This window comes from Prunus mume, linkage group LG2 (assembly GCF_029339155.1).
Source record: "Prunus mume cultivar Tortuosa linkage group LG2, ASM2933915v1, whole genome shotgun sequence".
In the NCBI taxonomy this organism is placed as follows: domain Eukaryota; kingdom Viridiplantae; phylum Streptophyta; class Magnoliopsida; order Rosales; family Rosaceae; genus Prunus; species Prunus mume.
The window spans coordinates 41433012-41562884 of NC_142699.1; the positions used below are offsets into that span (position 1 = coordinate 41433012).

At 37.6% G+C, this 129873-nt stretch overlaps 5 protein-coding genes, 3 long non-coding RNA genes and 2 pseudogenes across 15 annotated transcripts in view; 6 read left to right on the top strand and 4 right to left on the bottom strand.

The window, feature by feature from the left end:
* LOC103322531 (isoflavone 3'-O-methyltransferase 4-like) overlaps window positions 1-1590 on the bottom strand; it is a 3043-nt gene extending 1453 nt beyond the window's left edge. Inside the window, exon 1 of the mRNA XM_008224459.3 lies at window positions 1054-1590. Within this exon, the coding sequence (XP_008222681.2) occupies window positions 1054-1520 (467 nt within the window). The 5' untranslated portion in view covers window positions 1521-1590. The remainder of the gene's footprint in view (window positions 1-1053) is intronic.
* A 6909-nt stretch (window positions 1591-8499) lies between these two features.
* Window positions 8500-12114, top strand: LOC103322530 (uncharacterized). Of its 4 annotated transcripts, none has more exons than XR_016124229.1 (6): window positions 8500-8940; window positions 9032-9427; window positions 9516-9812; window positions 9876-10097; window positions 11833-11973; window positions 12071-12104. It is a non-coding gene; the product is annotated as an uncharacterized LOC103322530 (long non-coding RNA). The 4 variants fall into 4 exon arrangements; XR_016124226.1 differs by having other exon boundaries at window positions 8501-8940; window positions 12060-12114; XR_016124228.1 differs by having other exon boundaries at window positions 8501-8940; window positions 9516-9770; window positions 12060-12114.
* A 10613-nt stretch (window positions 12115-22727) lies between these two features.
* LOC148920399 (uncharacterized) lies at window positions 22728-25167 on the top strand. Its single transcript, XR_016124306.1, has 2 exons — window positions 22728-24781; window positions 24874-25167. It is a non-coding gene; the product is annotated as an uncharacterized LOC148920399 (long non-coding RNA).
* Window positions 25168-39451: 14284 nt separating this feature from the next.
* LOC148920400 (uncharacterized) lies at window positions 39452-39962 on the top strand. The gene is made up of 2 exons (XR_016124755.1): window positions 39452-39585; window positions 39735-39962. It is a non-coding gene; the product is annotated as an uncharacterized LOC148920400 (long non-coding RNA).
* A 3521-nt stretch (window positions 39963-43483) lies between these two features.
* On the top strand, window positions 43484-45695 carry LOC103322529 (UDP-glycosyltransferase 92A1 pseudogene; annotated as a pseudogene).
* Window positions 45696-48953: 3258 nt separating this feature from the next.
* On the bottom strand, window positions 48954-51619 carry LOC103322528 (chitinase-like protein 1). The gene is made up of 3 exons (XM_008224457.2): window positions 51104-51619; window positions 50137-50296; window positions 48954-49759 (listed from the first exon to the last, which is right to left on the bottom strand). Exons 1-3 carry the CDS (start codon window positions 51489-51491, stop codon window positions 49342-49344), a joined length of 966 nt encoding a protein of 321 aa, XP_008222679.1. The 5' UTR covers window positions 51492-51619; the 3' UTR covers window positions 48954-49341.
* A 4976-nt stretch (window positions 51620-56595) lies between these two features.
* LOC148920401 (putative lipid-transfer protein DIR1 pseudogene) lies at window positions 56596-57233 on the top strand (annotated as a pseudogene). Its single transcript, XR_016124311.1, has one exon. The product of XR_016124311.1 is annotated as a putative lipid-transfer protein DIR1 pseudogene (transcript).
* A 10940-nt stretch (window positions 57234-68173) lies between these two features.
* SPPL3 (SIGNAL PEPTIDE PEPTIDASE-LIKE 3) lies at window positions 68174-79496 on the bottom strand. Its single transcript, XM_008224455.2, has 14 exons — window positions 79005-79496; window positions 78615-78773; window positions 78326-78437; window positions 76848-76967; window positions 74320-74477; window positions 73798-73974; window positions 72711-72745; window positions 72444-72600; window positions 71809-71862; window positions 71622-71714; window positions 69972-70111; window positions 68876-68946; window positions 68633-68716; window positions 68174-68545 (listed from the first exon to the last, which is right to left on the bottom strand). The coding sequence occupies exons 1-14, from the start codon at window positions 79137-79139 to the stop codon at window positions 68424-68426; spliced, it is 1617 nt and encodes a 538-aa protein (XP_008222677.2). The 5' UTR covers window positions 79140-79496; the 3' UTR covers window positions 68174-68423.
* Window positions 79497-81902: 2406 nt separating this feature from the next.
* LOC103322525 (prolyl 4-hydroxylase 1) lies at window positions 81903-93361 on the bottom strand. Of its 3 annotated transcripts, none has more exons than XM_008224452.3 (12): window positions 93133-93361; window positions 92239-92286; window positions 91007-91075; window positions 89565-89614; window positions 88651-88716; window positions 86633-86707; window positions 85889-85963; window positions 85635-85705; window positions 85490-85541; window positions 85286-85375; window positions 83130-83222; window positions 81903-82372 (listed from the first exon to the last, which is right to left on the bottom strand). In XM_008224452.3, the coding sequence occupies exons 1-12, from the start codon at window positions 93194-93196 to the stop codon at window positions 82265-82267; spliced, it is 861 nt and encodes a 286-aa protein (XP_008222674.2). In that variant the 5' UTR covers window positions 93197-93361; the 3' UTR covers window positions 81903-82264. The 3 variants fall into 3 exon arrangements, with proteins under 3 accessions (XP_008222674.2, XP_088901018.1, XP_088901017.1); XM_089044892.1 differs by having other exon boundaries at window positions 91003-91075; XM_089044891.1 differs by lacking the exon at window positions 85286-85375.
* A 17214-nt stretch (window positions 93362-110575) lies between these two features.
* Window positions 110576-118110, top strand: LOC103322524 (mitochondrial import receptor subunit TOM40-1-like). 2 transcript variants are annotated; one of them, XM_089045215.1, is made up of 12 exons: window positions 110576-110922; window positions 111366-111447; window positions 111543-111642; window positions 111716-111811; window positions 111929-111979; window positions 113887-113952; window positions 114878-114979; window positions 116029-116097; window positions 116229-116312; window positions 117089-117184; window positions 117277-117372; window positions 117642-117944. In XM_089045215.1, the coding sequence occupies exons 1-12, from the start codon at window positions 110787-110789 to the stop codon at window positions 117696-117698; spliced, it is 1035 nt and encodes a 344-aa protein (XP_088901341.1). In that variant the 5' UTR covers window positions 110576-110786; the 3' UTR covers window positions 117699-117944. The 2 variants fall into 2 exon arrangements, with proteins under 2 accessions (XP_088901341.1, XP_008222673.1); XM_008224451.2 differs by lacking the exon at window positions 117277-117372 and having other exon boundaries at window positions 117642-118110.
* Window positions 118111-129873: the final 11763 nt, after the last annotated feature.

Here is a 129873-nt window from a genome sequence, read left to right on the forward strand (position 1 = left end):
AATTTTTTTATATAATCATGTGTAATGCATGTGCCAGTACATTAATCAAACTTAAATAGATAAAAATGGTCAAGATCAGGGACATACAAAAAGCTACACTTTTTGACGCACCTTTTCAGCCTTTAGATGTTTCTTCATCCAACGGTTGAAAACCCATATGATAGCTCATTTATTATTTTATTGGTGTCATTAACCCATTGCACACAGTGCGAGACTATCTCTACATTAAGAGAGAATTTTTTTCCTACAAAGAGAAACTCTCATATAATGGGGATAACACTTTTTTTTATCTCTAGCCAATAACATAATGACACATGAGATAACTTATCAACAACATCATTGTATTATTGGCCGGGAGTAGCAAAATAGTGTTATTCCCGTTACAATAAAGTATTTTTCCTACATTAGCTGTATATTCTCTTCCCACTCATTTATGCCAACCATTCTCTCTCTAACTATTCAGAACAACCCTTTCCTCTGTCACCATTTTTTCTTTCTTTAAAGCACACGTTCCACTCTGTAAAAGCAAGAAGAAGATGAAGATAATGTAATTTTGTGATTCCTTCTGCCAATGAAACCTTTGTATTATGAAGTCCAAGCCTCACCTCACCTCACACACCTATTGCCTTCAACTTGTTTAAAATAACAGAATATAAAGAGATCAAAGAGAAAGAGGACCCATTGAAATCACGTAAACATATGCGATGTAGCAACTTATGGCTCGTTTGGTACGTCAGATTGTACTGACTAAATATCTTCACAAATATATGAATTGTTTTTTAAATGTCATATTTTTTGAACTGTAAAGGCTGAAAAGGTATGTCGAAAAGTGTGGCTTTTTGTGTATTCCTCCATCCCGACTCTATAAAAAATTAGTAATAAATTAGTAATAAATGAATAAAGGAGGAAAGGAAAGAGGATAACTTATTCAAGGATTAAACTTATTCAAGTCACCAAATTTAAGGATTAAACCCAACTCCTCAATAGGAATTTGGATCTATATCAACTTTTCTATCACTTATTTAGTAGGAAGCCTAAGAGGACTAAACTAACCAGCTTTCCGTGAAGACCTTGTCTTGAGTCAATGCCATCAAGGGGCCCAGAGAACCACCTTCTTCATCATTCACAAAGTACTTGGATACGGGGCCAAGGCTATAGACCCTCTGAAAATTAGACGCACCATTTTCATCCTCATTAGCAGCAACAAGAGAGCAATGGAGAATAGAGTGGCTGGTGAGGAGCCTGAGAATCCTATCCATCATCATGGGTGCCTCAGAATTCTTGGTGCCAATCTTGGCTGCGATCTCAGTCGAAGAGAGCTTGGCGCTTGGACCCTCTCTGGCTATGATGTCAAAAACGCCAAGCTCAATTGCTGATTGCAGAGATATGGACAGCGCAGAAGAACCCACCAACTGCAGGGCATAGCATAAGCTTTCTTCTTCCTCTTCCTTTGTAATTTCATCCTCAGTCTCAACATGATTGATTTTGGGATGGCTTTTCCTTTCCAATGAAGAAGCCATTGGACTGTCTATATTTACGTTCTGAAACTCATTGCTAGTGGAATGGGTTTACTTATAGCTAGGAAATGGGTTAATCGTTTTATTAGTCCCTGAATTTAGACCCGATTACCTCAATTTCTAAAATGGTTCTCGTGGTCATTTAACTTTAGTTTTGTTAAGATAAATGGTCATGCCGTCAATTTTGTTAACTTTTCTGTTAAGTGTAGGGGCAAAATGGTATTTTTTTATTAAAAATGATTAGAATATGAAAAACTAAAAATTTAAAATTAAAATCTCTCTCTCCCCCTCTATTCCGATTTATATGGCCCCCCAAACTTTTTTTTAATTATTTGTTTTTCTTTTATTGTTATTTTAAAGATATGATTTTTTTTTTCTTTTTTTTTAAATATAAGAATACCATTTTTGTGCCTGCATTTAACAGAAAAAGTTAACAAAATTGACGGCATGACCATTTGTTTAAATGAAACTAAAGTTAAAGGACCACGGGAACCATTTTTGAAATTGAGGTACTTAAATGGAAATCGGGTCAAAGTTCAAGGACTAATAAAACGATTAACCCGCTAGGAAATATAACATACAATTCACATGGCTCTAGTATATAATATTAGGACAATTGGAACCAATTTTGTACTACATTGTTAATATTTAGCTGAGTTGAGACTCTATATTTTATTTGAATTATTTAGACCGTCTATATTTTAGGTGTTTCCTCAAAGATTATCTCTGCAAAAAACTCACTTGATTTCGTAGTTATTAATTCAAACACTTGATTAAATAGTTGTCATTTTAATGTTATTTTTATTGATCACAAGTTCACAACTACATGTCTTAATGTTTTTAATTTGTTCTAATCTTTAAAGTAAAAATCGTAGCAAACCACACAGATGTACATTACATCAAGTTATTTTGAGAATCGGTCAAGACTTCTACCTAATATGTTATCTTAATGTATCATCAAGGATGGTAGGCGGAGCTAGAGTCTAAATATTAGAGGGGCCAATAATTGAAAAGATATGAAATTACATACCATTTCCAAGTTTTATATAAAAACTTCAATGGAATTCATGATAATTAGAGAGGCCACAGCTACCCAAGCCTATGTACAGTTCCGCCCTGATGGTACCAATTACCAAACAACTTTTCCCAAAGTGGTAGGTGTTGAGTGATTGAAGTGATTGGTGGCATATCTATTAAGGCATAAGAAGGTGCTTTAAATTGTCCATTTGCTCGGCTGGTGGTGTTGCACTCTAGGTGTACAGATTACCTTATTTCTATTTTCAGCATTTAAGTAAATGTCTTTGTCTTTTTACTTTCATTTATTTTTTTTATTACTCAATTTACTTAAGTTTACATTGTAAATAAAGTAACCCTTATTTGAATTCAAATAAAAATACTAGATCGATTTTAGTGCAAAGTACGATTTAGGCTAAAAATGATGGCTCATTAAGTCAATATATACTTCATGCTAAAATCCCATAAAATCAAATTTTCTTATTTGATGTGTAAAGAATAAAAGCCGCCAAAAATTATCTTGAGAAACTGCTTATTTCGAAAAACTATTTTTCATACTTAGTCAATATTTTTACATAAAACATTTTTTCATGTATGATATGAAATTATGAAGGGACCTAAGTTTCTTTTAATTTGTGAAATTTTGATTTTTTCTTTCTATTGGGTTTAATGGAGGAAAAAGCTTTAAAGATATTTGCTAAATCGCTACTCTTTGTCTATCTCTTGCAATTTTTCTTGCTTATAATGTATTTGTCTATCCCTTTGTCGAGGACAATTATGATTATAACTAATAAGCAATATAATTCTTGACATATGTGATATATATATATATATATATTATTTTTCGTATGTTTTGTGAGCTCGAATTTTTGATTCTTTATAATTTGTAAGAGACCCCCCGCACATGAAATCCTGGCTTTGCTACTACGACTCTCCATTTCCGCGTGACAAGTGGCATGAGCAAATAAAGGAGGCATTGGGGCTCCATTTTGAAAGCTCATGATAGTTTTTTTTAATAAAAAAATTCCAACAGCTATTCCAAAAAAGTTGCCGTTTCATTTATTTTTAATTCCAACATATACATAGTCAATGGCCACGATTATTTTTAGGCAATGTCAACGGGAAGAATTCATATCTATACTAAATCTAACTCTGGATCAGCCTAGCTAGCCTGTTTGAACTTTTGACATAGAAGCATTTCTGGCAGAGCTTTCCTTTTTTGGCCTGTTGATTTCAGCTTAAACATAAAACCCAAATATTTAAGTACAATTCACGTTCCTATTTTACAATAGTATAATATCTTTTGCAGAAAACGATTTCCTGCTTTCATTAAAACACGCACAGGACATTTCACCAGTATTATGTTGTTGAGAGTATTTTTTTAAATCTAATGGTAATCAACGTGATGTTACCATCAATTAAGTGTGGTGAGCAAAAATATTCTCAGATAACCTTGTCAACAAATTTATTAGCCAATCTCGTGTAGTCTTCGCATTTGGAATTAATGGTGAGTAAGAACCAATAATGCCATGGACCACTCAAGCATCTAATAAACAATTGCATTATTGAACCTACATCTGGTAATACAACAAATATAATCATATTAAACTTTTAAGCGGGCCGGCACATTTTAAACTCAAACTCTCAATCATACTCCAATATCCATTTGGCTGAGCTTTCATTCTGCAGTACGTACAGACTATGTGATGGGGATCGGGGATCGGGACACAGGTCACCAATCACATACACGAGCACTGAAATCTAAAGCTAGTGCAAACTCACATATATCGTAGCAAATTCATGCCACAAATAAACTATTTCATTAATCATCAACATAAACTCCCCTACAACTATTACATTAGCCTTATTTATAGGCTTTACAAGACTTGGACACCAAGGCTACTTGGTCCAAAAGTAAACTAATTAATTATAAACTCACACATAAATAATAAAAGATATCATAAAACTACATAAATGGTAAATATCTATCTTTATCCATCCTTATGCTCCTGCATCAGACTCCCCTGGTTTGAAGATTCTTTTAGCATCCAATTGAAACCTTCCTTTCCAAATAAAAAGATATTTGGAATATTTAGTTATTCTTGGCATCTTCTTACTCCTAACAATGCAAATGTTTCTCTCTAGAATCTTCAACCGATTGACAAAATCAACTAGATTTTTGGCAACCTTCCAAATGAAAATATTAATGCCCATAAAATCAATAATATCTTCAAAAGTTTTCTCAATTCTCATCTCTTCACTGTCCTGATCAACAAATTGCTTATCAAAATTGCTTCGAAAAGAAGTTTTGAAGGAAGGACATCATTCATTCTATACAATTCATCCTGGAGGAACAAAGATATATTTTGACCTGAAACGTAACTTTTGGAGGAACAAGCGATTGAAAGAAGGGAGTTTACACAAATATTTATTGGGTGTCTGGAGATTTCGAATATATGTTCATGAGTGGAGATGCCAACTAAACTATACCTCACTAACGCTAGCAAATACAAGTTTTCCTTTTTACTTCAACGAAGATGCAATTATCTGCAAATTGTCTATCAAGGCCCGCAAGCAGGTTTTGAAGGTTAATTATTAGTAGGTTCTTCTTCTTTTTTGTTGATTAATTTAGTAAGAGTTGGTTTATAAGCAGTTGACATTTGACCTGCTAAACATATATATGTGTGTGTGTGACATAATTAGCCATGGGCGAGCAGCTACACACAGATCCTACAGATTGTGATTGATGCACAGCTGACAATTGAAATGTTGAATATATCTCTATATGCATGACGTGATGTATTTCTTAAATATAGAATGCATCTAGACACCACTTTTACTTAATTTTTTTCAATTTTGATGTCATTTATTGACATGGTTAATTGTTTTACGGTGAAAAAATATTGAGTAAAAACTGAAATATGAAGAAAGACTTTGAAGTACAATTTGAATCGTAGGGAGCAAATAACATTTTAAGGAAACGATTCAAATTGTACCTCAAAGCTTTCTATTTTAATTTTTAATCAACAAGAAATCCTCATTTAGAATTATGGTTGCTAGCCCTGGATTGGTTAATCACTTCACTTTTTTTTTTTTAGAATCAATTAATCGCTTCACTTTTAGGTTTTAAGTATTAGATTTTGAGAATAACCAACCCATCATTAAATGAAATCAGAGTTAAAGAAAATTGAATAAAAATGAGGTTATTATCTTGATAATGAGAGTTTTTTCTATAAATATGTACGTAGGTAAGTGTGACATAACTATGAGCTTGCTGAACATGTTTTGTTTTCTCCAAGTTGCATTAAGTCGTTGCATGATTTTCGTCTGAATCATGTTTTGATGAAGCATCTCCACCCATCAATTCCTGGAATCCTTCGGCCTTCGCTGGTGGAGCCCTAAAAACACCCAATAGTGTGAAGTTATATATTTGCAGAGTTCAAATAGGAAACGTCTCATTTTGGTATTTAGCTTTTGCATAATGAATGGATGAAGAAGACTAAAGCGACCAGTTGCGTATTCACTTGGTTGCTAGTTGAGTTTGAGAGAGGCCTTGAATTGATTGTGTGAATTTGGTTAACTAAGAATTGACCACTACGTAAAGGAATCATTCAGCTCATCATCCAATTCCGTTTGCTTTTTTAGAAATTAGATTGATTATTAGGACGGTTGACAATGGGTCGTGTCGTGTCGGGTTCTTGGCATGTCAAGATTATATACGTGTCAGGAATGCTCAACCCAAACGTAACCGTTTAATAAACGTGTCATGCATGGATTGACCCGTTAAGTTCCCGTGCGGGGTTTCGAATCGTGTCGGGTTGACCCGTTAAGTGGTAGCAACTAAAATACATTTAAAAAAATTTAGAAAAATGAAGAATAAACAAATAAACCATTTAGTTAAATGGGTTATATATGTATTTTAGCGGGTTGGTGGGTTGATCCAAAACTCACCCGTTATTAAACGGGTTATAGCGGGTTGATCCGAAAATGACCCGAATTTTAATCGTGCTGATTGAACTCGCTAAATTCTCAAACGGGTTTCGAATCGTGTAATGGGTCGTGCTCGAAATTGCCACCCCTTAGGAGGGACTAGTTGATCTTACATCCATTCATGTTCTCTCACATTTCTAAATATCTCGAATTATGATTTAAAGTACACATGCCTAAAGTATATCTACTAAATATTAGATAGACAACTGGTACATATTTCCATACAATCAAATTTATCCATTCAATAATTCTGTTTGTTTCATCTCAACAAAAAATTATCATGCATGCCTTGTGGCAAGCTGATATAGGCACATAGCATTTGGTAGGCTAGACCTTCTAGGAAGCACTTTGTGCATGAGCTTTAAAAATTATGCACGTACGTGTCTTGCTTCTTTCTATCTCCAAACAACGGCTTCAACTCCTTAGCCTTGTCACTGTAAATCTTCCCCTCCTCCATCTCTATCACCAGCTTTAGCGACTCAGCCTCCGAGTCGTTGGTAAACGACCCATCTTTCTCGTCCCTCTGAATCAAATACCCAATCTTCCTCTCCTCCAAAAGCCTTGCATTCAACCCTTGGTCATTGGACATGGTCAAAAACACAAGAGGCTCCCAAAAGTCAACGCCTCCACCACCGAGCTCCAGCCTGAGTAACTCAGGAACACCCAAACCGAGTTGTTGATGCTCTTTTTCGGAGAGGGTCAACTTAGGGAAAAAGGGGTTTGTCTTCAGCAGTGGAGAAGGTGAGGAGCTTCGGCAAGGGACTAGCATGCATAAGACAAAGTAGGAGAAGCAATCGTTAAGCTTCGAACACCGGTATGGTGCCGGCCGAAGGCTCTCCGATGCTTAAGTCAGCTAAGAATAGTAACTTTGGCAGAGTAACAGTAAAAAGTAATAAAGTAGTTACCCTTTTTACTAGGGTACTATTCCCTATTTATAGGGAAGTGAAAGTGGGAGGTTTGTGTAGATTTTCGATGTGGGACTTTGTTCAAGTCGCTGTGGTAGTGACACATGTCATGGAGATTAGGTTTGGCAGTTTGTGAGTTTCTGCAGTCGGGAGCTTCGGCAGGTGCTTGGCACCTCAGAAGAATGTCTTCCTTCGGCATGGGAGAAGGCGTGTGTGCCTTTGGAGCTAGTCACTTTGAGGCTGGATATGCTCGGTTGATTATGGTGTAAACAGTAGTCCTCCAAGCTCGCGGTCAAGAAGTAACTTCTGGGTTGGGAACTTGTTAGATTTTTGTGTAATTATAACTGAGCATTCCATGTTCAGTGGGAGCTGTAGGGCATTCCCTAGTCCCCCAAGTTGGCAAGCTAGAAGTTGCAGCAACACTTGATAGTTGTGTGAGCTTCTAAGGCTATTTGGTAGCTGGGTGCCCGAGTGTTTGACAAGGAAGCCGGGTCTGGGCTTTATGGGGCCTTGAATGATGAGCCCTTATTCTTCTTGCACAATGCCTGCAGTTCAGCAGGCTCCTTTTTTTTTTTTTTTTTTTTTTTGTACAAAACCGTGGTGAGATAGACCTTCGGCAGGTTCCAAAATTTTTGGGTGTGAGCTCGTGAGGGCCTGGGTCATGGGTTTTGGCTGAGCCATAGATGACATTCGGAAATGGCCTGGTGGCTGGTGAGCTTCGAGTTGTCAAGGCATGACCCCTGTCTTTCGGCAAGGGGTTTGAGAGCATTGGGCCTGGGCGTCATGAGGCAAAAACAGACCTAGGGTCTTGATGAGCCTTCGGTAAGAAGGCTGGCCTCTTTTTTGTTTTTGTTGTTGTTTTTAGGTATGAAGTAAGAGAATTTGGGCCTGGGCAATGCAGATTCTTTGAGCTGGGTATGCGATTTTGGTAAGGAAAATATCCTTGGGGGCCCATTTCTTTGTTGCATGCTCCTTGTCGTTCGGCAATGAGGCCAACATGAGCCTGGTCCCTGTTTAGGCTTCATGGGTTTTGGCAGATTGCTAAAAGAAGGATACAGAGCTATGGTTTCTAGAAATAAAATTGTGCCAGTCCCTATTAAGCTTCAGACCTGCCGCAGCCTTTGTTCACTTCATCCACCTTCTGCGTCTTTGAGATCGTGGGGCTGGGTCGATTTTGGGGCTGAGGTTTTGGAGCTAGGCCTTCGGCAAGGTCCAAGGAGGATAATTCAAAGGCTTACCTTCCTTCTTAACATAGTTTTCGATTGGCAGGGTCAGTAAAATATTTCGTGAGTCATCGTGTAGGCAAGGCTGACCTGGGATTGTGATTCGTGAGCCTCCATTCAATTTCGCCAACTCGAGTACCTTGGGAGTTGAGCTCTGGAAGTTTCGGCAAAGGGTCGGGGGCGAATTGAACAGTTTGTAGTTTTGGTGGGGGCTGAGCTGTGGAATTGGAGCTGTGCATGCGGCAAGTCTGGGCTAAACAAGCTGGGCCGAGAATTGGAGCCGTGGTTCGGGTGAGCCTCCATGTTGCTTCTTCATGGGTCTTGCCGTTCGGCAAGACCTGCTTTATCACTTGGTTATTATATTGATTTTGTGTTTGTTTAGGCCTTCCGAAGGTGACAAGGATCGGAGCTGGACCACGGGTTTGGGCATTTCGGCAAGAGGAGGTTGAAGTGAGCCTTATTTCTCTTCCGCACAGCCCTTGCCGTTCGGCAAGGGGGTGGCCTGGGCATATATCATGAACAAAGCTTCCACCTTCAGCAGGTTGAGTATTGGCTAAAGATCTTGAGGAGCCGGGCCATTTTCCAGCAGAGCTGTCGATCGGCAAGAAGGGTTTCTTGGTGGCTTGGTGTCAGGCCTGGGCCTGGGCTAGGCAGAGCTGGGCTGCACAACCTTGGCATTTGCATTGGCAAGGGGTTTGGGATTGGCTGAGCTCGGGAGCTTAGGGGCCTTGGCTGCCGAAAGGACTGTGAGGTCTCACGAGCGTGGCAGATTAGATTGGTAAGTGCTGAAATGAGTATGTGGCGGATCTTTTCCTTTGTGCTCAACCTTGAGCAATTTTTTATGCCCTTATTGTTTTGCTGTTCAGCAGGTGGGGTTCTCTTCGGCAAGGATTGATTTGGTGGAGTTGTTGTGAAAATTGGTCTTTGGGGCTGGGCTTGTTGTCATACCTTGGAGAGGCTGAAAGAGGGATTTGGGGGCCAGGCCCGAGTTTGTAAGTGTCCTTGGTGCAGGACCTGGGGGTTGGGCCCTTTGAAACTTGGAGCCAGGCCTTTGATTTCTACAAGGGCTGGAGTTGGCCTAGGCCTAGGTCTTCTTGGATCCGGAGGTTGCTGGACCCTTGGTGAGAACGGATTTTGTGAGCCCCCATTTGCCGTTTGGCAAGGTCCATTCAATTTCCTCTCGTTTTTTTTTGAAAATATGAAATTTGAATTTCAAATTCTTGCAGGTACAAGGGATTTGGGAGGGAAGGTGAAAGGGTGCTAGGGTTTCTTGTGTACCCTTGGGACTTTATAAATAGGAGCTTAGGGTTATGAAGGTGATCATACCTGAGTTTTGAGAAAAAATTGCCAGAAAGTGAGAAGGAGAAAAGAGATTTCTGGCTAGATTTTGGTGATGGTGCTCGTGGTCAAGGTGATATCCGACGACTTTTCGTGGTGGTGTAAACAAGGTTAGACCTCATTTCCCTTGAACTTATGAATTGAAATTCTGTTTTTGGTATGAACATGTTGAAGATTAGGATGAACACCTTGAATATGAGTATGAACATGATGAACACCTTGAACATTGGGATGAACTTGTTGAATGTATGCCTTTAGATCAAAGAGTACGTAGATGCCATCCATTTTTGTGTTCTTGTGTTTGAATCCTCCTTGCATGTGTATTAGTTCCTTTTTCTTGTTTCTGCATGTTGTAGATATCTGAGAGTTCTGATAAAGAAAGTCATGACCCCCCTCCTTTGGTGAGGATGATATTGCGAGTGAAGAGGCTAGTGAATATGTTTGTTCTGAAGATGAGAGTTCCCAGATAGAGGGTTTGGTAGAAGGTCTTGTAGAAGCTAGGATGGTAGTTCATGAGAGTGAGAGGAGTGAGCCTACCGGTAAACTCTGGGTCAGAGGCATATAAGGAGATGCAGAGGAATTATAAAGTGTTAGAGGGTATCATCTCCCAAAGAATGCAACTCTCGGCAGAGGTGTTGAGGTAACTTGTAAGATTTGCGGATGCCTCTTTAGAGGCTCCTGTTATGCCAGTTGTGGCCTAAGTGAAGGACAAGCAATTCTCAAGGATTGTTCAATCTGTGGGAAGCAAGGTGAACACTGGCCTTCTACTTGCCCGAGCCGCGAGGGGAGACAATATTCCTTCTGCTTTTACTTGCGACGATTATACTGGTTATTTTTCTGTCAACATTTGTCCTTAGAAATAGTAGAGAATGAAGAGTTAATGGTACCTTGGAGTTTAAGTAAAAGGTTGAATTTTATTAAATGTTAATTACAATTTAAAAAATAATTAGAATTTTTATTTTTAATTTTAAATATTATTAAATAACTGTGATATTCGTGGACAAATGCAGAGTAACACAGTTCAGAAAAAAAAATCTCATGCAATATCTAATTCGACTTCTTCTACATGTGGCCCAATATCTCTATGGTTAGGGAGATGGGATTGCATACAATAAAAGAAAAAGAGAAAGGAGTGTTCAACAAATGAATTGCAATTTGCAGCACATTGCCTATTATATTCTTATGGTTGAAGATGCGAGAATCCATCCATTTAGAAAATGTCTAGAGTAAAAGATGGTTTTTTATCTCAACTCCCAATTATGTGGGCTTGAGATTACCCACTGCAGCTGATGTGGTCAGATACCATCCGGAGGGTTCAGTGATGACTGGGTGCGATAATCAAGATGGCTTCATACTACCGCTGCATCCTTGGGTGCAGATGATCTTGGCCTGCTTAGGGTATGCGCCAGCCAGATAATCTCAACTTTTGGCTTCCTTTTGGCTTCTTCTTCATGGGGTGTATATAGCTTGGTGGTTGGTTGGATTGGGAGAACCGACATTTGAGCAGTTTATGTATCTCTATTCGATCTCCGAGCAGCAGGGAAGTTTTGGCTGGGTACAAGCCAATTGTCGAAAGGCAAAGGAGATGGGTTACTTCATTGGTCACAAGCCTTCTACTCAGAAGTCTTAGAGAAACAGGTGGTGCCTGGCCTATGGTAATTGGGAGTGTCGCCAGGGAAGACCGTCTCCAGACACGTTCCAACCTACTTCCAGTCTATAGATCCTTAGCCCTATCCTTTAAGATTGATTATTGTTTTGTAGTGTTTGTACTGGTTTGAACTCTTGGGTCTCTATTTTTACTTGTGTAAGTGTAAATGGCTAAGTTGTATCCAACCTTTGGTGTAGGTTTAGTGAAGTGGGGGCCGATCTCCAAGGAGCAAGAAGAGGAAGTGGAGAAGGTGAGGTCACTATTGTCGGAGACCGAGCGCGAGTGCAAAAACCTAGTCACCCAAAAGAATTTGTTTGAGTCTGCCTTTTTGCAAGGGAGTAAGTACTTGGGTTACCTTTGTTGTTTGCCGTCCGGTTTCCTTTTTGTAGTTGTGACTAACTTAGCGTTTGATGTGCAATGGCAGGTATCATAAAGGGAAGCACGAAAGTGGTGTGGACCTGGATGACGCGTCGAGATTCGACTTAAAGAGTATCGGCGCAGATGGTGGGAAGGGTGGCCAAACAAGCGGATCGAAGCGCCCAAGAGATGATCATAAAGGCACAGTCGCTGCGATGTCTTTGGGAAAGAAGAAAGCGGAGGAGGCTCACCGAGTATGATGGGAATAAGTGAGGCTTCTCCTTTAACTCGCAGCGCCGCCAACGCCCCTTTGGTATAGAGGACGTTTATGCCGAGGGGTGGAGAAGATGGACTTCACCAGGTGGTCGGCGAAAAGGAGGTAAACTTGGCCATGCATCGGCAGGAGGTTCCCGTGAACGTCTTCTTGGAAGGTGTGAAGTGTGACCTAGAGGTTCGGGCGAGGACGTCGGCCACTTCCTATGCAAATCGAGCCCAGAAGACGTTTCTTACCCATGCATATATAAGTTATCTTGCTTTATAAATTTGTTCTTATCATTCTAGTTTGTCTTTTACTGATGATGCCTTGTGTTGTAGGCCTATGACGAAATGTACGTGAACATGGCCAAGGCAGATAAGGAGATCCAGAGGTTGAAGAGGCGCAACGAGATTGCTAAGGACAAGATAGCAGAGGTGTAGGATGCCATTTGAGAGAAGAACGCCCTTGTAATGCGGCGCTAGCGAGAGGTGGAGGAGTTGAAGTAGTCGAAGGCCGAGGAGGTGGCTACTGCCGAGCTAAAGTGGAGCAGAAGAAGGCGAAGAGATAGCATTACCCGAGCCAAGTGATCAAGTCATTTGGGGGTTCAGAGGAGCGAGGAGCTACATCATGGATCAGATGGTGGCTATGCAGCTGCGTTGGGAGCAGAGGTTGGCCAGGTTCAACCCTTCGATGGAGATTTACTTTGATACAAGTGGCGAGCCTCCTTCATCTAGTCCTAGCAACAATGCCGCTCTAGAGCCAGAGCTAGAGCCAGAGCCAGCGACCACAGATGCCCCCTCTACCGAATCTTGAAGGCTTAGCCTTCCTTTATGTATTCTAGCTATTTATTTGAAACACCTGGGTGTTTATTTCTGCATTGTAAGAACATTTTGCCTTGCCTGGGCAAGGTTACTTTGATTTGCTATGATATTAGACTTGTTGTTATTTGATATTAATTGTGCTAGCAAAATAATAATCATTGTGAATGATGAGAAATAGCCAGGGTCAGGCGTTTCATTAGATAAGTGCCGAAAGGCAAAAGATACAAGAGATGGTTGAGGCGAGGCTCAAGACCAAAGTCTAAGAAAACATAATGCCCTAGGGTCTAGGTATGTTTACTTATAGTAGTACTTGAGGTGATCAGCGTTCCAAGGATGAGGTAAGGTCTTGCCCTTGGGATCACGAAGTTGATAAGCGCCGAGGCGGTAAACTTTGGTAATCTCATATGGGCCTTCCCGTGTTAGGCCCAAGGTACCTTCAATTGGGTTCTGGTGGCCAAGGAAACCTTGTGAATGACCCAGTCCCCAATCTTGAAAGCATGGGGTTTAACCCAGGAGTCATAGTACTTGGCCATGAGTTGTTTGTACGCGACATTGCGCAAGTTGGATTGGTCACGAAGCTCGTCAATGAAGTCGATGTTTAGTGCTAATCGCTCGTCTTTGGCTTCGCCTCATAAGCAGAGGTTCGGTATGTGGGCTAGCCAATCTTCACTGGTGCCATGGCTTCAGTAAAAGAAAGAGAGAACGGTGTTTCTCCTGTTGAGGTATGGAAGGTGGTGTGATATGACTAGAGAACTGGGAGTAGCTCTGGCCAGCAACCTTTAGCTTTGTCAGGCTTGGTCTTTAGAGTTTTCTTGATGATCTTGTTCACGATTTCAACCTGGCCATTGGACTGAGGATGGGTTGGGGAGGCGAAGCAAAGACGTATCTTGAGGTTAGAACAAAATTGTTTGAACTTGGCATTGTGAAATTGCCATTATCTGTGACGATATTTTGCCAAACAAAAGTTTCGATGCGGGCTACAGTGATGGTGGTTAAGGCTTCAGCTTCAGCCCACTTGGTGAAATAGTCTACCTCCACAACGACATACTTGACTTGGCCATTTCCCTCAGGCATAGGTCCAATGAGGTCAAGTCCCCATTGGGTAAATGGTCAAGGGCTGACCATGGCTGTCAATGGTTTAGCTGGAAGTTGTGGGATGTTGGCAAATCGCTGACACTTATCTCACTTTTGGGTGAAGGCCTGGGCATTAGTGTAAAGTGATGGCTAAAAGTATCCTTGCCGAATGGCCTTGTGTGCTGAGGAGTGAGCGCCTGAGTGGTTGCCGCAGATGCCCTTATGAATCTCCTTTAGGACATAGGTACCTTCCTCCGAGTCGGGCACCGAAAGTAGGGGAGGTGAAGCCACGCTTGTATAGGGCGTCATTGATGATTAGGTATCGAGAGAAGCAATAGCGAACACGCCGTGCTTCAGCGGGATCGATAGGTAGTGTTTGGTTTTGCAAGAACTGAATGATGACCATGTAGGGCTATGATCAATGGTACAGATGAGCAAAGTGCTGTGTGCCGGGCTGATCCAAGAACTCAATGTGGATGTTGCGACCTATGCTCTGCTCCAAGGCCGAGGCTAGCCGCCAAAGCATCGCATGGCTGTTCTTAGAGTGTGGTACCCGGCTTATAAGATGAGCGTCGAATGTTGCAAGCAAGTGGCGGGTATGTCTTGGAGGTAGGCTGTCATAGAGATGTCCTTGGTGTGAAGTCCTAGTTGACTTGATGGACAACGAGCCGTGAGTCGAATATCGAATTTGCTTGGCGCCCATCTCCTTGGCTAGTCGAAGGCCAGCTAGGAATGCTTTGTATTCAGCCTCATTGTTGGAGGCGTGGAATTTGAAGCGGAGGGCATACTCAAGGACAACCTTTTTGAGGAGATGAGAACGAGGCCGGCTACACATCCTTGGGCATTGGAGAAGCCATCCACGTATAAGGTCCACAAGGGCTGGGTCAGGTCTAGGTTGCCATTGTTGGCGATGTGGAGTTGGCTCGAAGGAACACTGGCTTCTATTATGACTTGGGTAGAGGTCGAAGCTTGGGGATTTGTGAATTCTGATATGAAGTCAACAACGGCCTAGCCCTTTGTAGCTGGGCGGGGTTTGTAGTGGATATCAAACTCACCCAGCTCGATGGCCCACTTAATCAACCTCCCGAAGTCTCGACTGCAACACTTGCCCGAGCATTGGTTGGTTAAGACATGGATGGTGTGAGCTTGGAAGTATGGTCCGAGGCGTGTAGCCGAGACTACTGCGAAAGCAAGTTTCTCAATGTCCGGTACCGAACCTCGACATCTCACATAATGCACCAATGCTCAGCACCTTCGTGTGGTCGAATGAGTACCGAGATAACCGCTATGGCCGAGAAGGAGAGATAGATGGTGAAGACGTCCCTGTGCACAGGTGGACAATAAAAGGGCTCACTCATGTATTCCTTGAGCTCTGAAGGCTTGGTCACACTCGGCGTCCTGTAATGCGCGCTTGCTACCCTTGAGTGCCTTGAAGAATGGGGCGCAGGATCGAGCTTTGGAGATGAATCGTCGTGCGACACACCGGTAAGGCTCTAAATGTCCTTGACCGCCTTGGGTATCGTCATGTCTAAGATGGCCCAGTCCGGGTAAGCCTCAATACCTCTTTGGCTGATCATGAAACCAAGGAATTTGTCGGAAGCCACCCCAAATGCACACTTGGCGGGGTTGAGCCTCATCCTATACTGCTTCAAAATGATGAACATGGCAGAGAAGTTGGGGATGTGCCGGTCAGCAGTGTGACTTTTGACCAAAGATGTCATCAACATAAACCTCCATGGTGTTGCCAATTAGTGGAGCGAAGATGCCGCTCACCGAGACGATACGTAGCCCCATTCTTAAGGCCGAAGGCATGTCAAAGCGAAGCTCGTGGGAGGGAGGTGCCAATCCGAACTCGCAGATCCGAGAGGTCATCATGGAGAGTGACCACCAAGGTCTTCGATAGGTTACTGTTGGGTGGTAGAGTCCTCCTTGGGGTCTTGGTCGTTCGGTGCCACCGAGGAGGGTCAGCCTGGGTCGCAAGGGCCTCACCGATATCGGGATTGGTGGATTTGACTCATGAAGTATAGCAACTTCGCGCCAAGTTGGTTGCCGCGCACCGCGCAAGTTGGTCGTGATAACATATGCGTGGAAATGAAAACCTTCATTTGGGCCATGGCAGGCGCCAAGAATGACATTGTAGGTGTGGGGCAATCAATAATGAGGAAGGGAGTGGTGACCGTCGCTCGGGTGCTATTCCAATAGAGATAGGGAGATGAATGCGCCAATGGGTTGGACAACATCACCCGAAAAGCTCACCAGGTATGACGCCTTGGTCGAGCAAATGAGACGGACTGGACCTCGTTGAAAGCATCAACAAACATCACACCGACCGAGTCTGCCAAGATGTCGGGTTAGAAATGCCGCGTGGATAATGATTGGGTCATCATTAGGAGGATAACGCCACACTCCTCATCGCAGAATGTAATGGGGCCCACCTAATTTTTGTGTATTCGCAGCGTCCCGCCGCTGTCAAGACCGTGCGCATAGGTGGAGCGGACATAATGTTTAATTGAGTTGCTGGAGGTTCCAGCCATGGTAGGCCACCATCGATGGTTGAGATCATGTTGATCTGCCGCTGTTGGTGAGGGTTAGGTGGGGGTGGGAGGTTGTGCACGTATTTTTTCAGCTTCCCCTCACGAATAAGTCCTTCAATGATGTTGCGCAAGGCAACACAAGATTCGTATCGTGGCCACCGAACCGATGAAAGCGGTAAGACACCTGTGTTAGGCATATGCTTGTTGCCTAGTCTCCGAGGGGAGGCTGGGGTATGATAGGTGCCTCATGCATCAGAACATTCTCGTAAGTAGTGTTCAGGGTGGTGAAGACCTCAAACCAGGTTTGGGTGAGAAAGGGAGTGGGGCCCGGTCATTTGTCTTGGGGGTTGCTTCCACCGGATCGGTGGTGGTTGCCATGTTTGCCCGCTTGTTATTGCCAAGGTATGCTAGTAGCTATCCTTCCTCTTAGGGTGCCTTTGGGCATCCTGGGTGCTTGTGTGGGGCGTAAGGTTGAGGTGGGGCTAGGATGGGTACCGGCTGTGGAGGATCAGCAAAGGATTACGCACGGGTGGCTGGGCTATGCTTAGAGTTGAAGTACTGGCCTTGGCATGAATTGCTGCGCTTTATTAGCTCAAAGATATGTGTTCCAAGTGTTGTTGTGCACTGTGCAGAAGTTGGACTCTCTGAGGCCACTCTTGAAAGCACCAAGGCAGCGGCCATCATCTCGGGCAACGGAGTATTCGTGGTGAACCGCCCGCATACTCTCGAGGAGCTCTTCTTCACCCCGCCGAAGCATGTATAGGTCGTCTGCGGAGTATAGGCGATCGGTCCGATCATGAAATAGTCCAGAAGGCCTCGCCTGCATCACAAATGAGTTGATGGTACGGGGTTCGCTTGTAGAACCAATTCAGGCCGCGCCATCGAGATCGAAGGGAAGAGGAGGCACATGCCCTCATCGGTGAGGCCCTTGCACCCAGGCAAAGTAGAAAGAATGTATGTGGGTGAGAGGATCCTCTGTGCTGCTGTAGAAGGCGGCGGAGTGGCTGGATGTCTTTCTCCGGTGGTAATTAAAGATGCGTTCGATAAATGGTCCAGTCGTGGCTTTGCCTAGAGGGGTTGGTGGTTGTGCCTTGTTGTTCGCTCATCCAGAGCCAAACCTTCTCGAAGAGAAGCCTCATGACCGGCCATGAGGGAGGGGCTCGGTGTCAAGGCCCTGAGATGTGGGTGAGCAGGGATAGGAAGGTTCCCACTCTTCAACGCCTCGATGTGATAAAACTCGTAGTCTTCAATAGTACTACCCCAGTTCTCCGAGTGACCTGCACCTTCTCTAGCTGGTAGGTGGGTGGGTTTTGGTAGGGGGCCTAGGTGTGTCACATTTAGGTCTTGGGGATTAACGGGACAGAAATAGGGTCTGCTAACGGTCCAAGATACGGTCCCTGTCATCCCAGTATTTTTACTTTTAAAATTTAATTTAATTGTATGATTTTTTTTACTTACTTTAATTTAAGTTGACATATTCAAAATAAAATTACATATGAAAAATAGTGATCAAATTATCCAATAAATATATATATATAATATTCAAAATGTACACATAAATTAACAAAGTACAATAATAAAATCCTAATACAAGCCCATTGTGGTGGTCGTGGCAGAGGATATGTTTTTGATAGCTTCCTAATCCTCAACTTTAGCCGTCAAACTCTTGATGATTCCCTACAAAAAAACAAATATGGCCAAATAACCCCAAAAAAGAAAAAAAATTGGCATCATCTCCCCTAAAATTGTTATACAACAAATCCAACCCAAACTCCAATCCTTACCCTATACTCAACCCCAAACCCCACACATACTCAAAACTAACTCCAAAAACACATATTAATGAAAAAAAAATTAAAATTTGAAGAGAATATACCTTTTGGCAAGATTGAGAGTGAGTGAGAATGAGAGGGAGAAGTGAGCGTGAAAGAATTAGAGAAGATAGTGAGAGAGAGATGAGAGAGTGAGTGAGAGTGAGAGGAGTGAGTGTGAGAGAAAGGGTGGGATTTGGGGAGAGGGAAAGAGAGAGGAGAGGTAAGAGTAGAGAAAGACATTGAGAAAATGGTGGAGGAGTTATTTTGGTTTTAAAAACCGTATCACTTTGCGTGACGAAAAATATTGTTGGTCGCACAAAGTTTTGTGTGACAAAAAATATTAGAATATTGGTCGCGCAAAGTTTTGCGCGACGATTTAATACTGGAATATTGATAGTGCAAAGTCTTAAAAAAATTATAAAAAATAATTGAAAAATTCCCGCATCCCATTTTTGGCACTACCAAATTTTTAAATTTTTTAGCAACGATAAATACATATTGGTCAAGAAAGTCTAAAAAATTATATAAAAAATTCCGCGTCCCATTTTTGGTACTACTAAATTTTTATGTGACAAAAATATTGGTCGCAAGCAAAGTCTAAATATATTTTTTTAAAATCTCTCGTCCCATTTTGGTACCCACCCAAATTTTCAGAGTTTTATGCGATTTAACTGTTGGTCGCGCAAACTTTTAAGAGATGAAAAATTGGTTCGTAGCACAATATTTATAAAAATAATTGTTATGAATAATAAAAAATAAAATAATTTTATTTTACAATGTAAAATATAAATAAGGTTAAAGCTACTTAATAAATATATATACTATTCAATTTCTTAAGTGTTATACATACAAAATAAATAAATTTAAAGCTACTTAATAAATAAATATATATATATACACACACACACCATTCAACGATCCAACCGTCAGACTTGTTTGTATATACTTCAAGATTGTATACCCCCAAAATCGCAAAACCAAACATTCAGAGATCTACTAACGGGACAAAACTTTTAATTGTTATAAATGAAAAATCACGATTTAACGGTTATTTTAACTCCGATTTTGATGATTTTTTACAGCTATACTCCTTGACCCTATATGAATACAATGACTGAATTTGATCTTCAATTTAAAATATTTACACTAGTGGATACCACAAAATCTTATGTTATATTTAACGAAATTATAAATAAACTCTTAATTATTAGTGAATATATTGTTTTGATGGCATACGCATTCTATGAAACTAGTTTCAACTATCCAACCATCAAACTTGTTTGTTTATACTTCGAGATCGTATATGCCAAAAATAAAAAAATTAAAAACATTCAGAGATTAGGTAACGAGATAAAACTTTTTGACGGTTATAAATGAAAAATCACGATTTAACGGTTATTCTAACTCCGATTTTGATGATTTTTTATAACTACACTCATTGACCCTATATGAATACAATGACTTAATTTGATCTTCAATTTAAAATATTTACACTAGTGGATACCACAATATCTTATGTTATATGTAATAAAAGTATAAATAAACTCTTAATTGTTAGTGAATATATTGTTTTGATGGCATACGCATTCTATGAAACTAGTTTCAACGATTGAACCATCAAACTTGTTTGTTTATATTTTGAGATCATATACGCCAAAAATCGGAAAGAATAAACATTCAGAGATCAAGTAACAGGACAAAACTTTTCGATGGTTATAAATGAAAAATCATGATTTAACAGTTACTTTAACTCCGATTTTGATGATTTTTCACAGCTACACTCCTTGACCCTATATAAATACAATTACTGAATTTGATCTTCAATTTAAAATATTTACACTAGTGCATAACTACAAAATCTTATGTTATATTTAACGAAAGTATAAATAAACTCTTAATTGTTAGTGAATATATTGTTTTGATGGCCTACGCATTCTACAAAACTAGTTTCAACGATCCAACCTTCAAACTTGTTTGTTTATACTTCGAGATCATATACACCAAAAATTGGAAAAAATAAACATTCAGAGATCAAGTAATGGGACAAAACTTTTCGACGGTTATAAATGAGAAATCATGATTTAACGGTTATTTTAACTCTGATTTTGATGATTTTTTACAGCTACACTCCTTGACCCTATATGAATGCAATGAACTAATTCGATCGTCAATTTAAAATATATATTTTCTAACAAAAACCCAATCCGAACTACAATAATATATTTTTCTAACAAAAATCTGATCCGATCTAAAATAATAAATTTAAAGCTACTTAATAAATATATATACCATTTAATTTCTTAAGTGTTATGCATAAAAATAAAAAAAAAAAAATTGGTTTAGGTGACGAAATGTTTGGATTACATCATGCAAAGGTTTTATTTTATTTTATTTATTTTTGTAAGGGCTTTGCGCGACGAAGTTTATTTGTTCGTCACCCAAAGTCACTTTGTGCTACGATTTATTGTCGTCGCACAAAAGTTTGTCTCGCAAAGTGACTTTGCATGACGAATTGTTTTTCGTCGCCCAAAATTTGGTCGCGTAAGACTTTGATCGACAAAGTTTTGAGTTTCATCTCGCAAAGTGACTTCTTTGCGCGACGAATTATTTTTCGTCGCAAGAAGACTTTAGGCGACGGGCGTTGAGTTTCGTCGCGCAAAGTGACTTTGAGCGACGAATAGTTTTTCGTCGCGCAAGGGTTTTTTTTACTAGTGATTCTCTGAAAACATTATCGAACGGGCTCTTAATGTCTTGAAATTTGTGAGGTGGTATGAGTAAGTAGATGTTTATTTAGCTAATTTCTTCCTTACTCCAGCTATTTACATGTTTATTTCTCTTTCAATTTTTGAGGTAGTATGAGTAAGTAGATATATATGGCGTTCCACTACTAGTTAATCAGATCTATACTAAATCTAACTCTGGATCAACCTAGCTAGCCTGTTTGAACTTTTGACATAGAACCATTTCTGGCAGGGCCTTCCTATTTTTGGCCTGTTGATTTCAGCTTAAACATAAAACACAAATATTTAAGCACAATTCACATTTGCAATAGTATAATATCTTTAGCAGAAAACAATTTCCTGCGTTCATTAGCCAATTCTTTTAACTCTTATTTCCCAAAATATTAGTGATGCAATAATTTCAGCAAGAAAGCGCAGATTTCATTTTGAAATGATGTGGATGAAAGAAAAGGTTGTAAAGGGAGCCTGGGAGTATAATGTAGATGAACACCCTTCCGTGAAAGAAAAACTCAAAAGGTGTGCTATTTCTTTTAAAAATTGGAAAAAAGTTGTCTTTGGTAGTGTCAAGACTCAATTAAAGGAGTGAAAAAAAGAGCTGGCACTTTTGCAATGCATTAACCCTTCGAAACAACAAAGTCAGAAGAAGGCTTTTCTTGAAAAAAAAAAATTTGACAACATGCTGGAAAAACAAGAAATTATGTAGCAACAACGTTCAAGGGTGGAGTGGTTGAAAGAAGGAGATAAAAATACTAGTTATTTCCATGAAAAGGCAAGGGAGAGAACAAAGAATAATTTCATAGCAGGAGTGTATAATTCAAAAGGGAAATGGTGCACGGATAGGAGATTGGCAACAAAAAATTTCAGTTGCCATTTTCAGTCTCTCTTTGCTAAAACAGGAGGTTATAACATTGAGGTGATCACTGACGTGGTTAGTCCAAAAGTACCTGATCAAATGAAGCATTTCCTTGTTAAGCCTTACAACAGAGATGAGGTGGAGATTCCTTTGAAGCAAATGCTGTTGTAGAACAATCATAATAAAACCACAATAACAAAATAATAAAAACAAACGAAATATATTTTATATAAATAGAATTGAATCAATACAACGGTAATACAAATTGTAGAGTACTGACTTGAATTGTAGATAGAGTCTTGCAGAGTTGCAGTGTCCTTTAGACCGCATTTCTCCTCTACCCTTGTGCTTGTAGTTCGATAGGAGTCTGTCCAAAAGTGTTAAAAATGTGAGAATGATAATGTTGTTCAAAGGTGTTTTTCTGGTTTGAACGTATTGTCAATATATAGAGGTTTGACACCTCTTCATCTTTTGACAATTAATTATATATATTTATTACACAAATATATATATATATATATATATATAATCTAAGCCCAAACCATGATGAGGCCCAACTTTGCCTCCACTAGGCCCATACTCTATTTAGTATTTCTAAAGTGTTGGTGCTTATAAACCATGGAGGGAACCAACTCCCTTCTAATGTGGGACTAAATGCAAGTGTATTTTCCTATACAAACTCTAACAAATGCCTCATTCAAAGGCTTTTGGAATTGATGGAATGCCCACTATTTTTTTCTAGAAGTATTGGCACATTCTCGGGGGACGAAGTTGCTGATGTATACTTAAAAATTCTCAATGGTCAGGAAAGTGTGAGAAGCCTAAACAAGACATTAATAGCTCTCATCCCCAAAGTTGAAAAGTCTGAATTTGTGACTCAGTACAGGCCAATATCCCTTTGCAATGTGATCTATAAAATGATTTCTAAGACCATAGCCAACAGATTAAAGTGTGTGCTCCCAAAGGTCATATCTGAAAGCCAGAGCGCATTTGTTCCAAAGAGGCAAATTTTAGATAATGTCATTCTGGCCTTTGAAAAAATCCACGCCATGAGGAGTAGAAGGGGAAAAAAAGTTCCAAAGATTGCTTTGAAGTTAGACATGGCAAAAGCGTATGATAAGGTTGATTGGAATTTCATTTGTAAAATGGTGGAGAAATTGGGTTTCCCTGAGGACTTTGTTAAGCTGGTCTTTGAGTGTATATCTACTATATCATATTCATTGATAAGGCATGGAGATGTTGAAGGTAATATTATCCCACAAAGGGGGATTAGACAAGGAGATCCCTTATCTCCCTATCTTTTCCTCATTTGTGCAGAGGGTTTTTCTTCGCTTCTTAAACAAGTAGAGTTTTATGGTGAAATAAAAGGGATTGAAGTTGCAAGGGGGCCCCCTCCAATTTCACATTTGTTTTTTTGTAGATGACAACCTACTTTTTCTGGAAGCAACACCTCAGGCCTGTAAAACCCTTAAAAGGGTGTTTGAGATTTATGAGGCAATAGCAGGGCAAAAAATAAATTTGGAGAAGTCAGCAATTGCATTCAGTCCAAACACTCCTGTGCATTTAAGGAATGAGGTTAGCAACATTATAAAGATCCCAATTGTTGAGTTTCATGAGAAATATTTGGGATTGCCAATAGTGATTGGTAGGAAAAAGACAGATTGCTTTAACGGAATAAAAGAAAGATTGAGAAAGAAGCTTAATGGCTAGAAAGAGAAATTGCTTTCAAAAGCAGGAAAGGCTCTCCTTGTCAAAGCGGCGGCTCAAAGTATTCCAAATTATGCTATGGGAGTCTTCAAACTTCCTGTGACATTTTGTGTTGAGTTGAATTCAATGATCTCTAAATTTTGGTGGAAGAATTCAGAGTATTGCAAAGGTATTAGCTGGGGAAAGTGGGAGCATTTGTGTTTTGCAAGGGATGAAGGTGGACTGGGTTTTATAGATCTAGAGTTTTTTAACAAAGCGCTTGTGGCTAAGCAATGTTGGAGACTTCTTACCAATGAACAGTCCATGATTCACAAGGTGTTAAAAGCTCAATATTTTTCAAATTGTAATTTCTTGGCAGCTTCTTCCTATGTTTGGTGATCCTTGATTTGGGGTCGTGAATTACTCTTGAATGGGAAAAGGAAGAGGATTGGAGATGGACAAGATACTCTAGTCTATGGAGATGCATGAATTCCTAGACCTACTTCTTTCTGCCCTTTTTCCCTTCAAGTACTGGATTAAGAAACTAAAGTAAGTGCTTTTAAGAAACTATGTTTTCATGTGGAAGATGTTAAGGCCCTTACTCTATCCCTTTAAGTGTTAATGATCACAAAGATAGATGGATTTGACATTATACGACTAATGGAATTTATTCTGTGAAAAGGGGTTATAGGTTGGAGATGTTAAAAAAAAAAACAAAACAAAACAAAGGAGCGTAGTGGGCTGTTGGCTCCTCTTCGAAACCAAGAATACAAAATGCTTTCTGGAGAAAAGTTTCGTCCCAAGAGGCACCACAAACACTCTTATATTTTAATTGAAGAGCTATTAAAAATTATCTTCCTTGTAAATCTAATCTGCTAAAAATGAAAATAATCTCTGATGACTCCTGCCCCATTTGTAATGTGAATTCTGAGAGTGTAATACATGCAATGTGAAGTTGTCCTAGTGCCCAAAAAGTTTGAAAAAGGTGCAGTTCAGGGAGGTTTATACAGGTATGCACTTTTCCAACTATGCGGATTTATTTGAAGTTGCCGCTATTTATCTTTCGAAGTTTGAAATGTGCCTATTTTTATATATCTGCTAGAGCTTGGGGCAAAACAGAAATAAGGTAGTTGTTGAAGGCCATTCTTGTGCACAGGATGTGATTTTCAATAGAGCTCTTTACTTGGTTGATGATTATGGAAATCTTGTGAAAGGTGTGTTGGCGTGTGCGTGAGTTCAGGAAGTGATTTCCTAATTAGCGTAGTTGACTAACCCTTGTATAATTAGGACTTTTTTTCCTAGTTTTTTGTTTCCTTGTTAAACCTGTAAAAATGCTATGCAAACATATAAATTGCTCCTTATGGAGATGAATTGAATTGAATCAGTTTTATCTAAACATATATTTCTGCTTGGTATCAGAGCCACCGATCTGGTGGTTTCTTGTTTATCCTCAAGGATTAAAATATCGGCCGTGCAGATAATATTGGGCCTCCAATTTAAGGATATTTCGGGGGATATATCGTTATCATTTTAGGTATCGGAAAAAAATCAACAAAAATGATAGATATAAGCATTGAAACACATAATTTTGGTGTAAAACTTTCATAGATGTTATGTACATTATTAATGAATGTATTAAACAAATAAAACTCAAAATTCACTAATAATAAGATATACATATGATTAAATACAAGTGGTATATAATGCGCGTTAATGAAAAGTTTGAAAATAAAATGTTAATTAGAATGAATAAACCATGCATAAATCCACAATTTAGATAAGTGTCCATCTACATAAATGAAGAGCTCCTATGAGGTTCAAATAATGATGAACAACCATCTAGATTCATACAATAGTCATACCAAGTCATGTAACTAAAGCAGTTTGTAAGCCATGTTTGAACATGATGCACATAGGTCTCTCTTGAGCTCCCTATTGCCCTCCCATATATAGGATAGTTAGGCTTAACCAACTAGTAGGTCCATAATCTGTTTTATCATCTTGAGCTCCATAACTAGTTCCACTATAATCAGACATGACATAACCATAGCCATCATAAAATTCATTTGAATTAGTACTAGGTCTAGTTCCTATACTCATAGATCCAAAACTGATTGCCATGTCCTCTTCAGATGGATTGGAGGTATGTGGGCAGTGGACTATGCATAGATTCTTCATATTAATAAATTATAGGGTTCTGGGCAAGGATTAGCTTTTTTTGGGTTTCAATTTGCTTCAATTGTCTTCAAAACTTCTGAATTTTTTTTTGGGTTCTGTTATGGGTATCGGGAAATATCGGGGATATCGCATTTATCACAATCCATCTAATTGAATTCGAACCTATATTGAGTTCATATGTTTTTCATCCATCCCCCACATATAATGAGTTCATACGACCACATCATCAATTTCAGCTGTGATGACAACACCCGAGGCTTCCCTTGTTCTCCCGCATGGTTCTTCAACCTCCGCTGCACAACCTCCAACTCTGCCGGTTCCATAGATTGTCACCATCCAGAATGATAATTCTACATTCCCTATAGGAGTTATTCTCAATGAGACCAGTTATGCTCTTTGGTCTCAACTCATGGAAATTCGAATTGCTACCCATGGAAAGTTGGGCTATCTTACTGGCTCTATTGCTATGCCAGCCGAATCTGCTCCTAATTTTGATGCGTGGACCACTGAAAATCTATGGGTCAAAGGTTGGTTAAATGATTCTATGTCCCCTGAGTTGATGATCTGCTTTATTTGTCTTCGCACTGCCGAGGAGATTTGGGCTCATGTCAAGAAAGTGTTCTATGATGGATCTGACGAATCTCAAGTTTAAAATTTGAATAGGAAGGCATTCACCCTCAAACAGAATGGCCAACCTATTTCCAAATATTATAGCATGCTTTAGAGTCTTTTCAGGAACTGGATCATCGCGACCCCCATCTATGGTGTGCACTGCTGACACGATGCATACCAGAAAAAACTTGACCTTCTTTGAGTTCATATTTTTCTTTCTGGATTGGATCCCGAATTTCCGTAGTGAAATCCTCCGCAAGGAACTTGAACTAGATCTCGACCGAAGTTTTGCTTATGTTCGCCGTGATGCACAACAATGCGCTAATTTTACTGGTGTTGTCGCCTCTCCTGATGCTACTGTCATGGTGGCTCAATGTTCCAAGGGACCACCTTCATCTCACAGGAGTTCCTCGACCTAGAGGATGAAGGACAAACCAGTTTTCAAGTACACTCATTGTGGTGGTTCTAAGCACACTCGTGAACATTGTTATAAATTAGTTGGCTTTCCATCTTGGTGGGATCATTCTAAGAATAAATGAAGTGGTCATAAGGCACTCCAAGCCTCTACTACTCCAGAGACTCCCTCTATAAGTGGCAACAAATCGAATGAACATGCTTCTGCATTTGCGTCCATGGCTACATCAAGTACAACCGGTTATGCATTGAATGTTTCTTCCACCTCACCCACCAATAATGTCTGGATTATTGATTTAGGCGCCTCTGATCATATGACATGCGATTCGAATAAAATCACATCTTTGTCTCCATCTTCACAGTCGATAATATCCAATGTAAACGGTAGTTCCTCTCCTGTTGTTGGAGAGTGTTCTTTATCCTTTACAATTCGTTGCACCTGGATTCGGTACTTCTTGTGTTGTCATTGGATTTTAATTTGCTATATGTTGCACAAATTACTCACGCTCTTTTTTGTACAGTAACGTTTTGGCCAAATTATTGTATTTTCAGGACATCCTCACAAGGAAGATAATTGGTTATGGTACTTGGAGGAGCAAGTTGTATTATCTGGATTTGGCACCAAGTGGTGAAACTCAGATTTCTCAAGCCTACTCATCACCGAGCCCAAAGGAATACTCATAATTGCCTCACAGTCCTCTTGAGTAAAACACTGACTTAGCAGAGGCATGTTCCAAGCACCAGAAGATGTTCACAAGTCAGCCACTCTTGCCAATGGCGACAATCCCAAATTAAGAAGGGGTTTAAAGGTGAAGGGCCTTGGGATCCAATGATCCTGGAAAACCTGCACGAAAGTCCCATTACCAATTCGCCAAATCAACCCTGCATCAATCACTTGTCTTCCCCAGAGAATGGAGCGCCAAATAAGATAAGGGTATGTACCAACCTTCGCACTCATAAAATCCCATCTGGATAATGTCTTGCATGTGGAATCCTTGCACCAAAGAAGAAGGGTTTTCAATAAGCCTTCATGCTTGCTTGGGCACCATTAAAGGCTTCAAAATGTTTAAAGCCAACGCCACCGAAGCATTTTGGCTGACATAGCTTGTTCCAATTCATCCAATGTATACTTTTTTTACCACTTTTCTGCACCAATGCAGAGCAACCATTGACAATAATTCACTACACAGAGTAGCTGGCAACTGAAATACCCCCATGATATAAGTAGGAAGTGCCTGTGCAACTACTTTGGTAAGCACTTCTTTCCCTGCCGCAGAGAGTAGTTTTGAATTCTAGCCATGGAGCTTTTTCCACAAACAGTCTCGCACAAATTGTAACATGTTAATCTTGCTACACATTGCTAAAGTAGGCAAACCTAAATACTTTTCATGGCACTCCACCAATTTTACATCCATCAATGACGAAATTAGTCTCTTCATAATAGGATCAGTTTTTAGGCTAAAACAAGTCGCCGACTTCTCAAAATTTATTTTCTGACCTAATGCATGTTCATAACTTCTCAGAATATTTAGCAATTGGGAACAATCTGATAAATGGGCATTGCAAAACAATAAACTACCATTATCAAAAAAGAGGTGGGACAAAGTAGGAGCTTCATGGGCCATTGAGACCCCATGAAGACGTTTATCTCGCTGAGCCTTTGTTAAAAGTGTTGATAACCCTTATGCACAAAATAGGAAGAGGTACGATGATAGTGGATCCCCTTGCCTTAAACCTCTTGTAGGAACAATCATACCAGTAGGTTGCCCTATAATTTGAACCGAATACAAAACAGTTGTCACACAATCCATAATCAAGCTCACCCAACGACTATTGAAGCCCAGTCTTTGAAGCATACCTTCGTTTAATGGCATGTATACACTCAATTGAAGCAATGATATTGTCAATAATCAGTCTTGCCGAAACAAAAGCATTCCGAAATTCAGAAATCAAGTGAGGCATAATTTTCTTCAAGCAAACTACTAAAACCTTATAGATAATTTTGTAGAGAACTGAGCACAAACTAATGGGATGAAACTCGGTAACTCGTGTCGGATTATCCACCTTCGGAATGAGAGTGATAAGAGTATGGTTGATTTCTTTCACACTTCCCCCACCATTAAGCACTTGTAGACAAAATCCCACCACGTCATTACCGACAACATCCCAATATTTCTGATAAAAAGAGCTGGTAAACCATCCATACTAGGGGATTTCGTTGGAAACATTTGGAACAAAGCTCCTTCAATCTCGCCCCAAGTAAAAGGCAAACACAACCAACCATTTTGCTCCGGAGTAATCATCGATCTCATGGTATCTAGTATTCCACCAACATTCCGGGTACCATTTGAAGAGAAAAGCTGTTGAAAATAGTCACAAAAAACTGAGCCCACTGCATTTTTAGAAGAAACCCAAACATTGTCTGAATCAAACACTCATTTTAAAAATTCTTGCACCCTCTGAGCTTCGCATGAGCATGGAAAAACTTGGTATTCTTGTCACCAGATTTTAACCATGCTATACTAGACTATTACCGCCATAAATTTTCCTCTTGCTCTAGCAAACCATGCAACTCATTAGTCAACTGACGTTGATATTGGGTGGCATGTGGAGTCAAGTCATGACTCTGTCCATCATTTAACTTATCTTGCACATCTCGAATTTTCCTGGGAATAAGTCCAACCTTTTCCATGTTCTACAAGAGCAAAGAAGTCTGACATGACATAATCTTGGGAACCACTATGCCACCCTCACCTCCCCAGACCTAGATTATTGTTTCTTGACAACCATCAATAGGAGTCCACATTTCTTCAAACATAAAACGCCAATGTCTCCTTCATGTATTACTCACTCCAAAGTTAAGTAAAATAGGTAAATTGTCAGACACAAAGGAATTAATACGATGAGTAAGCATATCCGGAAAGTTCAACAACATCTCATCATTAGCCACCACCCTATCTAACCTTACATTCCCTTCTCCTTGCCATCTATTTGTCCATGTAAACTTGTACCCTGTATAATTGATCACCTTTAAGCCACAAGCGTCAAGAGCCTCGCCAAAGTCACACATCTGTGACATAGGTCTAAACCTTCTTCCCCAATACTCGCTTGCCCGAAGGATCTCATTAAAATCTCCACCAACTACCCACGGTCCACTGCCATTTCCACCCAACCTGCGCAGTAGCTCCCAAGAATGCTTTCGAAGATACGTTTCAGGGTGACCATAAAACCCCGTAAACCTGAATCCTATATGCTCCACCCCTTCAATAAAGACATCAATTGACCTTTTGAGTAGGATCAAAGGGAAATAGTAACCCCGTCCTGCCAAAGTATAGCCAAACCTCCAGACATTCCAATACGACCCACATTGAAACACCCATTCATTCCTAGCTGTCTTTGTACTACCTCCATTTGACACATCGTCTTCTTAGTCTCCATCAGAAAAATAACGCGGGGCTGTTTAGCTTTAAGAAGAACTTTAGAGCGCAGAATGTACATGGATTGCCCAAACCACGCACATTCCAACAGAGGATCATCATTTCTTGTGATGGGCCCATTCTCTGTGACCCATCATGGATTTTCTAGCCATACCAGCTATTGTAGCCTCCCTAACAAAATTACCTTGTTGCCCCACACCATTCATTTTTGAACAACCTTGAGGACGTACCCCCTCATCCTCTTGAAACCCCTTTTCCAAATGAAGAAGAACCTTCATGACAACTGAGGGGAAGGGAGTTCACATTGTGCGTAGTACCGGTACATTTATCTAGCATGTTATCTGGCACCACCTCTTTAGTTTGGGCTCCTAGAATCTCTTTCTCGCGGCTCAATCCAAACTTATTGTCACAGGAACATCACAAAGTACATAAGTATCATCAGATTCTCCATAATGAGGTACTTCTATCACAGAATCAGATGCCAACCTTATCTTCTTAGAGAGAGACCCCTCAGAGACTCGGTGCAGGGTATCATATAAACCCAATGAGAGATCTTTTGAGCAATGAAGGCCACATGGTGCGAACGAACAGTCCCTACATGTGAAACATGACTCCCTAAAGCCACCTTCTGACTATGCAACTCCTCACCCAAACCCAAGCTTCTTTTGGTCAAACCATTTGGAACTTGAATACGAAAAACATCCTTTATTGACATCTTCCACCTCTAATATTACGTAGGGTTTTGCAAGTTCTTTCGGTACAAGTCTCAAAGTAACACAATGTTTCAAAGGTTCTGTCACCTTTAAACCCACTCGGATGCATAGGAAACTCCCCAAACAATCACCATTAAGTCCTTTATCTACCATAACAAAGGTCCCTAGAAAATTCCCAAGTTTTTCTTCCATTGCTGGAGTAAGGAAAAGAGGTGGGATACCCCTAACCCTAACCTAAAAATTTTGTAAGTCCAGTGGAACAATATGGGGATCAACACTACCATCAGTTGTCGACAATAACAATAAAGCCTTATTAAAAGTCCATGGTGATAACCTCATCACCCTTTTACGATCGAGATCACTCTTGAAAGAAAATAGAATACGTTAAGAATCCTTTAAGGTAACAGAAGAGAACTCCTCTCGTGTATGCCAAATAAGCTTCAGCGTGCCTACCAAGGAATCCTTGTGATAGTCTTTAGTCGTCAGCAACCACCCTACCAAGAGAAAGCGAGTCGCTTTTAGGCTATCAAGATCATCAAGACCAACAACTTCGACAGCCTCCGTATCCAAAATCGCAAGAGATCTGTAAGCACCTGTGTAATCTCATCGATGGGATCCATTAGCCTCAGAAAAAGTAGCCCGCAGCCAAGACTTTGAGAAGAAAACCAAATCTAGGCAACCAAATCAACCCGAGATGAAAAACTCAAACGTCAACCAAAACAACACCGACACCACCACCAAACAATGGGAAACCCAGCAGACGATGAGAAACCTAACTCCAGCACACCACTCAGACAATGAGAAACCCCGTCGGCCAAACTAGCATGAACTCGACACAAAAGGTTGCGATGGCAGACCAAAATCCTAACCAGACATAGGACTCTGTAACTTCCACACATTATTAATTTTATAACACTTATTGCCTAATTTTTTAACACTGTGTAACTTTGTTGATAAGGCTGTATGTGAAAAATTTTGCCCACCACACTTAACACCACAAGTTAATTACCATTAAATTAATGCGATGATAATGCACACCGCCAATTAAGGGTGGTGAGCAGAAATGCTCTCAAGAATATAATACTAGTGAAATGTCTTATGCATGGTTTGATTTTAATTTTTTAATTTTTTTTATTTGGAAGAGAGGAAATCATTGATAACAATTAAAAGGATACAACAATATCATCTTGTACAACTGGCTCTAGCCATAGGGGAACCTCTTCAATCCAATTTACTATATTATTACAATTAAGTGATGTTCGAAATATGCCCTTAAAACCAACTAATTATGTAATAGTTAGAGTTAAGGACATCTTTGACAAAAGATATATTATGTTATCAATGAGCAAGAAATGTTGTTTTATACATTAAATCATCCTACATTATCTTTCAATATGTAGAACAACCATAGTCCAAGGAATACACAAGTGGATATGAGAGCTATGTAATGAGATTGCATATATAGAGAGTTCTCACCTCTAAATCCTGAATATGTTCCTGGTCATAGGAATATTGATTAGGCGTCCATATTTCCCAAAGACTAGTACACAGTATCGTCTCTATATGTAGGGAATGGTAAGGTCTCAAGTCATTAAGTGTGGAGATATATCGATATGTGTGTAGGTGCTTGTAGAAGAACAAGTACATTGAACGCGATTCAACACATGAGTTACAGCATGGAAGTCTTTACTCACGTGTCAAGCTGAAACTCATAAATTGCAATGGTGCAAACTCATCCTTAGACCTGAGGCATCATAGATGTTTTGTGGCTATATTGTTAATCTTTGAGGGCATTATACGGTCATGTTGAATTAGGCATAGCTTAAAGGTGGTCATTAGGATTCTCAATAGAGTCATGGAAGCAAATGAATGTACAACAAGGAATCTCTACTCTCATTAAAGGAGAGAGAATACTCCAAGATATGATTGGTCAAATCTCTGCGCAGAGTAGTAGATAAGACTTGAAAGAAGAAGTCTTCAAATCTCACCAGGATAATCATATAAAGGAATGATTAACATTAGGATATTGACAATCGGATTCCATGATCTAATAATGTGAATAAGGAGTATTGATATAAGAGAATGATTCAATTGCATGATCATTCTAATTTGAATAGGTTCTTTCACAACATCTCATTTAGCTCGGATAATCGTGACTTGCTGTTAGGTGACAACCATGGTTTGTGGATTCCTAAAAGGTTTCAATTAACCTTTACTAATATGAAAAATTAAATTGTGGAATTTACTTCGTATATCATCTTTGAGAAGTTGAGTTAACCCACTACCATGCTAAAGGGAACCTATGGATCCGCACACCCAAAGAATGTGATTAGAGGTACAAATGAGGAGAAATGAAATGAGGAGACACAAGTCAATGGTTGATAATCAAATGTCAAAGTCAACGGTCAAAAGTCAACATGTTGACCGGAGCAATTGACCAAAGTTAAATAGTTTGACCAGTTCAATTAAGTAAGACTATAATTATAATTTAATAGTTAAATTATAATTAAAAGATTCATTATGGAATTAATATTGAAATATAGAAATATTGGATTGGGCTTTTAATATGATTTAAAAGGAAATAGATAAAATAGCCCAAAAGGTTATTGGGCCCAAGGGATAAGTGGCATAAGATAACATGATCCATGGACTAAATGGAGCCCCAAATACCCACCCAAATTTTGACAACTAAGGGGAAGGTCTCCCCTTGCCTTTTGTGTTGTCTAATATAAGCTAAGTATTAGAGAAAACCTAGCAAGGGTTTTTTTGGTTTCCTGCTTTGGTTGATGAGTGATCATCTTTGTATCTCATATTCCATAAACCAAAAATTGGTCCAATCTAGAAGTAGACTAGCATCGATGCTTCTTGATTGCCTTCTCTTCATCTCTAGGAGCATTTGGTGTGATGAGGTAGAGGACTCCAATTTTGGAGCCTTAAGGTGAAGGAGTCAAAATGAAGAGAAACAAAAGGCCTTTCCAACAAAGATGTTCATTCTTGAGAAATCAAGAAAAGCTCATCAAGGTAAGATCTATTCCCCTTTCCCCTTTTCTATTTGTGTTCAAAGAGACTAGGCTAAGATACTTGGTTTAAAATGAAAAAGGTTTAGCTCAATAGTATAAACAAAATGAATCCGTCATTTAGAATGTTTTTATTGTATAGGTTGTGGCTAAATTTCATTTTCTAAGCATTAGATGCATGTTTCCTTCAAGTGCATGCCTTGCTAGAAGATGAGCTACTTGATTACACCCCTTTGGACTGAAAGAAATAGTAACATCATCAAATTGTTGCAGACCCCTCTTAATATCATCAATGAGATGCCCATGACTCTTCCTCATCCTTCTTTAAGTTATTTACAGCTCTTTGAGAATCATACTCAATTAGTATTGAAGAAAAGCCAACATCCCGAGCAAACTTCATCCCACATTGAAGTGCCATGATCTCTACATATTTAGGTGAGGTGGCGGTGACAAGAGGAAGGGCCATAGCTGCCATCACTTCCCCTTTTTCATTTCTAACAACAACACCAATACCACCCACACCTGTTTGGGGAATGTAAGTAGCATCTACATTCAATTTATATTTACCAGCATGAGGGGGAGACCATTTAGTTGGTTTCTCAACATCTATTTTAGGTTCATCTAGTAGAAATATATGTTTAAGTAAAACTGATTCAATTCTATTCATCTCCATAAGGAGCTATTTATATGTTTACATGGGGTATTTACAGGTTTAACAATGAAACAAAATAAACTAGGAAACAAAGTGTTAATTGTACAAGAATTAGTCAACTACACTAATTAGGAAATCACTTTCCTGAATTCATGCACACGCAAACACTCCCCCTCAAGTTGGAGCGTAGATGTCACCAAGGTCCAACTTACTCAGCGTGTCCTGAAATACTTAGCTTGGAACTGCTTTCGTCAAGATATCTACCAACTGATCTTATGACTTTACAAACGGAAACTGACGCATCTTGTCTTCTAATTTTTCTTTGATGAAATGTCTATCCACTTCAACATGTTTAGTTTGATCATGTTGAACTGGATTATGAACAATATTAATGGCCGCAATATTATCGCAATATAATTTCATGGGTTTTTTAGTCTTAAAACCTAACTCTGTTAGAACATGCTTAATCCATAACAACTCACAAACACCAAGTGCCATACCTCTATATTTTGCCTCCGCACTTGATCTTGCAACAACATTTTATTTCTTACTAAGCCAAGTAACGAGGTTACCTCCTACAAAAGTAAAGTAACCTAAAATGGATCGCCTATCTGTTTGGGACCCAGCCCAATCCGCATCTATATACCCAATTACATCTAGATTTCCTTGCTTTGAATACATTAATCCTTTACTAGGAGTTGATTTCAAATATCTCAAAATGCAATTCACTGCATCTCTATGAACTTCACTTGGAAAACTGACTTACAACACTCACAGTATATGCAATATTCGGTCTTGTATGTGACAAATAAATTAACCTCCCAACTAGGCGTTGGTATTTCTCCTTGTTAGTTGGTTTATAATCAGTACACTCACCAAGCTTGTGTTTTTCCTCCATAGGCATATTAACAAGTTTACACCCAAGCATCCCTGTTTCAATTAATAAATCCATAAAATATTTTCGATGAGACAACAAGATACCTTGTTGTGGTTTAGATACTTCTTTCATCTCAAACTCCTTAGATAAGTACTCTTGCAATGTTTTTCTTTCGTCAAGATCATCACTTGTTACGATCATATCATCAATATATACTATCAAAGCTGTAATTTTATTTTCTCTATGCTTCAAGAACAAAGTATGATCAAAATTACTTTGTTTATATCCAAATGTCCTCATAGACTTTGTCAATTTCCCAAACCATGCTCTAGGTGACTGCTTCAAACCATACAAAGACTTCTTTAATTTGCACACATAGTGTTTCAATTCGGAACTCATGTTACATCTAGAAGGAGGATCCATATAAACTTCTTCTTCTAAGTCACCATGTAAAAAGGAATTTTTGACATCGAATTGGTGTAATGGTCAATCCAAGTTTGCAGCAAGTGATATCAAGATTCGTACAATATTGATCTTTGCTACTGGAGCAAACGTCTCCTAATAATCCACTCCATATCTCTAAGTATACCTTTTTGCCACCAATCAAGCTTTGTACCGTTCGATTGATCCATCTACCTTCAACTTAATTGTATAAATTCATCTACAACCCACAGTTCATTTGCCACTTGGGAGAGGAACAAGTTCCCATGTGGAATTCTTTTGAAGAGTTTGCATCTCATCATTCATCTTATTTCCAGTTTGGATCCATCAGAGCCTTTTCTACACTACTTGGTGTAGATAAAGAATCTAGTTGTTGATCAACATGGCATGTGGTGCAGACAATCTGTGAGTTGAAACATGGTTGCTAAGCGGTTACTTCACTTTAGCTTTAGGATCCACTTCATATTGAATCTTCGGGATACCATGATTCTTACGAATAGGTAATTGGTATGGTTGTAGATATACCTCATTAGATGGATTGTCTGAAAACAAATAAGTTAAATATAAATCTTCAACATCAATGTTCTGGAATGTTACTTGGATTGTAGTTTCAAAAGACACCTCGGAAGATAATTGGTTAAATGCTACAGAAGCTTCATAAACGAGCATCAATACATCATTCTTCACCCCCTAACTGGGTGATTGGATTGTTGGTGAGGAGACCAACCGCTACCGGTCATCAAGACTGTCGTGTGCAGTTTCAGGAGTGGTATCCAGTGAGTCGGTTAGTGCATCCTGAACTGTCGAATGACATAACGACTCCAAAGTAACGAATCCTTTAGGGTCTAATTGATCATCAATAGTATCCGGACTCACCTGTGCCTGAACTCCCTCAGAAAAATACATTTCTTCTTCCACAAAAACCATATCCATAGTGAGGTAAAACTTCTAAGTAGGTGGATGATAACAGCGGTACCCTTTTTGATGTTGGGCATAGCCAATAAACACACACTTTAGTACTCGAGGCTCCAACTTGTTGCGCTGATGTGTATAAAGGTGAACAAAAGTTACACATCCAAAGACTCATGGCTTCAAATTAGGAGTGGAATGAAGAGCACAAAACTGACGAAGGGCTTGTAATGGCGTTTGGAAGTTCAAGACACTAAGGGGACCCTGATTAATAAGATACGCAACATAACACACTGCTTCTCCCCAAAAGGAATGAGGCATTTGAACATCAAACAATAAAGCTCGAACCACTTCTAACAAAAGACGATTCTTGCACTCTACTACCCCATTTTGCTGAGGGGTATAGGGAAATGTTCACTGATGTTTAATTCCATAAGCTTCCAAAAACTGACAAAGATCATGATTCACAAATTCAACCCCATTATCATAACAAAGGATCTTAATTTTTGCATGAAACTGAGTGTCTACCATCTTGTAAAACTGTTGAAATGTGGTATACACCTCCCCCTTGGTTTTTAAGAGAGAAATCCAAGTCATACGTGTGCAATCATCAATAAATATTACAAACCAACGAGCAATAGAAGGAGTAGAAATTGGAGAAATACCCCAAACATCAGAATGAACAATTGCAAATGGCATTGTACTTTTATTCATACTCAAACGGAAGGAAACTCGATGGCTTTTTGCTAATTCACAAACATCACACTTAAAATTAAAATATGAAATTTTACTAAACAACGAAGGAAACAACTTTTTAAGATATCCAAAGGAGGCATGACCCAACCGTCTATGCCATAACCAAATAAAATTCTGATTTTTCTCGGTCTGATCTCCACTAGTCTGTTTGCATGCCCATAAATATTGGTTCTTTGCTAAGGATGGAAAATATTCTATAAAATCTGGTTATCAAGTTGCCTTACGTCAATGCATGAAGGTTGTTGTGGAGGGAGGGAGCTTAGACACGAGCCCTTAGAAACTTTTTTGGAGGAAGGTGTGGGCTCTGAAGGTCCCTAAAAAAATCAAGCTTTTAGTGTGGAGGGCATGTTCGAATGTGCTACCCACTTCTCTCAATCTATATTTTAAGAGGGTACTTCAAACTCCTTTGTGCTCTCATTGTGGGAAATCAGAAGAAACTGCTCTTCATGCATTATGAAGCTGCAAGAGGAGTCAAAAATTTTGGACTCTAACCCTTTTTTTGTCGGCTAAAGGCCTACCATGGGTCTTTTGCAGATTTTTTTGAGATAGCCACTCATGTCTTATCGGAGCAAGAATTAAAATTTTTTGCAGGTTGTGTCTGGCGCTCATGACTCATTCAGAATGATACTCTGCATGGGAAGGAGTCGGGCATTTTGGGAGAGGCTATTGAGAGGACCTTCGAATTCATACAAAGCTTCCAGCAGGGTAATGCGAGATGTAGGCCAACCTCGCTGCCTCACCATGTTCGCTGGATTAAACCGCCATACCAGTCACTAATTCTTAATTGTGATGGAGCGATGGTGACCCGGAGCATTGTGCGTGGATTAGGGGGTTCGTTTCGCAATCAAGATAGTGAGTTTCTTTGCTGTTTTGCTTGTGATGGACCGGCTGGACTTGATGTTCTAGGAACTGAACTCGCGGCAATGCAGGAAGGGTTGTTGATGGCTTTATAGAGAGGTTACCAAAATTTTCATATGGCTACTGATTCTCAAAAGGCTGTGATGCTTGTTAAGGGTTTTGGCGAATGTTGGAATAATCTAGGCAATCTAGTTGAGGATGTGAGGAATCTATTAGTGTATTTACTGTTAGCGAGATCCTAGCTTAATTAGGATATTTATTTCCTAGTTTATTAGGATTATATTTCTTTCTTTTTTGTACAGATATTGTGTAATTAGGTTTTTATCTTGTTTCCCAGTTTGACCCTACTAGGGTTACATCCTTGTACTATAAATACCTTCTTTTAGAGAATGAAATACAACCTAAAAATATTCTACCCATATTGTTTGACTTAGCATCAAAGCCAACTTTTCTGGTGACCTGTGTGTTGTGCCTACTTGTGTTCTATCCCCCTCTTTTTTTCTCTACCTATGTCGTGTGTGCCCTCATGGGTTTGTGTGCCGTGTTGTAGTGTTCTCGGGCATCTACTGTGTTCATGTCATTCTTGTCTTCGTGCATCTGCCGTATTTGTGCTTTTGCTGTGTTCCACTGTGTACTCTATTGTGTTCGTGTCTGTCTTCGTGCATTTGCCATATTTGTGCTTTTGTTGTGTTTCGCTGTATACTCTGACATGATCTGTTGAATTTCTGCTGCAATCATGGATGCTAACTCCATTGTTGGTGCTGTTGCTGCTGCCACTACAAATTTATGTTTTTCTGATTATATTCCAGGTACTGGCTCCAATACTTGGATAATTGACACTGGTGCATCTGATCATATGACGTATGATGCTAAATTTTTTGATGAGGGGTCTAGCAACACCCGTGACCCATACATAACTAGTGTTAATGGCTTGCCCTCTCCAATTACTGGTGAGGGCAAAATCTCTCTCACTCCTACTCTGTCCTTGTTTAGTGCGTTACTAGTTCCTAATATCCATTGTAACTTGTTATCTGTTGGTCGATTACTTGATATACTTAATGCTTCTGCTACTTTCTATCCTACGTATTGCTCTTTTCAGGATCTCAAGACTCACGAGACGATTGGGCATGGTAAATGGATAGGGGGTATATTATTTGACATTGCCTTCTGCACCAGTTCGTGATCATGTCAAAGACAAACAACAAATTTGGTTATGGCATCGTCGCTTGGGACACCCTTCATTTGGCTACCTTAAGCGTCTGTTTCCATCTTTATTCCGCTTTGTGATAAGTCCAATTTTAAGTATGAGACATGTATTTTAGCTAAAGAGTCATCGCACTGTGTTTCCTTTGAGTGACAGTAAAGCTGCAAAGCCTTTTGATTTAATGCATTCTGATGTGTGGGGTCCAGCTCGCGTTACTTCTAACGGATTTCATTGGTTCGTCACATTTATTGATGATTGTACCCGACTCACTTGGATTTTCTTGCTGAAAAATAAACATGATGTTGCTTCCATCCTTCCAGAGTTTTGTACTATGGTGTCTACTCAGTTTCATGCTCGGGTCAAAGAATTCTGAACTGATAACGGAGGCGAATATGTGAATAACACTCTGGCTTCTTTCTTATGTGCTCAAGGTATTATTCACCAAACGACAACCTCATTTACTCCTCAGCAGAATGGTGTGTCTGAACGCAAGAATCGTCAGTTACTTGAAGTTGCCCGCTCCCTTATGTTGGACATGTCTGTTCCCCATCATCTTTGGGGGCATACTATTTTATCTGCTACATATTTGATTAATCGTACTCCTAGCCGGGTTCTTAATTTCAAGACTCCATATGATGTGTTTGGTGACCATGTTTCCCCTGTCTCAGTCTCCAAGTTGCCTCCTAAAGTTTTTGGGTGTGTTGCCTATGTTCATGTCTACTCTCATCAACGGAGTAAACTTGATCCTTGTGCTCTGCGATGTGTCTTTATTGGTTACTCTTCTACTCAGAAGGGCTATAAGTGCTATCATCCACCTACCCAGAAAGTGCATTTTACTTTGGACGTGACTTTCCATGAAGAAGTGTCATATTATGTCTCTCCCTCCTCTCCAATTCAGGGGGAGAGGGGGAGTGAATTGGAGAGTCTTGGATTGGAGAATGATGTGTTCGAAGATACTACTCTCTAGAAGGAAACGACATGTAGCACTGAAGCAAGTGACTGGTCACCCATATCTGAAGATGAAACTTGTGGTCCCTATGAAGAAATGACTGATCGCCCTTTGGAACTCGATCAATCGCTCATATCTGGAGATGAAGTAAGTGCTAGCGGTGTCGAAACGACCGGTCACACTGAAGCAAGTGACCAGTTGCGTATATCTGAAAATAATGATAGTGATTCTTGTATAGATGAGTTCGATGCAATACCCTCATCTGCCCTGCCAGTGCCCCAATCTACTCATGATAGTGAATCAAGTGAGGTAATTTCTAATGATCTATCTGTGTCAACTTATCAATTACCCCCACGAACCACTCGTGGGAAACTTAAAATACAATATTCTCCTGATATACATGCCAAGTCTAAATATCCCATTAGCCATTTTGTTTCAACTCATCGTTTGTCTAAGTCATATGCATTATATTTGTGTCAATTATCTAGTGTATGTGTGCCAACTAAGCTGCAGGATGCTTTATCTAACCCAAAATGGATGGATGTCATGAATGTTGAAATGGATGCCTTGAACAAGAATAAAACATGGGATTTAGTTCCTTTGCCACGAGGGAAGAAAGTTGTTGGATGCAGATGGGTGTTTACTTTGAAGCATAAAGCTGATGGTTCCATTGATCGTTACAAGGCTAGATTGATAGCAAAAGGTTAGACTCAAACCTATGGAATGGATTATTTGGAGACTTTTGCTCCAGTGGCAAAGCTCAATATTGTGCTTGTACTATTGTCCCTGGCTGCTAACCGCGACTAGCCCTTATTACAATTCGATGTCAAAAATGCATTTCTACATGGTGACCTTAAGGAAGAGATTTACACGGATCTCCCTCTTGGTATTCCTATAACCTCTAAGGAGGGTGTTGTGTGTAAGTTGCGGAAGTCTTTATATGGATTGAAGCAGTCTCCAAGAGCGTGTTTTAGGAGATTTGCAGTATCTATGAAGAAATTTGGATATGTGCAGAGTAATTCAGACCATACTTTGTTTCTAAAGCGTCATAAAGGTAAATTGACAGCTTTAATTATTTATGTTGATGATATGATTGTGACTGGAGATGATCAGGCATAAATGCAAAATCTTCATAAGTATCTGGCTTCCGAGTTTGAGATGAAGTGATTGGGTGATTTGAAGTACCTTCTTGGGATTGAAGTTGCCAGATCTAAACATGGTATCTTTCTGTCTGAAAGAAAATATATTTTGAATTTACTTGCAGAGACTGGAATGTTAGATTGTAAACCAATTAATACCCCTAGTGAACAGAATCATAAGTTGGGGTTGTATCATGATCAAGTCCCTACAGATAAATAGCGTTATCAACGACTTGTGGGGAAATTGATTTATTTATCTCATACACGTCCTGATATTGCATATGCAGTGAGTGTAGTGAGTCAGTTTATGCATTCTCCTAGTGAAGATCATATGGCTGTTGTGATGCGCATCTTGAGGTATTTGAAAGTAACTCCTGGAAAGGGGTTAATGTTTTGCAAGTATGGTCATACATATGTGGAAGGGTATACGGATGCTGATTGAGCTGGTTCAGTCACTGATAGACGTTCTACGTCTGGGTATTTCACATTTGTTGTGGTAGTCTTGTTACTTACAGGAGTAAAAGGCAAAAAGTGGTGTCTAGGTCTAGTGCCGAGGCCGAGTACCGTGGGATGGCTCAAGGTGTGTGTGAGTTACTATGGTTGAGAAGATTGTTGAGAGATCTTGGGTTTGGACCCTAGAAACCCATGGATTTGTATTGTGATAATAAAGTTGCAATTGCAATTGCACATAACCCTATGCAACATGATCGTACAAAGCACGTGGAGGCTGATCGACATTTTGTTAAAAAGAAGTTAGATGCTGAAATTATTTATTTTCCATTTATATCATCCTGAATATCAACTGGCAGATGTTCTTACGAAAGCTGTGTCTACTACGGTCTTTCTCAACTCGCTTGACAAGTTGAGCATGCGTGACATCTTTACTCCAACTTGAGGGGGAGTGTTAGCGAGATCCTAGCTTAATTAGGATATCTATTTCCTAGTTTATTAGGATTATATTTCTTTCCTTTTTGTACAGATATTGTGTAATTAGATTTTTATCTTATTTCCTAGTAGTTGATCATACTAGGGTTACATCCTTATACTATAAATACTTTTTTTGGAGAATGAAATACAACCTGAAAATATTCTACCCATATTATTTGACTTTTACAAATACGAGAAGTGTTTTATCAGCCTCGCAAAGGGAATACAGCGGCGCACCTTTTGACTCAATTTGGCTTATGGCAACGGCGATTGTTTTGGGCTGGGTTGACTCCACATTGGTTATGGCCTACGCTTGCGACGAATAGAGAAGAAATTTAGTCTTTTGCAGGAGTTGCGTGGTACTCTTTTTCCTTGACCGGATTGTCCTCCATTGGAGGTTTTCATGGCAAGGTTTTAATGAGGCCACCCTAGGTGCACCTCCTTTCTCCAGTTTTTCTGGTTGTCCTTTTGCATGTCATATTGACTGTTACTGAAATTAATGAAGATTTTTCCTTTGATTAAAAAAGATTATAAAAATAAAAAAGGGAATTTATTAGTCAATCTCGTGTAGTCTTCGCATTGGGAATTAGTGGTGAGTAGGAACCAATAATGCCATGGACCACGCAAGCATCTAATAAACAATTGCATTATTGAACCTACATCCAGTAATACAACAAATATAATCGTATTAAAATTTTAAGCCGGCCGCCATATATTCTTATATATTCGTCACCATCGTTCCAAGCTCCAGAAATACCAACCTCATATAATTTTCAGTCAAATTCGAAGGTACCATAAAAAAAATTATCCCAAAAACGAAAAGGAAAATCAGGGATGGAAGGCCAAGAGCACATTGTGATGCTGCCATTTATGGCTCAAGGCCATCTCATACCATTCCTTGCACTGGCAAGGAAAATCCAACAAAGAACAGGATTCACAATCACCATTGCCAGCACCACCCTCAACATCCAATACCTCAGTGCAACCATTGCCTCAACCTCAAACTCTCAATCAGACTCCAACATCCATTTGGCTGAGCTTTCATTCTGCAGTACAGACTATGGCTTGCCCCCGAACGCCGAGAACACGGAGGACTTGTCTCTAAGCAAAATAGGAGATCTTGTTGCTGCATCAACAAGTCTTGAAGCTCCTGCTCACCGCCTAATCTTGGATATCATCGCAAAAGAAGGCCGGCCGCCCCTTTGTATTGTCTCTGATATGTATTTTGGATGGGCAGCTAATCTTGCAAACAACTTAAGCACTGTGCATGTGACTTTCACTACAGGTGGTGCCTACGGCTCTGCAGCCTTGGTGTCTATTTGGCTTAGCCTTCCACACCGTTGTACAGCTTCAGATGAGTTCCCAGTGCCAGGGTTTCCAGAGAGTTATCGTTTTCATATCTCTCAGTTGAATCCATATTTAAAAGCTGCAGATGGTAAAGATTCTGGCTCTAGAATTTTTCAGCCCCAGATTTCACTTTCTACGAAATCCTTTGGTTGGCTGTGTAGTACTGTTGAGGCAATTGAGCCCTGTGGATTGGAGATCTTGAGGAACTACTTGAGGCTTCCTGTTTGGTCTGTTGGACCTCTTCTTCCTACAGATGCACTAAAGAACTCATCGACTTTGGATTCAAGTGTTTCAAAGGCAACGTGCAGGAAAAGAGTTGGGCATACCTGCGGAAACATGCCTTAAATGGCTCGATTCGCATGGTTCGGATTCTGTTATCTACATCTCATTTGGTTCCCAGAACACTATCAGCGCCACCCAAATGATGGAGCTGGCTATTGCTTTAGAAGAAAGTGGAAGGCCTTTTATTTGGGTCATAAGACCTCCTTTGGGATATGACATGAAGGGAGAGTTCAGGTAGAGTGGTTGCCCCAAGGATTCGAAGATCGAATGAGCAAAAGAAAACAAGGTTTGTTGGTGCACAACTGGGCACCGCAGTTGGAGATTTTGTCGCACAAGTCCACAAGTGTGTTTGTTAGCCATTGTGGATGGAATTCAGTGATGGAGAGCTTAAGCCAGGGCGTGCCAATTATAGGGTGGCCATTGGGAGCAGAGCAGGCATTTAATTCAAAGATGTTGGTGGAGGAGATGGGTGTGAGTGTGGAGCTGACAAGGGGAGGGCAGAGTGATATTGCTCGGAAGGAGGTGAAGAGACTGATAGATTTGGTAATGGACAAAAGTGGCAAAGGAGGAGAAATGAGGGAAAAGGCTTGTGAAATTAAGGAGCAGATAAGAGCAGCAATAAGAGAGGAGGCTGAAGACAAGGGATCTTTTGTTAAGGCAATGGATGATTTTGTTGCTACCATTCTATCAACCAGACAAGGATTATAAAAGTTCAAAAAGTGTACATTTGTTAGGTCTTCTCAGGAGGAAATGGAAGGAAACTTGCGATTTTAAAGTCATTTGAGAAACCACAAGTGGCTCGCAAATTGCGCCACCTAACCTAAGTGTGTTTCTGGATCCTATTGAATTGGTATGAAGAATTGCATTGATTTTTGGTCCTCTGGTGGATCGTATCAATTGATCGCATTTGAAGAAACCTCATTAGAAGAACTTACATGAGGGTCATATTCAATGATACCAAGATAGAGATCATGGCACCAATACTGGCAAAAGTAAGGAATACACAAAAGGCCTCAACTTAGGTGTGGAGGTTTTATCTCAAAAAGAGTCGATAAAATTTTAGTAGTGGAACCACTCAGCATATATTGTATTTTATATTATCAAAGTTCCGATGTGAGACTTTTTTACATTCTTCAACAAATATGAGTGTAGGATACTTGGTCCAATCCTCTTAAAGTACTTTCAGGTACTATATATTCCTGTTCTTTGTGATATATGAGATTCCTTGGACCCTAAGGTCAAAGATGAAGCTATCTAGTTCCTCAGGATTATGACGAAGGGTGGGATTATATTTCATCCCCGAAAGGCTGATTTTATAATAGGATGGAATAGAGAAATCAGGGGATTCTGTATATCTGCTAAAAGTGGTTCCATGCTTTACCCTGAATGAATCATGATTTGAAGGCTCACATTCAACATAATTCACAAATCAAAGGTGCAATAGATAAATTTTTCAAGAGTAGAGGAGCTTAAAAAGCATCCTCCCTTAGGATATGGACAAACATTCTAGCTCTGACCAAAAAAAAAAACAAAAACAAAAAGGGAGATGAAAAATTCCCAAAAAAAAAAAAGAAAAAAAAAGAAAAAGAGAGTATTCCTTACTAGAAATGTTATCTTTTCACTGTATAATATGGTTGTTTTTATCCCCCAGTGCCCTGAGTTTCTAATAAATACTAATTCTTTTGGCCTTCTAAAGTAAAGCTGATATTGTACGCCTTATAACTATATGTTTTGGCCTTAATTTGATCTTAAAATTTCCGTGGTCTATCAAGTTCAAATCTTCAACCTATAAGAGAGAACTTAAAATTTCCGTGGTCTATCAAGTTCAAATCTTCAACGATTAGGATGCAAAATATGAGAGAGAACCATATATGAATAATGAATGTAGCAGTTTTAATGTAATAATAGCAGCTAAGGGTTGAGAATGTATTTAGCATTTTACACCCTAGTCATTTCTTAATTTCATATTTCTTGTTATAGTTTTCGTTTGAAACCTTTGTTGCTTGTGCTGCGTCATTAATGCTGCCAAATTGTCTCATCAGGTGGATTCTCTTGTTTTAAAATGGGGTCAAGCTTAACAATCTGGTAAGATAAAATGGTATCTGGGAAGGAAAATATTAGTACCTATTACCTATACACACACACACACACACACAAAGCTTCAAAAGCAGGATATGCTAGGCCGTTCCAACCACAGCTCAATTTTGTGTTTTTATTTCTTTATATATATATATATATTAATTTTTAAATGGTTATCCTCATTCCAAAAAGGTTTATTACTTTTAGTGGTTGTTTGATAATCATTTCATTTTTAGTTTTCAGTTTTTATTTTGACTTTTTCGAAAACTGAAAGCTAAACACATATTTGGTAACATATTTCGTTTTTTAGTTTTCAAAATCATCCTTATTTTTTAAAACAACTTGAAAGTGTTTTCAATATTCTTTTTTTTTTTCTGGCTCCATTTTTCATTCATTAATTTTACATCACCACGCATGAAATGCACTCGTGTTACCAAAACTCGGAATTTGGGATCTTCCAACTTAGACTTGGCCACTCAATTCTTGCGTTCAGCCACATACCCAATCCAAGCCTCGTGATCTCAAGATCCAACATTCACCAAAAATCCTCCTAATTCGGAAAAATTCACCATAGTATGAACTTTTGTGACATACACTTTCATTCTATAATCCCAAATTCACAATTTGACTCCGAAAAATTCCATTTTCAAGTTCCACATAAAACTGAAAAAAGTTACCAAACAACTTTTGTTCAGTTTCACTTTTCACTTTTTTCACAACTAAAACTAGTTACCAAACAAGTATTCTATTTTCTTCTATTTTAGAAAAATTAAAACTCAAAATTGAAAATTAAAATGGGCCTCTTTTTTACGGTTTGTATTTTGAATGACACATTCGATGAAAGTTTAAAACTTTTCTAACATTTGTTCAAATATGCTTTCTAAGTTCTTATGACCTAATGCTAAAGAAAGATTACATACTTTGTATCATCAGCAAAATTATTTAAAGCACATCGAACAGTTCAAACTAAAATGGATATTATAATCTAAATCATAATTTAAGTTTATTGCCTCACCTAAATCGCAAACATATTGCCATACCACCATCCAAACCGTTTCACATACCGAAACTTGAACCCACATAACCCCCTTAGTTTTAGAAAATAATGTCAAAACACCATGAAATAGATTTCTTTGGTAAACGTACATATATATCATTCAAAACTTGAAATACCTCAATTCAATAGACTCATATCACAACATACTATAATTAAAACCATATATTAAATGCAATCTAAATTTCTTGGAGAACATTGTAAAACAATAAACTGAAAACCTTCAAAGTAAAACCCCTTTATTCAAGCCATTTCAAAATCATTTCTCAACCTTAATCCTTTTCATACATAATTAAGCAGAATCCCTTTTTTCCCACAACCATACCTTACTGAAGGAGTATGTTGCAAAGCACCATAAGTCAATTGTCAAATTCGAACTTCATGTCAAATATTCATATATGTGCAAAGTACCCTCAATGCACATGCTCAAGAAACATCAACCTATAAATAAATCCACATATACTCCCACATGAATACCCATATATATACACACACCAAAATCAACACATCATCATCATGTCGGCCTCTCCCTCGCCCGCCTTGGCTTCTCCATCGTCGACCTTTGAAACCTCGGCCTCATAAGAACCACGTCAACTACGCCGTCGACGTCCTCAATGGAAATTGTAGGCTCGACCAGGCTCTCGTCGTAGACAAGCGCTGGTCCAACTTTGAGCTGCTCTACATCTTCAAGCCCATATCCAAATAGGGCAAAGCCTTGGTTAGGGATAACTGCTCTGTGGGTTTTTTTTTTCCCCTAAAAATTTTAATTAAAATATATTTTATTTTATTTAAAACCACGTGACTCTATACCATTGAATGTGTGAGCTCCACACATGTGCCAAGTCAGCAATTTAACAGAAAAGTTGATAGAAACTAACAGTAGGGACCATTTTGATGTGTGGATGGTAACCTTAGAGCATCTAAAATCATGCTCCCTATTTTTTATTTAAAATTTAGCTAAAAACACACAAAAGTTATTTTAGGAGTTCTCTATAAAATTTGAACTTCAATCATATTCCTTAGTTTTAGGGAGTCATAAATACTATAATTATTTTTTAATTCAATACGATTGGTCCATTCCTATAAAACAAAGCACCATTAAATTATAAAGAGCCACTAGGAGTCTTTTCTCTCTCCTCAAATTTAGAAATTCTTAGAGATCTCCCTATTTTAGAAGGTGAATAGGAAGCATAATTGGGGTTGTATTTTTCCAATATCTCCCTAAAATTTGTTTAAGAATGTCGTTTAAAGAGCCCATTATGGATACACTTAAGGGCCATTGGTGTCACAAAAAATAATTATGAACAAAAAGTGATAATTTCGCAAACCTCAAAACATTTGTGATAAAAAGGCTATTAAATAAATACAAATTCACAAAGTCCATGCACATTCGAGTCGACAAAATGGTTCATATATTACATATTACAAATTACAAACTACACAACCACACACTTCGACCTTGGAAATGAATGGATATCAAAATTCACGTAGCAATTTAACAAAGTACGGCAACAAATCAATCAGCAAACCATATACTTCCACAGATATGCATCTTCACACGTAAAAATTAAAATAATCATATAAACATCTACCTTCGACATCTTTTTATTGATAGTCCTGCCCTCGGATGGGTTTTAATTTGTAATTTTTTTTCTTTTAAATTGCTTAGCTGATGAGAGAAGAAGACGGATGTGATAGAGCAGGCAACCCAAGGCCCTATAGAGCTCAAGACGATGCAGTAACAGCAGCCTTGGTTGGGTTAAATGCAACCTGCTCGGCACAAGTTAGCACTTCATGGGACCCTGCCTCCTCTCGTCCGACACCCATAAGGTCAAGGTAGTACTGGTAATGGGAAACGATGGTGTTCATGGGATCAATGTCGCCCTGCCCACAAAGTTGATCGCCATAAAGAATATTCATTGTAGCGCCAAATCCAGGAAACCTCTTGCTCAAAGTATCATTCTTGGTGGGCTTCCAATTGCCAACAAATGCATCGTGTGCTGAGGGTTGTGACTTCTTGATAGCAGTCATCCACCTCCATATTGCAGCCTGGAAAGCAAGAGTAGCATTCTGCTCAATGTATTCAGGATGGTTCAACAGATCAACCTTCAAAGCTTCTCCAGCTGCACCATAATTGTAGTTCCTGGATGGCAGCACCAATAGAAACTTATAAACATTGTCTACTCAACGAGCTCATTATAAACTAACATATCATCTACAACTCTCGTATGACACTAAATTTGAGGAAAAGAGGAAAGTGGCAATAGCTAGACTATGCAAAAAACTGACATGTAAATTGAAGACAATATGCCGGACCTCCAAAACAACTCTATCATTTACTTCTGAGTATATCAATGAATAATCTCATTTTATGACAGCTCTATTCCTCCACAAGACAACTGATATCCTCTGGTTAAGTTATTAGGTAAAAGAGAGTTTGGAAAAATAATAAAAGGAAATTCACATAAACAAATGATGGGGGCGGATTAATTATGAAATAAAAACAAAGGGAATACAAACCAGTAGATCGGCAAAGCACCACGACCATAGTATTCAGCTCCAGGAGTGCAGGGGTATGTGTATTTGTAATAGTCATCGCAGTATGACTGCATGGGACTCATTTCCCTGTTGTAGCAAAGTCCCCAGGCCAATGGTCCTCCTGTGGCCACACCATAACCACCTGGAAAAATCATTGCTCTCGCCGTCATCAACCATAAGAACAACTGGTGTGCATATGTGAATTTCAGCAAAAGCTTATTCTAGCTTATCCAATCTAGAGTTGTATTAAGCCTGTTCTACTTTGTATCCACAACAATATCAAGTTTTAACAATATGTATTTGTGATCAATCATTTATTTCCCATAGTTTTAATATTTACTATCACTGTAATTCTCATTCTTTATTTGATTGACCAATTATTCAGCTGATCTACCTAATACATATGAAAAAAGTAAAAGATAAAAATTTATAACCCTTTTAGTTCTTCACATCCCTGTTTATATGTTCTAAGTGAAATTCAATCTGATGTTTTCTCAAGACCCACATTGTTCATAAACCCAATTAACTCAAACTTAACAAATCACAATCAAATCTAATCAAACCTCACCCGCAAAAACAGAACCCATAATTCAATTCAACATTTGATTCAACCATTTTAAGCATCCAACAAAAGCATTACAAAAAACAACAGCTGCCCACTATAACAGTTCTATCCTAAACCATCTACATATATATATACGCATCTATATACCATATGTCCATGAAGATAGGACTTGACAGTTGCTGAAAACACAAACGTTTCATAAACCCAATTCACTCAAACTTAACAAATCACAATCAAATCACCACAGCCCATTCTATTCAAAATTTGATTAAACCATTTTAAGCATCCAACAAAAACATAACAAATTAAAGACAATTACCCACCATAACAATTCGATACAAAAATCTTGACAGACCACAGAACTTAACAGAAGTGGTGACTTACAAGAGGTTTTGCTGCCGACATGTCCAAGAAAGGCGGCGATCTCCTTCATCTGCATAAGCTTCCCACCAGTGGTCCCGAACCCAAGAGGCTGGAAGAGCGCAGAAGCAGTAATAAACGACTGATAATCCCAAAAGCCAACGGCATGCGCCACCGGCGTGTTTCTTTTGGAGAAGAGATTCTCAAACTGGTAAGTTTGGAAGAAATCGGAGATGGTGAGATTGCAACAGTACTGGGACCACCCTTTACACTCCCACCCTCTGTCACACACCTTCTTCCCCCTCACCGTCTTCACCCGCGGAGTCGTTGACGGCATATCGCCGTCGCTGCTGGCACCCAAGAAAACACTCAGCACCACCGCCACAGCCAATGCAGCAGTGGAAATCTTCATGATGGCTAGGGAGAGAGAGCTGAAATGGGTTGATGGGAGAGCTTGGGATCTGACCTGTTTTGCTGAGCAATTTGCAGGTTAAGAGCCTTTTGTTTGTTGGTGTTTTGGGATGTCGTAAGGCAATAGTTTGACGGGGTGTCGTTTTCGGGCCTGTGGGTAGATGCGTGCTGTGGGGTTAAATGTCGAGCAGGTTGTATGGAAATGGACGGCGGATGATGGATTGGGGTTATGGAAAAGTGTTCGAGGTTTAAAGAGAGAACAGACTGGAATAATGTTGGAGGGGGCTGACCCACGAAGCTCCACCGACAGCGCCTGGAGTGTTGTGAAGTGTCCTTAGTGCCCTTGTTGACACTTGGCAGATCCAGTGGAATAGAAAATGGAGGATGGGTCGACTCAAACGGATACCCAGCCCTTTTACCGGGCTTTTTTTTGTTCAATCGGATGGGTCGACTTATTCGGCATTCGAACCTTTGAGACTATCAATCTACAAGCAAATGCTACCCGTTGCCCTTTTTGTTGACTTTGTTTACTTAAATATTTGATTTGGATAAGATTTTTAGGTTCCTACGTGTTAATACTATTCATATCGGATAAGCATTTTTTGTTTCACAATTTCATATAAATTTCAAAATTCAAAATTCAGATAAATCAATACAACTAATAAAATAAAATACATGAATGACCACTAATTAGTAAAACAAAACAAAAAAACACAATGAAATGAAAGGCATAAACTAAGAAATGAAAGGCAAGATTTTCCGCATTTTATCGGATAGTATTTTTGGATAAGATTTTATTTTATTAGTTGTATTGGTTGGTATTTATTATGAGGATTTGGTGTTAAAAGTGAAGAGTATTGGTTGGTATTTATAGACACTAGCGAACTCGGAATTTTTTTAGCGGAAATGCAATATTGACTAAGTATGAAAAATGGTTTTTGAATAATCATTTTCTCAAGATAATTTTTGGCGGCTTTTATTCCTTACACATCAAATAAGAAAACTTGATTTTATGGGATTTTAATATGAAGTGACTTAATGAGCCATCATTTTTAGCCTAAATCGTATTTTTCACTAAAACCGATTTTTCATATTTTGATTTGGTGGGAATTTGATTTTCTAGTATTTTTATTTGAATCCAAATGGGGGGTACTTCTTATTTACATTGTAAACTTAAGTAAATGGAGTAATATAAAAATAAATAAAAGTAAAAGGACAAAGACATTTACTTAAATGTTGAAAATGGAAATAAGGTATAAGTAAGCATTTTTTCACTTTTTCGGATTTTTTCAATTTATTACATCAGACATGGTACATAATTGCTAGTGGACCACACGCGACAGCAAGCCAACCCACACCATCTTGCCGAGCCTCCATGCTGAAATAGGTTTTTACCCCAAACCCCCCCAGCCCTCCCCCAAACCCCACTGCTGGAAATGCTCTAAGAGACTATCAATCAATCTATAAGCAAATGCTACCCGTTGCCCTTTTTGTTGACTTCATTGAATTTAGGGAAGTGAATAAGAGCATTCACAATGGTTGACTTCATCGAATTTAGGAAAGTATAAAAATGAATAAAAGCATCCGCAATGGTTGTTTAATAATTTAATGCAATTTGAATTAATCTATTGAATTGAACTGCATACCTGCAATCGCAATTCAATAACGTTTATTAAGTCTCATGATGGCTCGTTTGGAACTTTTGGATCAAAGCTTCATGAGTAGTGGTTTAGGAAGAAACACTCCTCCTTTCCAATAAAAGTCAAGTGAACAAGAAAATTGAAGTATTGATAAGCTTTAAAATCAAAATACCCATAGTAATTTTTGGTCGTAAAAATGCCAAAGTGATTTCCTATGATTCATTATAATATTTTAAGATTTTTTACATAAAGTGCTTTTAAAAGTTTCAAACACTCAACAAAATATCATGCTTTTATATAGTGCACTTTTAAATGTGATATCCAAACGATAAACTACTTATTTGTACTTGTCATAAGCACTATTGACATGCTATTAGCATAATTTCTCTCAAACGATGTCTATTACTTGGCCATCTTGAAGAGATAGCCTATATATATAAAAGGTTTTTCAAAATGTTGAATGAAGGGGTGGAGTTCTTGGAATTTTGCAATTGGATTTTGAAGAGGTATAGTTAATTTGGCTCAGCAATTTTACTCACTATCTTTTCATTGTTAGTTTTCTTAACTTTATATATATGAGTAATGCTACACTTACTACATTTATATCCCACATTTTCATACCACCTTATGTGGCAGATGAAGTTCACATCAATTAAAAAGTGTCAATAAATCATAAAAGATAAGAAAACTTTAAATTAATTTTAATTGATGTGTTGTCCACCTCATATGCCACATTGGTATGAGAAGTATACAAATGTGGTAAGAGTAGCATTATTCTATATATATATATATATATTCTTTATTGATCCTCAAATAATTTTATTTTTTGGATCCAAACCATCTATTTTTTAGGTCTTCATTCATAGATCATCCTTACAAAAAATTAGACAAATCGGAAACCATTTCGACATCCAATTGTGTCCTACAAAATCAATTGCTTCAAGAAAATACTAAAATTTCAATAAATCAATTGAATAGTCAAATGATATCGGATTCAAGTGATTTTTTGTAGAAATGATCTTTGAATGTGTATCTATAAAATAGACGGTTTGGATTAGTGAAATACAATCCAGAGTTTGTTCAAATTTATTTGAGAGACAATGAAAGCTCTATATATATATATATATATATTCAAGTTGCTTTGAATGTTTTTACTTTTAGTTTTATTTTATACGAGCTTTGAATGTTTTGTTTAGTTTTATGTGATTATATTTTAAGGGAAAAAATACTCAAAATCCAGGTTTTATTAGTTAAATTAAAGTAGAATCTTTCATGCTTGAGTGTGATCGATCATATTTTTAGTTTCTTTATTGCTATTGCCTCTATCTTCCTTACCCTTCTCCTTATTGTGGTGATTGTTGAGATTTTTATTGTAATTAGTTGCTTATTATAAAATTTAAAACTTGGAAACCTTAAAAAATATAAAAAGAACACATTGCTCATAGTCTTAAAAATTCTTTGGATAAATATTTTCTTAAAAACCAATGATTAGTTTATAAAATAAAAACTACAATTTTAGTGTGCGTGTATATGGGCACATTTTAGACTTTTGTCCTGGACCATTGAGAGCTCGGGACTGACCCTATTCATCACATAGCACCCTCTATTGCAATTGCATCTATTTCAATGAACTAAATCACACCATTACAAGTGAGATTTTCCTGTTTTAGTTCAATTTCATGCAATAAAATTGCATTGATCTTAACCATTGTAGATGCTCTAAGATGATTCACTTATGCACTCAAACCAAATTTTGGGATAGTTTTTTTTCAAATATCCATTGAAAAAAGGAAACTGGAGAAAAGCCATTAGGAATTGAAGAAGCCCAATAAATTAAGACCGAAAAGAATTGAGTATTTTATATAAGTGATATTAGGAGAAAAATGAATCAAAGCTAGGAATTCGGGTGTATGGGTGCTCTTAACTACTCTCTACAAGTGCCTTGCAATGAAATATTGCATCTTTGAGAAGACCTTGAAACTTTAACCTCAAATCAAAGGAGGAACCACCTCAACCACAACCACTACACTAATCTTGTTTGTGCATGTTCAAAAATGCATATAGATATAATCAACATTTATTGAGCTTCACCAAAATTAAAAAGGTACATTTAAGAGAGATAGTCTAAATTAAAAGAGAATGAAGTTTCTCACACACACTACCAATGTGTCATGGAAATTGAACCTGCATCAAGACTCTTTTCTAATGGGCTAGACTCTGTTGGCTAAAGTGACTATATTTAAGAGAACAAAACCAGCACAAACAAAAGGTTTAAAGGCCAAAATCCAACAAAACCTAGAATGAGAGCAAAGGATCACTGCCACCTACCACAAAGCAAAGATGAGCATCGACTAAAAGCAGCTGCAAGCTTACAACAACTGGCCAAGCCGAAAGAACATTTTTTAACCACATGTTCGATCACTTGACTCAGGAAAGGCCTTTGTTTTCTTTATTCATTTCTCATTAATATATGAGCATCTCTTAACCAACTAAATAACAACGAACGTATCGGATTCACACAAAATTAAATGCATCCATTCAAAGTAGATTGAAAGCACGGTCCAGGAATTTTTATATGGGCTGGTTATAAATGATCTCTCAGAACATGCATGTAGATAAATCCTACCATAAATACTAGGTGGCGGGTACAGATGTGATATTTTCACACCGAAAAGATAGTATTGGAACTCATCAGATAATGTCGTACAAATTATATATTTGTAATTAATTTGACAAACAAACAAGATTGACAGCCGTTAGGCCAACTGTCAAGAAAAAAAGGTCATAACCCTTTCTTGTCGACAAAGTAAATATATATTGCGGAATTCTTTAAATAATTTTGTTTGATGGACATTTTTTAGGGTCTTCTATAAAAAAATAAAAAATAAAAAAAATTCAACAATTCAAATCATTTATTTTTTAAGTCTACATTCATAGATCATAATTGCAAAAAATTATACAAATCGAAAACCGTTTCGACATCCAATTGTGTTCTTCAATGAACATACAGTACTTCAAAAAAGTAATAAAATTTCAATAACTCAATTGAGTTGTCAAATGATATCGGATTCTAGTGATTTTTTTGTAGAGATGATCTTTGAATAATTATCTATAAAATAAACGGTTTGAATTAGTGAAATATAATACGGAGTAGGCCCTATAAAAGTGTTCCTCAAATAAACTTATCTGGATACATTGACGAAGCGAAGACGAAAAGAATAAAATAAGAGCAAGAGGTTAAAAACCTAAAAACCAATTAATATCCAGACAAAATAATGCGTTGGGCTACTTGAAGACTTATCTCCACCACAAATGTTGATCCCGTGACACTACAGCATGGCCAGTTTCATGGTTCACGGGCCGCATGCATGGCCCCCTTCCTTCCCTATCCCTCGCACCAATACTCTTTTTATTGTCAATAAATAAATACATAAAAACCCACCAATATAATCCTTTGGTTTCCCTATAAAACCCAACAACTAGGAGCTCCTAAAATCCACACACACACACCAAAGAAGTAAAAGAGAATCAGTATCTGATCATGAAGGGTTTTCATCAAAAGCTCCTAGTTGTTGTGGCTGTGGTTTTGGTTGCACTTGCAAGCAATGGTGGTTTTGTTCAGGTTTGTGATGCTCAGAACATATGCAATGTCTCTATGAATGGTTTGATGACTTGCAGGCCAGCCGTGACCGCCCCAAACCCGGCCCCGCCTACAACCGCCTGCTGCTCGGCGCTGTCCCATGCCGACATGGGCTGCCTTTGCTCCTACAAGAACTCCAACCTCTTGCCTTCTCTAGGGATTGACCCTAACCTTGCCCTCCAGCTTCCTGCCAAGTGCAGGCTTCCTCATCCTGCCAATTGCTAGACTGTGTGGTTTAATAAACAACGTGGCCGGTAACGTGATTAAGATGTGATTAATCATGTAATCACATGTTGAACTTGGATAATGATGTCTACTATATAATTAAGTGTTTTGAGTTGAATAACTGTGTTTCATTGTCGTTGTACGAAGCTTATGGTTTCGTGCAATTTGCTACGATGTTGTTGGATATGGAATATGTAATACAATACCTACAATATAAACCTTGGTTTTCACTATATAAGTAGTTGCCTGGAATTTCTCTCTCATAAAGGAGTGCAAGTTCTTTTTTTTCCGATGTCATTGACAGCGATAATTAGATTGCAGTCCATTTTTTGTACTAGTTTTCAATTTGGAGCCGTCGTATAATATTTTGGTTGACTACTAAGGTTCATTAACTAGGTGTGCAACTCACATTTTACAGTTGGTTGACCTCTTTCACTTCCACTCATGTAGACAGAAATTAGAAACTCCGAAGCACCCAATGAATATTTGTATAAATCCCTCTCCCCCAATCACTTGTATTAAAAATAAAATAAATAAAAATTTACGGTTGAATTCGTGTGTTTTACTTGTATTAAAAATAAAGTAAACCCTTCTCCCCCAATCATTTTTTGCCTTGTTTTTTTATCTGCGTGAATTATAAGTCACACATCTTTGTGTTGTCTTTCTTACGTAATAAGCACGCTCCTGTCTTGTCTTTTAGGTATACATAACCTGTCTTTATATCATGACTTGTAGTAATCAATTAACTTACCTAAAAATTTTCCCTTGGGAATTCATATATTGCTTATATACATATACATATTTAAGGGAAGGAAAATTCTAGAGTCTTTTGGTGTATAGATACACCAAAGGATATAGACCATTGGATTGAGAGAAAAAAAGAAGAAGTAAATCTACACCATTCAATTTGGGGTAACCTGAAAACCTGTTATTGTAGGTTAAAATTAAAATATATTTGGTATTAAAATTAAAAACAAACCACGCTATACCCAAAAAAGTATAAACCAGAATGTAAAAACACTCTTGGCAGTTATTATTCTCCATTCAAACTCTATGTTGGCTCCTCTTCTTCTCCATTAGAACTCGTTTTGTTGGCGATGTCATTGCACTGGCCTTGGTTATAGATGATCCTCTCCCTTTCTTTACTCGTTTTTATGGCCGATGCCTTTTAGCCCATGTCTCTGTATTGCTTCCTCTTTGAATATATTAATGAAAGCATTTTCAACCAAAAAGTCTGTCTTTCCATAATTGCCAAATCTCTATCCCAAAATTGCCAAATCGATACCCATCAATTGCGAAAGCGATACCCATCAGTTGCTAACTGGATATATACAATAAAGAGACGATTTTATGTTGATTTGTTACCAATTACCAGATCATAAAAGGGCATTTGCCTTTCCATTGTGCAATTAGCAAATACATTGCATGTTTTTGCATTTTCACAATGGAATTACTATAGTTAATAATTTGCTATGTTTGTTTATGCAATTGATAGATACATTTCACACTTTTATATTTGGACAATGAAATTACTATAGTTAGATTGGTGTGTTTGTTTTGTACAATTGCCAAACAGTGAGTGGGGTTTTGCAATTCAAGTTGGTAATTGCCAACTTGTTAGGAGCCTTTTCTATGTTAAGTATTTAAATGCCAAAATATAACATGTGTGTTATAAAATTAGAGGGAGAAAATGTAGAGAGAAGTGATATACTAAAAATGAAGTTTCACAATGTTTATTCTTTTGTTAATCTTTGGTAGAACCACCTATTTATAGGCTTACAAGATAGGAGATTGAATACCATCATTTACAATATACCTATAGGTTACAAGCACTAATTACAAATACTTAGTGCATAGGTTACATAATATCCAATGGTGGAATACTAAGAGGTATGGTGGTCATCTACCAACTCATGCATTTACAACACTTCCCCTTGGATGTCCACCATACAATGACATAGTTTCCTCATTGATATGGAAAACCCAGTGGAACAAAACCAAAGCGAAGGGAAAAAGAATGAAACTTTCTTCTAAATCATTGATATGGTGTTGGATGCGCTTATGTTGCCTCGTTAAAACCTTGCTAGGAAAAATCTAGTGGGACAAAAAGCTAGTTGAAAGGAAAAAGAGTACAATGCGCATATGTCCTGTATGTAGTAGAATTGGGATGCTCTCCCTGATTGATATCTCCCCCTGATTAATATCTCCCCTTATCTGATTTGAGCAATACAAGCAACATTGTCTTCATACATGATCGTCTATCACACTATTCGACCTATTTTTCACTTTTCATTAAATAGTTAGAATATGTTACAACAATATCAAATTTGAATTCAAAATACTCAAACTCTTAGTGTTAACTCTTAATTAAGAATATTGTGCTACTTTATATCCTTCAAGGGGTCGCTTCATCCGATGTATCTCAAATATTTCATGAGCTTTGAGGATCTCCATGTACCATACAGTCTTAATAAATATGCATTTAACACATGCTATAAGTTTCGCATTAAAATAACAACTGCACTTATAGAAATGTGGATGCATCTACGATGAGATGGGAGACTAAAACCATGTCTCTCCTAAGAAACCTTATGTCATATTAGTGATTTTATTTTACTTCACAAACACCAATTCGTAACCTTCATACTTAACATTTGTAATTTGGTGTTTGGGCTATAGGTTCAATATCTCACACTTCATATTTAGTGATAAATGGAATTGCCTATTTCCATTTTGGCCAATCACTTAACTTGTCGACATTCATAAGGCGATTTAATTTAATCATAGCCCTTGATGATTGTAGTAGCTACTAATAAACCAAATGTATCATCAATTCATGATCCCACAATTCTTATGTGCATGCGCATTTATAATTTATAAGCATCTCATTGCTTTGGGGTACCAATACCTCTTCAAGAGCTGATGTTGTCACTTATGGGACAAACATCTCTTTTACGATGAATTAATTAGAATATGTAGATCATAACCTCATATAGAGCGTTATTTTTTTTATAGTGCTTGATTTTTCAAATAATCTCCACTTCTAGGGAGTTTAGTTTTTAGAACCTATATTTTTGTCATGCTCATAGTCACTTATTGTCATGTTAATGAATTGTGATACATGAATATCAATCCATGCTTGCATATTCATAACTTTATATATGCATTATCTTGATGAGACAAAAGCGGACTGATTCAACACTATTTCACGACGTTCTTCAGGAACTGTCATTTTTCCCCCTATAACGGCGGGAAAATTGTCTCAAAATTTAAGAAAATAAACTCACAATCATTATCAAATATGTGACCATTTTAGTAGGCACATTTAGTAAAACTGATGAAGTGATTCATAATTAAATGTTGTATAGGTTCACAAATATCCCCTTGAATTAGCGCTCAAAGTCAATTTTTGACTGAGATGATCTTATGATAGCTTTTATTTGTGAGCATTCTTTGTAATGATATTTGTTGGACAAGACAATATTTTGAGTCTTTAAACGATGTCCTTACAAATTATAAAAGTCTTATGTATCATTGTAGAACATGGATTGCCAAGATAGTCATGCCACAACTTAAAAGTTATTCGGTCAATGAACTTCTGGTTCATGATATCATAATCTTCAACTACTTTAATAGTTGTGTAATATTAGGGCCTCATGAACTTTTGGTTCATGACATCATAAACTTCCTACCCACAAAAGAAAGTATGAAGTTTCTCCAATAGACGCCTCTAGATGTCAATATTGGGGCGGTAATACAAAACATTACCATTGTAAAACGAAATTAACTAATAACCCAACATAAATAAAAATGAAAATAAAATGAGTAAAGTGGTATAAACGAGGAATAAAATAAATAAATTCAAGACTATGAAATTCCAAGATAATCCAATATTAATGTGGATTCAATATGTAGATAAAACTACAAGTTTAAGAATTGGATTTCTAACCAATACAGGTTCATACAGGCACAAATAAGTGATGAACTTCAGGTTCATATATAGTATTAAGATCCATGAAAAACTATGAACTTCAGGTTCATATCAATGTATATTCGGAACTTCAGGTTCGAATACGTAGATCTAAATAAATTGAATTAATAGTTGTGCTTTGAACTTCATACTCAAATCGATGTATATGCACTCGAAACTTCTAGTTCTTGTTATTGACATATGTATGCCTCATGGAATTCTGATTTTGATTAATACAAAATCGAGGAGTTTAATGTCCTTGCTCTTTAAATTCGTGGAACTTCACGCCCTCAATTATTTGGAATCAAAGAACTTTAGGTTCTGATTCAATCAAAAGAACTCTAGGTCCTAATCTAGTTATATGATAAGGATCGAGGAACTTTGGGCCCTGATCTTTTGTATAATACAAACTCATCATAATAATTAAGAACATACTTAAAATTAAATAAACAAACAAATAAAAAAAAACATGGCATTATATTCATGTGTAATAAGAATAAGAATTTTTTTTTCTTAAATAAGCATGATGAAGTCTGATGGTAAGTACAAAGAAACTCTATACCATGTAATTACTCTAGCTCATATAAGAAGAATGAAAATTTAGAGAAAGAAAACATACCAAGAGCAATGTCGTGCTGATAACGTGTTATAAAACTGGAGGGAGAAAATGTAGAGAGAAGTGATATGCTAAAGATGAAGTTTCACCATGTTTATTCTTTCATTAATCTTTGATAGAACCACCTATTTATAGGCTTACAAGATAGGAGATTGAATACCATCATTTACAATATACCTATAGGTTACAAACACTAATTAGAAATACTTAGTGCATAGATTACATAATATCCAATAGTGGAATACTAAGAGGTATGGTGGTCATCCACCAACTCATGCATTTACAACAATGTGTCCTTTATTTTCTTATTAATTATAAATTAATAGCATGTTACTGTACATGCCAGATCATGAATTAGTAACTGCATCCAATCTCCAAAAAATCCTCATTTCCAGGCAATGGATGTTGAAACAAACAACTAGAACAAAAGGCAAAAGAGCCCTGCAATGCGGAGAGTGCAAGGGTACTGATCACAACAAGATAAATTGTCCAAACCGAAATCTTAATGATATGAGTGTGCGCAAAAAGGACTATACAAGCGACGGGAGCAACCGTCTCACTAGTTTTGGATCACAAGAGGATAGAACCCGTTGGAACTAAACATTACCTGCATCCTTGATATTGGGGAAGTGGAATACCATAACGTTGTACATTAGAACCTAAATCTTATAAATTGCAAGATTTATGTGCCTATTTACAAGTTTATGCACATGGTTTACCATGTCATGGTAAACTCTAATCCATAATATGGTAATCTTCTATTTATATTGGTAAGGATCCCAATTATAATGAATTGGAAATTGTGGACGTTAATGATGTAAATGGGGTCTTATTTCAAGTAAAAACATATGTTGACTACAATAAGAACTAATATTACAACATTGGGGAAGTGGAATATCATAACGTTGTACACTAGAACCTAAATCTTATAAATTACAAAAACATCCACGAATATTATTCCAAGTGCATTTTCCATGTAGCGCGATTAATGATTCGAAAGGATCAAGCTTGATATCATAAATCGACACATTAAACGATATAACTTGTCGCACTGCACTGCCAATAACGACCCAAAACCCATTTCCACAATGACATTTTTTGTTCTCATCACATAAAACACTTATTATTGTCCTTCAAATCCTTTGGACTACACCGCGTGCCTATCTTCAAAGAAATCTTCTTCGACATGCTAGCATAACCATTTTTAGGTATTCATACTCCGCTTGTTTATTAACATTCAGCTTTTTCCCTATAGCCGCAATTTCTTTCTTGGTCTGAGGAACAAAGATTTACACCCCAAAAAAAAAAAAGTTTCAATTCGTTCTCAATTAAAGTGTGAATGGATATATAAATCTTTCTAGGTGTTGGATTGGACCCATTTTTATCCACCTTCTCGACCAATTTTTGTTGCTTCATTCATCCCCTTGATTTTCCTACATAAAAAATTAACAAGGAATCTCATTTATTTAGTTATATATAATATATTTAATGGACTAGATAAGTCATTTAACACTTACCAATTTTTGTTTGTTGTTTTTTCCTCTTTGCAATTCCCATTATTTTTCTTTCCCACCATATTATAATTTCAATTAATGAAGAGTCTCTACTATGAACCTGCATTCATGAAACAATATTTAGTGAATAATGGATAATGGGTGATTATAAGTTTTTATCAAGTGGCAAATTGCTTATCGCTTTGGTAATTACTCAATATCAGTTTGGCAATGCTTGTCTCTCGATTGGAGATTACTGTCTATCGATTTGGTAATAATTTATAGGGAGTTTCACTAAAACACCCAAAATGGAGGTTGAAATTATAAAAAAACCCAACACCCAAAACACTTTATAAACACACCCAAAACTCATCATTACACACACTCAAAACTCATTTATAAACACACCCAAAAAGTTGACTTTTGAGTTGATTTTGGGTGTGTTTCTATGTTTAAATAGTGCGTTTTTTTATAAATACATGTCTAAGATTGGGTTTATTTATAAATTTGTATAATTTATAACTATTGCAAAGCGATAGACAATAATTCCCCAACCAAAATGGCGTAATTGTGAAATCGATATCGGTGAATTGCCATATCGATAATCCAGAACTGCCAAATCGATACCCATATTGCCCGATCGATACCCATCAATTGCCAAATCGATATACAGTAACTCACAGATTGATATACAATAAAGTCTCCTCCTACAAACCTTGCTAAAAAACGTCGCCTACAAGTTTGAACGTAGAGACACTTGCTATTGCTACAAAAACATTTTGGAAGACAGATGACAACCAATAGAGGAGATGGAAAACTTCACCACAAGCAGCGGCACCAAGTTCAGTGGCAGAGATTTTTTGGGGTTTGAAGTTCAGCCGCAGAGATAGTTTGAAGAGCAAGGAAAGAGAGTCATGATGAACCCTTAACCTACTATAGCAGGTTTCTAAATATATATAAAATAAAAAAAAAAAAAAAAAAGCACATGCTAATTAAATTTAAAATAGATGGTGTAAGGGTACACAAGGTGTAGCGTAGACGTTGCCATCAAGGGAACCCATATTGATAATAAACTTTAACATTCCCCTCTAAACCCTAAACCAATAAACATACTTTATTTAAGGGAAATTCTATATGAACCCCATTAATTTCTCTTTACACCTTAATAATTTTTTATACCCCACTAAATTTTAATAAAATTTCAAATTACTCATTATACCCCTTTTTTTTCCCCTAAATTGCCCTCATGAACTCCATTCCCTAACTCACTATGTAAACCCCATCCCATATCATACATCACCACCGAAAACCCCCTTCCCTTTCAGACACACCCCATCTGAAATCAAATTCCACCACATTTGATACCAAGCCCAATGCCATCGAAAATTCCCTCCTCTTGCAAACACACCTCATCGCACACCCCATCAGATTTATAACAACCTCCACCGCACACCCCATTCCTTTGCCATTGCAAAACCCATCTCTACTCACCACCGAACCCCCATCTCTGCAAACCACCGAACCCCATCGCACAACCCATCTCTGCAAACCCGAACCCATCTCTAAAACAGAGTCATCACACCCATCTCTGCTCACCACTGAACCCATCTCTGCAAACCACCGAACTCCATCACACAACCCATCTCTACAAACCCGAACTCATCTCTGTCAAGTTTTCACAAATCCTTTGAGCCAAGGTTTGATTTCAATTTTGATTTCTATATTTACGTTTCTAAGTGTTGATTAAGCCTATGTTTGATATCACTTTTGAAAAGCCAAAGTCTGATTTTGATTTTTTATTTCAACATTGTGGGTTGTATGGTTCAAACCTGGTTTTACGAAACTGAATTTTAGTTTCGATGGATTACCACCAAAATGGTTACATTGATTCAGTGGTAGTCCACCGAATTTGAACATGAGTTGTACAAAAGTTGATTTTACTTTCGGTGGGTTACCACCAAAAAGTGTTATTTTGTTTCGGTGGTAGTCCACCGAATTTGTTTCTATTTTTCAGGAGATTCCCACCCAATGTATTTCGATTTTTCGGTGGTACTCCACCGAATATATGTTCTTTTTTCAGTGATCATCTACCGAATACGTTACTGAGTGTGTACTTAATATTGTTTGTTTTTAGATATGAAGAGGACTTCGCAGAGGTACTACTGAGGCTTCATCATCCCAACCTAATAGACAGCATCCCACGGGGTCTCCTCTTGCCCTCACCTCCATAATCAGACCTTTTAATTACAATGACAATATTATTCATTTTTCCTTGTGCACAAGCCCATCTAAGTAATGCATCTCTACCATTGAATATCTACACATAAAACTCATATTATTTAAACATAAAATTTGAAACATTAATGATTGTTGAGGCCCAAAAAATTCACAGTTTGGCCCAAATAAATTATTGGCCTAATGCGATACCTTCATCGAGAAGAAACCCGATTTGGGCACGCGAAAGTTCATCATATGCGCTTGCACACATGCCACGCCAAGCGACACGCTACACCAAACAAGGAATTATTATTTTGCACCTAATCACGCCACAAGTTTAAGTGGGCCAAGCCATGCAAGATGCCTGGGGCTTGCTTGAGTGGGTTGTGGTATGGATGGTAATAAGTTGTCATGAGGACCCATTGATGAGCCGAGAAATGGAGGTTCCGGGTTGCTTGGGAGCCTCGGAACCCAAGCTCATTTCTTAGGCCCAAACATGTGGGTGAGCACAAAGAGAAAATATCTCAACCAAAATAGCATATTGACTCAACCAAAAAGCCCAACACCTCAAGCCAAACCTTGGTGAAGTTGGCTCATTTATTTGATAAGCCAATCCATTGTTCTAGAAGGCCCACATAAATAAAATAAAGACCTGCAAAACCATCAGCACTTTGCTGGAAAACAGAAGCCACGAAGGAAAGTCCTGAAAAGCTATTGAGAAGCTCCAGCACATGGGAGGAGCAAGTTTCAAGCAAAAACTTCCAAATGACCAAGGGATATTGGAGCGCAGATCACCCTTTGAACCAGCATACATACCCATTTCTTTCCCTCATCAGACCTAGCCTTGGAAGAGGGGAGAAAAGAAGGAAGAAAGATGGTTAAAAATAGGAGTCTGAAACAGCCGCGGGAAAAGGGGCCTTGAGCTCCCAAAAATCCCTTATTTTGTGCAAATTGGCAGAGTGGATTTCACCAAAAAAGGATGATTGAAGAGATGAGGGGAGAAAGGAAGAGAAAGACTTGGCCAAATTGGATAGAAACCATTAGGATTTCTTGGAAAATGTCAGCTTCTAGCGGCTATAAAAGGGGGCCTCTTCTACCCAACAAGCATCAACCACATCAGAGAGCAAGCTTCCTCTCTTACTCCCAAAACCCAGCAATTTCATGCTCAGCCTATCATTTTCCCTTAGTTTTCCCTATTGGAAAATTGTTCTGACACTTGACAGAGTCTCTGTCAAGCTACCGGAAAAACACTCAAGCCACATTTTTCTCTCTTTTTCCTCATGCTCAACCAAACCTCTTTGCAAAATCCTTTCTCTCCAACCTTAACACCCCATCTTTCTCCTAGGAACACTTAATTTTCTCTTTAATGCTAAACTCATGACAATTTTGCTCCCATGCCACAAGCTTCTCATACCAAGCCAAGAATTTATCTATAAGTTGCTGTTGTTTTGGTTGGTGAAGATAACCAAGATGCTTCCTAAGGCTCTATTGCCCTTTTGAAGCATTTTGGGGCTTGATTTTTGAACTCAAGCTCAAGAGGCAATTTCTTCCATTTTGCTCTTTACGGCAGCCTAGGCCTGTAGTAGCTGCCGGAAGAAAAAACCCCCCACAATGATACTAAAAAGGATTTCAGACAAATAATTATCGAATAAGTTGTGAATTGATCACTATAGTCCATTACACATTATGTTCCCACATTGTTGCCTTCAGTAGGGGCGTCACCTTGTTTTTGTTCCTTCAATAGGAGTAAGATTAAAATAGCTTGCCTTAAATTTGTGATCGGCAATAAGTTACTGAAAAAATAAATAAATTTCAGGTGGATGCCACTGAAACGCAGTAAAAGTTCGATAGTGAACCACAACTACGTTCCATGTTACGGTGGATCTCCATCGAATATTAAGTTCATGACCGGTCAAACCCAACCGAAAACGGTGCAACGTTTCAATGGCATCCCACCGAATTTACTGTCGTGTTCGATCGATGTGTTGAATGCAACCAACAACCATTATGAAATACTAAACTTGAAAAACGCCAAAAAATAAACTCGTACCTCATTCGAAGCCTCTCTAACTTCAATCTCACTCTTCATGAATAAATACAAGATATTTTTTCACCAATATAAACGTATAAATATAGGGTTTATGGTTAAAGAACATGATAATTTGAGAAAAAAGTCAAACTAGGGTTGCAAGAACATATGTGGAGTAGTGAGCAATTTTAATTTTAATTTTAAATTTTTTTGTCCTTAACGGTAATTGTGTACAAGGGTAAAATAAGTTATTCATATTTAAAATTAGTATGGGGTGTAAAGAGCAAATAATGGGGTGACAATAAAATCATCCTTTATTTAAATAAGAAACTCGTACATAAGGTACCAAAAATGGATTACAATTAATACTAATGAACATGGATTATTTAAGCATGAATGTTCCTTGCTTTAGTTTGGTACAAAAATAATCACATTCTGATACAAAAATTTGATCCTCTTAAGATAGAGTGATGAATCTTAAGCATTTAATAATTAGTCGCTCGAATGTAATGATGCATCCAACACCTACTCGAGAACAAAATAATTGGTATAAAATGCATAGACCAAATAAAAGATTACAAATTTATAGATAAACCCAATCCTAGACATATATTTATAGAAAAACCCAAGCATTAAGATTAAATCAATATAAAAAATCAAGAGTATATTCCATTGTGGATCCAAATCATCCTTTAGGAAATGCTTGGTTTCTAATTCCAGTCACTTATTAAAAATCTATAAATAATAATGTTTTTTTGGGTTTTACTAGGAAGAACACTTAGATTTCATAAAGAACTTAGATTGAAAAACAAAGATTGCAAAGACAAGGATAAGATCTAAATTCAGAAAGAAATTACTAGGAATAACTGAGTCTTGGCCATTAAATTAAAAAAATAAACGATAATATACATACATGAATCATGATTACAGCAAATGGCAAAGTGATATACTTGAAATGTTATAAGCCGGCACTGCCCTTTACCACTGTATTCTCTGCACAGGTTGAGCACATATTCTTGTGCAAAAGAAACAAATGAATCTCTTTACACCATAAGCTTTATGAAGATCAGCATCAACTCCAATCATATGAAGAGATGGGGCAGTCAGACTGATCTAGTGCCTTCTACAGGAGGCTCAACGGTACTTCGCGATACCTCTGGCTCCGTTCCATAATCCCAAAGTTGTTTTAGCTCACGCCTTATCAGTCCCAAAAACACCGTAACACCTGATTACCAGAGCAGGATAAGCAGGAAGGAATAGAAGACAAAGTAAAACATCTGAAAATTCTATTGGCCAAACTCCTTGACATTACCTAGTGTACATGGAACAAGATATAGGAGAGCAGGCTGACCATTCCCGTTCATGAGATATAAACCCAGGTACGTAAAACCAAGTCCTGGAACAAGAATTGCCATCCATTAGTACAAAGACAAGATGAACACGCATAGTTTGGTCATGTTGAAGACAGCTATTAAAAGTATATGAAATTAATAAACTACCAATATATGAAGAAAAAGTGTATAACATGAAACAGAGATGTTGCAAGAGCACTCACCAATTCCATAGCCAATTACCAACCAAAGGAAATATCCGCTAATTCCACGCTTCTTATTTTCTTTGTCAAACCTGAGACAGCCAAGCCCAGACAAGATTTAAAATTAGGAAAGATAGATTGAAAGCAAACGCACACAAAATTTTCAAATTAAAAAGAAAAAGGAAATTGAAAGAAACAGCTTGTTAGGTGACCTCGTTAATTTTATATATTTAATTATAATTAATGAGGCCATCTAACAAAGTTTAACACATAAGTTCATGCATTCACAAAACAACGATGTTAGTCATTTTGTGGTTTTATGCCCCAACGGAGAACTAAAAATAAAAGGCGGGAAGTAAAAAAGACAACAATTGGAGAGCATGTTCTGCATCAAAAAGGGACTCGATTCTTGGAGACTTGGTTGAGGACGAGGAGTCGGTTTCGGTGAAGCAGATCTGGACTTGGAGGCTGGGGAGGAAGGTCTTAAAAGTATGGTGATAATTTCAGGTAATTCAGGGGCAAATTTGGTGGGTGTACACAGGTGGTGGAATTGGGTAAAGTTGGTGTCTCTTTTGAAGTGGAAGGGGCTAGGGAGGAAGAGGAGCTGTTGTCAAATCAACTGGATCTCAAGGTTTGGCGGGGGATTTTTAAAGAAACTGAAGAGATATTCAAAAAGGCCCATTCACTTTTTATATGACTTTAAAATATCATAACTTTCATTTTACATCTCTTTTTTTATAAAACTTAAGCATTTTTTGAGATATTTTAAGAAGACCAAGGTTTATGTATCTCTTTCACAAATACATCACTCTACATATCATTATAATGTTTCACTCACAGATATAACCGTTAATACTTGGTACGGGGATTTTGGGAATGTATGCTATATAATGATAAAAATCTCATTTTAACCAGAGAGAATCACATTTAACTAAGGACTTTTTCCAATTAGTCAACTAGCTCAAGGACTTAATCATAAAAGGATATATTGTACTCTTTCCAAGAAGAAAATGTGTTAATAGGGACCTATATCTAATTTAACTAAAAAGTAAACCTGGCAAATGTTATTTGATTTGCTGTTTACAAATAGAAAGTTGATTGGGACAGAAATCAGTACCTGTAAGAAAATACAATAAGCAAACCCGGAAACAGAACGTCCCCAAAGCCAAGCATGTTCTGACCACCCCAGGGGTCAAAAAAGCGAGGGATTCTCAAGAGCATTGGTAGGCCTTCACCACTACTGTCACCTTTAGCAACCTATAAGAAAAATATGAGGATTTAATAAAAGCAGTCATGTGTCAAAGCTAATACTACAGTCAAGCCCATCAGGCACCCTTGAATCAATTGCCCAGCAATGTATATCATGTAAGCACAAGCATTAGATATGCATGAACATGAGTTTACTTGAAATGGGCATCAGACGCATAAGATGTCAGACATTTACTCATAGAGACTTTGTTCGTGAACCAATGACCTTAAAGCGGGGATCACAAGCATAAGATGCCAGACATTTATTATTGGAGACTTTGCTGGTGAACCAAGTGACCTTAAAGCATTAGTAGAAATGAACCCAGATTTCTGAAATAACAAAAAAAAAAAAAAATTGCACCAACCATCCAAAAGAGAAAATAAATTGTAATAGGAATCATAGGATGCCCAATAGATTTTCTTGTTTAGTATTTATGACGTAATATGGATGTGAACCAGAACAAGTATTTTCCTGAGGGAGGGAGGGGGGTGGGGTGGAATTACCATGATATGATTTAAGCAATGTTTATGCTTTATATATGTAAAGACAAAACCAACCAGTCCAAACTTGTCAAAGCTGTTCTCTGCCACATCGCCCAATAACCAGGCTACTGGCCTGGTGGACTGACGGACACAACCAAAGTCAGGTTAGATAATTAAAAATCTTTACGCCTTAACATTGGGCCACCACCTAGACTGCTGCTAACATTTTTACAATTACAACACTAGTATGATTGCTATTCCAAATTTCATTATAATATGTTAGGTAGAAGAATAAAATCAAATGGATGTCAAAACCCTACACAAAAGTGAATATCAAGATGAATTACGCTAAAGTGAATATCCTTGATAATGATGACCATAAAGAAGCTAAGTATATAATTTTTCCACTTATAAAACTCACTTCTGATGCAAAACAAATGTAGAATCATTTTATAATACAATAAGCCTCAACAGAATGATAAATAAAAGAAATACACCCCAAAACTTCAATTGATGAATTTCAGACAAAAACCTATGCACTTTCCAGTTCAAGGTATATAAATGCTATATAGGCATCTTCTAGATTCATCAAAGTTGGTACAACAATAAAGAACGTCAGTTAATAGCTAAAAAAGATTTTGCTTAGTGAATCCTTTGGGAAAATTTCTGGTCTATTTTGGTTAAATCATCCTAGAATTTGGAACTAGAAAGACCTAGGGAATAAACAAACCTAAGGTAATCTTGGGAACATCTTTCAGAAATCATGGGAACTCCTAAGTTAATCTATCTGAAGCTTAGAATGCTTTAAACATAGAGCATGATAAGGGGGAAAAAAAAAAGAAAAAAAAAAAGCTTCTCCAGCCATTGCAACTTTGACTTCCAATAAGCAAAATGGCTCCAAAAAAAAACTGGTCTACCTTCTCAATGTTCTCACAAACCAAATTTGTGACAACAGCTTTCATGGTTAACATGAAACAAATGCAACTTGTAATCTAATAAACCAAGAAAAAGAAGAAAAACTGAGATCAGAACTTACCACAACCATGACGCTATCTTTGAACATTAAGGGTGACAGGAATACCCAAAAGATGTCGTAGACAAATGCACAACAAAGTAGTACGGTAGCAACCTGAGACATGTTAGAATTATGAGACAAAGGACTGATTTATTAATTACATGACAAAAGGACTGATACATTAATTATATGACAAAAGGACTGGTACCTTGATATTAGGTAATCGAGCAATTTGCAAGACTGTTATCATCAAGCAGATACCCTGTCAAAAAATGATATTTAACTAGCAGAAGTGAATTAAAGGATCGAAGGAGGTCTACTACCATCTTCAACACACCTTGACGCACCATGTAAACAACCAGGACTAACATGTTGCTAAAAACCGGCAGATTAAAAATGGTTGGCAAGTTGTGAAAGATGCATATCCATATGGCATAACATTATAAAATTTCAGGTTTCTTCCCAAGATACCAGCAGTCCATAGGGAACCCACAAACAACTCAACTTAGACTCATAGAAGAACTTTGGGTGACTAACACAAAGTAAGAGCAAAAAAAATGTTTAAAAAATGCATATATCCAAATTTGCAATAGTATGCATCAGACTGCCATCAACAGCTTAACTAAAGGGGTGGTACATAAAAGCTATCTTGCAGGTATGGCCATTAGAAATGTTCTGAGATGGTAGAATAGAAGACTGACCCACAGTAGTCTGGACATTCAACCACTCTATTTTACAAAGTATTCAGCATTCAAAATATTCAAATTGCTGCAACTGCAGGTAATTTCGCTGAATGCATAATAGGATTAGCCTAGAACACATATATCAAAACTTGAAACTTACAAGAACATCTTGGCCAACCCACGAATATGATGCCCGTCGTGTTACAACCCAGAAAACTGCAAACCCCACACACAAAGCCAGCACAACAAGTGAGAGAATCGACACCTCATCCAGGAGAGGCAAAGTTATTGTCTTCTGTCCACCACTTCTCCATTTTCTGCTCAACAAGTAGTAGAGACATTAAGGAACACCGACTGAAAGAAATTATTGCATGCACTGCAGCTAGTGATGGGTTTAGCAGAAACTGGAAATATATGTGGAGTGTACCTCAAAATCAGGCTTAATAGACAATTATGCATTCCCTGAAAACAAAAGCTACATCAACTAACATGACACACAAGTAATAATACGGGAGAATGACAGAAAGTAGCACATAAAACACATTTGAGAGAACAACCCAAAAAGATTGTGCTTGTACCAGAGTATATCACAATATTTTTTTCTCAAGTTATTCTCTAATTCTTCCTTTTTTTCACCTTTTTCCTGCTTTTCAATAAAAATATGTTCCCAAAAAAAAAAAATTGTCTTTTCCATTCTCATAAATAGCTTTTAAGGATGCAACAAAATGCCAACATAACTGCTCAACTAAGAACTCAAATAGAAAGGGTGAATGCTACCATTCAACATTTCAAAGAAAAATAAGGAATCAATAGGGATATAATACAGGTAAAGCCAATATACTCTACATTTCCTCCATCCCTTCCATAAAATGCAAAAGCATTCAGGATGTGGCAGGGAGTAGTCTGAAGATGTTTGGGGATAGGATTTGACTCTGGTAATCTTTTTGAGCCTCAATAGCCAATATACTCTACATTTCCTCCATCCCTTCCATAAAATGCAAAAGCATTCAGGATGTGACGGGGAGTAGTCTGAAGATGTTTGGGGATAGGATTTGACTCTGGTAATCTTTTTGAGCCTCAATATCCCCAGCCTCGATGGCTAGATCTTTCTTTTCCACTTTTTCAGAATGGAAAGCTGCTGTTATGTAGATATTTTTTTGGTAATGGTTCTGACTAGTATAATATGCTGCTTATGTTGTTATTTGATGTTGTTAGTAGGATTTTAGGACAGTGGACATCTTGTCCTCTGATTTGTACAATTTAATATTTCTTAATGAAAGTTGTATTTTGTCCAAAAAAAAGTGCATTATTCTGTATTCTACAGATTGTTATGCACAGTTCTACTTAGTTTAATTCCCAACACCCAAAATATTTCATTACCAGAAACATTCTCAAATTAAAGAACAAAAATGCCAAGAACTCTGTTTATCGTCAATTTTGTTCATTCCCACTATTTGGCAAGCAGACTTTTATTTAATCAAGAAGAAAATAAACAACAGAATTTATCACAGTACCTCAATACCGCCAATGCAGAAAAGTACGATCAGCACCCAGACAAACCACGTAGACATAAAGAAATATAGTAGCAACAGAAAAATGGATGCTGTTATGACAAAACACACAGCACCCTTCACGCTAAGATTCATGACTTCGTCCTCAGAATCATCTTTCGCTGTTCCAGCATTAGATTCCTATTCAATAAAAGATTATATAAATACTATTACCCATAATTACAGCAATAGAAGTAACAAGAGGGCCGAGATGAAAATATCCGGCGTAACGGGAATGCCGTTACTCAAATTTATGGACTACATTATGGTTTCAATATCGATATTAGTGACTGTCAACAGAATGATAGATATTTGCTTTAAAACATGGAAGTTTTAAATTAAACTTTAGTAAATGTTAAATCAATCATTTCCGTTGATGGTCACCAACATCGAAAAATCTATCACTACTGATATCTTCATCCTGATCACCACACAATTTTTCTTGTAAAAGCCAAAGACAATAAACTGAGACTTGTCTGTCCAAACCTTTTCTGCCAGTTCATTATAGCGCTCATCACACTTCTCAGGAGCAGTAATCTTTGACCAAAATGAGGCAACTATTATTGTTCCCACAGCCATTAGCCACAAGAACACAACTGAGAAGTCCACCACTGGACGCTTGGGGGAATATAATAGAAGCTCCACTGCAATAAGTTACAGGAGTTATCCATATATTTTTTCTCATAAAACAAACTTGAGAATTGAAAAGCACAATCACATTGGCTAACCTAGTCGTTAAACCTCACTAACATATCACACTATGACAAACTAACCTAGTCTTTAAACCTCAGCCCTCAAACATATTACCTATGAGTCTACTACCAACCACTTCTTTTTTTTGTTTCTTGAAGCACTATTATGCCTTCCCCTCCCCATTCAACACCTCTTCGATAACTCTCCTTTTTATCCACCCTAGACCTCCAATGTTCCAGCTGACAAATTCCATTTGAGCATAAAGACCCACCCTTGCTCTAAACTAACCCCTTTCAACTTCAAACGCATGTCAAGTCCAACTTTAACCTCGTAGCTTGTCTTTGGGCTCTTTGTCTTGAACACTTTGATACATACATAGTGCACTAGTTGTTTTGTGTCTCATGCTTTTCCCTGAGGTTGGTATGCTCTTTTTTTTTTTTTTTTAAAGATTGTATGTGGTGAGCATCTTGGTAGATTGAACAAGTCAGCTTGGTATATGCATTAATGCTGAATGCATACATACAATTCTCTAAGTTGGTCAACCTTACCCATAGAGTTTATAAATCTGTAAATAGATATGTTATCTTGATTTTAGAATGGAAGAAAATGTTCTCTGTGGTCCTAGAATGGTTTTGTATAACCTAGTTTAAATTTCACAGTATTTTAGTTCGCCGCCTTGGAAGTATTGTTGCTGTATATTGTGTTTCTATATTGGCTGCAAGCAAAAGTATTTCTTGTATTTTGGTTTGAACTATGTTGTAAAGAATATGTTTCCCTATTGCTTACAGTGTGATAGATTGTCTTAGACCATAGGTACCTATTCTCTCAACTTTTAAGATCTCATGCCTAAGGAAACCTTAGATGCAATCTCTCTTTAGGTTATGTTCGTCTATCATTCTTTGTTTTTTTTCCTTCTTTTTCTTCATCTTTTTCTTCTTTTCTTTGAAAAGATAGAAAATTGTATCAAATACACTCAAACTACACAACCGATGGGCAAAAAGTCCATTCCGTCTCTAAAGCATGTCAGCCACCAGCCAAGTGAAAATCTGAACGTTAGGTGGAATACCAGCCTTCCAAATAATATTAGGATCAATTTGATTGTCAATCGATTGAAGGAAAAATATCCAAATAAACATTACCATAAGACTGGGTTGACCATAATGTTTCTACAACATGATTTGGATGCATGGAGACCTTGTTTATACAAGACAATGAACCTGAATATTCTTGGAACTCTCTTTCACTCCAATTCCAACGAAACTGTAAACCCCAGAACATGAACCAGAGGAAACAGAAGCTAGTGAAGTGATAACTCAGTAATAGGTACCTATAGTCTCAATTTTTCAGATTGAAGCCTAAGGAATCCTAAATGTAATGGTTAGGTTATGTTCCTCTTTCATTCCTTTTATTTTTCATAAAATAGAAATTTTTATTAAACACAAACTCAAACTAGAATGCGAGGGACAAGAAGATCATTTGTACTGCACAAAACAAAATAAAACAAAACCAACACAGGTCAGCCTCGAAACTAAGAGCGAAAATAGCTAACTGCGAACTGCATACCAATCTAACAAAACAGCAGACAAATTTAAGGCCCAAAGAGATGACCAAAAAATCACTCTTTCCCACAACTCTTCCACATCCACCCTTCTATCATCATCAAAATTCTTTTGTTTCTCTCCATCCAGATAACCCATATGATGGCCAATGCTCTGAAATTCCAAAGAGCCTAAGCCCTTTTTACCCCACCAAAGCACTAGCCCTTTCACTTAGCAAAGAATAACTTCCCTTTGGCCATATTTACGACAAACCTGCTTCCCTGAACAGATTGGACCACACCTTTACAGCCACAGAACAATGAATAAAAACATGATTGACACTCTTCCCTTTTCCCTACACGAAACATAACTCACCATCTTGGAGACAAGCACACATTTGATACTCTCTTCTGAAGTAAATCACAGCAATTTAATGTTCTTATTTCCTAGTATTGTCTTCTACTTTCCATTTTACGTTTCTGCAAATTCTATGGAATTCCCTGCCACAATCAAGCCTCATAGAGAACCTATATGTCCAACATTAAAAACCTAATCCAACCAACGCTTGAAAAAGCTATCAATCTTCCCCCTTTAAAGCTGCAATTAAGGAAGCCCTTTTGCTATGAAATACCCTTTATAAAAGCCTTAAATCTTAAATCAGACCTCCCTAACTGTCCCACATCAGTAAGCCATCTTCCTATTATGTTATGTATATCACCACTAACCGCATTCAAGGTAGTAAGCATTTGACAAAAATGTATAAATAACAAAAGCTAACTAAACCTTTCTTTCCATCTTGAATAGATTTCTTGAGAGCTTCTCCGTTTGACTTTGGAATCATCACAACAAAAATTGAAATGTTCAAAGAAGTGCTATCCTCAGGACAAGCCATCTTGGCAAGACCTGAAACAATGGGAGAAAACATCATAATTTACTAGTATTAAGGGAAAACGAGAATTAGACTCAAGTACTGCCCATCATATTACTTCTTTTTCTTTTTTTCTAAAATTCAGTCTGATGTTACATTTAAACTTAAGGTTCTATTTCAAGTAAGACAATTTCCACAAACCATTTTCAGTTTCAAGTTTTTTATGCTACTTCAAAGAGAATTTAAATAACATTTTCTGGAGAAAGTAAATCAAACACATAGATCTAAGGAACAATAAATATACATAAAACTCCTACGCATATTTCTAAGATTCCATTTGGCATCTAAACTTCGTATTATGGTACCTAAGTTCCTTAATTATTCGCCAGATACTTAAAAAGTTACTTTTTACCTTCAGGTGTGCAAGGCGTTTAATAAATATAGTAAAGAAACAAATGGTATGCTAAGGAAGTGTTCAGAACACAATCAAATCGCCAGCAATGCTCAAGGGAACGTCATGTTGCAGCACCATCATCAGCATCCATTACCGATATTGTAACAGTCTGACCCAGTATTCTTCATTCAATTTCAGAACAGGAAAATTGTGCTCTAATTCAAACATTTGCATGATAGCTTTTGGATTTTATGTAGTAAATTTTCAGGTTGATAAATTTCTTTTAGCTGCTTCAGATTGTCAACTGAGCACCAGAAAAAGAGAAGGTAGAAAAGGTCGGCACATATCAGAAATATCACTATTCAGAAGAGGTTAACGCAGGATTTCCCAAAAATAAGTATTTACATGTCAAACAATGTTCACTTAGAAGTAGCATTTGACCAAAGAGTAAAACTCCTAGAGTATGTGGCATGAAATATGGTTAAAGATACCTAAAAGATAAGGAATAGATGAAACGTGATATGGATGAATTCAAGCATCAAACCTAACTCATTACAAGAAGAATCCTGATAAAAATAATACCATCCCCCCTAACCTCAATAATACCACTAGCCAACCCCATTTCCAAAATAGCCAGCCGTACTCCCTTCCTTAGGGGACTTTCATGCACGACTTTCGCAACTGATTTTTATAAGTTATGCTACATCTCTTTTCTGTGATGCATGAAAACTTTATACCTACAAGCACAAGTTTTACTCACAACTCCCAACACATACTAATTTTTCTTATTTAAAATAGGGTGCTGATTTTCCCACTCCCCTTTTGTCCACTTACACTCCTTTTTGTCTTTTAATAATTTTTACTCATACAAGGGAGTGTAAGTGGACAAAAGAGGAGTGGGAAAATCAGCTCTCTTAAAATAAATAAAGAATCATGATCCCTAGTTAATCAAAACGATGAAATGCTGATGACATGAGTAAGTGCATTTAGAATTACAACCTTCGTCGTCATTTATCACCACCAGCGCTTTAGCACCTCCTGACTCTGCAATTTTTGCCTTAACGGAGAACTCACAATCGCCACGGGCAGACAAGGCAATAGCGCCAGATAACTGCACGAGTGAAAAAGGGACCGTATCCACCCAAATACAGTGAGTTCCATGAGACAATGATGCTTGATCATATCCTAGAACCTCAAGGCACATTTTGTTTCTACATTTAAAGTGTTTAAATTCACATCTAAAGTGATAACAGAGAAATTTTCCATTTAAGAAAAATCAAAGTGAAACCTTTGAAGATGATGTGTTACAGCCATTCAAGGGATTGGAGATAACAACAGGCAATTTGACGGCGTTTTCTTTTTTGGAAGGCAATAAAGCCCCAAACTTTGCACCAGCCCCTTCAAAAGTTTCGGCTTCACGGCCATTAACCCAATTCCTAACCTTTGCCTGAGAAATTAGATGAAACAGTACAAATGGGTTTTTAGCAGGAAAACAATAACTGTATGAAATTGAATTCCAGAAGAAAAACAAAACAAAAAAACCCAACTCAATGTAATTCAATTCTCAGATTACAAACATGTATTTCATCATAAATCTCCAAAAACAAAAACAAAAACAAAAACAAATTAAGAACTCAATCTCTTGAAAACAAAAAGTATAAAAATGAAAGGAGCTTACCATTAGGTAAGGGTTGTTACAGGAGGGAGTTTTCGGGGTGGAATCGGTGTCCAAAACCATGTCGTTTCCACCACGGGCCAAAGACAGAGCAATCAGAGATACAAATAACACAAGGCGGAGGAGACCTGACGCCATTGGACACCACCACCAGTCAATGAAACTCCTCCAACTTGTAATTCAATTTATGAACCGATTCAATCCAATGTTGAGGAGACAGAGAAAGAAGAAGGGGAAGAGAATTGGGCTTTTTTTTTTTTTACTTCTTTTTCTATTGTTTTTTCTTTTTCTTTTTTCTTTCTTTCTTCTTTTTTCTCTGCTCCTAAGGAAAAAAGAAAGTTGGAAATGGCGAAATATATAATTTTATTTGTCCACCAACGACGTGACGTGATGCCAAGACCGGTAGACGGACACCAGACAAAAGGTGACGCGTAATAGAAAGGGAACCAAAGTCATTCCTTTTCCAATGCACTTTTCACGAGCTCTCTCAACTGTAAATTTATGCCCCGTTTGAATCTGCTTTTATGTCATTTTTGGAAGTGCTTTTATGTCATTTTCTAGAAGGTAACTTTTAAAATGGCTAAATTGCTTCTAAAAATATTTGACAAAAAACGTTCGAAGTGTTTTTAGGTTCCAAAAGGTATATTTTCAAGAAGCACTTTTAAATTTAATTGTTTTTTTCCATAACCTACTTGAATTTTTTAATAAATATTTGAATGCATTTCAACCAAAAGCGCTTTTCAGTAAAGGCATGTATGATCAGATGTACTTGGTACATAAGCACTTCCAAATATGGTAATAGGATAAAATGTATAAAATGAAAATCTATACTATTTGATAATAGGATAAAATGTCAACTATAGTCCTTTTGAACAAAATAGTTTTAATATTTGTTTTTCTTAATACAAACAATAGTCTATAGGGAGAGAGAGTTTCACACACACACTACTATAATGATATAGAAGTTCAAACTTGAGATCATTGGTTTGCAAATCAAAGCCATTTTTTATTGGGTTAGTCCCGTTATCATTTTATATTCATTTTTACAACCAAGAGCACTCTAGTAATTCAACCTCAATTTTACACTTACTTTCTCCCTCCCACTTCATACTAGTCTTTATAACAAAAAACAATGCCTTCCTACAGTAAATTCCTCATAAGCACATGCATAGGCTAGCATGTGTGGAGGTCGAGGTTTCTAGTAAAATTAGGGTTAATCATTTTATTAGTCCTTTAATTTTGACCCGATTTACATTTAAGTACCTCAATTTCCAAAATAGTTCTCGTGGTCCTTTAACTTTAGTTTCTTTTGGACAAATGCTCATGCCGTCAATTTTGTTAACTTTTTCTGTTAAATGCAGGGCAAAATGTTATTTTTATATTAAAACCAAAAAAATGAATAAAAAATTATATCTTTAAAATAAAAACCAAATCAAATCAAATAAAAAACCAACAAAAAATAATAAATAAAGTTTGGAGGGAGTAGAAATCGAGATAGAGATGGAGAGAGAGAGTTTAATTTTAATTTTTTAGTTTTTTTTAATTTTTATTCATATTTTAATCAATTTTGATACAAAAATACCATTTTGCCCTTGCATTTAATAGAAAAGTTAACAAAATTGACGGCATGACCATTTGTCATAACAAAACTAAAGTTAAAAGACCACGGGAACCATTTTGAAAATTGAGGTACTCAATTTCAAATCAGGTCTAAATTTAGGGACTAATAAAATGATTAACCTACACTAAATTTTTTAACAATATCCAACAGCAAGGACAAAATTGTTGTGTGGAAGTTAACTTGAAAGGGTGATTCATGACAAAAATATATATATAATAAAAAACAAAGGACTATATGATAGTTTCATACCTTAAGGACTGTTTTGATAAAACCCAAAATAAATAGAGATATTTAGTCATATACCCATTCCTAGCATTAAAACTATAAATAAACCCTACACCATTTAATTTCTATAAACAAACCCAAAAAATCAAACCCAAAAAATGACAGCTGTCCCAATTGAATTTTAATTTTGATTATTAAATTACTTTAATGCCCTATTGAGTTTTGGGTTTTTTTTATGAGGTTTTGGGGTTGGGTTTGTTTTAAGAAATCAATGACAGTTTTGTAATTTAAAAAAAATTAAAAGCCTTTTTGTTATGTTGTACACTTTAGGTGTGTTTCTAAAGTCCATTTCATATAAGGTTTTTTTATTTATAATTTGAACTCCTATATTTGGTATAATAGTGAATCTCCCAAATAAATATGTACTCTAAAAATTAGAAAGCAATTGTTGTTTGGAACATGTTAATAAAATTATGAGGGATACTATTATGCCATATAAGAGCTCAAATTATTTATAATAAAAAAAACCTACATGAAATGGATTTTAGAAACACACCCAAAGTCCATTTACAACATAATAAAAAGACTTCAAATTTCCTATAAATTACAATTGTCATCAATTTCTTAAAACAAGCCCAATTCCAAAACCTCATATAAAAACTCAAAACACACAACATGCCATCAAAGTCTTTTAATAATCAAAATTAAATTCAATATGGCCAACTGTCATTTTTTGAGTTTGTTTATAGAAATTAAATGGAGTATGATTTATCTATATCACTAGTGCTAAGAATGAGTATATAACTAAATATCTATAAAATTATTTCTGAAAAGTGTTTCTAGGAAAACGCTAAAAATAGAATTGTTCATATATCTCGAAAATTTATTAACTCCATTACAGAGTAACAAACATGGCCAACCCCCAACTTCAGTTTTTGTTTTTTGCAATTGGTCGTTCTCTTCTCCATAATCTTAGTTTAAGATCAGGTCAGATTTTGTTAATCTTGAAAAACAGATGTGAACACCTCAACCTTTAAACAGATATGCCAAAGATATAAAAGGTAAAGAAAGGTTTTCATAAAAAGCATTTTGGATTTTCGTTCTTTGGTAACAAGACAATTTGGTTACAAAGATGTAGCTCATCACCATAGCTATTTTCTGCAGCATATATTACACATCATTTGTTACATTTTTCACTTTCTATCGTCGATATCGACCAAATTTGTTTCTCACCACTACCTAGAATTGTATGGCACCGCTGTCAATGTGTGGCATTTGGGATGAGCTGATATGCTTCATGTTCATCTTGGTTTAGGAATCTGTTGTATCTAAAGAATTCAGGCTCTCTAGGCTACTTATGTTATGAACACCCCGATAAAATTCGTAGATTTCTTATAAGGGGGGCAAGCTATAGAAATCAAGAGGTAGTTCTTTGCCTCATCCATTTTGTAGCCGACCACTTTTCCCCGGATAGCACCTCACATCCTCCATGTATGCTATTTGGATCTGATTGTCCATCAAGGCCCTGAAAGAAGCAAGCAAAAATAAAATCACATGCATAGAAGCCAGACCACTCTCTACTGCATTTAAAGCTATAGGATTCAAAATTGAACAGTTCATCACCATAGAAGGCAAACCATCATTTGGTTTTCAATAATGCAACCAGTAATACAATTTTATATACCGAATTAAACTGGCATTTAACAATTCTTATAAATTATAATATTTTGATCATTTATATATATATATATTTAAATATCCCTTTTCATTTCCCTAGTCAGTAAACAGCAGAAACCAGCATTTCAGAACAATTAAGAGGACTATTACTACCACCTGCATTACAATCACGGATACTCGCCCGATTATACGAGCATATATTACACTCAGAGCAGAGCAAACAAGCAGCCCTACTCATTTTCTATCATTTTCTTAATTGTTGACAAGCATGAACCAGTACTTACTAGTATCACTAATCATGTCCTGTAATAACAAAATTTAAAGCATCCAGGTTCAGAAACAAATAAATAAATTATGGGCACTAAAAACTCTACAATTTTATGTGTGCGGTCTTATCATCCTATCTTTACAATTTCCTTTCGTCTACGACATGCCATATGAATTTGAGCGCATACCCTAATACACTTTTGTACATATGGCATGCATTGCATGCCACTGATGGCAAGTTAAACAATGTGCCAAAACAAGGACATCCTCTAATATGATCAAGGGACTGAAGGCAGACCCAATTTTTTATAAAGAGGATAACAAATTAAGGAAACTACCATGCTCCAAAAGAGTACTGCATCTCCTTTAACTGGCTTTACAGACAAACCTCTGACAACTTTTCCACCACAGCTACATTCACCTGAACCAGCCTGAAATCACACACAAGTTAAAACACAGATGAGCAGTGCAAAATTCAACAGGTAATATGTGCATGGGTAAGGGTGGAAAGAAAGACCACGAAAGAAAAAGAGGATCGAAAGAGAACTAAAGATTGGGTTAATTATATATTTAAATGTCACGTGTAGAATAAAGTTGTTATATGGGTTGTCAGTGATTTTTATGTACCTGACGTAACAAAAGAAAAAGATGATAGTGTGAGGTACACTAAAATTATGCCTATATAATCTCAAATCAGGTACAGAAAAATCAACGGTGATGTAAATTTAAAAGAAGTATAACCTAAAGATTGTAGAATAGGGGGTGGTCTTACTCCAAAATATCATTGAAGCCAGGAATTCTTAAAGGAAAAACCAAGGAGAAAACTCAAAGCATAAGAGTTATTAGAATCTGAGTTAAAATACTTAAAAATTTACTGTTCAAATCTATTTGCTTTGCATAGGTCCTATCTCTTTTTATAAAGGCAGCTTTAATGCAACTTCAAGCACCCTCTTAGCAAATAATGACTATTTATATTTACTAGAACTCACTTATTAACCCTCTCAGAGCATCCACAATGATGCTCTCTATTTCTTAGCTAAAATTTGGCTAAGAATATAAGAAAGCTATTTTAGGAGCTCTCTAAAAAATTTCAACTCCAACCATACTCCCCTAATTTGGAGAGTCATAAATGCTATAACTCTTTTTTGATTGGTCCATCTCTATTAAAAAATAAAATAAAAAATGGTTAGCATTAAATAAAAATTTGAAATACTCATTAAATAAAACAACATTAAATTATAGGGAGCCACTAGGAGTCCTTTCTCTCTCCTCAGATTTAGGAGCTCCTAGAGGACTCCCTATTTTAGGAGGTGGATAGGGAGCGTGGTTGGAGTTGTATTTTTATCATTCCTCCCTAAAATTTGTCTAAGGAGGTGGTTTAGGGAGCCCATTGTGGATGCTCTCAATGACTCTTTGACTTCCAAAACACTCTAAATGACTCTTACTCCTCATTCAATGACCAAAACCCATTGCCCATGCATCATTAATATATGCATCAAATGGAAAACTACACATCAACAAAATGTCAGTTATACCTGTACGGCTGATGTGTGTTTTCATGTCTACGTGTTGAGTAGGTAAATATTTAAAATCAAATAAATTGTGGGATTCCTATAATTTAATCCCTTAAATTGGAGGACTCTTACCACTTAAAATTTCATAAGTTACTGAATTTAATGATGTTGAAGCGTAATACTGGAATGAAACAATAACAAAAATGTACCTACTGTGATGAGGACATCTTTGTCAAACCCATTAGGGTTTACAAATGAAAGAGATGGAAGAGGGAATTATTAATTAGTTTCCTAATTTATTTGTTAGTTCCTAGGTTCTCTAAGTTTTCCAGATTTCATTAGGATTTTTAGTTTTTCCAGATTTCAGTAGGATTTCTAAGTTTCCTATTTTATTTGGATTAGGATTTCTTTCCTAGAATAAGTTTAATTTTTCTTTTCACTCTAGGGTTAGATTATTATAAATACCCAGTCTATGTAATTCATTATGGAGTTGAGTTGTTGAGATATAACGAAAAGCTTATTTTCCAGAGATTGGAGACTACTTGGTGTGAAGCCAAACCCCTGGAGTGATTCCAGATCTATCCCTTTTGTTCTATTTTCTGTTTTCCATTGTTTTCTCTTCCGCTAAACTACCTAAATACTCAATTCACCCATATCCTACATCATATTGAAACCACCTAGTCACCAACTTATTTAAGAAAAATGGGTGACTTGGTTGTGGATCCAATTTCACTAAAGGAAACACCACAGTTCCGCCAGTGCTCCCGTCCCCCCCATATTCCACTCCAAAACCATGTCCGCTATCACTAGTTCTGGAAGCATGAAACCATTAGGTAGCAAGTAAATTAGCCTCCTGTTTTTTTTCCTTTTTTTCATCTATCCAAGTAAAAGAAGTGTTGTTTTTAGCATTGAAACCTACATATATGATATATCAAGAACAACCGCATAAAAAAGAGCATCAAATCATAAAGACAAATTACCATAGGGAAATATGTTTCTCCACCCTCAACATTATCACTTAGATACATTAGAATTGTTGCTACTCGCTGACCACCGCGTTTCAAGTTAAACTGTTAACCAAAACCCAAAGTAATATTTAGATTCTTAATGCTAACACGAAAGGATTTAAGCTGACTGCAACTAAGGCATACTAATGCTTGCAAATCTAGGGTAAAGAAACTTACAGTGTCAGAGAAGTAGTCATGATGAGGTTTGTAAAACTGATTCTTTTCGTACCTGTGCTGCTGCAGATGTTAGTCTTGATACTGAACTATATCACTCTACATGTTCATGAAATTTACCATACTCCTAAATAAATAAAATCTTGACCTTAAAACTTGAATGAGTTCGCCATTTTCTACTGGTACTTGAGAATAGACAGAAATACGCTTTTCAATTGCCTAATAAGGAAGAGAAAATAAGGAGAGTTAGATGGAATTCTGTTTGCTGTTTTACCGGAAAAAAAGATTGTATCTTCTGAATCAGTATAAATATGAAGCTGAATGTAAAATGGAAGAGAATTGAACTCAAAACAAAACTAACCTGTAAAATGGAAGAGAATTGAAATCAAAACAAAAACTAACCTGTATCCTCGGGTACTTTTTCTCTTCATGACTCAAGAACATACCAGAGCTTGTACGAACACTACTTTTTATTCCCTGAAAGAAATTATACATAATATGATCAATAATGCACTTAACTGGAAAAGAAGAAGAATAATATTTCTTGTACTCAATTACAATTTGATGAGACCCATGTGGGAAATTGAGTACTTCTCAAAATAATTTGGTATACTAAAGATACCAAATTCATAAGAATAATTAGGTCACTCTGCTAGTGCTATCTTGTTGACCAAAAGTAAGGACCTGTATAATCAGGTTCTCATCCAACTAACAAATTTTATTAAATAATAAGGAAAGATTTTACTGGGGCGAAATATCTTATTCGGAAGGCCAAAGTACCTCCTAAGGTACTGGTGTTAGCTTCGGTTATTGCTCATGGGAAGGTGAGTACTTGTTATATGGTTCAGAGGAGAAGATCTTACTGGTGTCTCACACCTCACTGGTGCGAGATGTGTAAAAATTCTTCTGAGAGTTCAAATCACTTGGGTGTTCTTAGTATAATCACTTACCAAAATTTTGGATGGAAAGGGATGGAGGTGGTAGATTCCCACCAAAAATGAAGTTTGGGTGTTAAATTGCCAAAAAAAATTTCTAAGTAACAATATCAAAGCATTTTCTTAACGCATTGCATAAAATGCGCTAAGATCCATCAAAGAGTTGACTGATACTTGAAGTGTAAGATAATAAGTAGGGTATCATACGTACCTTTCCCGTTTTGGTGTCCACTACAGTGGATACTTGAAGGCGAGGGGAGGCAGTAGCTCTAAGATAGTCACATTCCTGCAATGACCATAAATATATCCTGTAACTTCTTTTTCAGCTTAGAACAGTTCAAGAATAATGCAAGAGCTTTCATAAATGCACCTGCAGAATCAATTTGACATGTGCTTGCAAACAATATTGACCACTCAGCATTTGAAAGCTTAAGATTATTAAGCAAATGTGCAAACTTCTATCAGAAGTAGGGCATAGCAACTTTGTATTTCGAGATCAGAAATTATCCATTGTCTACTGATTTTGAATTTGAGCGGAAAGGGGAGAGAGATAAATGAAGCAAGATAGAAGATAGATAAGTCCAAATTAAACATCATAATCATCTAAGATTTATTGCTGCAATCTGGAAGCTTTGCCGACATCTCTGCAGGGCCACTACACTTCTGGTACTATGAACTCAGTTTTCCACTAGACTCTTGCTAATTTTTCTGGCTCACCAAAATCATTATAGATCTTTTCTAGAAACATACCAGCACTTGATTGGATTGCATCAACTGAACTTACCTTTTTTGTTTATTTGAAAAAGCAGAAAAATATTTCCTTACCCCTCTAGTTCACTAGGAAAAGAAAAATAGCAGCTAAAAGGAAAGAAAGCATTTTAAAAATCCAGTAGACCAACATGGCCCAAAGAGTGACACTCTGTCAAAGATGAAAATATCGGCCGATATCCCGCTATATCCCTTTTTTTAGGTGTTGATACAGATACAGGGGGGTAAGCCTATTTCTTTCCCCTTATCGGCGATATATCCCCGATATCCTTGATATTTACCGATATTTCCCGATACCAGACAAATAACCCAGAAATTTGTCTTCAGTTTTGAAAGTAATCATAGATCCCAGCCACGGAATCATTGTCAAAAACCAAGCTCTAGTACTTAGTAGCTTCTCCTTTCTTCTCTTCTCAGTCATTTCGGCTATCTTTGGCTCATTCTCTCCTCTCTCTGGTTGCTCGGTTTCTTGTGTGTTTGATTTTATTTTTCACCTAATCTTCTATCTCTCATTTCCTTTATCATTAAGTCGCACTCTTGTAATATAATGTTGGGTAATGTATATGGGTTGGGTTGGGTTATGTTTGAATAATGTTGTCATTGTTGTGTTAAGTCTAATTGTATTTACTTTCAAGATTTTCATCGCGCATTATATACAGATAGATTTCATCATATGCATATCTTATACTTAGTAAATTTTGAATTTTATTTGTTCAATACATTCATTGATAATGTGCTTAATATCTATGAAAGTTTCACTTCAAAATTCCTTGTTTTTAAGCCAATATCTGTCTTTTTTGTCGATTTTCCCAAATACCTAAAACGACATCGATATATCCCTAGAAATATCCGTAAATTGAAGGCCCAATAATATCTGTATTGCCAATATATTCATCCTTGCACTCAGCTAGTAAATTTTAAGTTAGTGAAAACGACCCGTTTCTCATTTCTCATTATAAATCCCTAGTAAGCTTAATTTACAATTTCATGCTGAATATTTTATTTTGAAAGATTAATTTAATTTCATCAATCCCTTTTGCTATTAAATTATTAGAGTAACCTCTAAAGTCAAGCACGCTGTAAAAGTATCCTACATCAAATGCCATTTCACAAGTGTAAAGGCTAACCCACTAATCTATCACGAATTCACAAGTCATACTTCCACATAAGCAGGTTGTTCTGAATACATTCAGACAGACATAGATGTTATGGGTTTGTACTTATTATTCCAAATAATTTATTTTGAATTCCATGCTTCAATTTTCCAATATACCAACCATTTTTCAGCTTGGTAAGTTCAGTACGTGACAGTGTTTGGGATTTATTTTTTGGCACTTTGCATTATCAGTAGTATCATATTTTAAACAGAAAATTAGTTCAAGCTCGTAAAGAATACTGTAAGAGTTAAGCAAAAATAAGCCAACAAGATGAGGGTGATGCTATTATATGACATAAACATACCTCCATGCTCAAGAAGTTATGAAGTACAATTATTCGAGGGGACCAGCTAATTACTTCAGGTTGGACCTACATTGACAGGATAAAGAAAGAAAAATCAAATTCAACTTAAGCACTGAACAACCATAAAAACATCTCCATCGTCACTTTTCTCAACCAAAAGGGATGTAAAGATATAAGCTGGTGTTCTAAAAGTGGAAATAGGTAATTCTTGTGGGAAAGCATAGAAAGGGCAAATTATGAGTTTAAAAATTACAACGAGATAAATTAGAACATCTTCATGTTTGTATGCACAGAGAGAGAGAGAGAGAGAGAGAGAGAGAGAGTCACAGTTTTCTGGAAGTCACATCCAATAATAAAATAAAAGCCCTTTCTATACTTTCTATCAAACTCACCCAGTTGTAGCCTTGAGCAGAAACATTAAAAAGAAAAAGTACCAAGCATAAGAACACAGAATAACCACAAGCCCTGCATTGATCTTTTAACAGAACCACTATATCGTTTTTTTATGAAATAAAATTTCTCCTTTTCAAAAAAAAGAAAAATCTTTTAACAGAACCACATAGGCTAATATACAATCTGGAGTATATATATTCTTTTGTATTGTGCTATATCAAGGGAACTTACGTATTTTATCTTCCCTGTTACTAGAATAAGATGACTTATGTGTAGGTTCTTTTCTTATTTTGTTTCTTTGTTATTGGAAACTAAAGAGATATTACGATCATACTTCAAAACATCCCAGAAATTTAAATCATCATGGATTTCAGGTCTCTAATTAATAATTTTTCATTCTCTAGAAAAACATCCAATTTTCATTGTCCTTTATGTCAAATGGTGCATGATACTTTTTCCAACAGGCATGGGATCATCTTAAAGACTTGAAACGAAAAATAAAGCTATATATGCAAGCATACATATCCAAGCCGTAAAATTTTTGCTTCTTTGTCATTGTTCCAATGAGAACCTGAGAATTCAAAACAGAAGAAAAGCAAATTAGATAAGGGAAAATGTTTGCAACACCATAATGATCTTTTCTCAAGCTTCTTCTAATCCAGGAACAACTGGAATACTAGAAACTCAGAGACATTTAAAAACATTTTATTCATTACTTGTAAATCACTGTATTCTATTGTGCATGTGATCACTCTAATTAAAATTTCAACAACAGAAAAGAAGACATCATGCATAAATATAATAAATGGAACACCTACCATAAACAATGAGTCAAAACAGTGTCAAATACTAACTCCTGAATTCGAGCTTCAAGCTCCTCTTCATACATACATACGCAAAACTTTGTGATGAAGGGCACAAGAAGAAAAGTATATTCATTTTATGAACAAGTGTTTTAAAACGCTGATCCAACCAAGGGAAATGTCTTTCCATGGACTTCAGTTTGATCCTCTCCCAATCAGAATCTTCACATTTTGAAGAAGGTGGAAGTTCCAATTGGGATACCTTTTTTTCTTTTCAATTTTAAAAGAGTTCTAATTCGAGTACTTCAGGTGCTTCACTGTGCACACCATGTCTTTTCGGTAACAGGGAACCTTCTTTTTAATTTGTTTTCACGTTTTAGGAAAGTCTTGGACTTGGATTGTAATTGTATAGGACACCTTGGTCTTTTTCCTTATTTTGTGAATAAAATTGAAGTACTATACTACGGAAAAAAAAACAAAAAGAAAAGAACCTCAGTTACACTCGTTATTTTTTAATTGCCCAATATGTCTTTCTGGTTTTCATTTTTAGTTTTACTAATAAAATTCAAAACCTAAGAATAAATTCTCATTAAAAAAACTAAAAAAATCTCCTTAGCCTCCCCATGTCCTTGTTACAGAGCCTAACAACCCTAATATCAATCCCATAAACTCCATGATATTGTGTCATTAGGTTTTTTCCTTGGCATTATAAAGTTGTGTCTACAGAAAAAATATAACTGCAATAAAACAAAGTCAAACATTTTTAAGACAATGTAAATATCAAGTCCTCACCTACGTCCACTTTTCTTTTTTTTTCGTTTTATAACTAAACAGCTTTATTTAGAAAGGTCAGGGGTGCATTGTCCAAGTATACAAGATCTCAAAACTGTAAAGAAAGAAGAATATACAGTGAAGAAAAAGAAATCCACAAGAAATTCAAGAGGTCATATTCGACCACACAAAGAGTTATCTCAACAACCTTTCCTTTGGTGCTGAATGCCATATCGTAATGAAAACCCTAAATGCAGCTGAATCATAATATAAATTATGAAAATAAAAGATTGAATAAAATTATTATTTTCTAATTCAAAACTCAAATAAGGAACAAATGTGGTGGTATATCTATCTACCAAACAAAACTTGATAAGAACCATACCAACCTCCGGGCAACTTGAGATAGCCATCATTTAGACTTCTATGTACTCTTCTAGGAGACGGAAACTCGGAGCCTAGAAAGTACCAATTTTAAAAAAGATAAATCATGTGATAGAATAACAACAAAATAAACATGATATAAAATCATCAAACAACATAACAATAAAAAGAAATATGATATCACCTTACAAGAATAAAGCATTACAAAGAAAATGTCTTAGACTCAATGATTCAATCAACAATAAAAAGTCCTAAAAAAATGGAAGATTGTACAATTTACTCAACTAAATGTAACAGCTCAATTTCTGTCAAAATAGACCAAACAAAGAAGGAAAAACCCCACAGAATATCAATCAATGAAGAAAATTATACTTCCAAAGATGTGTAGCATAGTAAAGGTGGAAAAGGGACATTTACAAACAGAATAAAAGCATGCCAGAAGAACATTCAAATTAGTAGAATTAAAAGAAGATCCAAATCAGATCTTTTTTTTAAATACATAAACTAAAGATAAACGAATTTTCTTCAGACATTATTCATTTCCCTCAATCAAGGTTCAACGCCATGTTACACACGAACCAGGTTTTATACTCTTGCAGGCTCACATATGATAGCTTCTATGACTCTAGAATCTTAATGGCCAATTATTTTCAACTATTGCTGGTTTGAATAAGATAACATAATTTCACTCAAAAGCATGCAGTGGATATATCTCTAAATGATTTAGTTTGATGCCAAGGAATACCATAAAATTTGTACATACTTGAATCTTAATTATCCTGAATCTCCTTTAATTGTATTATTTTTTATGAAACTCTATCCAAAATTAAATGGCTTAACTGTGTTAAGAGTTGCATCACTAGTCCACAATCCAATGGATCAGCTCTTAAAAATGCCTGGCCCAGTTTGAAAATTCTGTTTTACAAAGAAAAATGATATAAATAGATGAAAAGGATGCCCATTGTTCTGCCAAAAAGACTGTTTCAATCTGACTAAAAAGTCTGATCCATGTTAAGGTTTGCAAAGAGGAAAAAGAGAACCAGAAAAATCTAACATATATGAGTCAGAACTTCACCATATGCATCTGTCAAGAGCTCTTCTACTTAGTATAGAAAGAAAGATATGTCAAAAAGGAAAAAAGTCTAACAAAGTCTCAACCATGAGCTGAAACGTGCAAGTATGAGGGGAATTACAAGATAATATATTTGTGTATGAAATTTAATCAATTGCAAGATACCATATGACTCTTCCAATCTTCGTATAAATGCCAATTGAAACAAAGCACCTGTGATTCAAAAAAAACAATCAGAAGATGCTCGCTTATTGAAAATAAAGTAATTTAAAATCATTCAAATGTAATGTCAAACTAACAGCTTGTTAGAAACCACCAACCATTTAACATGGAAAAAAAGAGGAGGATAGCTAAAAATAGTCATACATTATACCCAAGAACAAAGAATTCTTTCTTTGCATATATTATATGAGAGTAAAGCATAAGCAGTAATAGTAGTGGGGTTTGTTTTTAGATAATAATTCTCTCTTAAGGTCTCCAGGTTAATCCAGGAGTCTCTACAGGTTTTCAAAAGAGGCAAGGAAGACAGTTGATATTGGAATGGCCGGAAATTCCCCAGACCGCAGCCCCATGCCTACACCTTCTCTGTGCTCTGTGTGATCCGTAGTACTAGGGCAGGGTGTAGTGCCATTGGCCCACATGTCTCTCTGTTATTTCAAATTCCTGTTTAAAATTTTTTTAATTATTCCTACCAAGAGCCCTTATGATATGCCCTAAGAATCCAAGTCCAATGAACCTATTAGCGGTGTTGGTCATTCCTAAAGTTATGAATCTGCATTACATAAGTTTGATTCCGAACCTAATATCCAATACCCGGATCAAATCCAGATAGGAGCTTTCTGTTTGGTTTTCGAGAAACCAAAGGAAAATCAAGGATAAAAAGAACATTGGACCAAGATTCAAACTTCCTCTTCGACTCCTACAGTTTTCTGGTTAAATAGAAACGAGATATAATCGTAGAATCAACATATACACAAATCAATATAATGTAACGTATATACATGTACATGTATGTATATGATCAAGATAATAGAAATTTCTTTGATGATTTGGTTTTACCTATAATCATGCCGACTGTGACAAACGTTAGCAGTCCGAATACAATCTTCATCGCGGCAGCCATGGCGTCGGTTAGAGAGAGAGAGAGCGAGGGGGAGCGTGCGTCTGTGTGGCAGCAAAAAGGGGGAAATCTAGGAACGAATTACTCTCTGAAGACCATTGCTTGCTTCGGTTGAACGCTTTGTAATCTACACTACGCCGGGATTATCCAGCATTTGTCAAATGAGTTCTGATGTTTTAGTCAAAGTTTTTTCTATTGGTCAAGTTTTTCTTTTTTCTTTCAAGAGTCAACCATAATAATTTTGGCCAAAAAAAAACCACAATATTTTTTTTTTTAATTGACCAAAAAAATTACCTCCCCTAAACATGCAGAGATCATGGAACTTCAATTCGGGGTGAAGTTTGCTCGGGATGCTAGCTTTTCTTCTATACTGGTTGAGTCTGATTCACAAGCAGTGGTAAAATGACTTAAAGAATGGTGAGGAAGAGTCTTGGGCATCTCATTGATAATATTAAGAAGAGTTTGCAACAATTTGATGATGTTTTGGAGCGCAATCAAGTAGCCCATCTTCTAGCAAGGCATGAAGCCAATTGTACAAGATGATACAAGTTATCAATGAATTCCTCTTTCACAAAATATAAATAAATAAAAACAACATTACTACATTGTAATTACATTTCCATCCAAAACTTTCTATTACATGGTTGGGGGCATTGGATGAGGGAGTATGACCATGTGATATAATTTGAACATGTATTTAATATAAGTGAATATTTATTTATATTATTCTAATATGAAAAATATTAATTATGTCGTCCACTAATATTATAACATGTACACAAATTATATCACACAACGTACCTCAATACCATACTATAATTTCTCATGATTGAGAAAAGATATTAAGATATAATCTAAAATCTTCTTCTTCTTTTTTAATGCACAATTGTAAAAGCTAGTTGGTAAATCCCTTGTCATTAAAGTATTTACTTTTGAAACTCAAATGAGATTTACGAAATCATAAAATGACTTTAAAATGATTTTAAAAGAAATTAATCCTAGAACTCTAGCTGCTCTCTCCCTCAGTAGGTCCTAAAGAAAAACTCTATAGAGGGGGAGGAGTAAGAAGCGTTACTACTCCTCTTCCTCCTTCTCTTTTATTGTCTTTTTATTTTGGGTTAGTGAATAAGTTCATTAGGGTGTTTTGAATAAGAAGCCCATTGTGGTGATTTCTACTGACCCATGCTCAAATTGAAGTTCCTCATCACCTATTTTTGTCAAATCATTCTCCCAAAATTTGCTCTCTAACACTGCTCATGTTCTATAAATTTCGTTATACATCATTTTTTACAGAGTTTGTTGCAAATCACCCAATTGTTCTTTGATACGATTGTTGTTTTGGTTTATGCATTTACTCTTATACACAAGTAGATTGTTAGAACCCATGTTTTCCCTAGATATGCTACGAATTTTGTTTTTGCTTCAAGATTTTATGTGGTGGTAGGTTTGGTTGCGATGATGCTTTTTAGGTGGTGGTAGTGGTGGGGTTCATTTAGGCTCCTAAGTTGCTGTGGGGTTTCGATTATGTTGGGTTTGTGGGCTTTGTTTGGAATTATGCTTAATTGAAGTAATATGAGCTAGTGGTTTTAGTACGGCTTTTGTCCACTTTAGTTTGTTTTTAGCATGTTAGTTTGTTGCCCTCTTGGGATTGATGCTTAGATGTCATGTCGATGTCTTTGACTATACTATTGAAGTTTATCTAATAAAGTTTTTCTTTGATTAAAAAAAATCATTTTAAAAGAAATGAGATGACTTGCAAATGAAATTTTGGACCAAACTTTCTACTTATATAATGAAATTTAAAGAAATAAATGACAAACCATCACCCCTACTGTTATTGTCATCATGTCATTGTTATCACAATCATTATTGAGATTTTGATTAAACATGTTTATTTTTTTCACTCCGTCATTATGAGAACATGGATTTTGGCAACCATTCAAGAGATGCCACACGGATATTGGAATATCCCTGAAGTCAAATAATTGTGTCAATTAAATTCCCATTTAATTGCCCAATTATCAAGATTTAATATAGGGATACTCCATAAATCAAGGATTCTATTTCCATTAAATCTTCTTGATTTACCCAATCTCCTTATTTATGGAAAAGAATAATTCCCTTAAAAATGAATTATTCTCCCATACACACACACACACACACACACACACACACACACACACACACTCTCTCTCTCTCTCTCTCTCTCTCTCTCTCTCTCTCTCTCCGCCCACTCTATTTCCAAAGAGAAAACACTCATTTCCTTTTAGAAATATTTGTATCTTCTTGAGACCATATTCTGACTTAGGCATCAGAGGGCTCTTTGCCAACACTACATCGGTGTTCTCCAATTGACCTCATTTGGTTTGCAGGGTGCTTGGAGGAATTCATTCAAAGGACGCAAGGATCTTCTTCAAATATTCCCACGGAGAACATTTGCACAAACAAAGTTGTGCTTTCACTGAGAGATTCGAGTTATACTCAAAGCGAGGCTCTCGAATCTAAATCAAGGGAAATCTGTTTCCTTTCCATCAACTGGTTTCATCTAAAACCTTCAAATCTTCATGGTATGAGGTGTTGTCACAAGGAGCAAGGTTGTCGCGACCAACAACTCCACTACAAGTTCGAGTCATCCACGTGGTACGAAGCCGAGCCATTCACATGGTACGGGTTCGAGCCACCATCCTCATGGCCCCATTATTGAAACCACCAATCCACATCGTTGCCCCATGACCGAAACCACTGGTCCACCTCATCGTCCCACTACCGGCTCCGAGAATCCACATCGCAGCCCCATGGCCAAGGCCATAATTCTCTCTCACATCAGTTCCGTCTTCCACGACGCGGCTACTTTTGACTATTATACTACCCACAATGCTCTTGTGGCCCTTGGCGATATTGTTGCCCACGGCAGAACTGCAACGACCCATGATGCATCCACCTTCCTCGGCTATCCTGGTGTTATCACCATGGCCGAGCTAAACCTAAGGCAGGTGAGGCCACACCTTCCTATGCCTCCACGTACCACAACAATGGTACCCGTTCATACTTCCCTTGAGGCCTTAGTTCACATGCATCTCGATGTTATCCCAACTGCTCCTACTGATCCAAAGAATCAGGTAGATCTCAATCACAAGGTTGACGCGTTAACCAAAAGGTTTGAGGACTAAAACAAATTTGTTGGTCAGCTCCTTGACTAGATTGACTTGATCCAAGACTTTGGATTTAGATCGGTTAGTGAGGAAAGAAGGATGGACAAATGCATTAGTGAGTATCGTGCTGGAGGTGGCAGGTGAGGTGTGAGCCACAAACGGGCAAATCGACATGCTAGCGAGTCAAGGACATCCGTGGAGAAATTGATGCCTGAGTTGAAGCTACATTATGGTCATAACCAAAAGTGGCTTATTGGTATCCATGTTAAAGTATTGGATTCATCTATTTAGGTGCACATTTTACGCCTCAAGAAATGGACTATGGGAGACAATATTGTGTACATTTTGGTTTCAGGTTGAAAGGAAATTGCCAGTACAAAAAGACTGAAGACTGACGACACAATGCAACTATAGTCATTCCAGGATGAGTCCAAGAAGCTTGCCTTTGCACTTGTTAAAGCTAGCACCACAAAAATGAAAGCTTAACAAAGTGGACCTAGTGCAAGCATTAGAAGTAGCCAAAATGGGCAAACAAGCTCCCCAAAGTGGACAAACAAACACATTTTCTCAACTACTAGAGTAAATACACTGCAGAAGTGCAATGACAGAGTGCAGCTCTGGTCAATTAGTGGTAAATCCCAACTTCGCTTTGCACTTGTTAAGGTTAACACGACAAAACTAGAAGTCAGCAATGTGGACATGGTGCAAGCACCTCTAGAAAGTGACAAACGGGCTCCTCCAATTCATGTATTAGCCAAGGTTCTTAGTGCATACATATAATGAGTAGGGTCTTTTATTTTAACCAGATTCTTTTGGTTTCTTGCCTGTGAAACTAATTTTTTAATTTGTTACACTATAAATCCCTTTATATATCTATATATATATATATATAGTTGATTCAATTGTCTTTTTCTTTATGCAAGATTGAATTGTACTATTGTAATCCTTTCAATGGAATGAATTTGATCAGTTTCTTGAAATAATTTTAAATGTGGGAGTAACAAGCATGATATTAATTTTTCCAAGAGATGGCAGCTGGCCTTATAAGCGTCCACTCAAGGTTAGGCTAACAAGGAGATCAACACCAAAGCCCTCATCCCCAAGAACGTGAAGGAAAACACTTATTGGATTATACCAAAAGGGCATATTCTAGTTCACGCGCCATGTGACTCCAATCACAAGCTCATCCCACTAACATGCCGCATTGGCAGGACACCCGTCGAGAACAACCCCTTTGGCAAAGTGGACGTTATCTAGTGATGCTGGTGCCAGGGACATCCTCAACGCAAACCTCAACCTTTGCTATTGGAGGATATCGAGAGGCTGGTGAACGAGTGACTCCGGAACCTAAAGGTTGGAGGAGACTTATAAGTAGACTAGATAAACACCTCATCGTTCACTAACAAGATTGAGCAGGCGACTCCACCAAGGCGGTTTACAACACCTTCCCTCACATCGTTCAAAGGGGATTCTGATCCCGAAAGCCATTTAAAGTATTTTAGGAGTATTATGATACTCTACAATGGCGATGATGCATCGATGTGCAAGGTGTTCGTCGTGACCTTGCAAGGAGCAGCTTAGGATTTGCTCCACACTCTGGCATTAAAGTCGATCAACAACTTCAGGAGTTGGCTCCCATCTTCACGAAGGAATACACTTCATACTGAGTGATCAAGAAGAAATCTGATCACCTTTTCAACATAAAGAAGGAACATGATGAATCTCTCCTAGACTTCATCAAAAGATTCAAGGCAAAGAAATCCAACATAATGGGATGCGACGACTGAATCGCATCCTCTGCTTTTAAGAAGGGCTTACCTACATAACACAAGTTGTATCGCAAGCTGACCAAAGCTCTAAGTCAAACTCTAACTGATGTCTTGGCTGTGGCAGAGCACTATGCACTTTGGGACAATGATTGAAGCACTGCGAAAGAACCAGGCAAGCAAGCTGACTAGCCACAAAATGAAGTAGGATTGAAGAATGTCGAATCATAAAATGAAAACAATGGAAGAAAGCGCAAATCGGGCCCTACCGAAAACGACTCCTCAACTAGTAAGACTTACATAGAATTTATGATTCTGATCAATCAGATTCTACACGAGGTGAAGGACAAGCCATGGCAGAGAAGGCCATTGCGTCTACCCAAGTGCAAGTAGTCACACGTAGTAATAATCTTGGAAGTCCAAGCATCGTATCCTCAAGGAGCAGGTAGGCAAATATCTGCACACAAAGAAATAATTAAACGTACCACAATAAAAGTGACAAGCAAAATGGAAAAGTAATTTGATTTGATTGTTGTGGAAAATTGAGTTTAAAAATGAAATATCAATAATGGAAATGCTGAGGCATCAAGGTTCAATTCTTTAAACAAAATATGTTTCATGCTCTTTAATCCAAATTATAACTCGATTAAAATCATCATTGAGAAACTTTAACCGGAAGATAAAGAAATTAAAACCAATTTAATTTTTTAATGTAATCTTTTATTAATGATTTTTTAGAAAATGGAGTTGCTTAATATATACTCTTTTAATTTAAAAGCACATGCCAAGTCAGTTCTTAACAATGAGAAAAATATAATTGAACTCATGAAAAGATAATAGCACTTAACATCAATCAAAATAAAAGGATATGAAAATATTGAACAACCAAAAATAAAAGAATTTAGCAATTCATACCGTATATTGGATTAAAGAACAATTCACAAACTTACTCAAAGAACATTCCCTTTAGCCTTAGCTAGAGTTCTAGCAACTCATTACAAAAGAAAACATAAACTAAATGGATAAAGAAATCTGTCGTAGGGGTGCCCTTGCCAAATAAGTTGATGGGTGATTTATAGTAGTCAATGAGGTGAGTGGGAAGTTAATACATTCATGGTGGCTGATGAAGGGTTTAATTGATGGATTAATTGGATTAAACATGTATTGATGGTGAAGAGTTAGTGGAAAAGAAATAACGGTGAGGTAAGTGGGTGTTAAATGGCTATGAATGACATAAAATAGGCTCTTTAGCTTCAACGGTTTTGTCTTCTCTTCTCCCTCTTTACTTCTCTTTATAATCACAATAATCCCACAATCAATTCTTCAATTAAAGCAATTCTCTTCACACCTAGCTTGAACTTGGACAAATGTATGTCTTCATCTTTCGGCTTTCCAACTTCCTACAGAAGATAAATTCACCTAATAAGTTCACCAAATTAATATAGAAAATTCATAAATCCAGTTGATGAGAATAAAATGTAACAACAAGTGAAATTATATTCATTAAGCCAAAATTATATCATAAAGTCTCCAAAATAATAGTAAAAAGATGTAATTTGAGACTCTCATCACCATTGAAATCTAATGATGCCACAAGAGACACCTCTAAGTACTGTGCCTTCCACATAACGCATGGATACTACACTGGTGACTGCAAAGCCTAGAAAAAGCATCTTGAGGAGTTAATAAAAAAGGGCCATTACATCAAGTTCGTGGCCAAAAAATTTATTCAAAGCATATCAAGATCGAGATGCTACCGAGAAACCTCCACAAAAAGTCATAAGGATCAACGCCATTGTAGACCACTTTGAGAAGTCTAGGTTGACCAACAAGGAGAAGAATAGGAAGATTAAGCAAGTGACAACAATTTCCCAAGTCCTAACCAACTGCCAGCAAACAAAGACAATCTTGTGAATATTGGACTATGGATTTTGGTTTTGATTATGAAGTATGGATATTGAGTATTGATTTATGGATTACACCATGATATGTACCTCCCTTGGTTCGATATGAATGTTACCCACACATGCAATGTAGAATTTTAGTGTGTTTGATGAGACATGGGCACCCTGATGAGGGTGTAGGTAGGGCAGAGGCGTAAGACTTGATTTGGCCACATGTGAGATGCAAGATTTCGACGTGTGTGTTGTGGAGCAATAGTCCATTGGTTGGACTACTTGTCCTTAGTCATACGATACTGCGTCGCTACCTTGTGGTATAGTCAAAACAGTCTCCGTATTTGATTGTTTCTCCTAGTACTTATTAATGTTATAATGAGTACTTATATGTATATTTATTTATGGGGGCGGATCCATGGCACCATATTTTTTACACAAGTTTTGACATGATTTTTGGGCCATTAGATTACTCCACTTTTAATGGTTGAGATTAAATCTGACATGACAAATAGTTTTAATGTTTTAAATAAACAATCATTAATTTTATTTTCTCTCTCATAAAAATAAAATAAAATAATTTTCTCTCTCCTCCCTTTTTTCTTGGAAACGTAATCTCATTTCTTGGTAGTATCCTTTTTTACTTGGTATATATATATATATATATATATCTCTCTCTTTTGGGATTAGAAAAAAAACCTCCATCTTTTTTCCCTCTCTCTCTCTCCGTTAACTGCAAACCAATGTTATGATCCCATGAAAGATGGAGGTTGGATGGTTGGATGACGTTGTTCCCCCTGGCAAGCAAGAACTTGGAATCCCTGTTGTACTCTTCTTTACTATTTCTGCATGCAACTTGATGGGCTACATACAATTTCCGGCTTTGGTTGAAAAAGGACTTGCCCCACTCAAATTCCTGGGAAAAAGATAGAGGTTTTTTTTTTGATCCCAGGAGAGAGAGAGAGAGGTATATACCAAGTAAAAATGATACTACCAAGAAAAGAGATTACGTATCCAAGAAAAAAGGGATGAGAGAGAAATTTATTTTATTTTATTTTTATGAGAGAGAAAATAAAATTAATGATTGTTTATTTAAAACATTAAAACTATTTGTCATGTCAGATTTAATATCAACCATTAAAAGTGGAGTAATCTAATGGCCCAAAAATGGTGTCAAAATTTGTGTCAAAAATATGGTGCCATGGATCCGCCCCCTTTATTTATTTATACTTACATATATATTTGGAATTTTCTTTGCATATTGTGTTTTTATAAGCATGTGCCTCGAAAAGGGTATGGTTATAGGAAAAAGGTTCAGTTTGATTATTATGTTCTATGTTATATCGGGTTTATGGGATTACAATGATTTCAAATTCAAGTATACTATAACAAAGGATTTCATTGCATGGTTTTACATCGCTTTCATAAAACGATGGGGTTAGTACGTTCGATTAATTTGTCCATTCATAATTTACGTTTTGCGCCCCCCAGGGCGTAGCTTGACATTACTCGTGAATCCAAGCCAAGCTACCTTTCAAGTGCATCCGACGTCATTGTAGGATATTATGTTATTTATTTCCTTTAGAAACTACTTTGGTTATGTAAACTACAGAATTTCTTAGGTTGCTCTAATATTGCCCATGTAGAATGAATTTGAGATTGGATGCCTATTTTGTGAACTGTGTGCTTTAGCATTGTGTGTGCTACCAATTGGGTTATTATTTATGTTGTTTGACAGGTGGAAATTTTGGGAAATGATCGTTTTACAGTAGAGACTTTGCTGAAACTTAGATAGAAGTCTTTGTCAATTTTCTTTTTAATGGGGAAGAAAATGTTATTTTAGTAAGTGAGCCTATCATCGGTTAGACGCTGGTCAGGAACAGGATCCATCACGAATTCCAAAGGGGCATTCGGGGCGGGTCATGTCAACTTGGTATTGGAGCATTAGGTTCAATTTCCTTCGGACTTCGCGCTTCATGTGCATTCTTGAGACTAATAACTTCCTATTTTATTCTTATTAGTATCATGCCTCCTAGACATGGTAGACCGAGGACTCGCTACCAAGGGCTGGGGAGCTTAATCCACCACTTTTGCTCATCGATGAGGGTGCGAGTGAGAATGATATTGACCTATGACATATGCTTGCTAACTGACTAGAATAGTTGCTATAGCTGTGCAAAGGAGACGCAACAATGAAACTTTAGAAATCAAGAAAGCCAAGGACTTATGAGCTCGTGACTCTCTAGGCATTACCCACTCGACAAGGAGCCAAACTGCAATTGGGAATTGAAAAGAAGAAAAAATAACAAGTACAAAACAATGGAATATGGTTTTTTTTTTTTTTAAAAATAACCTTTGGGATTTCTTGGCCAAGAAGGATCCTAAAAGCCTTTCTTGACCAGGAGCCCAACTTCAAGAAGAAATCAAGTTTAACCTTCAGAATGAGACAAACTGCAATTGGGAATTAAAAAGCCCGACAAGTATTTCCCATCTCCTACATGCTATACACGCAACATGTAGAAGCTGGGGGCATTTGTGGGAACATGGATTTTCGACAACTATTCAGGAGACGCCACGTGGATATGGGAATGTTCCTTAGGTCAAATAATTGTACCAATTAAATCCCCATTTAATTGGCCAATTATCAATATTTAAGATAGGGATATCTCCATAAATCAAGGATTCAATTTCCATTAAATCTCCTTGATTTACCAAATCTCCTTATTTATGGAAAAGAATAATTCCCTTAAAAAATGAATTATTCTCCCATAAATCAGACCAAAAATGACACAAGATCAAGAGGCTATATAAAGACAACATCATATCACATGGAGGTAACTTCTTCCAAACCTTAAAAAAAAAAAAACCTTAGGCTACATGCCACTCTCTCTCTCTCTCTCTCTCTCTCTCTCTCTCATGCCACCCACTCTCTTTCCTAAGAGAAAACACTAATTTCCTTTTAGAAATATTTGTATCTCCTTGAGACCATATTCTGACTTAAGCATTCGAGGGCCATTGGCCAACACCACACTGGTGTTCTCTGATTGACCTTATTTGTTTTGTAGGGTTCTTGGAGGAATTCATTCAAGAGACACAAGGATCTTCTCCAAATATTCCTAGGGATAAAATTTGCACGAACAATCATGGCATTATTGAATATCTCACACAAGTTTAGGAAATTGACACATTTTGGGTGCTTTGAAAAATGTGATCTACTCTAGTAGTGTGAGAACTGTGAGCCTTGAAGGATGCAAGACAATAAGGGCCAATACTAGTGAGTAATTATCCCACATCGCTTAGAGAGGGAAATGTGAAGTGTCATATATGTGTAGGCACTTGACCTCCTAGTAAGAGGCCTTTTGGGTAAGATAGGATATGCTTGAACCTAAGAATAAAACCATTCTCACACCGCTTAGGGAGGGAAAGGTGAAGCGCCACATATGTGTGGGCACTAAACTTCCTAGCAGGAGGTCTTTTGGTCCATTGAGCCCTGAATGATGCAAGAAGGGGCAAGATCAGTGAGCAATCTCACATAGCAAAAATTAGTCATTTGAGTTTAGGGTTCTTTAAAAATTGGAATTAGTGGTTGAATTTCGAGCCCTAATATGAAATGGGGAGAGTTTCAAATGAGCTGGTTTTGGATCGATGAAATTGCCCCTTGCACTGTCAAAGAAATTGATATGAATACTAACTTTTCCTTGAATTGCTATAATACGAAACTACAATGACAAAATTGACGAAATTGAAACTATAAGGTCAAAAGTGTTTGAAGTGCCAAACTACAAGAGTCAAAAGTAAGAAGACCATCATATCATCCACAAAAATCAAAGGCTTAGAGCATCTCCAATAGTCTATCTAATAGCTTTGGAATGCTAAAAGAGGTGAACCACATCATCAAAACCCTCTCAAATAGCCCTGTCAAACTCAATCATAAAAAATGCAACATTTTTCTCTCTATTTAGGACTGGTAATTTGACCTTGGCTCTTCAAAACATTTAATTTTACTTTGGAAAAATAAAACCTATCTTGAAAGTGTTAAAAACTTGCTTTTTTTTTTCTTTTCAAACAATAAATACATAGACATTTTTTACATGTTTTCATTTTTTTTTCCCATAACATTGCATTTAATTGAATTAAAGAGTTTGTTGGGACACAAAATATTAAAGTAGTAAACAAAGCTTTTCAAATTGCCACGCAGGTTAACAAACTTCAATTTGAAAAGTTTGATTTGCTACTACCGTTGGAGATGTTCTTAGCTTTAAATTGTATTTAGTACCGCCCAAGATACAAGGTTGACTTTAGTTATAAGTTAAAACCTAACAAAAGTAGTACCAAAAATAAAAAAAAAGAGCTTATGAAAAATATATAGTGAAAATTTTCAAGGTCTCACACACTTGTTGTGGGTTCTTACTATATGGGTAAACAAACACCCCCCCATCTTAGTAGCAACAACTGTGTTGTGTTCTTGGGACTTGGGATCTCATGAGACTCTAATAATGGCTATCCAATGTTATGTCTTGTGCTAATTTTGACAATGAAATTATACATTGGAGTAATTTTTTTTTTTGGGACAGAAATTGAGCTAAAAATAAATTGCTACAATGAAGATGCTCTTTTCGTCAAAATGTGAGCTTTTTAAAAATATATGAGAAAAGATTTGTAACACCCCGACCCCAAATTTATCCCATGTTTAATTAATTTAAGTGGAATTGAGAAATTACCCGTGGGATAGGGGTATTTTAGTCATTTTCTTACCCGGAAGGAATTTGGGAATTCCGGTTGTACCGTTGCGTAGAGCACGGTGAGATGAGTCCATAGACACGTAGTGGGCTCGAATCGGAGTTGTAACGAGAGAGATATGGTCAAAAGAAGCTCAGTGGCATAATCGTAAATATTTGGAAGATGGATTTTTGGTTAAAAGACGGAATTGCCCCCGTCACTCTCTCTCTCCGCAAGGCGTCCCTCTCTCCCTCCTCTGGTTCAAGCGACAGCCACGGTGGCGGCCACATTTTGGCCGTGCTCTCGTCCGCCACCAAAGTCGACGGTACCAAAATGACTGCCGTCCTCTTCCTACCCGGGTCTTTAGTGATTTCGCCGGAAAACGAGGAGAAAGCTTTGTGAAACCGCCGACCGTTCTCCGTCGTCCTGCCATTTTTGGCAATCAAGGTATGGAAATTCATCCATTCTGCATGATCTAGCTGATGGTTGGGTAGGATTTCATAAATTTTGAGGCTAAGTAGCTCGATCTACGGATTGAAATTCGGCCGATTTTGCGATCGCGATTTCGGCCACTTCCGGTCAATTTTTGGGGTATGTCCAAGAACAAAAGTGACTCCAAATTAGGTGTATTACCTAGGGTAGGAGTCTTGGCTCACGATTTGAGATTTTCCGCGATATGCGATACAAGGGCATTTTTGTCCCATTGTGATCCTCTCGATGTCACGACGCGTAGGTGTGCTCGGATCTCATTTTGGATACCGTTAGAGTTCCGAACGGATATCGCATATCGCGTATTTTCCGGGTTCGCTAGGTTTGGACCGTTGGATGGTCCTGAAATTATAATATGTCGATCTAGGTATTACCAGGATCGTGTAGGATTCGACGGATCATAAAATGGAGTCCCGGATACTCCGAAAATGCCAACCCTAGGGTTAGGGTTTTAGTGACCGTCCGATCGTGCGATCGTGAGCGATCCGACCGTCCGATCTGGACCAAACTTGCAGGACATGTGTCCTAGAGCCTGTAGAACCTATAGGATCTTTCGGATCGGAATTTGGAGGTTGTGGGCCCCGCAGGCCCGTTTGACCCTAGGTTGACCGTGAGACTTCCGAGATAGTCTTACCTTTCTTTGAAGGTTAGAATGACCTTAGTGATAGGTCTGGAGCGTTGTTGAGCTAAATGGATATTGTGGGTTTAGGATATAAATTAATGAATTTAAATGGGGGAGTTTATGGTATGCTTTATTTGTTGAGGTTTATATAAGATTAGAAAGTATATTTTATATATTTAAATTGTGTGGATGTTTAAAAGTAAATAAAGCGATTGAATGTTAGCTTACAGTGCTATACGCACTACCCCACGTACCCCATATTGTGATCATGTTGAGGGTGGTGAGAATGTAGCAGCCCAGTGAGGTCGCACGCGTCTTTGGATTAGCCGGCGTGTTGACCTCATACGTGGCAGGTCCCGACGTATGAGGAGATGTGATTGTGTGATGGCTAGTGAGAATGTAGCGGTGGTGAGAATGTAGCCAGCCCACAGGAGGTCGCACGCGCGTCTTTGGATTAGCCGGCGTGTTGCGGACCCCATCGTGGCGGGTGCGTCCGACGTATGAGGAGATGTGATTGTGTGATGGCTGGTGAGAATGTAGCGTGGTGGTGAGAATGTAGCGAGCCCAGGTGTGGTCGCACGCCTTTGGATTAGCCGGCGTGTTGCGGACCCATACGTGGCCGGGTGCGTCTCGGACGTATGAGGAGATGTAATTGTGTGATGGTGGTGAGAATGTAGCCGGTGGTGAGAATGTAGCCAGCCCAATGTGAGGTCGCCGCGCGTCTTTGGATTAGCCGGCGTGTTGACCTCATACGTGGCCGGTGCGTCCGGCGTATGAGGAGATGTGATTGTGTGATGGTGGTGAGAATGTAGCGGCCGTGGTGAGAATGTAGCCGACCGGTGTGAGGTCGCACGCGTCTTTGGATTAGCGGCGTGTTAGACCCCACGTGGCGGGTGCGTCCCAACGTATGAGGGGAGATATGGTTGTGTGAGGGTGGTGAGAATGTAGCCAGCCCAGAGGTCGCACGCGTCTTTGGATTAGCCGGCGTGTTGACAGCCCCATACGAGGCCGAGTGCGTCCCGTCGTATGAGGGGTGATACTGTGATTGTGTTTGATGGGTTGTGATGGATAAATATTAGAATGTATGTAATTGTGTGGTGGTAATGGTTTATTTGATATTAGGAGCCAGGATAGATACGAAAGAGCTACGTGTGGCTTGATCCCTTAGTAGGGTACGTAGGCACTGAAGTTACTAGGTGCAGCCACATATTAGACCCCACTTAGGTGGTCTTATTGAGTTTGGTTTGGACCTCGTTGATGGTCCCGAAACTTGGTTGAATTGAGACTCGTCCTGTGGACTGAGCAAGTGAAGGTGTGCATAAATAGATTTTGAAGTGGTTATATGCATGTTTGATGGATTAAGTTATTTTAAAAACTCTGTGGGCAGTTTTGCTAGAATCATTTGAAGGTCGGAGGCCATTTGTGTAAATTGCATGAGATTATATTGTGCATGCTGTCGGTTGGGTTATAAATGTGTTTTATGCAGGTGGAAATTTTGGGGAAATGTTCAATTTATAGGGGAGACTCTGAAATTTGATAGAAAGTCTCGTGCCCTTAATCCTCTCTAGTAAAAGAGGACATAGATTTAAGGAGTGAACTCGGCGTGGGTGTGATGCCTGGTCTCCGAGGTTTCTCGGGTTCCGGAAATTCGGACTGGTCTTGTCAAGATTGATTCGAAGTTTAAGCTTCTTTCAACGTTTACTAACCCCTTGGCACACGCTCAAGCATGTGTCAATTGGTTTTATTTTTTAATTTTTTATTTTATTTTTAGAATTAAGAAAAGATAATATAGGTAGTATGACCTAGTATCTGATTTTGTTTTCAATTTTAATTTTTTCAATTTGAAAAAAATGTGAATTTACCATATTATTCTCATTTAATTAATAATTTTAATTCTTAATGTTTGAATTAACCAAAGGCATTTTCTGGTATTTTGAATGTTCCACCATTCTTTGCCTTTTGCTTTATATATATAAATAGATAAAGAAAAAAAAAATACTAGGAAGAAAAATACTATTAAATAAGGGAAATTCTATATGAACCCCATTAATTTCTCTTTACACCCCATAATTATTTTACACCCCCACTAAATTTTAATAAAATTTCAAATTACTCATTATACCCTTTTTTTTACCTCCCTAAATTGCCCTATTGAACCCCATTCCCTAACTCACTGTGTAAACCTCATCCCATATCATACACCACCCTTCGAAAACATCCTTCCTTTCAGACACACCCCATCTGAAATCAAACCCACCCCATTTGATATCAAGCCTCACCCCATCGAAAATTCCCTCCTCTTACAGACACACCCCATCAGATTTACAACAAGCTCCATCGCACATCCCAGCCCCTTTGAAACAAAGCCATCTCACAACCCATCTGTGCAAACCACCAAACCCCATCGCACAACCCATCTCTGCAATCCCGAACCCATCTCTGAAACAGAGCCATCACACCCCACAGCCAACCCCGAACGCCTCACCCTATCACAAACCACCATCTCCTCAGCCATCTCAAGCATCCATCAAGAATTTGTCAAATTTTCACAAATCATTCGAAGAGCCAAGGATTGATTATCAATTTTGTTTTCTATATTTACGTTTCTAAGTGCTGATTAAGCCTACGTTTGATTTCACTTTTGAAAAGCCAAAGTCTGATTTTAATTTTTGATTTCAACGTGGTGGGTGTATGCTTCGAACCTAGTTTTACGAAGCTGGATTTTAGTTTCAATGGATTACCACTGAAATGGTTACATTGCTTCAGTGGTAGTCCACCGAATTTGAACCTGATCTGCACATTTTACTTTTGGTGGGTTACCACTGAAATAGATAACTTGTTTCGGTGGTAGTCCACCGAATTTGTTTGTAATTTTCAGGAGATTCCCACCGAATGTATTTCGGTTTTTCAGTGGTACTCCACGAATATGTGTTCTTTTTTCAGTGATAGTCCATCGAATTTGTTTTTGTTTTTCAGTGATCATTTACCGAATACGTTATTGAGTGTGTACTTAATATTGTTTGTTTTTAGATATGAAGAGGACTCGCAGAGGTACTACTGAGGCTTCATCATCTCGACCGAATAGACAACGTCCCATGACGTCAACGAGGAGAGAGAGAGCGGCTCCCCAAGATCACTTTGAGGATATTGTGCCTGGGTACTTGGAGTGGTACCTCAATGTGGGATATCTGTTTGTCCAAAATCCTAATTATGAAGCTGCATTTGACCCATTTTGCCTCAATGCAAAGCATATATTATCAGGTAAATTTTTTAGAATGACTTCCATTTTTTCAATTATGTACTTTTAACTAAGGCATTGAATTCAAATTCATTATAGAAGCGTGACGAGCGTATGTTGTCCTTTACTATGCCGCTCGTGGCATTAGGGGAAATAGTTGTATTGCGTACACAACCTTCTCAAGTTTATCAAGCAGTTGAGACCTTACAACAGATTTTAGAGGGTACAAACATACGGCCTACCATGACATATCAACGTCGTCATGGTTAACTGACTTACTAGTATGCGTTTATTATAACTCATGAAACTTTTGTTGTTTTGATTAGTTATTGCATGTTTGTATTAGAACTCATGGAACTTTTGTTATTTTGATTAATTATGAAGTTCGTATTAGAACTCATGGCATGTTTTCTTTTCAAGCGGGACCAAGGTGACTTAAGACGAATCCTGATATTAAAAAGAGTAACCACAAACCTATCCTTAAATGGATTTAACCAATTGTCATGTATGTATTCAAGAGCTTTTTGAAATTCACTGAACTTAGACTCAATCTGTCGCAAACAACGCCAATATTCCTTCTCCGTTTCTGAACCAACCAAAGTATTCCAATCCTCATTAAATTGCTTCCATTGTTTGAGGATCCCAAATAACTTCTTGCAGACAAAAGGATTTCAAACAAATAATTACCGAATAAGTTGTGAATTGATCACTATAGTCAATTACACATTCTATTCCCACGTTGTTGCCTTCAGTAGAGGCGTCACTTTGTTTTTGTTCCTTCAATGGGAGTAAGATCAAAATAGCTTGCATTAAATTTGTGGTCTGCAATAAGTTATTGAAAAAATAAATAAATTTCGGTTGGATGCCATCAAACTCGTAAAAGTTCAAGTAGTGAACCACAACTACGTTCCATGTTACGGTGGATCTTCACCGAATATTAAGTTCATGACCGATTAAACCCAACCGAAAAAGGTGCAACGTTTGGTGGCATCCCATCGAATTTACATCGCGATTCGACATCTTGATGTCGAACGCAACCAACGACCATTATGAAATACCAAATTTGCAAAACGCCAAAAAATAAACTCGTACCTCATTCGAAGCCTCTCTAACTTTAATCTCACCCTTCATGAATAAATACAAGATATTTTTTCACCAATATAAACGTATAAATCTAGGGTTTAAGGTTTATGAATATGATAGTTTGAGAAAAAAGTCAAACTAGGGTTGCAGGAACATATGTGGGTGTAGTGAGCAATTTCAATTTTAATTTTAATTTTTTTTTGTCCTTAACGGTAATTGTGTACAATGGTAAAATAGGTTATTCATGTTTAAAATTAATATGGAGTGTAAAGAGCAAATAATGGGATGCCAATAAAATCTCCCATTAAATAAAGAGTTAGTTAACTTTTTGCCAAATTTACAGTAGCAGTCAAAACACATTATTTTTTCATTGAATTTTTATTTTTTACCCAAAATGGCAGCCACTAACGGCCCATTTGATTCCTTTAACCCAAACAGCCACCTCTTCTCACTAGGGTTTTAGACTTTTCGGAACTTCGGAGGTTTTGCAATTTGATACTGTTCAGGCTCCTCTCTCTCTCTCTGATTTGATCTGAATCATCGAAAGCCATTGTTGTCCTTTAATTCTACAGAAAAAGCTGTCAGGGTTTTTCTGTCAACAGAAGCTAAGAGCATAAAGAACAATAACAATGGCGGCCCTTGTTCCTCCTCCTCCTCCAACCACTGCGGCTGATACTACCCAGAAGCCGAAAGAGGATGAGAAAGTTGATTACTTTAATCTTCCTTGTCCTATCCCCTACGAGGAGATCCATCGTGAAGCTCTCAGTCAGTCTCTCTCCTAACCTTTTGCCCCTCTTAAATAATTTGAACCTCTCTTTGTAGTTACAGTGCTTTGTTCTTTAATGTGAAAATTATGGAGTTTTGTGTTTCTTCTTATTAAGATTTGCACATTTGCTCTTCTGGGATTTTTATATATAACTGGTGAAAACTTTTTATGTGATTTATCTTTTCTGTTTCTGTTTCAATTTTACATATTTGAAGAATGAATTTACAGTGAAAGAGGAATATATTTGGTCTTGTAACTATCGTTTTTGTGTCTGGTCTTGTACTGTCAATTGACTTTTTATTTTTGGGTTACTTGCAATGTGAAAAAATGCTCTAGTCTAAGAAGTAAGAAATTATTTGTATGTGGTTTATTTTTGGGTTACTTGCAATGTGAAAGAAGTGCTCTAGTCTAAGAAGTAAGAAATTATTTGTATGTGGTGCAGTGTCTTTAAAGCCAGAACTTTTTGAGGGGATGCGCTTCGATTTTACCAAAGGACTCAACCAGAGATTCTCACTCAGTCACAGGTATGATCAGACTTCCTGTGCATGTCTGTCATCATTCTCTTTATTATTTAGATACTGATCTGAATCATAACTATTCTTTTTTGACCAAAAATCAGCGTGTTCATGGGACCTATGGAGGTTCCTTCACAATCTCCGGAAACTATTAAAATTCCTACTGCTCACTATGAGTTTGGTGCCAATTTTATAGATCCAAAGGTATTGGTCATTTGCATATTTTTCTATGACAGGCTGAATTTAAACTGCCATTTAAAAATTGGGTGTCATGCAGTTGATGCTTTTTGGGAGAATAATGACTGATGGGAGGCTTAACGCAAGAGTAAAGTGTGATTTATCTGAGAATCTTACTTTGAAGGCTAATTCTCAGGTGATTTCCAAGACTGTTGAAGAACTTTATCCCCTTTTTTTATTTGCATGGTTTGTAATGACAATATGCTCTGCAATATCTAAGCTAGTTGGTTAACTTCTCTGTGTTTCTTTCCAGCTTACTAATGAGCCACACATGTCACATGGCATGGTCAATTTTGATTACAAGGTATGGTGTTCTGACTTTAGAATATCTTTTATTTTATGTATATTTTTGGTTGTTGTGTCCTTGTATAATGGTGTTGCTACAAAGAAAGCTAAACTTCTTTCTGAAACAAAATGTGTACCTGGCAGTTATCAAGAAAAAAAACTTGTATTGAGCTATGTTAACTTGTACCTGTTTGGCACAACTTAATGGCACTGAAAAAGTGTTTTTTCATGGTAAAAAGCATTTTCTTTGTTTTTAAAGTCAGTTCACACAAAAGCTAAAAACAGGTTCCTTTTTTTAATGGGAAACCAGATATTGTATTAAATTAAAGCTAATAACTGCTTCTGGAGAACCTCTCCAAAAAGCTGAAACACACCTTATGCTGGAAGCTGTTATTCTCTTTAATCAAATTCTTTTTGAGATTGACAAAGTTAACCTTGCCATTTTCAATTTAATTACATGAATGTCCGTTTTACTATTGAACAATAACCAGGAATAAGGATGGCTAGTTGGTTGGTTTTTGAAATTGTTGGATGATGGGTTAATTGGTTTGGATCAGTTTTTACTTTGTTGCTGTCTGGTAGTTGGTGGGTGAGATTTGGGAAATATTTGGTTGGGCGATGTTTCTTTTAGAAGCTTATCTCCATAGGTGTTAATGCTGCCCTGGTACCATAATGAAACAATTAACTTGCTTGCATTTTACACGTCTTTTCCGGTGAATTGTGATTTTTGTTTTTATGAGGTACTTAAATGAGGTGGAGGTTGGGGAATTATCTTCTTTGCTGGTTATTTTGGAAGGGGTTAGATTGTCGTATGCTAGAGCAGACTCAAGAGATCGGACCTGAAAATCTTCAGCATCCTTGCCTGGACTGTGTCTCAGGGTAAGGCTGATATGTGCAACTTGATTCAAAGAAGACAGCCAAAATAGTATAAGCAGGAGGAAGAGTGCTGATGATTTATCTGTTCACTGTCCAGTATCTCTAAGATTATGGAAAGATTTATTCAAGGAGGTCTGGACTGTGTACCTTGCCTGGCTGATATGTGCAACTTGATTCAAAGAAGACAGCGTTTTGTATTATTAGGAGGAAGAGTGCTGATGATTTATCCGTGCACTGTCCAGTATCTCTTAAGATTTATGGAAAGATTTATTCGAGGAGGTTGGCGGAGCCGGGTTCTATCCTCTGTTAAGTGAAAAACATAAGGCTCTTGGTGGCGGGAAAAAGGCTACAGCCCTTTGAGAATTCAATGTGCTGGCAGTGGTTGGGGTCATTTGGCTGAAGAGGAATAGGAGTCTAGGAGTATAAAGGGGTTGGGGTGTAAGTACTAGAAGATAGAGTTAGGTTTTCAGATCTGCTTTGGTCATCTGTTTCAGTGGAATTTAGGGGGTGTCCTTTTTCTACTATTCTTCTATACGGAAGGAAGCTGTGTGTCAATTGCTTCTTAATATAGTTTTACTTAGAATATACAAGTTTCCGGTTGTAAAGCCGGTCTGTGGTGGTTTGATTTCAATGTGGACTCCTTGTCCACAGTATTATACTTTTCAGAAGTTCTAAAAAAGTTTGTTTCTTAAAAAAAAACCTAGAATTTTAAGGATCTGCTTTGAAGAATAACTGCCAGAGATAAAGAAGAAAAGATTCAGACTTCCTTTCCTCCTCCCATCTATACTTTTCCTCAGTTTTTCAACTACTGAATCCCAAAAAGATAATGCACATGGGTTGCCACCCAAAGGAAGTGGTCCTTTCTATTTAAAAACATTTTTAAACACATAATCGAGTAAATGCTCTTCTATATGTTTCTAAAATAACATAGTTATTTATTTTTTGTTGTGTATTTTGATTTGGGATATTTTGAGCCGAGCACTTCTTTGTTATTAACTTTCTGATAATTTTCTGTTGTTTTTTTCTCAACATTAAACTTCTTCTGTACAGGGCAAAGATTACAGGTCACAATTTCAGCTAGGCAATGGTGCATTATTTGGAGCAAACTACATTCAGGTAAAATATTAGATGACCTATTTTGTACTTAACCTTGTTGGTAATTTATGATAAAAGAAATGCTTCTTTTCATGAGAATACTGATTTTTCTGGCTAATCTACAGAAATATATTAATTAGCAAATTCTACAATGTTTCCTTTGTGTGAGAGGGTTCATTTCTTGGCCTCCTTCAGGGTGTCTGTATCGTCAGAGTTGAGGTCTTTTTCCTTTTCTGTCATTTATTCGAGTTGGCAAGCTGCTGGAGGACCCTAGTTAGAAATATATACACCACGATATACTAGGAGGGTTGTTCACCAACATTAATGAAACTCCTTTTTGACTATATAATCCCTTCAGGACCATAAGAAATAAGTCACTGGTATCACCTACTGAACACAAAAAAAAGAGTAAGGAATGAAGACCAAAACCTTAAAATAATCAAAGTGAGGAAAGCCATCACATGTTAAGACTTCCTAATCATGCATGTTTTTTAGGAAAGGGAAGCACAAGGTAGAGAATAAATTTTTCAATTCACATGGCCATAAGCCTTCTCAGTGTCAAGTGCATATGAGGCTAGGGATGCCGTTTCACCTACAAGGTTCTATTTACTCGTTTGTTACAAAATTTACATCTATCATTTGTTGATCCCACACAAATTTATTTTGGACTTAAAAATGATGCCAAATCTTTACTTCAGTAGCACAGTATCTCTATAATTAATTGTTCCAACGTAATATGTAATTTATTTATTTTCTTCTTACCATTGGACATGAAGATAAGGCATTCATAACTTTTGCAAATTAACTCTTAGTGTTAAGTGTGTTTTGTTACTGCCAGTGGCACTCATGCTTCTCTCCCTGTGGAAGTTAGAGAGTAGAAATTTTGCTTTGTTTACCTAAAGATTATTGTGTTTTACCAATCTTTGAAGTGCTTATTGATTTTCAGAGCGTGACTCCCCATCTGTCTTTGGGTGGTGAAGTATTTTGGGCTGGTCAGCATCGGAAGTCTGGTATTGGCTATGCTGCTCGATACAACACTGACAAGATGGTATAATTCTTGAAGCCTTGAGTTATAACATCCTGAAGCTTTTCATTGTTTCCTACTTTTGTTGTACTATTAATTCTACTATGCAAATAAGTTTATTAATTTGTTGCATTCTGGCATCAAAGATTTATATATCTAAAATGTCTATCAAGAATTAACTGTATGCTTGATCATTCTTGTTTCTGTTTCAAAATACCCCCGCTTTGGTTTAATTTTTTTTTGTCTTTTAAATGAATGTCACAATTATAAGGAAAAATAAGCCTTGGTCCATGATGCAAGTATTAGTCATGAACACTTTTATATATGTATTTGACCTTCCTAAAAGGCGTGGTGAATGAAAACTCATACTGGAGTCAATAAGGAAACCTGTAATAAAATCTGATTGCTTGCTAGGTTAACGACTGAGTGATAGCATGATACTGTTCAGCTCATTTGCACCTTACTACACTTGATGATTCAGTGGCTGAGTTGGATACTTCTTATTTCGATCGCTGAGTTAGGTTCCTACTGGACCATGACAATTTATTAATTGGAAAGGATCAGCAATATATTAGTGAGCACTGCGAAAGCTAATCATAAAATTATTCATTAATGAAAGCACTAGTTTACAACTTCAACAATTTATTTTCTTTTGTTATATATTTCTTCTTGTTTGATGGCTGATAGTTTTATTTGGCAATTTTTGACAGAAACAAATCAAAATTCATACGACAGTCAAGCCTGAGTTGGGCTGGGCATGCTTTATTAGTGTTTTCTTATTGTAGTCCAATTCTGCACATAAATTGATCAGGCTAAACTTTGCCAAAGACTGCCCAATGACCTTAAAATATGTGCCTAAGTTGGCCCAATTGCTAGCGAGGCCTGTTAAGCTGGGTGGCCTGGTAGATTCTTGGGCAGCTCTAAAACATACTCCACTAATTTAGTGATGCATGTTTCTACTTGATTTTCTTATATGTACCCTGAAGTTTCCTTGCTGATTGTATTGGCAAGAAATTTTGACTCGTAACTATCATGTGATTCATACCCTAATCCAACTTGTTTTTGCACCCCAGGTTGCCACAGGGCAAGTCGCTAGCACTGGAATGGTTGCTCTAAGCTATGTACAAAAAGTTTCTGAGAAGGTGAGCAAAGTTCATCTGTGGTTGAATATTGATTCAGGGTTTAAATTTTATATTGTTGAAGTATCTTGCGGCAGTTTGTCTTTTTCGTGGTTTCTTCGAATACTCTTTCTTACAGTGTTGCTTCCTTATAGGTTTCTCTAGCATCGGATTTCATGTACAACTACATGTCACGAGACGTCACAGCTAGTTTTGGTTATGATTACATTCTTCGACAGGTAGGTTTTATATTGTGAATGTTCAAATATTCATGATATTGGTGTAATTATATCTTGCATGCTTAACCCTATCTCTGGAATATTTCATGTTGATATGATGATCGCGATAATGATGATAGTGAGAGATGTATAAATCAACAATTCTCACTTCATTGCAATACATAGATATTCTTTATGTTCTCCTTCATACATTGTTATCTTACCATAGGCCTAGGTCCATGGCAAGGTTGCACAATCAGTGGTATCTGATTGCTGTTGAACGATGTTACCACCTAGTAGGTGAACACTCTCATGAAACATGATTGTTCAGTTTACGATAATCAGGTGTGCTAGTAATACCACTGGACTATGTGGCCTGTTAATGTTATGCTGACATTGATATGATTCCACATGGAAAATTTTCTTATCCAGATTCGGCTGGCAACATAAGATGCTTACATACATGTGCAGTGCATGCATGTATTTATACTCCTAAATATTAGTATCAGTGTCTTCCTGATGAGACTTAGTTTGTCTAATTGACATGGTCGTTCTTGCATTTGTCATCTCCACAATTGCTGCTGCTGGCGAAAAACATTTCTGCCATCATAATTGATATGGGATTCTTTCTTGGTTTTTTATTGTGGCGATATAAAAGCCGGTTGTGAATTTTGTTTGTGCCCTTTGTTATGGACAACTCTAAGCTGGATTGCGTGGTTGCCTGTTATGAGTTGTTCAATAAGGTCTGAATTTTAAGTTGTGATCATTCTCCTTGACCACTATGATCTTTGTTGCAGTGCCGTCTTAGAGGAAAGATTGATTCCAATGGCACCGTGGCTGCATTTTTGGAAGAGCGACTAAATATGGGTCTTAATTTTGTGCTTTCTGCAGAGGTATCTATCAATGTTTTGTTTTCTCTTCTTCCTCTTCTGAATTAAGGCAAACATGCTTTGTTTACTTTAGCTTGCTTAGGGGTGATTCTTAGGTGAGGCAGCCACATAAGGAAGCCTTCTCGCAGTTGAGTGGGACCTACATGTGGTTCCAACCACACTCAGTAGAAAAATTGCATGAACCCTTGAAGGCAAGTTTTTCTCCACTGTGAGAGGACTGCCCCATGCGGCTGCCTCTGACAAGAATTTCTTCTTGCCTAGATGACAATGCCATGATCCAATGGTTATGTTGACGATTCCAAAAATACCAGCTGATTATTGATTATGCATTAGCAGCTTCATTACTTGCTTTAGCTTGGTGGATATTTTGGTTTGTAGTTGATTTAGACAATTCGCTTATCGTTAAGCACCCTGCTTTGCCATTTCTTTCTTGACAAGTACTAAAATATATGCTTTGCAGATTGATCACAGAAAGAAAGACTACAAATTTGGGTTTGGATTGACTGTTGGGGAGTAAATTGCAGCACCGATGTTGTTTCATCATTCTTGCCGGCAAGATATATTATCTCTTTATTTTTCCATTTGAGTTGAACCAGAGATGATGTACTTGAGTAACATTATCGCAGGGTGGCATCAGTTGAGTCAGTTTTAGCAGCCGGTATTCAAGTTTGGAGTTCGCTTTTTTCATATAAGAGTTGTAGAATTCTGTTTCAAAATAATTCAAATTGAATTCCTAGTCAGTGGTAGCCTTTGTCGGAATAAACCTGATTTCTTGTTTGATCAATTTGGTTTACTCACATGAGCAACGATGAATTGGATCAACTTGGATTGCTTCCCAACACATTTTAATGTTAAAATGTTAGGGGCATTTTCCTATTCCCTGCTTGGTTGCCAGGAATTCCTTAGTAATTTTATTCCTATTTTGGTCATATTGGGATTTCTATATTGTTTGGGCCTAAATTCCACGTGACAGCCCATTTGACTATTGCCCCATGTCAACAACAGTGGCTTTGTAACAATCCGGTCATTAATTAATATTTAATTATTAATTTATTCTAATAAAAGACAATTATATTCCTAGAATATTTTATTAGGTTTAAAGTTGATTTTTGATTGGGAAGGAATTTGGGGATTTGGGTGGTACCATTGCGTAGAGCTCGATGACACGAGTTCGTAGACATGCGGCACGCCCAATTCCGAGTTGTAACGAAGGAGAAAATGTTTAGAAACAAAAAGGACGTAAATGGAAATTTAAAATTCTTATTGCTACAGTGCCTGCTACAGTCCCCCGACCTCTTTTTATTTTTCTTTCCTTCCTCACACAGCAGCTTCAGCCATTTTCTTCTGGGTTTTTCGAAAGTCATTGTGGCAACAGTGACTGTTCGATTTCCAAGCCACAAAATCGATGTTATCGTTCACTAGATGGCCACGCCAATGGAAAATCATCTACTCTTCGTGCTCTATCCATTTATGTAGGTATTGAAGATCGATTTTGAATTTTTACAGATTGTCCCATATACTCATATTATGCCAACGGTTTCGGCTAGTTCTAGTTGGTTTTTTGCCTTGGTCCAAGAACGAAAATGGTTCCAAATAGGGTGTTTTACCTAGGGTAGGAGTTTGGGCCAGAGGTTTGGAAGTTATTTATTTATTGTGTTCAGATGTGAAGAGTATGAGTATTTAATTATCTGTTCATTTATCACCTGCTTATATATTCATATGGTTAGTTGTGTTGTAAGATTTTAAATATAATATTGGAATGATATGCTAATCAGAGATTAATATGGCTAGCAAACTAGCTAAGTATTTGATACATATATTCAGTGGTTGAAAAGGAAGGATTATAGCTTTTGGTTTTTATTAGATTTTGGGTATATATATATATGGATGTATATTTCAAGTTTAGTTGAGAGCCAATTTATTGAAAGTTTATGTAAATAACAAATTATGGTTTTCAAACCCATCGTGAGGGTACCCCCAAGTTGCCTTGAGACAGTTTATGCCCCACGAGTTTCGGGGACGCATGAACTGTGTGGTGCCGATTCTTTGCTTGGATTGAGGTGTTATCTCCGAGACTTGCGGTTTGCGGATCATGCCGACTACGGTCCCCTGAATCCTGCCAATTTGCGGCTCGGGTTGACCTTGTGTCATTGAGACCTGCCAGGAATTAACGAAATATTAGGTATTGTGAGAATATCGGAATTGACGGATATCAGGAATTGTGAAATAAAAAGGGTAAGCCTAGGTGGAGAGGATTTAAGTTCTGAGATGCTTATAAACTAAATTGAGGATTTTATATAGTTACTATTATTTTCTTAATCGATATACTTTTGTCAAGGGAGAAAGTTGGATATATATATATATATATATGTATTAGGTAAGTTTCGATACAAGTGTATAAGGGTTTTCGGAACTTATAATTCTTTAACTTATTATATTTCACCTTATTTTATTTGAGTATGTTTATTCATCTTTATCTTTCATTGTTTTATATAGTATTAAATATCATAAGTTTTTCTAGTATATTTTGCCTCATGAGTCTTAGAGTTATCCAGACTGTGGGAGCGAGGATTGAGGACCAGGTTGACCAGATGTCTCCTGAGTCCAGCGAGGATTACAGGTCAGGACGTGTCACCAATGGTGTCACGAGGAATTGATAGTTATGGCTTTCCAAGTGTTATTACCTGAATCTAAATGCTTTTATTTATTCAGTTGATTATATATTGCCATGTGAGTAATGCCAGGAAGCTTGGAACAGGAAATGAGAACTACGTGTGGCTTGATCCCTCAGTAAGTAAGGGTATGTAGGCAGTCTATGGTTACAAGTTACAATGGTTGAGATTTCCAATGTATTATTGTTGTTCCAGTAGTTGAGATGAATTTTATTAGCAGATTGATTTATTTGATTTGTTGCAGCCTAAGACCAGAATGATATGATGCTTAATTTCTTTTGTATATAATTTGATACATGCTGGCAGTTGTGATACATACATATATTTAAACATACGTGCTTGTTTCACAGGTGGCATATTTTTTGGGAAATGTTCAGTTTACAGGGAAGACTTTGCCAAATTTTAGGTAGAAGTCGCATTTGAATTTCTTTTAATTTCAGTTAAAAGGGTCTTTTGTGCCCAGATTAACCAGGTGTCGAACACTCACAGGGTTCGGCTTGGATTCCAAAGTGGAATTTGGGTCGGGTCCTGTCAACTTGGGCTTTGTTTTACCAAAATTATAAGTCAGCCTAGAATGTTTTAGAAGCCTAGACCATTGCGAACCAATTGCAAAATATAATCTTATAGGTTAAAGATTAATTGCCGTTAATGGTGATTTAATCTAGAAAAGCCAGTTTTAGTTGGTTTAAATTGATACCTAGTTTCCAATTTTTTCCAAAAGGCTCAAATGTTTGATCATCACCATTGATTACAAATTCGGAGATCAAATCAACAAATAGTAGGGTGACCCAAATGACAAGACATCCACAGAAAGGGGGTAGATGACCTATAGGGGAGTTGGTAGAAAGGCAAAATAAAAAACCACTCCCTATAACCATTTAACACCAGAAAAGAGGGCCAAGTTTTCTTCCCATACTCATGAGGATTTCTCGTTAGTACAAAGCTGGGTTTACAAGAAGATAAACAAGAAATAAGAGAGTTGGTTGTTAGAAAGTCAAAATTGATTATCTTGAAAGCTGACTCATGATGGGGCCTTTCTTGTCAAATCTCAACAATATGTCCTCTAGATTTTAGGGAATAAACACTTGTGCAAAGCTCCTATAAATATAGGAGGATGTGAATAGGATTGAGGACATAAAAATTCAATCAAAAATAAAAACTCCCAGTCATTCTGACAAACTCAAATAAGATCATTCGATCCCAAAGCTTTCAGACTCAAAGAAAATCAAGCTCTTTGTTTTGGTGAAAGTCATCCAGCCTCTAACAAAACAAGTAGAACTCATACTTCTGACTACAATTAAGCTCAAAGAAGCAGCTCATAAGGGAACCGAGAATTCTCTCGTTACAAATTTGGTTCAAGCTAGGTGAATCAAGTGAGTTCGAGTTTTTCATAATATGAAAGCCTCAAAAAAATTTCAAGGAAACCTTGATGTCTCAGAATCACCAGAATAGCTATCAGGTGATCCACAATTAAGCAGAACATGTACTAAAGTGCAGTTCCTGGTTAGCAATCGTCAATCCAGCCACTTCCAATCCAATCCAGATTGAAGAGATCTCAGTTATGCCCATTTGCAAGCCTCTCCATGGCTAAAATATATTGAAGCTTTGCCAATCTCAACATTAGTATCGATTTCCAGCTGAACCCTACCAGTTGAAGGTTGACATGCAATTCTAGCACATATATATCCAGTTTAGCCTGAATCACATGCAATAATCCAAGCAGAAATAGAAGTCCAATGTTCTTATATCATTCCAGACTTGGCAGTTCTCTTTTGTTTAAATTGTGAAATAAATAATTTTCTTTGAATTAAGTCCGGATCACTTGCAACGTTCATTTTTGGCTAGAATTACTAGTTTTTACTGTGGGAAATTGTAAAGTCCTCGCCTGTTTGAGGCAAGAAAAGAACTTACTTGGGAGGTATTCCTTACCCAAATTCACAATCACTTGATCAAAGTCCATAGCTTGGGCCGCAAGTTATTAATTTGTTTATAAATCTATTAGAGTTTTTAGCCGCTAACAGTGGCACGCTAGTACATCAAAGAAAGTTGACTTGTTGACCGCCAATGGTTTTCAATTTAATGGGGAATTTTACCCTACCATCACAGGAACTACATCAAAACGGATGAACACATACAAAAGGCTTAAACTACCATTAGCATCCTGCCGTCTCATTGGCAAAATCTAGGGTTGTAAATTAGTTTGATACAACTCAAGCTCTATCTTGGCCTAGATTTGGATCGTCTAAACTTGGTGCATAATAGAAACAAGTTAAGCTGAGGTTAGACATTTGTAAATTTAACCTTGTGAATTGCTCGATCATAAGAAGCTTGTTTGGAACAAACCCGCTTATGAAATAATTTCAAAGCCATTCTACTTGAAACCAAAAGCATTGTGTTTGTTTTATTCTTTTGAAGTTTATATCAGCTATGCCCTGTTCTTAAAAGTATGTTATTAATTTTTAAAGTTTGTGTTGAAATGATTTAAACATGTATTCTTTAATTATTAAATATCCATGTTTTGTTGCTAATTTTTTTAGTACAAGTGGTGGGGGAGTGGAGTTTACATAAATATTCATTGGGTGTCTGGGGTTTCGAATCTCTCTATACCCAACTGACTGTTTTAGTTTGATACAGGGGAGGCCCAGAGGGTGTGCAAGTGGTACCACTGTTAGAAATATGCCCTCAAAAGCCAACTAATTATGTAATAGTTATAGTTTAGGACATCTTTGATAAAAGACATTATGTTATGAATAGGCAAGAAAGGTTGTTTTATACATTAAATCATCCTATATTATCTTTCAATATGCAGAACAAGCATAATCCAAAGAATACACAAGTGGATATGAGAGCTATGTAATGAGATTGCATACATGGAGACTTCTCATTATCCCTAAATCTTGAATATGTTACCGGTCATAGGAATATTGATTGGCGGTCAATATTTCGCAAAGACCAATACACACAGTATCATCTCTACATGTAGGGAATGACAAGGTCTCAAGTCATTACGTGTGGAGACACATTGATATGTGTATAGGTGCTTGTAGAAGAACAAGTACACTGAACCCGATCCAACACATGAGTTACAACATGGAAGTCTTTACTCACATGTCAAGCTGGAACTCATAAATTACAATGGTACAAACTAATCCTTAAACTTAAGGCATCATAGATGTTTTGTGGCCATGTTGTTAATCTTTGAGGGCACTATACAGTCATGCTGAATTAGCATAGCTTAAAGGTGCTCATTAGGATTCTCAATAGAGTCATGTAAGCAAATTAATGTACAACAATCAACATCTACTCTCAGTAAAGGAGAGAGAGTACACCAAGATATAATTGGTGAAATCTCTGCGCAGAGTAGTGGATAAGACTTGAAAGAAAAAGTCTTCAAATCTTACCAGGATAATCATATAAAAGGAATGATTCACATTAGGATATTGACAATCAAATTTCATGATCTAATAATGTGAATAAAGAGTATCGACATTGTTTGGGCCTAAATTAGCACGCCCAACCCAACAAGAGGAAACCTAAGATCCAGAAAGGCCTAGCCCAAACCAGACCAATAGACTCGGGCCTTAAAAGAAAATCACCTCTTGGGCTCCAAACAAAATGAGCCCAACATGATTTGGATAAAGAAAGGGACCTATCCTAGAACCCACGTCACATCTTTGTATTATCAGGTTTGGAAAAGTCAACAAAACCAACTAGCATAGAGTTGATAAATGGAAGGGTCAGTGGCTGGCAAACTAGAAGAGACCTCTGAAAATCTGAAAATCAAATCCCTCTTACATATATATATATATATATATATATTTAGAGATTTTTTCTACTTTACAGAGAAGGTGATTCTCCCAAGAGATAAGCAAGGTACAATCTCAGAAAGAGATAGGCAGGAAAGCAAGGAGTTGTTCAAAATGAAGAAATCAAACTAACCATCACGGATGAGACCTCACAAGGGGCAGTTAAAATTGGGAAAGGAGATTAGGTTCTTTTTCAAGAAAAACAGGGAAGTGATCTTAAGAACTGACTATTGAGAGCTTATCTACCAGAAATTGATCAAAACCCCCTTTCTTTACAATTAAAAATGAAAGATCTTTTTAAGAAATTGCCGCCCATTATTTAAAAAGAACTACCCTACTCCAGATAACATCTCTTATAAATACAAGAAGGAGTGAACAGGGCAAAAACACACTCAAAAAAAAAAAAAAAAAAAACAATCAATCCAACACTCAAGTCATCAATCAAACAAACAACTCAAAATCAACCATAAGCTCACTTGAATTCCAAGTGAAAACCAGCTTCAGATCAGAATTCCCAAGGTTCATACTTAGAAAATAAGTCATTCAAAACGAGATTTCTCTCTTTACAAATTTGGTTCAGCAAAAAACCAAGGCAGGTAGAGCTTGAGCTTTTCCCAAACATGAAAACCTCAACAAATTTTACAGTGCAATCTCTAGCCCATGAAGTCCTCGAGCGACCATACGCGCCTCACAGATGAAGAAGCTGCAGTTCTACCCACTCAGAAGCCTCACAAAAGCTTGAAGTGTATTAAAGCTCTGCCAAAATTAACCTTTGGTATCGATCTACAGCTGAAGCTTAGCAGTGAAGTTGTTATGATCCGATCCACCTAGATATGCCCAGTCCGGCCGGATCGAACCTCCTATCCAGGCAGAAATGGAGTCCCAACTGTCCTTTCTTTTTCCTAGCTTGGATATTTATGTTTATAGCTTTGTAAAAGGTAGTTCTGCCTAAGACAACTTAAATTTCATCAACCATTCTGGCCAGAACAACCTCTTTATACTGAGATAAATTGTTAAAGTCCTCACTAGTCTGAGGCAAGAAAAGAACTTCCTTGGGAGATATTCCTCACCTAAATTCACAATCGCTTGTTTATGGAAATCAGTAACTTGGGGCGCAAGTTATCTATTCTAGAATAAGTCTGCTAGAATCTTTATTGCTAGCAGTGGCACGCTTATACACCAAAGAAAGCTGACTTGCGACCGGTCAATGGTTCGCAAGGCAGTGGGGAACTTTGCCCTTCCACCATAGGAGTGATCACAAAACGGGTGAACAGACATAAGAGAAGGATTCAATTGCACAGTCATTCCAAATTGAATAGGTTCTTTCATAATATATCATTTAGCTCGGATAACCATGACTTGCTGCTAGGCGACAACTATGGTTTGTGGATGTGCACGCCTAAAGAATGTGATTAGAGGTACAAATGAGGATAAATGAAATGAGGAGACACAAGTCAATGGTTGATAATCAAATGTCAAAGTTGTTGATGCTCAAAATGGTTAGGCCAAGATTAAGTCCAACTTAGTGATGAGGTGTGATGGATGATGAATGAAGGTGAGGACCTTAGGCATGTGTATAAAGACTTGGGCAAGCGATAAATGTAAAGAAGACAAGATATACGTGGTTCACCCTTAATGAATGGGCTACGTCCACGGAGAAGTATGTTCTCATTATAATAGTATATGATTACATTTATACATGAGGTTGGACCCGAATATAAAGATGACAAGTGAGATGCCCAGGCTAGGGATCTAGGAGAGAGTCCCCAGCCCTAGGGTCTAGCTCTGAGACCCGGATCCTCCTCCAAGTGGAGAGAAGAAGTCCCCTTTTCACATGGATACTATTCCCTATTTATAGGGAGGTGAAAGTGGGAGGTTTGTGTAGTTTTCCGATGTGGGACTTTGCGCAAGTCGCTGTGGTGGTGACATGTGTCATGGTGTTGATGCTCTTGGTGCTGGGTATGCTCGGTTGATTATGGTGTAAACAGTAGTCCCCCAAGTTCGCAGTTAAGAAGTGACTTCTGGGTTGGGAACTTGTGAGTTTTTGTGTAATCGTGGAGTGAGCATTCCAGGTTCGATGGGAGCCGTAGGGCATTCCCTAGTCCCCCAAGTTTGCAAGCTAGAAGTTGCGTCACTATTTAGAGTGTATAAGAAAAGTTGTGTTAGCCGTTAGTATTGTTGGTAGCTGGGTACTTGGGCATTTGGTGAGGAAGCGGGTCTGGGCCGCAAGGCGGGGGCCTTGATGCTTCGGTGGCTTTGGGAAAAAGGGTTGGGCTTTTAGCACCTTTGGTATCCTTTAGTTTCAATGCTCCCTAAGCCATGCAAGCATGCAAAGTGTGGCCCCAACTTTTCTCTTTTTTTTTTTTTTTTTTTGAATGGCCAGAATTGTAAGCCATGCATCCCCAAAAACTTTCATGCCCCTTGCCGTTCGGCAAGGAAGCTAGGCCCTTTTTTTTTTGGTTGAAACCTTGGTGTGCTAGGCCTTCGGTAGGTTCCAAAAGTTTGGGTGTGAGCTCATGAGGACCTGGGTCATGGGTTTTGGCTGAGCCATAGGTGGCTGGGGTTTTGTGTGCTTGGGGAGAAAAATTTCAAAAAGTAAAGAGCCGGGCTCTTTAAGTTTGTGCCTGGAGCTGGGACTTAGGAAATTATTTTTCAGTTATTGGAAAAGACCTGGGGTCAACAGCTGGGCTTTTTGTGTAGGCACGGGAGCTGTGAGTATTGGCCAAGGATTTGAGGAGCTGGGCCATTTTGGAGCTGGACTAGTTTGAATTGTGGTGAGCCATGCAAGCCATGCAATTTTTTTTTTTTTTTTGGATGGCCATGTGGCATGGGCTTGGGGAAAATTTGTGAGCCTCTTAAATATAGTGGCTTGGGCTGACCAGTGTGCAAGGGCTGGGCCCTTATTTCTTTTGCATGGGGCTGGGCCCTTGAGTAAAAAGCTGTGCCTTGAGGAATAATGGGTTGTCTTTGCTTTGGTAAGATGGCCAAATATGAATTGTCTGTGCAAGTTCTCCATGCTTCGGCAGGTGGTTAAAAAAGAAAAGAAAAAAGGAATAGGTCTTGGCCAAATATGAATTGGCAAAAGGTATTGTGAGTATCTCTCAAGGGATTTTGAAGCTGGGCCCCTCCAAGTGTCTTCAAGGCTTGGCTCAAGTTGCTAGGTTTAGATGAGGATTGGTGTGCCTCCTTTTTTTTTTTTTTTTTACGGAACCTGCCCGAGTTCCACAAATTGGGGCAGTGTCCCATTCGATTAGTTGCTAGGGTGTTTGGTGTGAGGGGTATATATCTCTCCTTATGAACCTTGCCGTTCGGCAAGCAATAGTGAGACTTTTTATTTCCTCTTTTTCTTTTGGTAGCTGGAAGCTAAGGCCTTGGTTTGAAAATAGGAGTGGGGCATGCAACATGAGCCAAGTCCCCTATTTTCACGGCTTGGTACTCTTGAGTGGGCATTCTCATCAAGGTGACCGAGTCCCTTAGTTAAGGTGTCGAGTACGAAACCTGCCGTTCGGAGAGGCTTGCAGCTCTGCAGATTCAGCAAGTTTGGGTGGGCCTTCGAGAGGCTGCGAGGAGGAAGAATTTTAGGCGGCGGTGTCGTTCGGCAAGAGACCCAACTTGGCTTGGTCTTTTGTTTCTCCGTCGGTGCATCACAAGTCCCTTCGTTCAGACAAGCTTGGCATTCCAGATTTGGTTTCGCAAGGGTGTTTGAAAACACTGAGGCCGGGATCTTTGGGTGGGAAGTCGATGACTTAGGTCCTTGATGGGTGGCTTGGGTGGGGTGTATAGTCCTTGGTAGGTGGCTTGGAGCAGGGTGTATGGTCCTTGGTGGTGGCCCCACCCCTTTACTTTTTTTTTTCTTTTTTTCTTTTTTTTTTTTTGGTGGGCGCTTGAGACCTCCATTTACTTGTATGGGGTTAAGCCCCTGGGCCTTTGGCATGGCGCCAATCCGAGCCTCCAAGCCTGTTTGTGGGTGACCCACAGGACCTTGTTTTTGGACCAACGTGAGAGGCCTTCTTGGCTTGGAGTGGGCTTGAATTTTAGACAAGAAGCTGGGCTTTTGGTTGGCCAAGGTTGGGCCTTGAAATGTTGGCACCAAGGCTAGGCCACAGGGTTGGAGGGGATGTGCGCATCTCCTTTTAATCAAAACACGCCGTTCGGCAAGGTAAAATCAAAGGGCTAGGTACCTTGGCATGAGTGGGTCTTGTGTGGGTCCCTGTCAATCCATGGAGTGGGTCCCTTGTGAATCCATGGGTGGGTTCGGTGAGAACGAGTCAGCGTGAATAATTTGGACTCACGCTACCTTGGCTCGAGTCAAGGTTTGTAGTTCGACATTTGTTCGTTGGGGGTTGCTCTAATTTCCGATAGCCCTTGTCGTTCGACAAGGGCAGCTAAGTTTTGTTTGAGATTTTTGGAGGCTGCGGTGTTCCTTTGTTCCTTGGCAGTTGGTGAGGTGGGATATTGATAATTTTCTTGAGGACCATTGGAGTTTTGGAAGTGCGGGTTTTGTCAAGCCGTGGAGTCGGCCGCTTTAGACTTTGGATCGAACCTTGCCGAGCAGCAGGTCGATGGAAAGCCATTTCGTGAGGCTGTTGTAGGAATCGAAAGGTCTTGGTCACGGCCGGCAAGGTGAGCCACCGGTGTATTGTATTTTCGTGTACCCGTGCTTCGGCAAGAGTGGAGCTGGGTTGGAGTTGATTCTTGGAAGGAAGAGATCGGAGTGGACCTTTGGCAAGTTTAGGCTACACATTTGGATCTCTTGAGTCTCGGTCTTGGCGGTTTGCGGCAAGGGGTTGAAGTGAGAAGGGCTGTTGTGGTCCTGGCACCACTAGTGATTGAGGCTTCTCCCAAAGTTCTTCCACGGAGGTTGCCGTTCGGCAATTGAGCTGGGCTGGTTCCAACTTCGGCAAGGGTGCTAGTTTCGGCCCCTACTTGGGTTCGGGCCCTTGAGAGCTTGATTCGCTGAACTTTGCCGTTATGGGTGTCTTGAGCAATTAGTGACTCCTCTGTTTTGAGCTCGTTGGAAGTTTGAGCTAATTTTATCTGCATTTTGTTTGAACCTTCGGCAGGTCAGCTCGGGGTCGTGCCTTGGATGAGGGGCTAGGTCGTATGGAGCTAAGCTTTTGGTGAAGTTGAGCTTGGTGAGTAAAAAAGAGCTTGGCCTCTTGTATCTTGTGAAGCCAGTTTGTGTTTGCTCAGCCCTTGCCGTTCGGCAAGGGTGGGTTGAGAAACTATACATATGTTGTGCTCATTTTTGTTCGGTGGGTTCTTCTTGGCAAGTCGGAGCTAGGTCCACTTGTGGGTTGGTTGCAAGCTTTGGGTCAATGTAGCTGGGCTTGTAAAGTTGGCTAAGCTACAGTGGGCCCTTCCTTTAAAGCGTGGCTGGGCCTTGTTGTTTGGCGGGAGGAGTTGTTTCTATCCAAAGCTCAACCCCTGCCGTTAAACAAGGGTGGCTTGAGAAATTTTAAGACCTCGCATTGAAAGTGTTGGGGTCTTTGGCAAGCTGATTTGGAGCGTTGATATCTGATTTTCTGTTGTGCTCTGAACCTTCGGCAGGTGTTTAGACCTTGCTGAATAGTTTGTCGAGTGGAGCTAGGCCTTTGGAAGGTGATCTTGGGCCCTTAGTTAGTGTTTAGAGAAAGGAGAAGGCTGCAACAATAGCTGGGATTTGGAGCTGGATTTGCCTTGGGGTGGCGAGCACGGACCTAAGGAGATTTTTCGTGAAACCTCCTTTCTGCACCGTGCTTGCCGTTCGGCAAGTGGCCTAGGATTCGTTTTGATGATCTTTGTTTGTTGGTAGTCCTTCGGTGTGGGCTGTTTTGGAAAAGGCCTAGGCCACATCTCAAAGGGAGCTCTGGGCCTTGGTGCGTCAGTTTGGGAGCACTTTTGTGGGCCTGTGCAGCTGGTGCGAAATACTTGATCACTTGAAATTGGAGCTGGGCCATTTGAAATTTGGTGAAAATTTTCCGGAGAAGGTGGGGCATGGTTGCCATTCGGTGTCCTTGGGTGCCCTGAGAAATTTTCCAAGTGCCCTTGGGTGTGCCCTTGAATGTCGTTGAATTTGAAGCTGCTTCCCATTAGGTGTTTTGATAAGTTTAGTGGCTGGGTGCCGTATGGCTCGGCCATCTAAATTGCTCCAGACTTTCAGCTAGTGTCATGTGGGCTTCTCATTGGATTGAAATGGTGGTTGGCCTCCTTAGCCCTGCAAAGTGATGCTGTC

Bases quoted from the DNA above. Each gene is read 5' to 3' on its own strand.
- LOC103322524 (XM_089045215.1), top strand. From the start codon at position 110,787: ATGGCGGCCCTTGTTCCTCCTCCTCCTCCAACCACTGCGGCTGATACT. The intron at 111,812-111,928 runs GTGATTTCCAAG...GTTTCTTTCCAG, and splicing joins CTTTGAAGGCTAATTCTCAG to CTTACTAATGAGCCACACAT. The intron at 117,373-117,641 runs GCAAGTTTTTCT...TATGCTTTGCAG, and splicing joins AATTGCATGAACCCTTGAAG to ATTGATCACAGAAAGAAAGA.
- LOC103322528 (XM_008224457.2), bottom strand. From the start codon at position 51,491: ATGAAGATTTCCACTGCTGCATTGGCTGTGGCGGTGGTGCTGAGTGTT. The intron at 50,297-51,103 runs GTAAGTCACCAC...TGATTTTTCCAG, and splicing joins TGTCGGCAGCAAAACCTCTT to GTGGTTATGGTGTGGCCACA. The intron at 49,760-50,136 runs GTTTGTATTCCC...GCTGCCATCCAG, and splicing joins GGTGCTTTGCCGATCTACTG to GAACTACAATTATGGTGCAG.
- SPPL3 (XM_008224455.2), bottom strand. From the start codon at position 79,139: ATGGCGTCAGGTCTCCTCCGCCTTGTGTTATTTGTATCTCTGATTGCT. The intron at 78,438-78,614 runs GTTTCACTTTGA...TCACTCGTGCAG, and splicing joins GTAACACATCATCTTCAAAG to TTATCTGGCGCTATTGCCTT. The intron at 68,947-69,971 runs GTACTGATTTCT...TGGCTGTCTCAG, and splicing joins CTTATTGTATTTTCTTACAG to GTTTGACAAAGAAAATAAGA.
- LOC103322525 (XM_008224452.3), bottom strand. From the start codon at position 93,196: ATGGCTGCCGCGATGAAGATTGTATTCGGACTGCTAACGTTTGTCACA. The intron at 88,717-89,564 runs GTATGCTTGCAT...CTGTCAATGTAG, and splicing joins AAATTTTACGGCTTGGATAT to GTCCAACCTGAAGTAATTAG. The intron at 82,373-83,129 runs GTAGTTTCCTTA...TGCTTCTTTCAG, and splicing joins CAGTACTCTTTTGGAGCATG to GGCCTTGATGGACAATCAGA.